The sequence below is a fragment of the Adiantum capillus-veneris genome, chromosome 14, assembly GCF_014529385.1.
Source record: "Adiantum capillus-veneris isolate H3 chromosome 14, ASM1452938v2, whole genome shotgun sequence".
In the NCBI taxonomy this organism is placed as follows: Eukaryota; Viridiplantae; Streptophyta; class Polypodiopsida; order Polypodiales; family Pteridaceae; genus Adiantum; species Adiantum capillus-veneris.
Window position 1 is genome coordinate 27,128,895 of NC_140944.1, and position 119,778 is coordinate 27,248,672.

The 119,778-nt window shown below is 45.1% G+C and overlaps 1 protein-coding gene and 1 pseudogene across 1 annotated transcript; one reads left to right on the forward strand and one right to left on the reverse strand.

Annotated features, from left to right (window-relative positions):
• Window positions 1-13,803: 13,803 nt before the first annotated feature.
• LOC147442130 (syntaxin-132-like) lies at window positions 13,804-101,764 on the reverse strand. The gene is made up of 11 exons (XM_086528419.1): window positions 101,695-101,764; window positions 62,792-62,875; window positions 62,503-62,616; window positions 31,876-32,013; window positions 31,614-31,670; window positions 31,448-31,496; window positions 30,960-31,048; window positions 30,739-30,812; window positions 30,605-30,647; window positions 14,262-14,327; window positions 13,804-14,164 (listed from the first exon to the last, which is right to left on the reverse strand). Exons 3-11 carry the CDS (start codon window positions 62,518-62,520, stop codon window positions 13,994-13,996), a joined length of 705 nt encoding a protein of 234 aa, XP_086384545.1. The 5' UTR covers window positions 62,521-62,616; window positions 62,792-62,875; window positions 101,695-101,764; the 3' UTR covers window positions 13,804-13,993.
• On the forward strand, window positions 34,516-52,108 carry LOC147442131 (uncharacterized; annotated as a pseudogene).
• Window positions 101,765-119,778: the final 18,014 nt, after the last annotated feature.

The window sequence follows — 119,778 nt, forward strand, 5'->3', positions numbered from 1 at the left end:
TGCAGTGGCCATTCTCTATACCATTCCCTGTAATAATGAGTGACCACATGGCGAATGGCAGAGGATGGGAGCCATGGAGGGAGCTCGTTTTACAGGCAATGACCATTCTCGACCGTCAAGTGTCAGTGGGAGTGGTGTAGACTATATCCAAACTGTCCGTGTGTGTGAGCGCTACACCCTAGAGCTGCACACCTTATTTGTGCACATGTTATTCCTTGTGCTGAGTCGGCACTCAATCATTGCTTGCAGGCAAATAGCATTCTGCATGTTGATGTGTCACACCCTGATTGAATTCGAAGTGTTGACGTGCCGCTCACTAGTTCATCCAAGGAAGCATGGGAATCCATTTTCTGAGTTGGCATGCATCAAAGGTTGATGGACTAAATTCTGTTGCAAAATGTTAAGTAGATGTACGGCTCAGATCTTCAGCCTAAGGACCAGCGACCTTGACGAGGCAGGAAATGGTCCTGTAGTGGCCATTGCCCGCAATAACGGCATGGCGACCAACGGAGGCCCAGGAGCCATAGTGGGAGCATGTTTTATAGGGAATGGCCATTGTACACTCTGATACAATGGGTGATGCACTCAAAGATAATACATCAAGAGAGATGGACATGGTGTACAAGGTCATCCCATGAATAGTTTCAAGGGTCTCTAGAGTATGGTGTCTATCTCCTACATAGTGAACATGCGTGCTCTCTAGCACTCGTATGTTGAGAGAGAGAGAGAGAGAGAGAGAGAGAGAGAGAGAGAGAGAAATGAAATGAAATGAAATGTTATATTAACGTCTTCAAAAGGCCAGAATGACCTATGAGACCAAACTGATACAAAAGTGGTGAATCTGTTACAATGTCTGGGTACCTTAGTACTAAAGTACTAAGTGTGAAAGTGTGAAAATAAATGTGAAAAACTAAATACAAAGTATTAAATAAACTTCTTAGGAGCATTCTGGGTGTCTGGCTAGAATGCTCCTAATCCTTTGTTGTAGTCTCCTCCGGTGAAGTGTGCTTCTGCATCTCAGTCGTGGTTGTCTCGATTTCCTAAGCTCAATCGCCCTGTCAATGAGGGTGCCTTTGGTATGAATGTGGGTACTCCTTTGTGCTGGCTGCTGGCCTCTTGCTTCTCCTTCCACTCCTGCTTCTCTCGATCCAAAGAAATCTGTGATCTGCCTCTGAGGCTGTGGTGCTCTTTGTCTTCGCATTAGATTATCCCTGCGCCGATGTAGTTCCAGTAGGTACAAGCCTAAGCATCTTTGATCTTGGTATTGCATGACTCTATCTAGAGGTCCAAAGCCTTCTTTAAATAGGCAATGGAAACGCCCATGTATCTCATAGTATACGGTGCAATGGCATATGTAGTGTAATTCTATCTCCGGCTCCATTCCGCATAACTTGCAAATCCTGCTCTCAGGTGGGATTCCCCTAAATCTGCCAAATTCAATCTCCAGCTGGTGTGAGGATGTACGAATCTGACCAATAGCACATCTCAAACCATGAGACAGGTGGGTATCCATGTACCTCGGGTGAATCACAAATCCATCTTCAGATAGCTGTAGGAAGTTTTCTTTGTAGTCGGCCATCTTCATGCCCAATTCTTGTGTAGGGTCTACCCATGTCCTCTTAGTATCCAACTGTATAAGATCTTGACGGATGATTTTATTAATCTCCGTTCGTGTAATTGCCAGTGATGGAGCCTCAAGAGAGTATTGGAAGGGGGGTAATCTTTCCATACTGAACCCGTGTCTCTGAAACCACGAGGACAGTTGCGCACACCAGCATGATGTATCCCCTTTCATTGCTAATTGTCGAGAGGATTCGAGGGCCAGTCTAGTATATCGGCAATTATTTGTATCCCACAAACCATGTATAAAGGACAGTGATCTGGTAAGAGCTTCAATTTCTATCGGAGGGGCAGCTAGTTCAGCTCGGGTAATGGCGTGTGGTACAGAGGCCTTGGCTCTAATCATTCGGGAAATCATAGATACCAAAGGTCTCTCCATTGACTTCCAATTATCCTGATCCACAGATGGTCCCCAAATCTGGACCCCATAAAGCATAGCCGAAGCCACCACAGTATCAAAGAGCCAAAGTTTTGTTCGTGGTTCCTGAAACTGCACTTGTGAAAACATCCTCTCCAACCCTCCCAAGGCCGCAGAGGCTCTGGACAATCTAGCATCCGCTGCTTTCTTAAGAGTAAACTTCGCTCCTGAAAATACCACACCAAGGTATGTGTATGCATCTGTGTACTCTACTATATCCTGGCCATATGCAAATGTAGGTGCCGATCTCCTAACCCACTGCGGTGTGGTGTTAAACACCATAACTTTGGTTTTACCCAAGTTTACCGACAGTCCACTGTCCCCCGCTAATTTATGTAATGCATCTAGCTGCCTCTGCATTCCATCTGGTGATTCTGCTATCAATACAATATCATCTGCATACAACAACGAAGGGATCCATGACCTTGCAAGTTGAGCACCTCTGTCACCCTCTCTATCAATGTAATCTGATACCTCATCTATGTACATACCAAATAAAGTAGGGGACAGTGGGCATCCCTGCTTTACTCCAACGGTGGAATGACCAATGTCGGAATCCCCTTCTAGAGTACGTACATAAACAGTTACTGACCCGTATAAGGCCATGATCCCTCAAATAATCTCTTTGGGGACCCCTAACTCTTGCATCCTGCGCATCAATCTGGCCCTTGGTACTATATCAAAAGCTTTCCGAAAATCCACAAAGCAACAATACATCCTTCTCCCACTTGCTCTTCCTTCCTCAATAATGGCTCTGAGCGTAAGAATATGATCTAGAGTGGAATAGCCCCTCCTGAATCCAGCTTGTCCCATTGCCCTTATGCCCTCATTCTCTACCCATCTACTCAATTTTTGTTCAAGAATGGATGCGTACAGGCGGGTCAATGTGTGACCTACCATAATGGTATGGTAATTCCCGGGTATCATAGGATCCCCTAATTTGAAAATAGGTACAATAGTAGATAATTTCCAAGATTCAGGTAATCCTTCACACATGACCCGATTAAACAGACGAGCAAGGACTTCTGAAAGTAGATCCCTGGCATGGATCAGATGTTTTGCTACTAAACCATCATGATCATATGCTCTTCTTGTCTTCATCTTATCAATGGCTTTTTCCACCATTTCCGTAGTAAAGAAAGTACTAGTAGCAGGGCATGGCTCTAGCGGATCTGGTAATGGAGGCTGTCCAGATACCATATATAATGATGTTACATATTGACCCCAAATCTCAGGAGAAGTAATCGTCGGAGGTGGTGAGTGCTCGTGAAATAAACGCCAGGCCTCATGTGAGTCCTGACTCAAGAAGAGCTGATATAAATCCTTCTCCAATTTGGCTAAGAATGCCCTTTTCTTGCGACGTACTATACGCCGAAGAGCAATCCGAGACTGCTTATATGTGATGATCCTAAGTGTAAGCTCTTTCTGGACCTGGGTTCTCGCCTCTCTGCATTCCTCGTCATACCAACTTTTTTGAGGCATGTTCCCAGATCCTCTCTTCTGATCAGGTTGAGTATGTGGGTATGCCTCTTGTGCTGTTGCATGTAGTATCTTTGTTAACTGAGAAGTAATCTCCTCTACAGTATATACTGGCTTGGCTGCCCACATCCTATTATAGATCTTTTCCACATAGACTGAATCAGTCTCTGGCATGAAAGTATATCTTGTGTGTGTCTTCTTCCTTTGTGCTTGAGAGGCATTGTATTGGAAGGAGATTGATAGGGTCAAGAGAGCATGATCCACTGCAATCCCAACCGGTCTGGGTCCCACCTTAAAGTCCTTGATACTAGAAATAAAGCTTGGTGAAGTCATGACATATTCCACTGTACTGGCCCCATGCCTGTGCGGGAAGCATGTGAATCCCCCAGATAAAGGAAATTCTCTAGACCATTAAGTATGGCCAAACCATGTATAGTTGCCATCTCCATGAGATGTCTCCCATATTCAATGTGTTCTTTATCCTTTGAGTTTCTAGTAAGCCCCCTCTGTGATAAATCCACTTCTCTGAGCATTTCCTCATAAGTATCATAGAATACTGCTTGAGAGTTGGCCGTTCTGGCATTAAAGTCTCCTAAGAGAACGATGTCTCCATCTCTAGAGAACTCCCATACGTCATTATTCAATATGGAGAAAGGGGACTGTCCTTTAGGTGAGGAGTAGACTGATGTACTTGGACTGATGTCTCGGCTCTCATTCTCACCCACATATACCTTGCTTGCTCATCTTTCCTGATAATGTGTAGTAGTGGTTTCAGCTCCTCTTCAAATAAGACTGCTACTCCTCCTGAACCTTGGCTACCCCGTAGAGATCTCTTGTTTGGTCGACCAGCTGTTTCCCATAAATAACCCTCACATGTGGCATAAGCTGTCCCGGTATCTGGTGTGTCTCTGAGTAGAAAACTATGTCTCTACCCCTAAAGCTGTCTTCAAAGGCACCTACATCTAGCCTATATGATCCATTACAATTCCATGCCGCTATCCGGAGCGTCGCCCCATAGGTCTCGCACCGTCATGATGAGCGCTTTTCTAGAACCACTACTTTCCCTCCTCTATAAAAGGCGATTTTCCCCTTTTCTCTTGCTGCCCTGATCTCTGGCATCAACTCTTGCATGTGTGCCACTTGTGCCAATGTAAGGTCATCTCCCAAGAAAATACCGGTTTTCTTAAGAGTTGGCCTCTGCTTTAGAAATTATTTCCTTATTTCTATATTCGAGAAGCGGAGAATAAGTGCCCTATCCTTTACGTTTCCCTTCTCATCGATTTCTTTCTTTCCCACTCTCCGTGCACTTGTGTGAGTAGGCTCTGTGATGCCCATGCGTTGTAGCAGTTCCTTCACTTCTTCATCTACATTCTCTTTGTCTTTGACTCCTGTGACCCGCACATGCAGAGCCTGATTCTTCCTTTTCTGCTCTTCCTCAATGGTTGTATTAATGAGGTAGATGTGGTCTCGGGCATCTGGGCCTTCCCTTTCTTCGCATCCTCAATCCATTTCTCTGCTTCATCAACCTTTTCTTGTGTCTTAAAAAGACGTTCCGCCCATGAAGATGCCGTTTTCGATTTCTGTTCATCTCCTTCCCGTAGAGCTTTCATCTAATCCTTCATGTCCTCGAGCTCCTTCAGCACCGAAGGTTGGTAGTCTCCCTTCTCCTTAGTTGCAGATTTGCAAGCCACAAGTTCTCCTTTTAGCTCCTCGATTATTGCATCTTTTTCCCCCATGTGCTTTTCCATATTTGTTCTCCATGCTTCAAAACTTGCTACTACCTCATCGAGTTTCTTTTGCATAACGCATTTGTTACATTTACTTCGGCCTTGATTAGGTTTCGTGATTCCGTTTTCAAGATCTGAATTTCCTCATTCTGTATCCCCCGGATCTCTATCCTTAGTTCTCTCATCATGTCTCCATACATGGAGTTCCTGTAGCTCTCAGCGTCCGCGTGCATTTCCTTCCTGATGTCATCCCTCATATAGTTTAGCTCTGATTTGAGCATCACCTGGACCTTCTCCATCATTAGTTCATCATGTATCTTGGAGGTTTTCCCAACTCGTAAGGATCCTCGTGATAGTACAGTATCTCTGTTTCTGCGTTTAAATGTAGTTGTTGTTTTTTTTGGGGTGGTGTAACTATCTACACCCGGCCCTTCCCCTTCGGTAGGCGGATCCATCGAACCCGAGCCACAAATGTGGGGTAGGGTACTAGGGTACTAGGGTGAGGGACTGAGAATAGGGCAAAACTTAAAAGTTTAACTTAAAACTTAAAAGTCTTTAACCTTTAACGTAGGAAGTACTACGCGTAGATAAATGCAGGGGCGCGCGTAGGACAGGACCTTCTACGCGTAGACAGTCTTTCTACGCGTAGAGGAGCTTGCAACCAACCCTAGCCTAGACACAGGCTCGCATCCCTATGCTGCCTTTGCTTCATCCCCTAGTGCACGCCCACGTCCACGTCCTCCCTTGCTGCTGCCAACGACTATTTGTCGCGTCTGAGTTGCCTGGCTCTAGCGCTTGCCATTACAATAGCCGGCCACCCATTTCTGCCCCTCTGCTGGCCTCGCTTCTTCTCTTAGTGCGGCAGCAGCTGCAGGAGAATGTGCAGGGGCTGGGCGTGCTGTCACAGCAGGCGGGGGGAGAGGATGTGCAGCTCGCGTAGGAGACTAGCGCGTAGGAGAGAGAGAGAGAGACCAATAAAGAGAGAGAGAGAGAGAGAGAGAGAGAGAGAGAGAGAGAGAGAGAGAGAGAGAGAGAGAGAGAGAGAGAGAAATGAAATGTTATATTAACGTCTTCAAAAGGCCAAAGTGACCTATGAGACCAGAAAGTTACAATGTGGTGGATCTGATACAAAGTCGGAGTAACAAGATGACAAAAATGAAATGACAAATGTCAGAATAAAATACTATGGAATCCTAAACTACAAGGTGTGAACTAAGCAGCTAGCTGGGATAGCTAGATCACAAGAGATCCAGCATCGGTCGCTGGCGGATCTCATCAATCTCCTCCATGGTCAATAGTCTGATCGGGCATCGTGCATGTCGAGCCAAAGTGATCCAAATCCTTTGATGAAGCCTCCGCCGATGCTGTGTAGTCCTCCGCAGTCATGGGCATCTGGATCTCCCCAGCTTAGTCACTCGGTCGATCAGTGTGCCTCTGGTGTGAGACGAGGAGCTCTGCTGTGGTAGTAACTCCTCCGGGTGTCCAGTGGCAGCTCTAAAGAAATCTGTGATCTGTCTCTAAGACTGGATAGCCTCTTCTCTCATCAGGCTCTCTCTGTGTCTGCGTAGATCGAGCAAAAAAAAACCTAAGCATCTCTGATCCTCGTACTGCATGACTCTGGAGAATGTTCCAAAGCCCTCTCTGAACAAGCAATGGAAGTGGCCTCGTATCTCATAGTAGACGGGGCAGTGGCATGTGTAGTGCAACTCTGTCTCAGGCTCGATGTCACACAGGGGGCATGTCCTGGCCTCTGCTGGTACTCCGCTGTATCTCCCAGTCTCGATCCGCAACTGGTGTGAAGATGTGCGTATCTGGCCGATAGCACATCGTATCCCATGAGACAAGTGGGTGTCCATGTATCTGGGCCTCATCACAAAACCATCAACCGTAAGCTGGAGGAGATGCTCTCTGTAGAAAGCCATCTTCGTGCCCAGCTCCTGTGCTGGCTGTATCCATGTCCTCCTAGTGTCTAGCTGAGTTAAGTCCTGGCGGATGAGCTTGGTGATCTCGGACTGTGTAAGAGTCAGAGAGGGTGCATCCAATGAGTACTGGAAGGGAGGCAATTTGTCTATGCTGAACCCATGCGCCTGAAACCATGATGTCATCTCCTCATACCAGCATGTTGTATCTCCCTGCATGGATAACTGTCGAGAGGACTCAAGTGCAAGGAGGGAATATCTGTCTTTGGGAAGTTCCCACATGCGGTGTATGAAGGAGACAGATCTGGTGAGCGCCTCAACCACTAGTGGGGGGGCCGCTAGCTCTGCTCGAACAATAGCACGTGGTACTGAGGCCTTCGCTCTAATGAGCTGTGAGATCATAGAGACCAGAGGCTTCTCCATGTCCCCCCCCCATCATTGCGGCCTGTCCTCCCGTGATGATCCAATGAAGGTCCCCAAATCTCAGCTCCATAAAGCAATGCAGAAGCCACCAGAGTGTCAAAGAGCCAAAGCTTTGTCCGAGGCTCCTGAAACTGAACCTGTGAACACATCCTTTCCAATCTACCCAATGCTGCATGGGCTCTGGTCAGTCTAGTCTCTGCTGCCCTCCTCAATGAGAATGCTGGCCCACTAAAAACCACTCCGAGGTAAGTGTACGCATCTGTATACTCCACAGTCTCCTGGCCGTATGTGAATGCTGGGGCTGACCTCCTGATCCACTGTGGGGTGGTATTAAATACCATGACCTTGGTTTTACCAAGGTTGACGGACAAACCACTTTCTTGGGCAAACCTATTCAAAGCATCCAAGTGACGTTGCATCCCCTCCGGAGAGTCGGAGATCAACACAATATCATCAGCATATAACAATAATGGAATCCATGTCCCTGCCAGCTGTGCACCTCTATCACCATCTCTCTCAATGTAGTCAGAAACCTCATCCACATACATACCAAACCGAGTAGGAGAGAGAGGGTAGCCCTGCTTCACCCCAATAGTGGAGTGAATCGGTGTGGATAGACCCTCTAAGGTGCGTACCTGCCCCACTACTGACCTGTATAATGCCATGACCCCCCAAATGAGCTCTATGGGTACTCCCATGTGCTGTAATTTGTGCATCAATCTAGCTCTAGGCACTGTGTCAAATGCTTTGCGGAAATCCACAAAGCTACAATAGATCCGTCTCCCACGCGATCTACCCTCCTCAATGATGGCTCTGAGTATCAAGATATGGTCAAGAGTAGAAAAACCCCTCCTGAACCCTGCCTGCCCGGCTGCGCGTATCCCCTCCCTCTCTGCCCATCTACTTAGCTGCTGCTCAAGAATAGATGCGTACAACCGTGCCGATGTGTGTCCAGTCATGATAGTGCGATAATTCCCAAGCTCCATAGGGTCTCTCGACTTGAAGATAGGTACAATAGTAGACAAGCTCCAAGTATTAGGCAAGCCCTAACACATGGCACGGTTAAACATCATTGCTAGAAGCTCTGCTAGTAGATCTCTGGCATGCGTGAAATGCTCAGCCACTAAACCATCATGATCGTATGCTCTCCCAGTCCTCATCCTGTCAATGGCCTTCCTCACCATCTCCGCGGTGAAAAAAACACATGTGTGTGGGCATGGATCGGGAGGGTCGGGAAGGGGGGGCTGCTCTGGAACTGTGTACAGAGATGATGCGTACTGGCCCCAGTCCTCTGTAGAAGTGATGGCGGGGGGGGGGGGGGGGGGGGAGTGCTCCTGAAAGAGGCGCCATGCCTCACGTGAGTCCAGACTCAAAAATAGCTGATATAGATCCTGCTCTAGCCGAGCCAAAAATGCCCTCTTCTTCCGCCTCACTAGGCGTCGGAAGTCAATCTGTGACTGTCTGTGAGTGATGTCCCCCAAAAGCACCTCCCTCTGACGTCTAGCTCTAGTGTCTCGGCATTCCTCATCATACCAACTGTTCTAGGGCATGCTCCCCGAACGGCGTCTCTGCTCAGGCTGGGTATGTGGGTATGCCTCTACTGCTGCATCATGTAGTGTCTGTGTCAATATAGTAGTAAGCTCCTCCAGAGGTCGCCCTGGCTCCTCTGTGCATAGGCGTCTGTAGATCCCATCTATGTATACAGAGTCTGTCTCCCGCGTGAAGGTGTAGCGAGTAGGGGCTGTTGTCCGTAGCCTGTGTGCTACACTAAACTGAAAAGAGATGGTCATTGACACAAGAGCATGATCCACTGCCACACCAACAGGTCTGGGTCCAACCGTGAGATTCTGGATACTAGAGATGAGGCTCGGCTGTGCCATGACATAATCCACTGTGCTAGCTCCATGTCTGTGTGGAAAGCATGTAAAACCCCCTGAAGCGGGAAATCTCTGTAGGCCATTCAAGATGGCCAATCCATGTGCAGTCCCCATGTCTATCAAGTGTCGTCCATACTCAGTGTGTTCTCCATCTTGTGATAGTCTGGATAGGCCTGTCTCTGCAGCATCCAGATCTCTCAGCATCTCCTCTGAAGTATCATAAAATACTGTCTAATGATGGGCAGTCCTAGCATTGAAATCCCCTAGAATGATGATGTCACCATCTCTAGAGAACTCCCATATGTCATCATCCAAAATAGAGAAAGGGGACTGTCCTCTGGGTGGTACATACACTGACATGCTCGGGGGAAAGTAGCAAATAGCAATGTAAAGATATCTGTCTGTCTCTACAGATATCTCTGCTCTCAGTCTCACCCACATGTACCTAGCTTGCTCATCTCTACGGGCTATATGTATAAATGGCTGCAACTCCTCCCTGAATAACACTGCCACTCTTCCTGATCCCCGCCCTCTATGCTCTGATCGTGTCTCTTGTCTATAGGCAGTCTCCCATCTATATCCACTAATGTGAGGCATAGACGGCCCAGGGGCCTGATGTGTCTCAGAGTAGAAGACGATGTCTCTTCCCCTGAAACTATCCTCAAAAGCGCCCACATCAAGTCGCATAGATCCATTACAATTCCACGTGGCAACTTTGAGTGTGGTCCCATGGGTCTCGCACCGTCATGTGGAGTGCCGCTCTACAATCACAACCCGGCCATCTCCGTAGAAGGCCGTCTTTCCCTTCTCCCTTGCTGCTTGAATCTCTGGCAATACCTCTCTCATATGCGCAAGCTGTGTGAGAGTGAGGTCATCTCCAAGGAATATGCCCGTTTTCTTTAGTGTAGGACGCTTCTTCAAGAAGTCCTTCTTTGCCTCCATGGATGGGAAACGGATGATTAAAGCTCTCCCTTTTGAAGTCTCCCCATTGCCTTGTGTCTTCTTCCCCACCCTCCATGCCTTTGTATGAGTAGCCTCACTACCCATCATGCGGAGAAGTTCTTCAACTTCCCCTTTCACATCATCTCGGTCTTTTAGACCGGTTACTCTTATATGCAAAGCTCTAGTTTTCCTTTGCTGTTCTTCCTCTAGAGTCATTTTGATGATTGTAGGAGTGGGGACACATGTGGTTTCTTTCCCTTTGCCTTTCTTAGCGACTTCTATCCACTTCTCGGCCTCATCTGCCTTCTTTTGCGTCTTCGTGATCACATCCATCCACGAAGACGTCTTTACCATCTTTTGTTTCTCCTCCTTTGATCATCCGTACCTGCTCTTTGATTACCTCGATTTCCTCTACTACCGAAGGCTGGAATTCCCCCTCCTCTAGTCCACTGCTTGCTCTATCCGCAAGTTCTCGCTTGAGAGCTGAGACCTCTTCTTTAAGTGCTTTGGATTCCGCCTTAAGTGCTTGTAGCTCTGCGTGCAGGTCCTCTTTCTCTTTCTTCCACTGCGCGCCTTCGTTGAGAAACATTTGAAGAAGGTTGGCCTTCTCTTTCCACCATCCCTCCATATCTGCTTTCCAGTCTTTCATCTCCCTCTCCATTTGTGTAATCCGCTTGTTTTGTAAGCACAAAGGTTGCCTTCGGATGGGACTTACACACCGGCGAAACAGTCATGACCTCCATCAAAAATACAATCTGCACTTCTGCCAAGTCAACCCACTATGTCCACATCACACATACATCCCTGTCCCGCATAATGTATACATAGGGTTTCCCCAAATCAATCATACATTCTTGATGTTTGCTTTTCTGATTTTCTGCAAAGTTTTTGGAGAGAGAGAGAGAGAGAAGAAGAAGAGAGTTTTCACGTTGTAGGAAACTATCCCAAGAGACATTAAAGATCTAGCCGACGAGGAGTTGAACTCAAGACTTGTTGTTGTGTGTGTGTGTGTGTGTGTGTGTGTGTGAGAGAGAGAGATAGAGAGAGAGAGAGAGAGAGAGAGAGAGAGAGAAATGAAATGAAATGAAATGTTATATTAACGTCTTCAAAAGGCCAGACTGACCTATGAGACCAAACTGATACAAAAGTGGTGAGTCTGTTACAATGTCTGAAAAGTGTGAAAATGTGAAAATAAATGCGAAAAACTAAATACAAAGTATTAGATAAACTTCTTAAGAGCATTCTGGGTGTCTGGCTAGAATGCTTCTAATCCTTTGTTGTAGTCTCCTCCGGTGAAGTGTGCTTCTGCATCTCGATCGTGGTCGTCTCGATTTCCTAAGCTCAATCGCCCGGTCAATGAGGGTGCCTTTGGTATGAATGTGGGTACTCCTTTGTGCTCGCTGCTGGCGTCTCGCTTCTCCTTCCATTCCTGCTTCTCTCGATCCGAAGAAATCTGTGACTTGCCTCTGAGGCTGTAGTGCTCTTTGTCTTCTCATTAGATTATCCCTGTGCCGATGTAGTTCCAGTAGGTACATTAATACAACTGAAAAGAGAGAGAGAGGAACACTCGTTTTTCTTCTTGATAATGCTATTATACAACTGAAAAGATCAAGGCAATCTTCGTGATCACTATGACACATGGGCATACAATGTGATGTGTAATTCCTTGCAATTTGCATGTGATTTTTTGAGCCACTTGTTACTACCAGTGCAATGTCATATGCATGTAGCACAACTAGTTCATGTGCGATATTACTTTAGATATGGGTCATTGAGAAGGACAGAAGAAAGACTACAATTTCATTGTAGACTTCCTAAACCTCAGCATCCCTAACTTTCTTTGCCTCCTTGTAAATAGAGAGGTAGACGAAAAACTTGTGAATTGTTGCAATGCACCTACCAGGTTTTGGGTTCTTGCCCTCCAATTAGAAGATTGCAGTTTATTTTTCTTAGTGTAGTTAAATTTCCAAAAAAAGGGGTGTAAAGTTTTAAGTCCAACGGTTTGTCTGGCTATAAAAATGTATTTGGGGACATTAAAAAAACCTCTACTACGGGTGTGGTTACGCAAGGCTTAGTTAGAGGGTCTCCACACGGTGGGTTTCATAACCCACACTCTCCATAAAAAGGTATAAGGAGAGAATAAAGGAGGAGAGGATGCGTTCCACAAACTTTTGCAAATATGCAAAAGTTTGCATAGTTTGGAAAAGTATAGACATTATCATCCCAAGCCTTAAGACTTTGATTTATCTTCTATAGTGGACATGGTGGAGTATGCTATCAACGATTTTCACTTATGCATGCAGAGGGTTCACAGAATTGATGGCTGAGCACTTCTTGTATGCAATACATGCAATGGTCCTCTTCAGAGTTAGTGTCTCTTCAAATTAAATTTCTCTTTTTGAGCGAGTTCCTCTTCTCTGCTACTGGACATACCCTCCCCTTCCTCCCCCTTCCCACAAGACCCGCTCACTCGCCACTGCACTCATCCCTTCACCTCGACACAAATACAGCAAATCTACAGCATGGAGGCAACCATGTGAAGGCATGGGAATCTACACAAACCCAAATAGTTTCACGATCCAATTCTACATCTACAATCTCAAAGAAATATAGGATGCACATATATACACACTCGAGAGCGCGCGCGCACAGAATGGAGAAATCACCTCCCTTCACACACACATACAAAGATGTTACAATGTCAAAAGCATTCAAACATTCAATAGAGAGAACTTTCCTCTCTTCATTGCCATCAATTTAGTTTGCAACCCATGCACACAAGCCGTGGAAGCTTGAGCTTGAGTGCTTGAGAGTAGAGAACTTAGTTTGGCGATCCCCCAAACTGGCACTACTTGTGCACCCAACATATTGTGGTAGGAAGCCACACACACACATATGTGTGCACATGCATGCACACGACGAATAATAATAATCTGTCAATCCTCGCCAACTCTAACCATATTAGGACATGGAAGAAAGCATGCATTGGGTATGGGAATGGTGGATCATGTAATAACACAGCACAGATATTTGTTCCAAGAGTAATAAATGCATGCCATTGGGCTGTCTTACAACAGAATTTTTAGCATACATAGTTTTTCTCATAACCGACTGATGATAGTTTTGCAGAATAGCAAAGCGTATATTGAATCTACATTAAATGGGGAAATTTAATATTCCCTATTACCAATCCCATTGTTATGGAGAAAAGGTTTAGATATGAAAATCTTATGCCTTCATGCATGCATATGAATGAGCCAAGATAATAAGCAGTTTCTTCAGTGTAATCTTGTACATTCATTCCAGCTGGTAATATATTCACCATTGGCACTTAGATTGCCAGATTTGATTGTCATTTTGACTTAAAAACCCATATTAAAATGCTTTGAGTCTCTCGATGGCATTGAAAAAGCTTTTTTGTTTCTGATGTTACTAGTAATAAATTGGAAGGAGGATATACCCACATAATCTATCTGAGATATAAACAGAAGCATCATTAATGTAGAAACAAAAAGCCTCAAATGGAGTAAAGCATCATGTCACTAATTGTGTCGCTAATCAGCAGCTCGATTTCATTTGAGAAGGCTCTTAAGCTTTCCTTTCTTTCCATGGCTGCATTACTGGAACCAATATGACAACAATTATGATCAAAAGCAAAATCATGGCAATGAGCATCCATTTTCTTTTGTTTTTCTGAAGACTTTTGGCTTTCTTTATAAGTTGAACCCCTCTCTCTGTATGCTCAGCAGCTTTGGAGACCTGAAATATGCAGTTAATACTTTACAAGATAAGTAAACAGCTGAATTCGCAGCAGAGCCACATCCATGACCTTTCATCATAAAGAGCTTTGGCCTACCTGATCTTCAATGTTATCCAGCATTTCTCCTTGAGCCTCTACGAGCACAGCCATGTCTAAGAAGATCTACACAAACAGGACAACACTAAAATCAAACCAGTAAAAACTTCAAAGAGGGAAGGAATACTACTTCAACTCGTGCAATAACTGCATTCTAGCACGTTAAGGTCATGATTCATCCATAAGGATTTTTAAGAACCTCATAGATATTTCTTGAAAGCATGGCACATAGTACACTAGACATGATTAAGTCAGGTGCTTGACTCTATAAAAAACCTTGTATGTTAGCCTTTGAATCTCATTTCTACGATACACTCGGTTGTCTGCCTTAAATTCCCCACAAATAAATGTCCATGCACTCCTTCACAGAGTCTTGTTGTTAGCAAATTAAGCTGCAGGGCAAGGGTCGCCAATGTATTTGATCTTTACAATCCAAGATGACTGTGGGCCAAATTCCAAATAGGCGACTGTTCTTTTTTGCTGTTCCTAGGCAATTTAGACCACCTTTCCTACTCAAATGCGCTCCTTTTCTTGACCCTACCTTACTCTGACCTCAACTTAAAACCCCAAGTCTCAAGTTCTATCACGGAATGATGTATGGTTTTGCTCATCAATATAGCATCAAAGAGTTGTCCTATCATTTTTTAGTCTGATTAGCATGGTACTGGGTTGTCTGCTTGTTGACCCTGAGCCATCCTACTTAACTAAAGGAGGATCCCTTCAGTGTTCTTTGCCTCCATAGGTAAATAATGAATTTCCAAGACAATATATTACCATCGACATCTAGATCGTGTTACCCTCCGAAGCTGAACGCACCCACAGGAGCGTGCTCAAAGGAAAAAAAACACATAGGACTGCAAGGGGAGAAAAAGAGTTAAACTATTGTAAGCATGAACCTGATGGAGCTCAAGTAGCTTCTTCTCAAGGTCCCTAACTCCTTCATGCCGCTCTTGTATCTCTGCCAACGTGCCCATTATATGCCCATGGCCCTGGCTTTGGATTGCATTGGTGAATATCTTTTCACCTTCTCCTGTTTCTATTAGAGTTTCAACAAGCTGAAAGTCCACCAAAAATGCTATCATGGATTCTTTTTCTAGTGAGTTAAGACTGTTAAGGTATGTATCAGCTCTGAAGTTTGTTTGTTCTTCTATATAATAAGGAGAAAACTGGGAATGCATCCAAACCTCAGCATCAGGTTTCTCTCCTGTCACTGTGGTGGAAAAACAGCAGAAAATAGAGGTCAGTAAAAAATTCAAAGCTAAATGTAGTTGACATTAATTGTGTCTTGATGAGATGCAATTCTACATCCCATATGTTTTTCCTTATTAAGGGGAAGACTAAAGTGACCCATTGTTTTGATCTTTGTGGCATTTATATCATTGATCCATACAAGATTAGTGACAATTGTTGTGAGCAGGAGGTAAACAAGAATACCTATAAAAACTCTTCTCGCCACCACCATTTTATATTCATCTTGAATCTTTTGGCGTAGGGCCTTTTGAATCCTCACCACATTACATTTTGATCAGGGGAAAGTTAAGCAAAAGCTTGCAACAAGAGACTCTTTTATTTTATGTCCAGCAAAAGAAGTTTGTGTGTTATTCAGAATTTTCTGTTGTGATATCATCAGACATCTTTGCAACAAAACAAAACAGATAGCAGGCTAATCAAAGACCTTGCAGCGCTTGTCAGATCCAAGGGCAGTTAGAATCTGGTGAGCTATGTCTTGGGTGACCGGACAGTTGGAAAGTGGTTCCAAGTGGACATGAACAGTTGAAAAGGTTCTCCAAGGGGCCAAGTGGATCAAAAATTAAAATCCCAGGTAAGGTGCAGTCTCTGCCATAACTCTTGTCACATTGTTTACACTATCCACAGCAGACTGCCAATTTTGCGAGAAAAGCATCCATGAGGACAAGATTGCTACGACTTGAAGGGGCTGAGGCGGATTCACCAGCATCTTATCCATCCGACTCGGCCACCATGGGTCTTCTTAAGAAGCCCCCCTTTTCACATAGTTCGCCCTATGCTCCTCTCAACCACCTGTAGCCTCTTAGCACCTCATTATACCTCTCCAACAGCCCCTACAATCTCCCGTCACCTACCCTCCCAGCTGTGCCCCGAATTGCCCTATTGTATGCTAGGAGGTGGGGAGAGTATGGACACTATCAAGGTTTTCTGAAGGCTCCCCTCCATGCCACGATTGCCTATGAGTCTAAAAGACTGGCCAAAGAAGCGCCCTATTCTAGCCCAGCTACAGTGCTGGTAGTCTCTACAGCCAAGTGTCAACATATAGGATTGCCATGGACTAGAGTACCCACTCTAGACTGTTGGACTCGGTGGGCCTCACTAGTTTTAGATGAGCAATTTGGCAGGAGGTGGATAAGTGATACAGACCATCATCATGGCCTAGCACCTACCTTGTCTATCATCAGCCACATAGGCTAATGTGTATACAATGATGAAATATCTTGCACCGGTTGTAAGTAGATGAGGTAAACCCTGCAGTCAGGAGATACCAGTGGGATTATCATCAGTGTCAATTAGGTTGATCATTGAGTCTAGAGTCTTGAGTCACGTCTACCACGGCACATTGCCCTACACTATCTAGCCTTGACACCCCCTTGTCTCTGAGTAACAAGGTCAGTGGTCTGGAGCTGTGTGCGTTGCCAGCCAGTGCCTTGTACTTGGGTCTTTGCAGCGTATCAAGGTGTGGTTGAGCGGTTTACGTGTCTCTTGTATAAGCTTTATCTCTATATCCGTATGTTGAGTCTATGGCTTCGGTTCTATGGTTCAGTACAGTTTGAGTTATCATATATACACTACACACTAGTGAGCACTCTGAGTGAGGCTCTGAGAATACTGCTCTGAGACTACCCACTAATCCAAATTCCTCTGCTACATGTGCTCTCATTTTTGGCACACTTGATGGAACCTTAACCAAAGTCTTACTTGTGCTTGCTTGCTCGAGCTGGTGGAATAGCTCATCTCAGCCAGTAGTCAAATGGGCGACCAATCCACTGTAACCAGTCTACTAGTCCAATAGTCCAAGTGGGTCTACTGTCTACATGGTTTAGCTTGTCTACTACTGTTGAAGCAGGTCAAGTACCACAGTTGGCATATTTCACAGCCCTAGGCCGAGCGGGTCGATCTATAGTGTGCTCATGGATGACCCATATAGCCGCCGAGTGCCTTTACCCCACCGTCTCTTGCCGCTCCCTCACCTCCCACAGCTTCGCCATCCACTCCTGCTTTTGTCCAACGTCATACACTCCTCGCTTCATACCACTGGACGCCCCTCGCTTCACACCACAGGATACCCCGCTTGACACCCCTCTCTTTGGAGCACAGGATACCCCTAGCTTTACACCAGAGGAGACCCTTGTTGAGACCCCTGTGGTTCCCCTCGCTTTCACTGCAATCAGCCGCAGGGGTACTCTTATATCATAGACGGGTCTACCAGACATACAGTTGGATGAGAAATGAAATGATATATTGACGTCTTCAAAAGGCCAAAAGACTTATGAGACCAAGCTGTTACAACATAGTGAATCTAATACCATGTCCGGAATCAAAAAGAACTAAAACAAAAAATACAACTACTACAAGCTGGGACTGTATGGATGTGCCAGCAAATACAAAAGATGCCCACTACAATGTGTGGTACAACAGGGGGGGGGGGGGCGCGCAATATGGTAGAGATCCATCCTCATGTGCACTCTGGACGTCGAGAAAGTATGGCTCGAATCCTCTGCTGTAGTCTCCCTCGATACTGTGTAGCTCCTCTCCTCAATCGTGGTCATCTAGATCTCCCTAGCTCCAATGCTCGGTCTATGAGAATGCCAATAGTGGTAGTATGAGTGCGGGTAGAGCTCTGCAATGGTGGCTGCTCCTCTGGGTGTCCAATATCTAGTGTAAAGAAATCTGTAATCTGTCTCTAGGACTGTCTCTCTCCAACTCTCCTCAGTAACGTGTCTCTATGCCTGTGTAACTCAAGTAGATACAGTCCAAGACATCTCTGATCCTCACGCATGACCCTAGATAGAGGCCCAAAACCCTCTCTGAATAGACAATGAAAACGGCCTTGTATCTCATAGTACACTGTGCAATGACATATGTAATGTAACTCTGTCTCTCGCTCTAGATGACATAAGCGGCATATCCTGCTATTTGCTGGTATCCCTCTGAATCTGCCAGTCTTGCAGACAAGTGGTACACCCAGTTCACAAAGAATGTCACAAACTGGTGACGTGGCTGCCCTGTATACACACACCCTCCCCGCATGGACAGCCCCCGGAAGATCCGTTGGATGATGACGTGGCTGCACCATACGGATAGGCCCTGGAAAACGCGGAATTGCTGACATGTGGCAGGCTGTACAGACGTCCGCTTTTTGCGGCGTAGTTTACGGCAGTTTTGACCCAGCTTTTTTTTTGGCTACGCAATTGGCAAGAGAAAGAAAGCTTTTGCTTTATTTTCCTAAGAGGCCTTGTGAGAAGAATGGCTATGCTTTATTTTTGAGATAGCTTTTGACTTTGAAGCTTTTGGGGCTCTGCTTTAGCATCCTTTGTAAACCCTTTAATTAAGTGGGCAGGCCTCCCACTTCTCAGAGCATCTGGACGCAGAGTCTGAGAGTGAGAGCCTCCCACTCGTTTGTACTTTTGCAACAGATTAATACAAAAAGAAATACCGAAAGGAGCGCCAGTCTTTGGGGCCAATATCTCTAGGCACGGAATTCCGCCGGGCCAGTGTCGAATCAATTGTGAACTGTGAACTGTTTTGAAGTGTATTCTTGTGGTGTCGCGGTAGAATCTCAACTTGGAGTGTCCAAGTCTGCTACAATGGTATCAGTGCAAGGCCGATTTCTCTTCTACGGGAAATCCAATCCTTTTTGCGCGGCACTTATGGCTTCAGACAGAGGAGATCAGTCGACTTCCTCTGCATCCGGAGATGCGGGAAGAGATCACAACAAAGATTCACGCGAGGAGTACGGCCCGCCTCGGCCTACTCAAGCGGAGATCGAAGATATGGAGCGTCGACGATTGATCGGCGATGCAACAAAGATGATGTTAAATTTTGTGAAGGATCCGAAATTTGCAAAATTTATGAGCCAGATCTCCTTCGACGAGGTACATGCACAATGGCAGCAGACCTCAAAACCACCCCTCAAACCGGCACTGAAAAAACCTCCTACTCCAAGGATGTACACAGAGCAAGAATTAAAAGAGGTGGTTGATGCACGAATTGCTCAGTTTTTTGACGCGCAGAACAAAGCAGAAAAGCACGACAAAAAGCAGAAGAAAGGCGCTGACTTCCAGGGTTATTTGGATAGTCAGTCTACATTTGCGTCAGCAAGAAAACAGAAGAAGCGTGTTTGATTTGAAGGAGTACCCTGTTCTTCTTCTTCTTCTTCTTACAGTTCTTCTAGCTCCTCTGACTCAAGCGAAGAAGACAGAAAAGGCAAAAAGAGAAGCGAAAAGCAAAGCTTTGGAAAGGGCAAGAAATAGGCAAAGAAGCCTAAATCTCGCCTAGTTGTTGACAGTTCTGCAAAGGACTCGTCTTTGGATAGTTCAGACTCTGACAACAGGAGCGTCTATGCAAAGAAGAAGAATTTTTATAAAGCCAACCAGTATGACTTTCTGGAAGATAAAAGCAAGAAAGTCAGAGAGTTTAAGGAAGGTGGACAGTCAATCAAATTTGACAAGTTTTCTGGTTATAGAGATGCTTCGAAGGCTTTGTCTTTCATATAGCAGTTTGACATAGCTTTCTCACGAGGGTGTTACTTAGAGCACTCCAAGATTCAGAGGGCTGTCTCTTACTTTAAGGGAAATGCTCGAACTTGGTGGTCCACGCTTCTATTAAACAAGACAACGCCAGTTAAATGGCTGAAATTCAAAAGGCTTTTTATTTCTTCTTGGCTGACTCGAGAGTATGAACGCGACATACGAATCGCTTGGAACCATCTTCGGATGACCAAGAAGGATACAGTGGACACTTATTGCGAGAAATTCTGGAGCTCTTTTCTACCCGCCTCTTCATTTAAGAAGATCTCGTTCAAAGAACAGATTGAGCGGTTTACCTTGGGTCTTCCTACAGAGATCCGAGAACAAAGTCAGCTTCCATTTAGGAATTGATGAGTCATGCGAAACGGGGTTTTGCCATTCACTGAGGTAGTTTGACCTACCCCACAGATGAAATCATGACGCAAAGGACCGAACAGACTTTGAAAAATGAAAGTAGAAAGAGGAAGAGCAACCTAGAAAAGAAAGAAAAGGATGCATGACCCAAACTCACTCCTCAAGAGAGAGCTCTCTACATCAAGGAGGGGAAGTGCTTTGGATGCGGGGAAATTGGGCATATCTCCACGAAGTGCCCTAAAAAGGCACCGAAAGAACAAAAGGACAAGGACGATGAAAGGCATGAGAGTTCGAGAGCAGCTGAGGAACGTGAAAGAAAAGGCAAGATGAAAACAAGACTGGTTCTAGATTGCGTGGGTACTGACCCAAGCACGATGGACGAGAGTACAGAACTTTGCCGAACTTGGGGCAAAGTAGAAGACCAAGAAGCCCTAATCTTCTTTGATGGAGGAGCCAAGGCCAACTTCATTTAACCTGAATTGGCGGCGCGGCTCAAGATCACACCCGATCGGATGGGACCACTAGCAGGGGCAGTTCTAGCGGCACCCGGCAGGGACGTAGCCATTACACCTGTCATTGGAAAACTTCAGTTGCATTGTCAGGGGTATTTGGGGCACGAGGACTTCTACATAATGCCATTGGAAGGTTGTGATGTCCTCTTGGGAATTCCCTGTACCACAAGAACAAAGTCGTGGTCGACTATTGAGCGAGAAAAGCGACTTTGACTACAGAGAAGAGCAGAACCATTATACTCGACGTAAAACGTAAGGGCAAGTCTGTCCCTATTGTATCGGCTTCAGCCATTTCAAAATTAATGAAATCCAATCTGTTTGTTTACTCGATCTTCTTGAGAGAGATGAATGATGAGAATAGGACAAATATGTCTGGACTTGATAAAGAACGCCAAGATTTTCTCCACACTCATGCCGATTGCTTCTCAGAGGGCCTGCCACGCGAGTTACCACTCGCTCGTCTTGAGGATCATACTATTGATTTGATACCTGGAAGCACACCACCGAACCGGCCACCTTACCGAGTGTGCCGAGCCCAGAACGAAGAAATTATGAACCAAGTAAAAGACCTCCTGGAAAAGGGTCTTGTCCAGCCTAGTACTTCACTGTACTGCTCTCCTGTGTTGTTGGTTTTGAAGAAAGACGGATCTTAGAGAATGTGCATCGATTATAGAGCTCTCAACAAAATCACCATCAAGAACAGATTTCCAATTCCTAGGATCGATGATATACTTGACCGACTACAGGGATCCTCGTGCTTTAGCAGGATCGACTTGAAAAGCGGATATCATCAGATCTGAATCGTGTTGAGAGATGTCTACAAGACAGCCTTTTGGACGACTTTTGGGTTATTTGAGTTTTTGGTGATGCCTTTTGGTCTAACCAATGCTCCTGCGACATTTAACCGGATGATGGATAGGATTTTTTAAGAGTATAGACTATTTGTTGGCACTTTCTTTGACGACATCATTGTTTTCTCCAAGGATGAGGCAGAACAGAGAGAACACCTGCTACAGGTCTTTCAGGCATTACAAGATCACAAGTTGGTGATTAATGCAAAGAAAAGTGATTTTTTCCTACCAGAGATACACTTTGTGGGACACATTGTCTCAGCAGCAAGAGTGCAAATGGACCCGGCCAAGATAGAGACTATCCGTGATTGGTCCGATTTGAAGCATGTCCATGAAGTTAGAAGCTTCTTGGGATTGTGTTCGTACAATAGGCGGTTCATTAGAAAGTTTGCAGCAGAGTTACCAGGGAACGGACATTTCGGGCCTTGGAACGCCGGAACGGCGTTTCGGCCGGCTGGGATTTTCTGGAACGCGTCGAAACGGAACGGCGTTCCGGCTGGAAACTGTCACCAGAACGGGACGACCGGAACGGGCTGGAACGGACCGGAACGGTCGGAACGGCCCCAACGGCCATAAACGGCAGTTTTTGAAATTGAAAAAAATGACTGTTAGGCAGCCAACGGCCATTTTCAGCAGTCAAAAAAGTATATAATGCCCCCCTCCTCCCCCATTCTTCACACACTCATCAAGCCTCAAGGCCCATTCTCCCTTGCTTGAGCCTTGCTCTCAACTCTCAAGCCAAGCTCATTCTCCCTAGCTTGCTCTCAACTCTCAAGCCATAGTGTGGCGCCGCAGCATGCCTCAAGGCTCAAGCTCTCAACCTCTCTCTCTCTTGGGCTAACTTCTAAGTTCTAACCCTCAACTTTCAAGGCTCAAGGCTCAAGCTCTCACGGAATCAAGCGGCAAGCCTCTCTCTCTCAATCCCTCTCTCTCTCTCTCAAAGTTCAAGATCAAGCTCTCTCTTTCACGGATAATCCATCATCCATGGCCTCTTCTTCTCGTTCAACCCCCTCCGTTCATGCGGGCAACACTCAAAAGGCGAAGGAATGGTCGTGGTGGGATTAAGTGACCTCGGAGGACACCTTGTCGACGGCGGGAGGTTCTCGTGCATGGGGATGCAAGCTATGCTCTTACACGCGGAAAGGGGGGCATGAAAAAGTGAGGGCACACTTTCTTCGAGTGCTGGGACATGAGGTGAAATTTTGTGCCAACGTAACCATCGAGAAGAGGAAGGAGCTCGAGGAAAAGGATCGGCAATTCAACCATAAAGCCAAGCCGGCACGCAAAGGTATTGATCCAAAGACCCTCATTTTCCCTTCTTCCTCTCTACCCGGTGTAGGTGTTGGTGCATCTTCAAAAGGTCCAATTCGTCGCCAAAAGACCCTTGCCACCTCTTGGGACCCAAAGAAGAAGGAAGAGGTGGATGCGGCCGTGGCCCGATTCTTCTATCACGACCATATCCCATTTGTCGCAGCGAGGTATGTTCATTGTTTTATGATTCATCAATCTTCTCTCTCATTTCTTCCGTTATCGTCGTTTCCACTTTTTTGATACTAACCTCTTCTATGTTTGGTCGGAGTATTGGAAAGTCATGGTGCAACGGATAGGAGAGTATGGCACCGGCTATGTGCCGCCATCTTCAGAGGCTCTCCGAACCACCTTGCTCGATCGAGAGAAGGCTATCGTGGAGCAAGCAACCCTCAACATTCAGCGTCTTTGGGCAAAACATGGCGTTTCCCTCATTGCTGACGGGTGGAGCGATACAAGGAAGAGATCTATCCATGGTCTCGTCGCATACTCCAGTGGAGAGATGTACTTTGTGCACTCTCATGATGCCACTGAGAGTGGCAAGTCCGCCGATGTCCTCTCTGCAGAGTGGACAGCGGCCATAGAAACCATCGGTGAGCAACACGTGGTGGCCTTTGTCACAGATGGGGAGGCATCAAACAGGGCAGCAGCAGCTATCATAGAGGGCCACTATCCGCATGTGACAGTGTGCTTTTGCATGGCACACTGCTTGAACAACCTTCTAGAAGACATCGGCAAGCTAGACTGGATTGCTCCAGTCATTGCTGATGCAGTGAAGATGGTTACTTTCATCAACAATCACAACTTGGTTCGGAGTGAGTACCTCAAGAGGTCGGGCGGCAAAGTGCTTCTAAAGTATTCAGATACCCGCTTCGCATTCAACTTTCTTCTTGTACGCAGGCTGTCTGAATGTCAAAATGCGGTCCGACAGGTCTTCATCAGTGATGAGTTCACCACCTCCCCCTATGCAAAGACAGTTGCAGGGATTTTGTGCAAGGATAAGGCAGAGGATCTTGAGTTCTGGAAGGAGCTCAAGAGTCTAGATGCACACATAAAACCGGTGGTTCATTTGCTTCGAGTTCTGGATGGCATGGATCCTTGCATTGGCAAGATTTATGAGGCAATGGACCGCATGATTGAGCAGCTTGCACAGCTTGAGCCGAACGCAGAGCGATATGAGGAGATCCATGCGCTTTGCAGCTCGAGGTGGAATTCATATGCCTCTCCTTTACACGGGGCAGCGTACATGGTGGATCCAGAGTTCCAAGGTGCAGGGCAAGAGACAGATAGGGAAGTCATGAACCAATTTACAGAGATCTTAAACAAGATGGTTCTAGACAGAGATGGGCGACGCATTGTCAGAGATCAGCTGAGACAGTACAGAGAGATGCGGGGGTCATTTGGCAGTCCAGATGCTCAGATTGATCGCAGGAAAATAGGTTCAGTGCTTTGGTGGGAGGACTATGGCTATGATGGCCCTGAGCTTCAGAGATTGGCGATCCGTATTCTCAGCCAGTCAGTTAGTACCTCATGCTTGGAGCAATTGTGGAGTACCTTTAGCCACATTGCTTCCAAGAAGAGAAATCGGCTTGGAGTGGAGAAGGCTAATGATCTTGTCTTCGTCAGTGCAAATTTGAAAATGCTTTGCAAGAGTACAGACAAACAGACAGATCCTTTTACACAGTGGGAGATGGAGCAAGAGGCTTCTCAGGCGGGTGGAGATGCACATCTACCAACACCAGGTACTTCATCTGTGGCTGAGATCGAGCCGGACCTAGACCTCGATGATGAGGAATGGGAGGATGTGCATGATTTACAGCCGGCTACTACGGATTGGGAGGCCTCTCAGGCTAGTGGCTCTTGAGTCTTGAGTCTTTGCCATTTATCCACCTTTTTGTATGGCTGCTTGAGCCTTGCCCTCTTTGCCATTTGTAGCTACTAGCATCTTTATGGTATTTGTCACCTTCAGTCTTTTGGTATTGTGGTCACTGAAGTCTGGTTTGAACTTTGCCCCCCTTTGGTTTTTTTGTAGCACCTTGGCCGCTGGCGGCCCTTGAGGCTTGTTACTATGTTAGCCATAATTAATTCCAAAGTGTTATCTCTGACTACTACTCTTGCAATTATTTGAGAGCATTGTGTATGTACTATGGGCATTGTGTTTGCTCATTGTTGTTCATCTGGCTATGTACTCTGGGCGCCTCACATCCCAATCAAGTCATAATAAGGTTAAATGGTCTTCGAATCGTGTTTTTGTGGGTATTAGAGTCAAAGGACTCTAATACTACTTGTATTCAAACACATAACGCTAAAAAAAATAATATTTGGGTGTTTTTTTAGCCTGCCGTTCGGCGTCGTTCCCGTTCCGGGCCCATTCCCGTTCCCCTGTTCCGCAAGGAGGCCCGTCGCCGTTCCCGTTCCGCGTTCCGGGTAACTCTGGTTTGCAGAGGCTGCTTCTCCTTTGCATATCTTGACACAGAAAGGAGTCCCTTTCTCGTGGGGACCCACAAAGGTGACTGCCTTTCAGACTTTGAAAGAGAAATTGACTACGGGACCAGTTTTGACTTTGCCAGACTTGCAGAAGTCATATTGTGATGCTTGTGGTCGTAGTCTAGGTGCGGTCTTAATGCAAGAAGGCCAGGTCATTGCTTACGAGAGCCGATTGTTCTCAAGGCCGGGATTGACAACACAGATTTATAAGAAAGAGCTTTTGGTGGTTATCCATGCTCTTACTCAGTGGCGACATTACCTATTCGGAGCAGATTTTACTATCTTTACGGACCATCAGAGTTTACGCTACTTCTTGTAACAGAAGCAGCTCCCGGAAAAGCAGATACGGTGGGTGAACATCTTGTCACAATTTCACTTCCAGATTGTCCATGTGCAGGGACAAAAGAATTTGGTGGCAGATGCTTTGTCTCGAAAGCCGTTGGTTCTGGCTATTTCCGCGATACATCATAGGAGCTTCGAGGATATGGTCGATCAATATGCCACAGATACAGATTTTGTAGACATTTTCACACGGATACGGAATGGGGAGACAGTAGCGGGATATTCCATTCGGGATGGCTACTTGATGAGGAAAACCAAGTTGTGCGTTACACAGCCGTTGAGGGAAAAGGTTATGACCGAATGCCACTGTCCACATTTTATGGGTCACCGCGGCATTGCTACCACCTTGAAAGGGGTAGAGAGATACTTCTTTTGGCCGAGACTCAAGAAGGATGTGGACGAGTTCGTGCGCAATTGCTTGGTATGCCAAAAGGTCAAGTTTGACAGGCATAAAGCACAGGGATTGTTACAGCCTTTGCCCAATACCCACCCGCCCCTTGGAAAGTATTGCAATGGATTTTATTTTTGATCTCCCGAGAACACAGAGTAGTCACGATGGTATCTAGACTGTTATTGACAGATTTAGCAAGCAAGCTCATTTCATTCTAGTGAAGAAAACAATCAAGCCGGATCACTTAGCAAGACTGTTTGTGGCCCAGATCTTCAGATTACATGGCATGCCCGAGACGATTGTCTCCAATAGGGACCCCAGATTTACAAGTTTGTTTGGAAGGCTATTTGGGAGAACATTGGCACGCGGTTGCAGTTCTCGTCATCTTTCCACCCGCAGACTGATGGGCAATCTGAGATTGCTAATTCAATGGTACTAGATTTATTGAAGTCTTACATCTCGGATCAGAAGACTTAATGGGAAAAGTACTTACCTTTGGTGGAATTTGCCTACAACAACACGGTACACTCTTCAACGGGAAAGGTGCCCTTTGAGATTATTGAAGGTGCTCCGAAGGTTCCACCCTTCCTAAGCACGAAAGATAGGATTTTTGAGGCCGATGAGTACACACATGACTTGGACACGGCTTTTGCCAAGGTCCGCGAGGCTTTGTAGAAATCTCAAGAAAGACAGAAAAAGGCAGCAGATCGCCATCGTCGCGATTTGAAACTGAAGGAGAATGATTGGGTGTGGGTGCTCTTACATTTTGAGAAGGCACGCTTGAGAAAGAAAAGGGAAAGGAGAGGCTTTTTCCAAAGCTTAGTATGCAATACTACGGACCTTTCCAGATCTTCGAAAAGATAAATGATGTCTCCTTCCGACTGAAGCTGCCCGGAACTTGGAGGATTCACAATGCATTTCATGTGAGTCTCTTGAAGCCTTTTAAAGGCGATGTGCCCGAAGATGGGGAGCCTGATCAGCAACCCGAAGTGGAAGAAAACGAGGAGATCCTTGTTCCAGAACAGATATTGGCATATAAGGACAGAAAGATTAAGGGTAAAGTGAGAAGGCGGTTCTTGGTTAAATTCAAGAACTATCCTACATTGGATGCGAAGTGGATGGAGGAGGAGGACCTAGCAGATACTCCTTAGATTGTGAAACTTTACCTTGAAGCTTTTGGTTTAGCATAGTCTATTCCAAATGGAACCCCGAATTCAGCTTGGCCGGATATCTGATGCAGTGGGTTTGCACAAGAGGGGAGTTACTTCGCTCCTTTGTCAACAGATGCCTCGATTTTTGATACTAGAGTCATTGATGTTTCTTTGAGCTTCACGGGTACTGAGAGCTGACAGTATTCTGCTGTATGACTTTATGAAATGGAATTTTGGAAAATATGATACTGAGTTGTTTAAGTGCAGGAACTGATAGACGAAATGACTGCAGCATTTTGGTTTGAATGATCTCAATAGACATGGTTGCAATAGGGATTAGTCAATCGGGCGTCTCTGAGGTCCTGAGTGATCTAGATGCGATTGCTAATTGCATTGCCGATAAATCACGGTCTAAGATCCGAATGAATGTTGAATGTGATTTGTCATGTGATGTCCTGTGATGTCAAGTGATGTCCTGTGATGTCATGTGATGTGACTGTCAATTGGTACATGTGTTCCTAGTGCGTAGGTACTAACAGTCAGTGTCTGCTATGACAATTTATGGCTTTTGTCGGTTTTGCAGGCGTAATCGATGGCGTAATCAATAGGGGGTATGTCACAAACTCGTGACGTGGTTGCCCTGTATACACACACCCTCCCAGCATGGACAACCCCCGAAAAATCCGTTGGATAATGACATGGCTGCACTGTACGGACATGCCCCGAAAAACGCGGAACTGCTGACACGTGGCAAGTTGTACGGACGTCCGTTTTTTGCGGTACAGTTTACGACAGTTTTGGCCCAGCTTTTTGGCTACGCAATTGGCAAGAGAAAGAAAGCTTTTGCTTTATTTTCCTAAGAGGCCTTGTGAGAAGAATGGCTATGCTTTATTTTTGAGATAGCTTTTGATTTTGAATCTTTTGGGGCTCTGCTTTTAGCATCCCTTGCAAACCCTTTAAATGAGTGGGCAGGCCTCCCACTTCTTAGAGCATCTGGACGCAGAGTCTGAGAGTGAGAGCCTCCCACTCGTTTGTACTTTTGCAACAGATTAATATGAAAAGAAATACCGAAAGGGGCGCTAGTCTTTGGGGCCAATATATCTAGGCACGGAGCTCCACCGGGCAGTGTCGAATCAATTGTGAATTGTGAACTGTTTTGAAGTGTATTCTTGTGGTGTCATGGTAGAATCTCGACTTGGAGTGTCCAAGTCTGTTATACGAAGAACCATTTTGCAGACTCGAACACACCAGAAAGGGCTTTTTGTGTTGCCTTCCATCATGGGGACTATCAACAACAAGCTCTCGATGAGTGGGAAAACCTCGTACTACAACCAGGGGAGACTGTTGCAGAATTGATGACAAGGACCAAGGCTTTGGTGGAGATACCTGTTGATGATGCTAGCATGGAGAGCTTAGTGGAAAAAGTGGTTATGGATCAAATTGAAGATAAAGCCAAACTGCCTCAGCAACTTGGAGATTTTATGATGAACTCCAAGGCATCTCAACAGAATGTAGAGAATACCTCAAACCAGACTCCACTTTAGATGAATTTATTGTTGCAGCCACAAAGACAGAAGCGGCTAGCAAACTCTTCAAAGACCTCTTTGGAGCTATGCCATAATGCCAGCCACGGTCTTTCTAGAAGATGCCTCTGATTCTTTGGTTTCGTTGCATAAGGAACTCGAGGCGCTCAAGCTGCAACGAGCTTTGGAAGAAGAAAAGTCTTCACTTAATGCTATCAAGCAAGACGAGTCCTCTCAACAAGACATGGTGGAAAAATTGAGGCGGGTACTGTAGGAACTCAAAGCACAACATCAGTCTAGGACCCACCTCAAGAATGTCCTCAGAGGGCCTACTGCCATTGTGTTTGATTTGAATCAATCGCTTCAGCACAGTAGTGCTTCCCAGTGCTTGACTGACCGTCAGTAGGACAGTAAGTGCATTAGTGGTGAGGAACCTGTGGACGGCTAAAGTATTCAATTGTCTTTGAGAGTGTTGTACAATGTTCTGCGGTACTGAACCCCCCCCCCCCTTGTAACTGAGTAACTAGCCTTGGTCTGGAACTAAGTGTGATGCCTGTTACATCTCCATTATCGTTCTTCTGAGTGCTTATGTCTTTTGTGAACTTGATGGTTGAAGATCTTGTGATTTTGTTATGTTATGCTTATTTCTTCCATCTTATCTTGTAGAGTGAGGGCACTTTAGAGCATGGTACACAGAATTCTGGTACTTAGACCGCAAAAAACATCACTAAAGCTTTGGGTCTTTAGGATTAGCTCAATTGTTGATCAACATGTCCAACACTCGACGTTTTATGCACTGAAAATGCTTTGAGAAATGGAAACTTGCTACATCATAGACCGTCACAAGAGCTTCATGTCGCAAGAGCTCATAGACCTCGTAAAATGGAAACTTGCTACATCATAGACCGTCACAAGAGCTTCATGTCGCAAGAGCTCATAGACCTCGTAAATAAATTGTGTCAAGATCTGTACAAACAGCTGCTTGGCATAGTGGTGCAAGTGCACAAATCACCTTATGCTTATGGGCAGAATTATGGTAAAGTCTTTATTGGAGCATCTCACACTTTCGAGGCACCAGCTTCTGGTACCAAGTTTCATGGAAATGGGGTGTGCATTTCAGTTCTTCTTTGGGAGAGGACTGTGCCTATGGTCATGGCACCCCTGTGGCAAACAGAGCTATATGATATGTTTCTCTCACAACATACTCTCTCGACATCCAGAGTGCAGATGAGGATGGTAGTAGTATTTTTGTTCTAGTTCTTCTGTACCCAGACACGGTATCAGATTCACTAATTTGTAACAGATTGGTCTCATAGGTCATTTTGGCCTTTTGAATACGTTAATATAACATTTCATTTCATTTCACTATGCTTATGCATTGATTGGGTTCAGTACTGATGCATGGCTAACATTGACCTTCTGGCAGGTATTCGGTTTGTAATACCAGTTGTGGACTCTAGAACAGTTTGTGGGGACTCTTAGCATGCAGAGTCTTTTGCAGATATTAGATCACAGGGTCAAGAACCAAGAGAGAAAGTATGTGTCGCCCCTACATGTCTTACAGAATGATGTCATCCCAGTATCACATCATACATAGTGCTTTTTGGCATTATATCATCTGAAGAAGAAAAGATACCAGCTGACCTGAAAATCCTTTAAAAGGTTTTGCAACTTTCTTTTCAAAGATCTGTTTCAGACCAGAAACAATTATCGGTTCAGGCTTTTGAAAATTGCCAATGTTAATTGAAATACAGTTAGTGACAATAAAAGAACCTTACAAAGTCAGAGAAACTCTAGAGCGATCAACACTGGTGCCTTCTTCACAACCAGTTTTTTTTCGGTTCACAATATTCTGCAGAGACAGTAGTTCTAAGTAAGGCTTCACAGAGCACACAACAATCTTTCAATACTCCTGTATGCATTTCTGGCACATTAAACACTTAGGCAGATCCTGACATTAAGAACAATGTACAAAAATTCTAAGTTTGAGAGATTTTACTTCTTTATCCAACTTCTCTAGTTTTTCTTTCACAATTCTTGTTATTTTGATAACTTCATCTACATGAGCCTCCATTGTTTTTTTCATCTCTGCAAACAGACACACCATAGTTTTTCCATATGCCAATCAAATATCAAACTCAAAACGAGTATGGCAGTGTAAATCAAGTATTATTTCAAGCCTTGAGGTGAACGATACACAACCCGAATTTTTCCCAAAATCTGAAAGATAATTTCACAGATAATCATGACAATATGCAGTACTGAAGAGACTTACACCATAACACACAAAATGATTCATGATTGATGAAGGATTAAAAAAACGTCTGAAAATGAATGATACCAGTATGAATGCAAAGTCAAGAAAGGCAAAACCAAAGTCTTGATTGAAATCTGGCTATCAAAAAAGCTGTGTAACGGGACACTAATAACACTAAATTGCATAAACAGAAGTGTTTATATAGTAAGTATTTGCTCCTATATGTTTACCTTTAACAGCAGCAGGTTGTGAAAGAGTTTTGGAGACCTCATTTTCCTCCTGCATGTATAGTGAATGATATCCTTAGCAAGTCCCAAGTCAACCTGAGCCAATTCAATGATTGCATGCTTTTGTACAAAATCGCACCTGGCCTAAGCAGGTGGATCAAAACCAGACCTGCAGCTGGCTGAGAAGGTCCTGTATCTTGTCCAAGTCCATCTGGATGGCATGCACCTATCAACCAGAAAGCAATGATTTTTCCTGTTAAGCTGAACACTAGGTAATTTTCACAGGCATGCGTGTCCTTTTCCGACACAAAAAAAACTAGAAGTAAGGCTTAGCAAATAGAATGCCCCTCCACAACTTGTGCCTCAAAGAGTTCACTCGAAAATTTCAGCCAGGCTTTAGCCAAGAAAAGCAGTTTAACAGACAAACACACCTTTGGGTAAAATTCCAGTAATCCACCATGCTTATCTCCAGAATCGTCATCACAAACTCCTGCTTCAATGTCAAAATCAAGACCCTCATTTTGATGTCTGCCAAAGTGATCTTTTGGAGTTTCTTTGTGGTCAGAATCCTTGGAAAGACAAGAGGGCGTACACCATGAGTGACTAAAAGGTGCAGCTTGATTAATTATTTTTTGCTTACAAATTCCAGTTTATATTATAGAGTTCAATCCCAGACAGCTCAAAAGTTTTGAAATACAGCGCTTATTGCAGTACCTCCTGACTATTACTCTACTGAATTTTTAGAGGAATACAACTAGATGAAGCCTAAGAGCAACATTTTCCATAAGACTGTGCAACTGGTGAGGTAGCAACATATGTGCGCACAGAACACACACATACAAAAAACACACGCTTATTTTTTTTATACAATACACACACACTTATTTTCTTATGAACCTGAATTTCCATTAATTACGATAATATACGAGGCATAATCACCGGAAATGACTGGATCCATGCAAGAAGACTAGAAACAATCATAGAAGACCTCAAACTGCTGAAGGAAACATCTCCCAAATGAAACATTCACGAAGAGACTGAAGGAACTGAGCACGGAAGTATGGGTATGTTAAAGCTAAAGAACTTCTGCCACGGCTAGAAGCCTGCTGAAAATGATTGTGTGTACGATAAATAGCCCAAAAGGCCCAAAACTGCACCCAAGCAAGAAAGTGATTGTACCAAGGCATTGGTGGATTCAATTGGCCAAAAATCCAGAATAGTCATCCAAAAAGGTATTATAATCGTTGTGTAACCTCACTTACCATATCTCAAGTATGACAGCAACGCCAGATCATGGAGGAGCTGACTCGATATGTTGGCAGCAATAGCAACATAAAGAAGAAGCAATGTGCTGGCAGGCTAGCAGGGCCACAACAAGAAGCGCATTTGTGAGACAACACCTTTATTTGGGAGGCAATTTGCACTTCCAAGTCTTCTCTAAAATACATAGGTTTGTGCTAACGCCATCACTCATTACCAGGCCCTCACATCTAGCGTAGGAGAATGAGCAAGCGATATGCATTGGAAGCAGTGAGTGCATAAAAACCAAAGGAGGAGTAGCTTGGACTATCAAAGCACCAATCCAACAACCTCTCCACAATCGCAAGCGGAGGAAGGGCGAGACATGGGAGACGCTCTGCACGGATTACAACCCTCGAAGCTCTAAGCTAAGATTCCTCTAAACTCAGATTCAAGAACTCATTGGGGAGAATGAAGAACTCAAGCGACGCTTGCGTAAGCTTGAGGATATGAAGGCAATAGAGAGGCAAGCTCTGCTTGGAAAAGCACACAAAGTAGAAGCCTCCCTCATTGAGACGGTCATGGCCCAAAGCCGTCTCTTGGATCAACGACACAAATCGGTATGTGCCACTTAAGCATTGTATCCTCACTTTCAAGGAAACAGAAGAGAGGATGAAGCTGCTACACCAATCTTGCCTCCTCAAGGGGAAAAATCTTCGGATTGCCAAGGAACTGACGAAAAATCAACTCAAGGCTAAAGCAAGTGAACTCAAGAATGAAGCCCGCAAACAAGGTAAATGGGTTGTCTACCGAGGCGGAAAAGCCATCAACCACGAGTTTCTAACTCCCAAATTGGCTCCCCCTCACCTGACCCCCCTTGGGTTCTATTCTTTTCTTTTACCCTCCCAATGGACTCTCAGTTCTTAACTGATAAGTATCTGACACCTTCACTCATAAATTGTTGTAATGCTCTATTTTTGGTCCCATAGGTCATATCTGACCTCCGTGGACGAGCCCAGCGTTGAATTGATGCAGTTCCAGCGTTGGGAGAATTCAGCCCTAACGTTTTCTGCACATCATCCCTAGCGTTGGCGGCAGCAGTACCCTCAGCATAGCAGACCAGCATCATCAGCAGTAGTACCCACAGCATAGCATCAACATTCTCAGCAGTGAGCCATTGCATCAGCATCTAGCATCAGTTTTGAACAAACTGCAGCGTTGACAGCCACCTGTTGCAAAGAGCCCGCGCAAAATGCTCTAGATGACCAGCTCGCGAAGGTTTCAGTGGCGCGCAGGTGCTGAAGTTCGCGCAGGTCTGAAGGCGAGCACGAGCAATTCGGACAGGGGTGGAGCTCTCTCTTTCTCTCTCTGAGAGAGACAGTCCCAGAGACAGATAACAAATTTCTTTTTACTAGATATGGGACAGCCACAGGAGCAGTCATCATTGGAGAGCTCGGCCCACACTGATTCGGCTACTACCGGCACTCTCATCGACCGAGCACTGGAGCTACAGAGATCCAGACGGCCACGATTGAGGAGAGGGGCTACACAGCATAGACGGAGACTACATCAGAGGATTCGAGCCGTACTCTTGATATCCAGAGTGCAGATGAGGATGGATTCTAGTAGTAGTATCTAGTTCTTTTGTACCCAGACATGGTATTAGATTCACCATTTTGTAACAGATTGGTCTCATAGGTCATTTTGGCCTTTTGAAGACGTTAATATAACATTTCATCTCTCTCTCTCTCTCTCTCTCTCTCTCTCTCTCTCTCTCTCTCTCCTCAGTCCCCCACCCTAGTACCCTACCCCACATTTGGGGCCTGGGTTTGATGGATCCGCCTACCGAAGAGGAAGGGCCAGGTGTAGATAGCTACACCACCCCAAAAAAAACAACGGCTACTTTCAAGCGGAGAAACAGAGATACTGCACTATCACCAGGATCATTACGAGTGGGGAAAACGGCCAAGATACATGATGAACTAATGATGGAGAAGGTCCAGGTGATGCTCAAATCAAAGCTAAACTACATGAGAGATGACATCAGGAAGGAAATGCACGCAAGCGCTGAGAGCTACAGGAACTCCATGTATGGAGACATGATGAGAGAACTAAGGAGAGAGATCCGGGGGATACAGAATGAGGAGATTCAAATCTTAAAAACGGAATTACGAAACCTAATCAAGGCCGAAGTAAATGTAACAGAATGCGTTATGCAAAAGAAACTCGATGAGGCATCAGCAAGTTTTGAAGCATGGAGAACAAATATGGAAAAGCAAATGGGGTAAAAAGTTGCAATAATCGAGGAGCTAAAAGGAGAACTTGCGGCTTGCAAATCTGCAACTAAGGAGAAGGGAGACGACCAACTTTCGGTGCTGAAGGAGCTCGAGGACATGAAGGATCAGATGAAAGCTCTACGGGAAGGAGATGAACAGAAATCGAAAACGGCATCTTCATGGACGGAACGTCTTTTTAAGACACAAGAAAAGGTTGATGAAGCAGAGAAATGGATTGAGGATGCGAAGAAAGGTAAGGCCCAGATGCCCGAGACCACACCTACCTCCACCATCATTAATATGACCATTGAGGAAGAGCAGAAAAGGAAGACTCGGGCTCTGCATGTGCGGGTCACAGGAGTCAAAGACAAAGAGAATGTAGATGAAGAAGTGAAGGAACTGATACAACGCATGGGCATCACAGAACCCACTCACACAAGTGCATGGAGAGTGGGCAAGAAAGGAACCGATGAGAAGGGAAACATAAAGGATAGGGCACTTATTCTCCGCTTCCCGAATATAGAAATAAGGAAAGAATTTCTAAAGAAGAGGCCCACTCTTAAGAAAACCGGTATTTTCCTGGGAGATGACCTTACATTGGCACAAGTGGCACACATGCAAGAGTTGATGCCAGAGATCAGGGCAGCAAGAGAAAAGGGGAAAATCGCCTTTTATAGAGGAGGGAAAGTAGTGGTTCTCGAAAAGCGCTCATCATGACGGTGGGAGATGTATGGGGCGACGCTCCGAAAAGGGGCGTGGAATTGTAATGGATCATATAGGCTAGATGTAGGTGCCTTTGAAGACAGCTTTAGGGACAGAGACATAGTTTTCTACTCAGAGACACACCAGATACCAGGACAGCGTATGCCACATGTGAAGTGTTATTTATGGGAAGCAGCTGGTCGACCAGACAAGAGATCTCTACAGGGTAGCCAGGGTTCAGGAGGAGTAGCAGTCTTATTTAAAGAGGAGTTGAAACCACTACTACAGATTATCAGGAAAGATGAGCAAGCAAGGTATATGTGGGTGAGAATGAGAGCCGAGACAGGTAGATTTCTATATATCGCTATATGCTACTTCCCTCCGAGTACCTCAGTCTACTCCTCACCTAAAGGACAATCCCCTTTCTCCATATTGAATAATGACATATGGGAGTTCTCTAGAGATGGAGACATCGTTCTCTTAGGAGACTTTAATGCCAGAACGGCCAACTCTCAAGCAGTATTCTATGATACTTCTGAGGAAATGCTCAGAGAAGTGGATTTATCACAGAGAGGGCTTACTAGAAACTCACAAGATAAAGAACACACTGAATATGGGAGACATCTCATGGAGATGGCAACTATACATGGTTTGGCCATACTTAATGGTCTAGAGAATTTCCCGTTATCTGGGGGATTCACACGCTTCCCGCACAGGCATGGGGCCAGTACAGTGGATTATGTCATGACTTCACCAAGCTTTATTTCTAGTATCAAGGACTTTAAGGTGGGACCCAGGCCCGTTGGGATTGTAGTGGATCATGCTCTATTGACCTTATCAATCTCCTTCCAATACAATGCCTGTCAAGTACAAAGGAAGAAGACACACACAAGATATACTTTCACGCCAGAAACTGATTCAGTCTATGTGGAAAAGATCTATAATAGGATGTGGGAAGCCGAGCCAATATATACTGTAGAGGAGATTACTTCTCAATTAACAGAGATACTACATGGAGCAGCACAAGAGGCATACCCACATACTCAACCTGATCAGAAGAGAGGATCTGGGAACACGCCTCAAAACAGTTGGTATGATGAGGAATGCAGAGAGACGAGAACCCAAGTCCAGAAAGAGCTTACACTTGGGATCATCACATATAAGCAGTCTCGGATTGCTCTTCGGCGTATAGTACGTCGCAAGAAAAGGGCATTTTTAGCCAAACTAGAAAAGGATTTATATCAGCTCTTCTTGAGTCAGGACTCACATGAGGCCTGGCGCTTATTTCATGAGCACTCACCACCTCCGACGATCACTTCTCCTGAGATCTGGGGTCAATATGTAACATCATTATATATGGTATCTGGACAGCCTCCATTACCAGATCCGCTAGAGCCATGCCCTGTTACTAGTACTTTCTTTACGACGGATATGGTGGAAAAAGCCATTGATAAGATGAAGACAAGAAGAGCATATGATCATGAGGGTTTAGTAGCAGAACATCTAATCCATGCCAGGGATCTACTTTCAGAAGTCCTTGCTCGTTTGTTTAATCGGGTCATGTGTGAAGGATTCCCTGAATCTTGGAAATTATCTACTATCGTACCTATTTTCAAGTCAGGGGATCCTATGATACCTAGGAACTACCGTACCATTATGGTAGGTCACACTTTGACCCTGTACGCATCCATTCTTGAACAAAAATTGAGTAGATGGGCAGAGAATGAGGGCATAAGGGCAACAGGACAAGCTAGATTCAGAAGGGGTTATTCCACTTTAGATCATATTCTTACGCTCAGAGCCATTATTGAGGAAGGAAGAGCAAACGGGAGAAGGATGTATTGTTGCTTTGTGGATTTTCGGAAAGCTTTTGATACAGTACCAAGGGCCAGATTGATGCGTAGGATGCAAGAGTTAGGGGTCCCCAAAGAGATTATTTGGGGGATCATGGCCTTATACGGATCAGTAACTGGTTATGTACGTACTCCAGAAGGGGATTCCGACGTTGTTCATTCCACCGTTGGAGTAAAGCAGGGATGCCCACTGTCCCCTACTTTATTTGGTATGTACATAGATGAGGTATCAGATTACATTGAGAGAGAAGGTGACAGAGGTGCTCAACTTGCAGGGTCATGGATCCCTTTGCTGTTGTATGCAGATGATATTGTATTGATAGCAGAATCACCAGATGGAATGCAGAGGCAGCTGGATGCTTTACATAAATTCGCGGAGGACAGTGGACTGTCGGTAAACTTGGGTAAAACCAAAGTTATGGTGTTTAACACCACACCGCAGTGGGTTCGGAGATCGGCACCTACAGTTGCATATGGCCAGGATACAGTAGAGTACACAGATGCATACACATACCTTGGGGTGGTATTTGCAGGACCGAAGTTTACTCTTAAGAAAGCAGCGGATGCTAGATTATCTAGAGCCTCTGCGGCCTTGGGAGGGTTGGAGAGGATGTTTTCACAAGTGCAGTTTCAGGAACCACGAACAAAACTTTGGCTCTTTGATACTATGGTGGCTTCGGCTATGCTTTATGGGGTCCAGATTTGGGGACCATCTGTGGATCAGGATAATTGGAAGTCAATGGAGAGACCTTTGGTATCTATGATTTCCCGAATGATTAGAGCCAAGGCCTCCGTACCACACGCGATTACCCGAGCGGAACTAGCGGCCCCTCCGATAGAAATTGAAGCTCTTACCAGATCAATGTCCTTTATGCATGGTTTGTGGGATACAAATAACTGCCGATATACTAGACTGCCCTCGAATCCTCTCGGCAATTGGCAATGAAAGGGGATACATCATGCTGGTATGCGCAACTGTCCTCGTGGTTTCAAAGACACGGGTTCAGTATGGAAAGATTACCCCCCTTCCAATACTCCCTTGAGGCTCCATCACTGGCAATTACACGAACGGAGATTAATAAGATCATCCGACAGGATCTTATACAGTTGGATACTAAGAGGACATGGGTAGACCCTACACAAGAATTGGGCACGAAGATGGCCGACTACAAAGAAAACTTCCTACAACTATCTGAAGATGGATTTGTGATTCGCCCGAGTTACATGGATACCCACCTGTCTCATGGTTTGAGATGTGCTATTGGTCAGATTCATACATCCTCACACCAGTTGGAAATTGAATTTGGCAGATTTAGGGGAATCCCACCTGAAAGCAGGATTTGCAAGTTATGCGGAATGGAGCCGGAGACAAAATTACACTACATATGCCACTGCACAGTATACTACGAGATACGTGGGCGTTTTCATTGCCTCTTTAAAGAAGGCTTTGGACCTCTAGATAGAATCATGCAATACCAAGATCAAAGATGCTTAGGCTTGTACCTACTAGAACTACATCGGCACAGGGATAATCTAATGAGAAGACAAAGAGCACTACAGCCTCAGAGGCAGATCACAGATTTCTTCGGATCGAGAGAAGCAGGAGTGGAAGGGGAAGCAAGAGGCCAGCAGCCAACACAAAGGAGTACCCACATTCATACCAAAGGCACCCTAATTGACAGAGCGATTGAGCTTAGGAAATCGAGACGACCACGACCAAGAGGCAAAAGCACACTTCACCCGAGGAGACTACAACAAAGGATTAGAAGCATTCTAGCCAGACACCCAGAATGCTCCTAAGAAGTTTATTTAATACCTTGTATTTAGTTTTTCACATTCACTTTCACACTTTTCACACCTAGTACTTTAGTACTAAGGTACCCAGACATTGTAACAGATTCACCACTTTGTATCAGTTTGGTCTCATAGGTCATTCTGGCCTTTTGAAGACGTTAATATAACATTTCATTTCATTTTCATTTCTCTCTCTCTCTCTCTCTCTCTCTCTCTCTCTCTCTCTCTCTCTCTCTCTCTCTCTCTCTCTCTCTCTCTCTCTCTGCGTAAGGTGCTCCAACCAGCCATCCCGTGGAACTTCACCAGCTCTCTCACACTTCGCAGCAACTCTGGCGTGGGACAGCAGTTCAGCCCCTTACGCATCTAGCGCCAGCCCATCGCGTGGAGCTCTTAGCATCAGCCATCGCTCCACTGCTCCAACTGTCACATTCTGTTTACCCAGTGTGGGTTTGAGCAGCAGAGCCCCATCAATATTCAACAATGTTACTAAACACAAGCAGAATTGAGGGCCTACGCAGCAGGGGCCGTTATGATGGAGGTCATGAGCGCTTCACCAGTTTGCAAGTCCAGTACGAAGGCAATCTTCATGCTTACAAACAAGCGGATAACACAAGTGGAAAGGGAGATGAAGGAATGGAAAGCAGAGATGGAAGGAGAAGGCCAACCTTCTTCAAATGTTCCTCAACGAAGGCACGCAATGGAAGAGGAGAAAGAGGACCTTCATGCAGAGATACAAGCACCTAAGGCGGACTCACAAGCACTCAAAGAAGAGGTCTCAGCTCTCAAGCGAGAGCTTGCTGATAGAGCAAGCAGTGGACTAGAGGAAGGTAAATTCCAACCCTCGGTGATAGAGAAAATCAAGGTCATCAAGGAACAGGTACGGATGATCAAAGAGGAAGAGAAACAGAATGTGGCAAAGACGTCTTAGTGGGTGAATGTGATCACGAAGACACAAATGAAGGCGGATGAGGCCGAGAAATGGATAGAAGTCGCTAAGAAAGGGAAAGGAAAGAAACCACAGCTAACCCCACTCCTACAATCATCAACATGACTTTAGAAGAAGAGCAACGAAGGAAGACTACTGGTCTAAAAGACCAAGATGATGTGGAAGGGGAAGTCAAAGAACTTCTTCGCATGATGGGTAGTGAGGCTACTCATACAAAGGCATGGAGGGTAGGGAAGAAGACAGAAGGAAATGGGGAGACTTCAAAAGAAAGAGCTCTAATCATGCGCTTCCCATCCATGGAGGCAAAGGAGGACTTCTTGAAGAAGCATTCTACACTAAAGAAAACGGGCATATTCCTTGGAGATGACCTCGCACTCTCACGGCTTGCTCATATGAAAGAAGTTATGCCCAAGATAATGACAGCCCGAGAGAAGGGCAAAGTGGCCTTCTACAGGGATGGATAAGTGGTTATTCTGGAGAAGGGCCCCACATGACGGCGCGAGACCTGTGGGACCACACTCAGAGTGGCTACATGGAATTGTAATGGATCTTTGCGCCTTGATGTAGGGGCCTTTGAGGCACATGGAGAGACATCACTTTCTACTCTGAGACGCATCACGCCCCGGGGCAGTCCAAGCCACATGTGAGCGGATATAGATGGGAGACATATTGCAAACAAGAGACTCAATCACAACACAGAGGACAAGGTTCATAAGGAGTGACAATCTTAATCAAGGAGGAGCTATAGCCTCTGATACATATAGCTCGGTGGGATGAGCATGCTAGGTAAATGTGGGTGAGACTGAAGGCAGAGACAGGCAGATACCTCTACATCGCTATTTGCTATTTCCCTCCTAGTACGTCAGTATATGCATCACCTAGAGGACAGTCCCCCTTCTCTATTTTGGATGATGATATATGGGAGTTTTCCAAGAATGGTGATATTATTATCTTGGGGGATTTCAATGCTAGGTGTCACAAACTGCTGACGTGTCAAGTCATTGAAGAACAGAGCAAACCTTCAGATCACGACCGAGGGGCCTTAACCCTAAGAAGCAGAAGCAGCATAAGGAGATGTCCTAGCAGTTGTACGGATTCGCGGAATTCACGTTGACATGCTGTACGGAAAACTTGGATTTCGCACTGGACTGCTGACATGGCAAACTGTTCGGATCTCCGCAATTTGCACTGACATAATGACGTGGCAGACTGTACCCGATTTTCGCGTTTTGCGTTGACTGCTGACATGGCAGCTGTATGGATTTCCGTGATTTACGCTGACAGCTTTTGAGGCATCGCTTTTGGACCATATGCTTTTGAGTTTGAAGGCTTTTCATGTAAATTGATTTTGGGGCCTAGCGCCTTTAGATATGAGCCCATGGGCTCATTCTCTGGCATGCTTCTGATCGAAGGTGCAGAGTCTGGAGTACCGGCTTGTACTGTGTTGATGCAGTATAAAGAAATACCGAAAGGGGGACCAAGGTTTGAGGCCAATACTCTCTGGGGTGGAACTCCGCCACTGTGTCGCATGTCGTCTCTCTCTTTCAGTTCAACTGTTATTGAAGTGCTAAAAGTCTGTTTAGTTTGTTCTTTTCCGTTGGCACGTGGTGCCCGTCTTGTGACAGTGGTATCAGAGCATCAGGCATGTGCTTTTCTGAAAGCGTACCGGTCCTACAAAAGAGAAAATAGAGCAAATCAGAGACTATTGGAATTTTATTTGGAGTATCTCCAGGTCCGGACTTATTAGCCACTCCCACTCTTCATACATCGCGCATCGGGCGCACTGCTCATGTCTTACAAGGCATAAGCCAAAAAGATCACTTGCAAGAGAAGGCTCCAAGATTTGTTTCAAGTCACTGTTTTTCTCAAAAGCAGTGCCATGCAGATGTTGATGTCTGTAGCTACCAAGCCACACACTCCAAGGACTTGGCAAGCTTTCAAGAAAATTTTGCCCGAAGTTATATGGTTTCTAACATCTTCCTTCGGAGCGCAACTTCTAGCAGAATGGGGTATCTTGAAATGCTTGCCATGGAAACCCTAGCAGATTACGACTTGAAATTTTTGGACATCTCTCACCAGGTGTCTCTTCTCGAGCTGATAACCTTGGAATTCGGGTGTGATTGCTATGTCTTCGGACGACCATCGCTGCAAGAGGAACACTGTTTGTCCAAGAGCTAATGGACCATGCTGTGGTTGTCTACGACCTTATAGAAAGAACCTAACCCTAGTTTCAGGATGGGAAGTCAGTGGACTTTTTGAGCTCGGCTTATGTCGAGATTGCTTTTGTAAGTTTGAGTTCTATTTGAACTTGTTTGGTGATCCTATTTGGAATTTGTTTGAAATGGATGGTATCTGCTTTGAACCTGTTTTGGTGCCGATTTGAAATGTTTGACTCTGGTTTTAATATTGGTTTCATTAATTGGTGATTTTTACTCAAGGGTGGAGTAAGAAATGCTGTTTTGGTATTGTTTGAACCTCCGAATGACGCAGACGGGATGCCTGGGAAGCGTTTCGTTGTATGCTAGAATACCTCCGAAACGACGCAGACGGGATGTATGGGGAGCGTTTGATTGTATGCATGAAAAATATTGTTGTTGTGATTCCCGGCCCGGACCTCGATGGTTATGCGGGAGGAGTATTAAGAAGTCTGAGCAGTGGTTACTCTCAGCACCTCCAAACGACGGAGGCTACGGACTGGTGGGCGTTTGGTTGTAAAAGGCCTCTATATCTCCCAACCCGGACCTTTTTAAGTTATGCGGGAGGAGTGATTTAGGAGTCGTTGAATATCTCTTGGCCCGGACCTTGTTAGGTTATGCACGAGGAGTGTTCATCGGCGACTTTATGTTTCTATGTCTTGTAACATGCATATGTGAGCATTTGTGTTGCATTGTGATGTGCCAACCACTGAATATTCCTAATTGGATGATATTGCCTGGGTATGTAATTTAGTGCATCAAGACACCCGTGCAAGATAAGTGCAGTCTGGGTGTGATGGCTAATTTTACTATGCCGGACTATCAAGAGTTCCATTCTGCGCGAAAGGAGAAGCCAACTCCTTAACAAAAGAGCTGAAAGGAGAAGCGAACTCCTTCACAAAAGAGCTGCAAGGAAAGCCAAATCCTTGATGTTTATAGAAAATCTTGGAAGTCTATAGAATGTGTATAAAAGTCTATATGGAGTTTATGAAAGCCTCTTATAAGAAGTGAATGGAAGTCTGTAGAAGTGTAAAACATTATTGATAAAAAGTATGAAAGTCTTATAAAGTATATGGAGTTATATAGGAAGCTCATGGTAGTTTACCAAGTACTACCAAGTATCAAACCATCACAACCATACTACTATAACTTAGTTTGGGTTAAGAAGAGAGCTCTCATACACAGACACACATACAAGCACGTAGGTAGAAAACAAAGAGACTACTTTTTTCTCGTAGAGATTTATCTTCTTCTCTTCATCTTCCTCACTCCCTGCTAGCTCTCTCCACCTTTGATGTGTTTGAGATCTTGGGATTGAGGCCGTGGACAAGTTCTTGTTTATTGCAAAAGTAGATTAATTTTTGTTTTAAGCAGAAGATGTGCATAAAAACGACCTAAAGGACAATCCCCTTTGTAATATCTGCAATATCTGTAATTGTGCATCATCGGGGAGTATTTCTTTATATTGCATCAACACAATACAAGAAATAAAGAACAAAAATGTGCATCATCGGGGAGTATTTCTTTATATTGCATCAACACAATACAAGCCGATACTCCAGACTCTACACCTTCGTCCAAAAGCATGCCAGAGAATGAGCCCATGGCCTCATATTTAAAGGCCCTAGGCCCCAAAAGCAGTCTACATTAAAAGCCTTCAAACTCAAAAGCATCTGGTCCAAAAGCGATGCCCAAAAGCTGCCAGCATAAATCATGGAAATCTGTACGGCTACCACGTCATCAATCAGTGCAAAACGCGAAAATCCATACCGTTAGCCACGCCATCATGTCAACGCAAATTGCGGAGATCCGTACAGTCTGCCACGTCAGCAGTCCAACGCGAAATCCGGGTTTCCGTACAACATGTCAGCGTGAATTCCGCGAATTCGTACAGCTGCCAGGTCATCTCCTTCAACTGCTTCTGCTTCTTAGGGTTTAGGCTCCTCGGCCGTGATCTGAAGGTTGGCTCTGTTCTTCAGTGACTTGACACTTCAGCAGTTTGTGACATCCCCCCCTTCTTGAAAGAAAGTAATCGTCCGCGATTACAACATATCTACAAAACAACTCAAGGTAGCTCAAAAATTTCCGAGAGTCATTCTGAGAAACAATCAGTTTGCTTTTTTTTTTGTTAGAGGGTTGGCTTCTCCTTATGATCAAGGAGTTGGCTTCTTCTTTCGACTCTTTTGTTAAGGAGTTGGCTTGTCCTTTCGGCTTGTTTGATCAAGGATTTGGCTTCTCCTTTCGGCTCTTTTGTGAAGGAGTTGGCTTCTCCTTTCGGCTCTTTTGTTAAAGAGTTGACTTCTCCTATCGCGCAAATCGGAACTCTTGATAGTCCAACGTAGTAAAATTAGCCATCACACCAAGACCGCACTGATCTTGCACGGGTGTCTTGATGCACTAAAATTACATACACAGGCAATCTCATTCAATTAGGAATATTCAGTGGTTGGCACATCACAATGCAACACAAATGCGCACATATGCATCTCACAAGACATAGAAACATAAAGTCGCCGATGAACACTCCTTCCATATAACCTAACAAGGTCCGGGCCGGGAGATATTCAATGACTCCCTCATCACTCCTCCCGCATACCCTAAAAAGGTCCGGGCCAGGAGATAAAGAGGCCTTTTACAACCAAACGCCCCCTAGCCCACAGCTTGCGTCGTTTGTAGGTGTTGAGAGTAACCACTCGCATAACCATCCAGGTCCGGGTTGGGAATCACAACAACAATATTTTTCAGGCATACAACCAAACGCTTCCCACACATCCCGTCTGCGTCGTTCGGAGGTTTTCTTAATACTCCTCCCGCATAACCATCCAGGTCCGGGCCGGGAATCACAACAACAATATTTTTCAAGCATACAACCAAACACTCCCCACACATCCCTTTCCGTCGTTCGGAGGTTTTCTAGCATACAACGAAACGTTCCCCAGACATCCCGTCTGCGTCGTTCTGAGGTTAAAACAATAGCAAAATAGCATTTCTCACTCCACCCGGGAGTAAAAATCACCAATTAATGAAACCAGTATTAAAACCAGAGTCAAACATTTTAAATCGGCACCAAAACCGGTTCAAAACAGATACCATCCATTTCAAACAAATTCCAAATAGGATCACCAAACAAGTAAAAAAGCAATCTCGACATCAGCCGAGCTCAAAAAGTCGCCTGACTTTCCATCCTGAAAACTGCATTAAAAATTAGGGTTAGGTTCCTTTCATAAGGTCGTAGACAACCACAGCATGGTCCATCAGCTCTTGGACAAACAGTGTTCCTCTTGCGGCGATGGTCGTCAGAAGACATAACAATCACACCCGACTTCCAAGGTTATCAGCTCGAGAAGAGACACTTGGTGAGAGATGTCCAAAAATTTCAAGTTGTAATCTGCTAGGGTTTCCATGGCAAGCATTTCACAATAACCCCCTCTGCCAGAAGTTGCACTCTGAAGGAAGATGTCAGAAACCATATAACTTCGGGCAAAAATTTTCTTGAAAGCTTGTCAAGTCCTTGGAGTGTGCGGCTTGGTAGCTATAGACATCAACATCTGCATGGCACTGCTTTTGAGAAAAACACTGATTCGAAACAAATCTTGGATCCTTCTCTTGCAAGAAATATTTTTGGCTTATGCCCTATAAGACATGAGCGGTGAAGACGGGAGCGCACCCGATGCGCGATGTATGAAGGGTGGGAGTGGCTAATAAGTCCGGACCCGAAGATACTTCAAATAAAATTCCAGTAGTCTCTGCTTTGCTCTGTTTGCTCTTTTGTAGGACCGGTACGCTTTCAGAAAAGCACACGCCTGATGCTCTAATACCACTGTCACAAGATGGGCCAATGGAAAAGAACAAATTGAACAGATTTTTAGCACTTCAATAACAGCTGAATTGAAAGAGAGACACGACACGCAACACGGAGTGGCGGAATTCCATCCCAGAGAGTATAGGCCCCAAACCTTGGTCCCCCCTTTCGGTATTTCTTTATATTGCATCAACACAGTACAAGCCGTTACTCCAGACTCTGCACCTTTGTCCAGAAGCATGCCAGAGAATGAGCCCATGGGCTCATATTTAAAGGCCCTAGGCCCCAAAAGCAGTTTACATGAACAGCCTTCAAACTCAAAAGCATATGGTCCAAAAGTGATGCCCAAAATCTGCCAGCGTAAATCACGAATGCACACACAAATATAGAGGCAAGGAATGCAAAAGATGATAGTACCCTTAGAGAACAATGGTACTACTTTCCTCTTGCTCCTCTCTACTTGTGCCAGCAAAATGGTATAAAATGCTAATAGGGTACAAACAAAACCAAGACAATAGAAGCAAAATGCAATGGTATGAGGATACAATAGACTGTTTGGTGTTTTTTTGGTGTGAGAGTAGAATACAACGTACAATAGATTGTGAGGGTCACAAATGATTGCAATGCTATATTTTTATTTTGGTGCATATTGGAATGTATATTATGATGCACCATTATACTTTTGGAACGTAAAGTAAGGAAACCATTTCACTAGGTGGTGTATCTTCATCAATCTTCCCTCTAGTATGAAAAAGATCAATGCCCTTTCTTGAAGACTAAAAGAAACATGAGATCTTGCTTAATAGGATGTCCATTTGTGTCGGACCACATGGTAGTTATTGGATCAACATGAGGAAGGCAAAATATAGTAGTACCCTTGTGCCGGAACAATTAGAGAGAGATGGTACCTAGGTACAAAAATATAAGAGTATCCTCATGCGGGCACAAGAAGAGAGAAGGAACCAAAGGACAAAAGTACTTGGCAAATAAGGTTAGTGAAGAAGAGAAGAGAAGCCATAACATAGACAATAGTACCCCATACCATTGCATTTGGCTTCTCTTCTGTCTATTTGTGTTTGTACCCTCTCAGTATTTTGTACCTAGATGTGGTCTTCCTCAGAGGCACCAATTTAGGCAATGCAGACTAGAGTAGTCAAAAGTAGGAAAACATCTAGTCCTTTTCAAAATTATGCCCCTGTTGGGTATCCCACAATCAATGCACCAGTCAATGCAAGTATCTTAGTATATAAGTATATTGAATGTATATTAGTGGTATTAGTATATGTATAATAGTTTGTAAGTATATTAGGTTATGTATATTAGTATGCAAGTATACTTGTTTAAGATTGAATCACCAGAACATGAGCTTTGTACCTAATTCCATGATGGAAATGAAAATTACTATATGGCCCTATGTGTGTTGATGATGTCTACCACCCCCACACCACCCCCCCCCCCCCCCCCCCCCCCCCAAAAAAAAAAAAATTAAAAAAATCTTTGGCCTCTCCAACCACCATTTGAGCTATTGTGGCTCACATGTCCATCTAGAAGCAAGAGGTTCCTGCGGGAGAGAAACACCACCTCCTAGAATGGAGCATTTAAATGCTTCAGCCAAGCTGAGAGAGATTGACCTCTCATATCCAAGCCTTGTTTTGCATGGGATATCGCAAGTGTAATGTATATAAGTATATCAAATGTATCTTGAATGTATATTAGTGGTATTTGTAGGCTTCAATAGATGCTTAGGGTACAAAGCGGCTACTAAGAGGTTAAACGCCCTTTGAACAAACCTACATTGGAGGATTTTGTTTTGATTGCTCTTTATAGGGAAAAGTTAATTTGTAGTGGCTACAAGTCCATGTTTTCAAAATTCCAATGGCGGAAGCTCTCTCTCTCTCGCCTTGGCAAAGGAAAAGGAATCAAGCTTGGTAATGGAGTGCTCGGTCTCGACCTCGTCGAATCAAGAGAAGTAGGGAATCATGAGAAGGTGGAAGGTGCTCTCAAGCATTCTCAACGACAAGAACGCTTCAAGCTCTCTCTCTCTCTCTCTCTCTCTCTCTCTCTCTCTCTCTCTCTCTCTCTCTCTCTCTCTCTCTCTCTCTCTCTCTCTCTGCAGCACACAGTAGTGAGCTTCACGCACACACACCGTCGCGCACACTAATCACATTGCAGATATGAGAGTAGGAGCGTGTTGGCATCGAGGAGCTCTCCGCGTCGACGCAAGCAATGCAAGCCGAGGACCACATCGCGAGCCCGCCTGCTACGAGCTATATTTGGTCGTAAGTACCTCAAACGACATCCGTTCTGATGTCTTTGTAGATCAGTTCCGAACACTTTGGAAATTGCTGTTTTGAGTCTATCGTGACAGCGATTAGAGGTCTTACAGTTATGTTTTTTAGGGTTTAGGTGTTTGGCCACATAGGATATGTCCTTGTGAGTCTTACCCTCCGATTTCGAGTCATTCCGATATGATTTGAGACTGTTTCGAGCTTGTAGTGTTTCGTAGGATGCGTTGTCTGTTTCTTTGCTTTATGGTAGTGTTGTGGTAGGATTAGTGACTGTAGAGTGTTGTTCGTGTCTAGCTCAGGGTTGACAACCTAGAGATTGCCTCCATGCCCTAGTCGGGTCAGCTACGTCCTCGGATTGACAGTTTGTTGGTCTGTGTTCTCTCCTGGAGCAGCCGGTTTCACATGCTTTCCACATAGACATGGGGCCAGTACAGTAGATTATGTTATGACACAACCGAGCTTTATCCCCTACATTCAGGATTTCACAGTGGGAGCCAGGCCAGTGGGCATAGCAGTAGATCATGCTCTATTGACACTGTCCGTTAAATTTCAGTATAGTACAACCCAGACACCAGGAGGCAGGTCACACACCCGCTATACATTTACACCAGAGACTGATTTCGTTTATACAGAGGAGATCTGGGACCGTCTATTGGAAGGCACAGCTGGCAGAAATGGTACAGGCCTCTCAGTGGAGGAGTGCACCAATATACTGACTGAGACATTGCATGGGGTTGCATCAGTGGCATATCCACACACTCAACCGGGTAAGAGACGACATGCTGGGAGCATGCCACAGAATAGTTGGTATGATGAGGAATGCAAAGAGATGAGGGCACAGCTTCAGAGGGATCTTCTGTTAGGAGTCATCACTTACAAACAGTCTCGGATTGCTTTCCGACGCCTTGTGCGACGGAAGAAGCGAGCTTACCTAGCTCAGATGGAGCGAGACTTATATCAGATGTTCTTGAGTAGGGACTCCGGAGAGGCATGGCGACTCTTCCATGAGCACTCTCCTCCCCTAGTGATTACTTCACCTGATATGTGGGGCCAATATGCGACATCATTATATACGGTTCCGGGACAGGAACCCCTTCCAGACCCTACCAAGCCTTGCCCAACTACAAGCACTTTCTTTACACCTGAGATGGTACGAAGGGCCATCGACAGGATGAGGACCGGGAAGGCATATGATCATGACGGTCTAGTAGCGGAGCACTTTATACATGCCAAGGATATGCTGATGGAGGTTCTCGCAGTGTTGTTCAATCGTGCCATGTTTGAGGGATTACCTGAGACCTGGAGGTTGTCTAATATTGTGCCCATCTTCAAGGCTGGTGACCCTACAGAGCCTGGGAATTACCGCACTATTATGGTTGGACACACATTGGCACGACTGTATGCATCTATTCTGGAGCAACACTTGAGTAGCTAGGCAGAGGGCGAGGGTGTACGAGCAAAGGGTCAGGGCGGCTTCAGGAGGGGTTTCTCCACTCTTGATCATATTCTGACACTCAGGGCCATCATTGAGGAGGGCAGAGCACATGGGAGACGGATCTATTGTAGCTTTGTGGATTTTCGCAACGCATTTGACATGGTACCAAGGGCTCGATTGATGCGCAGACTCCAAGAGATGGGGGTGCCCATAGAGGTAATTTGGGGGATAATGGCTTTGTACAAATCAGTGGTGGGACATGTACGCACTCCAGAAGGGGTATCTGATTTAGTTCACTCTACTATTGGAGTGAAACAAGGTTGCCCATTGTCTCCTACTCTATTCGGTATGTATGTGGATGAGGTGTCTGATTACATTGACAGAAAGGGTGACAGGGGTGCCCAGCTGGCAGGGACGTGGATCCCATTGTTGCTTTATGCTAATGATATTGTACTGATATCTGACTCACCAGAAGGTATGCAACGACATCTGGACGCACTACGCAGTTTTGCAAAGGATAGTGGCCTGGGTGTAAACCTAGGTAAAACAAAGGTTATGGTGTTTAACACCACACTGCAATGGGTCAGGAGATCAGTACCTACTTTCAAATATGGTCAGGAGATTGTGGAGTATACAGATGCATACACTTACCTGGGGGTAGTCTTCACGGGGCCGAGATTTTCTTTGAGAAGAGCAGCAGAGACTAGACTAACTAGAGCCGGTGCGGCTCTGGGAGGAATGGAGAGGATGTGTTCACAAGTTCAGTTCCAGGAACCTAGGACAAAGTTATGGCTCTTTGATACTTTGATAGCCTCTACTATGTTATATGGGGTGCAGGTTTGGGGACCTTCTATAGGCCAGGATGGGTGGAGGCGTATGGAGAAGCCCCTGGTATCTATGATCTCTCGGCTGATTAGAGCCAAGGTTTCTTTACTGCATGATATCATTCGAGCGGAATTAGCTGCCCCCCCTATGGAGATTGAGGCGCTCACAAGATCAGTCTCCTTTGTACACAGTCTATGGGATACTACCAGAGACAGATATGCCAGGGTGGCTCTAGAGTCCTCCAGACAATTAGCTTTTAATGGGGACACATCATGCTGGTATGTTCAGATGACATCATGGTTTCAGACACATGGTTTCACCATGGATAGGTTGCCTCCTTTTAAATACTCTCTTCAGGCACCCTTGAGGTCTTTGACACGGGTAGAGATTAATAGACTCATCCGTCAGGATTTGATCCAACTGGACACGAGAAGGACATGGATAGAGCCGTTACAAGAGTTGGGCACAAAGATGGCTTTCTATAGAGAGCATCTTCTCCACCTCACGGGGGATGGGTTTGTGATTCGACCTAGCTATATGGACACGCATCTTTCGCATGGTTTGCGTTGTGCCATTGGCCAGATACGCACGTCCTCACATCAGCTCGAGATTGAGATTGACAGATTCAGAGGGACACCGGCAGATAACAGAATATGCCGCTTATGCCATCTAGAGCCAGAGACAGAAGTACATTACATATGTCCTTGCACAGTATACTATGAGATACGAGGTTGTTTTCACTGTCTATTCAGAGAAGGTTTTGGGCCTCTATCTAGGGTCATGAGTTACGAGGATCAAAGATGTCTTGGGCTTTATCTACTTGAGTTACACAAGCATAGAGGAACCTTACTGAGGAGAGGTGAAGAGAGACATCCCCAGAGACAGATCACAGATTTCTTTACACTAGATACTGTACACCCAGAAGAACAGACAGAGGAGCAACCAGCGACGGTGGAGAGGTCTACCCGCACTACTGGCATTCTCATAGACCGAGCATTGGAGCTAGGGAGATCTAGACGACCCCGAGGGAGGAGAGGAGCTACACAATTTCGAAGGAGGCTACGGCAAAGGATTCAAGCCATACTTTTTCGTCGTCCAGAGTGTAGATGAAGATGGATCTCTACTCCCCTCCCATATTGTCTTCACATTGTCCTGCTTAGTTTAGGATCCCGCAGTATTTATATTTTGTTATCCTAGTTTAATTTATTTTGTTAATCTGACTTTGTATCAGATACACCGCATTGTAACTTTCTGGTCTCATAGGTCACTTTGGCCTTTTGAAGACGTTAATATAACATTTCATTTCTCTCTCTCTCTCTCTCTCTCTCTCTCTCTCTCTCTCTCTCTCTCTCTCTCTCTCTCTCTCTCTCTCTCTCTCTCTCTCTCTCTCTCTCCGTCATGCAATGTGTAAATGCCTAAATAAGGGGTGACTTTTTTGGATATTTCCTCCCCTAATAACGATCCCGATTCCCTCCCCTAAAAACACATTTGTCAATTCCTCCCCTACCCTGTCCTGAGGATCTCCGTATCTACCCTCATAAATGTGTATCTAATCATTTTGGCGATGGCACGAAATATGAAACAGTTAAGAGAAATTGCTCTAACTCTTATAGATCTTGATAACTGGATTATGGAGTAAGTCACAGGCTACGTCTCATAGGCACGACGATACGAGCTCGTTTGATAGACTTCGTAGATTTTCCTGTTTTGTCCAATAGATCAAAAGATCGTCAAGCAAATATATTTTTTCAAATAGGCCGGACGCTAATAGCGTTTGTAGAGCTTATGACATTGAGAGAAATGTCGATTATACTGAGGAGTTGAGTGTGGATTTGGTTGGTGTAAGGTGCAGCGGAAGATATGTTGTAGGATAAAGCGGATTTATGCCTTACCATGTAAAAACACAACCTTAATTTTGATTGAGATGGGGTTACTTAGCCCGGAATTAGATAAGAGGTGTTGCTTGAATGAGAGAAGAGAAGATGAGAGAGATAGAGATAGAGAAGGACACGACACACTGATGGGGTCCCAACCACCCTCTCAGGGCCCCCCACTCCGAGAATTGGAATGGTAATTGCTTTATTACTGCAAACAATGAATGTACAATGTTGGGAAGATTTTCCCGATGATGTATGATGATTATAGGATGTCGAAATGGGCTGAAAATGGACTGTTTTGATTGCTGGACAGCAAACAGTTGAAAAATGCAGAGAATTACAGCAAACTGAATACTTCCCTCGCGATCGATTCGATGCTCCGATGGCTAGCTGCAATGGGGCTGAGTTTAGGCTGCTTCCGGGAGAGCAAAGGATCAGATCTCCGCGATGGAAAGAGGCTGAAAACAGAGCTGAATGTGCAGGCAGCAATGGGGAGGAATGGTGACGTTGACGATGAGGATGTCTTGCAGAAAACGCAAGGTGCATGCCAGCCACTGGGTACTGCAGAAAACGCTAGCCCAAGGGAGGGGTGCTGCAGGGAAAATGCTGGCAGATGAGAGAGAGGAGCAGCGCAAGAGTTAACGCTAGAGCTCTCTCTGATTAATGTCCAAATGAGGGTGGCCTTTTATACAAATGGGCTGGCCACTTAAACCCTTCAATTTTATTAACCTTAATAATAAAGATTAATACTAAAGATGGGTTAAAAGTGAGGCCTTAAAAATGCTCTAATTTGAAAATGCCTAATCTGATCAGGATGAGACTTTGCAGACTCGTTGCCCTCACAGAGACCTACATGATGACGCCCTCGGATGCCCGCATACATGTAATAACACCCAAGATCCGCCTTGTACAATCATGTTTACGGTAGAGGGTATACAAGGTATGCAACCTAACTAATGGAATCCTCTGGTCATGCACGTCCTTCGAGCAAGCTCACAAAGATGCCAGAGAGACCCCCCTAGGCTAAGACTAACCTATATAACCCCTAGGATGATGCAGTATGTCCATGTGGCACATAGGGCGACTGTGCACATGACATCCCCCCTTCTTAAGGTGAGGCACTATTTCCAAGTTGCATCACTTCTTTGTAGGAAGCTAGCAACGCCAGGTAATTGGTGAAGAAGTCTTCGTCAACCCACATTGCTTCATGGGTACCGCGATCTTTGAATTTGAGGAAATATTGACATTGCTGCTTCTTCGATCTAGGACAAAACCGATGCAAGAGGATCTGCTCCAGTTCCATCACCTTAACTTCATAATTTCGGGCTCCTCTTCATCAGGAATCTCCGCAGGTGACGGAGCCGCTATTGAGATCGACTTGGGAGAACACCTTCGCGTCATGAAGTCTCTCGATGCGAGGCATAGGGAATGGTTCTTCACAGTCAATGGGTGCAATGCCCGCTTGGGAATGCGCAGTCTAGATGGATGGGTAGTGATGTAGCACATAGCCGCATGGGTGCTGCGCCGCAACTCTCGCTTTGCCTGCACATGCAAAATCAAAGTAACAGAGGGAATGCGCTCCTCACCGCGGATAAACACCTACAAGATGGTGGACTTGCAAAGCCACCTTTGCCTAACCCTCCAAAGGCATGCCCAAAAACATGTACTTTCTTTATTGCTAAGAGGGTAAGAAAAGCCATTGACAGGATGAAGACAGGAAGAGCACATGATCATGATGGTTTGGTAGCAAAGCACTTCATCCATGCCAGAGATATGCTTGCAGAGCCTCTTGCAATGATGTTTAATAGAGCCATGTATGAGGGATTTCCTAAGACTTGGAGTATGTCCACGATTGTGCCTATCTTCAAGTCGCGAGATCCTATGCTTTCGGGAATTACCGCACCATCATGGTTGGTCACACTCTGGCTAGGCTATATGCATCAATTCTTGAGTATGAGTTGAGTGGATGGGCAGAGAGAGAGGGCATACGGGCAGCAGGACAGGCAGGGTTCAGGAGAGGTTTCTCCTCTCTTGACGAGATTTTGACACTCAGAGCCATTATTGAGGAGGGTAGACACCATGGCAGGAGGATTTAATGTAGCTTTGTGGATTTCCGCAAAGCCTTTGATACAGTGCCACGAGCCATACTCATACGCAGATTGCAGGACATGGGGGTACCCACGGAGCTGATTTGGGGGATCTTAGCTTTATACACGGGTACGCACTACTCGGGGCATGTCCGACATCGTTCACTCCACCATTGGGGTGAAGTAGGCCTGTCCCCTATCTCCGACTCTCTTTGGGATATATATAGATGAGTTTTCACATTATGTACAGACAGAGGGTGATACAGGTGATTAGCTTGCAGGGACAAGGATTCCGTTGCTACTATATGCTGATGATATTGTGCTGATCTCAGATTCTCCAGAGGGGATGCAACGTCATTTAGATGCATTGCATGTATTTGCACACGACAGTGGATTGTCTGTGAACCTTGGTAAGACCAAGGTAATGGTGTTTAACACTACGGCACAGTGGGTAAGGAGGTTCGCCCCCACTTTTACATATGGTCGAGAGACTGTGGAGTATGCAGATACATACACTTAGGCCGGTTTTCAGTGGTCAAGTATTTTCCCTGAGGCGTGCAGCAGATACATGATTGACCAGAGCCTATGCAGCATTGGGGAGACTTGAGAGGATATGTTCGCAGGTTTAGTTGCAGGAACCTCGGACAAAGCTTTGGCTCTTTGACACTTTGGTCACTTCGGCCATGTTGTACAAAGTGGAGATATGGGCCCCTCAGTTGATCATCATAGCAGAGCTGGCGGTACTGATGGATGGAGATGTATGGAGAGGCCCTTGGTGTCTATGATTTCTCGGATGATTAGGGCCAAGGCCTCAGTACCACATGACATTGTTAGGACGGAGCTCGCTGCTCCTCTGGTAGTGGAGGCCCTCACTCAATCAGTTTCATTTACGCATAGCACCTGGGCTCTCCCTAGAGACACATATGCTCCATCAACACTACACTCTTCGCGACAACTGGCATTGCAAGGAGATACATCATGTTGGTATGCAGAGATGGCATCTTGGTTTCAATTACATGGCTTTAGTATGGATCGGCAACCCCCATTTCAGTACTCTCTGGATGCACCCTCCATCTCCCTCACTAGGGCAGAGATTACCAGGCTCATCAGACAGAACTTGATTCAGTTGGATTCGAAGAGGACATGGATACAACCTACCATGAGTTGGGGACGAAGATGGCTTTCTATAGAGAGCATCTTCTCCAGCTCACGGAGGATGGTTTTGTGATCACACAAGGATTCATGGATACTCATCTATCCCACGGGATACAATGTGCTATTGGTCAGATACGCACATCCTCACATCAGCTAGAGATCGAGACAGGCAGATTTAGAGGAGTACTCGCTAAGTCTAGGATTTTTCAGATGTGTCAGATAGAGCCCCAGACAGAGCTACATTACATATGTCACTGCCCAGTATACTATGGGATACGAGGCCAGTTTCACTGTCTGTTCAGAGAGGTTTTTGGACCACTTTCTAGAGTCATGAGATACCAGGATCAGAGATGCCTCGGATTATAGTTCTTGGAGATTCGCAGACACAAAGAGGACCTCTTGAAGAGGGGCACTATGAGAGAGATCCAGCGACAGTGGCAGATTACAGATTTCTTTCAATCATAGACAGAGGAGTTCAAGCAACGCCCACAACATAGCAGCACCAGAGGCATACTGCTTGATTGGGCGATAGAGTTTTGGCGATCCCGTCGCCCACGGATGAGGGGGCCCTCTCGACATCGACGCAGATTGCGACAAAGGATCCATACCATACTGGCGCGACATAGGAGCTGTCCCGACAGAGTGCTTACCTTGGAGGACATTGAACCTCTATAGCTTTTGGATACTCACCCTTTGTATTCCCTTTGTATCAGCTTTCACCCCACCCCTACCAACTATTTTCTTTTCATTTCTTTGTTGTTTTTTTTGTAGACCTGGTATTAGATTCACCACATGTAACCTTTTGGTCTCATAGGTCATTTTGGCCTTTTGAAGACGTTACTATTACATTATCTCTCTCTCTCTCTCTCTCTCTCTCTCTCTCTCTCTCTCTCTCTCTCTCGTAACCACCCCGCCCCCCCCCCTTGCCACAGCCCCTCGCGTAGCCACCACTCCTCCCCCCCCCCCCCCCCCCCCCCCCCCCCCCCCGCGCTTCCACCCCCCTGCAACCCTGCCCCTCGCCACAGCTCGCGCTTCCACCCCCCTACATCCCTGCCCCTCGCCGCACTTTGTTGCGCCCCCCCCCCCCCCCCCCCCCCCAAAAGGTACAACAGGTACAGGAACAGTGGCCAGCAAATTAGAAATCAAAATTTCGCAAGGGAAAAAACATCAGCCTTTTTGGCAAAACTTTCAGAAAATTTACAGAGGATTTTACAAGAAATTGCAGAATTTAGAAAGTGTAGAAATTGCTGATTTTCAAAAATTGCAAAATTGATAGAAAATTGCAGAAATTGCATAAAACGGAATTTTTTGGTCGTTTTGATCGTATTGTGCAGAAATTGTAAGAAAGGCACGCCATGTATGCTTAATGTGGAACATGTATGCATAATGTGGAAGCGTTTGTGCGTGTAGGTCAATTTTCTCTCTTCTCTCGTTTTTTGACACCGATCAAACATGAGGAAGCAAAACGATAAGGCCGACCCCTTAGAAGATGCAGTTTCAAAGTGCAAAGAAGAAATGGTCGAAACCATTAACAATATCAACCGCCAACTATTAGGGACAATAAGAATGCTCGAAAATCGTGTTTCCGCCCAAGAAAGCAAGATCACGGCAATGGGAGATTGGATGACGGCCCAAGACGGAGAGATTGCATCACTCAAGAAGGAGCTCGCCGAGGCACGCTCATGAAACACGCTTGAAGAAGGAGAATTGCAACATTTAGTAATAAAAGAGCTCAACACGATCAAAGAACAAGTGCGAGCCATCAAAGAGGGGGAAGAGCAACACAAAGAAATGACGACCTCTTGGGTAGACGTTTTCACAAAGACTCAACAGAAGACAGATGAGGCCGAGAAATGGATTGAGGTTGCCAAGAAGGGGAAAGCAAGGAAACAACAATGTCCACACCCACCCTGATTAACCTGACACTAGAAGAGGAGCAAAGAAGGCGTGTGCGCTCTCTACATGTGAGAATTTGCAGCCTTAAAGACAAAGATAATGTGGACGAAGAGGTAAAAGAACTCATGGCTTGATGGGGGTTCATGAGCCGATGCACTCAAGAGCATGGAGAGTGGGCAACAAGAAAAATGGGAGCAAGGGGGAAACCTAGAAAGAAAGGGCACTCATCCTTCGTTTTTCCTCTATGGAAGCGAAGGACTTTTTGAAGAAGAGACCAACTCTTAAGAAAACGGGCATCTTTCTCGGGGATGATCTAACCCTCTCACAGTTCGCTCATATGCAAGAGGTAATGCCAGAGATTAGAGCGGCGAGGGAAAAAGGTAAGATCGCTTTTTATCGAGATGGGAGAGTGGTGATATTGGAGCCACGCTCCACATGACGGTGTGAGACCTATGGAACCACACTCAAAGTTGCTACCTGGAATTGTAATGGATCTATGCATCTTGATGTGGGTGCTTTTGAGGAGAGTTTTATCGGGAGAGACATCATCTTCTACTCTTAGACACATTAGGCCCCTAGGCAGTCTATGCCTCAAATCAGTGGATACAGATGGGAGACAGTTTGTAGACAGGAGACACGATCAAAGCATAGAGGGCGGGGTTCAGGAGGAGTGGCAGTGTTATTCGGGGAGGAGTTGCAGCCATTGATATATATAGAGGGCGGCGCTCAGAAGGAGTGTCAGTGTTATTCAGGGAGGAGTTGCAGCCATTGATATATATAGCTCGTAGGGACAAACAAGCTAGGTACATGTGGGTGAGATTGAGAGCAGAGACTGGTAGATATCTTTACATTGCCATTTGCTACTTTCCCCCGAGTACGTCAGTATATGCACCACCCAGAGGACAGTTCCCCTTCTCTATTTTGGATGATGACATATGGGAATTCTCTAGAGATGGTGACATCATCATTCTAGGGGACTTCAATGCTAGGACTGCCCATCATCAGACAGTATTTTATGATACTTCAGAGGAGATGCCAAGAGAGCTGGATGTTGCAGAGACGAACCTATCCAGGATATCACATGATGGAGAACATACTGAGTATGGACGGCACTTGATAGACATGGGGACTGCACATGGATTGGCCATCTTGAATGGCCTACAAAGATTTCCCGCTACGGGAGGCTTCACATGCTTTCCACATAGACATGGAGCCAGCACGGTAGATTATGTGATGGCACAACCGAGCCTCATCTCTAGTATCCAGGATCTCATAGTTGGGCCCAGACTTGTGGGGTGGCAGTGGATCATGCTAATGTGCCGTTGACCATCTCTTTCCAGTTCAGTGTAGCACACATTCCACGAGTAGTAGCCCCTACTCGCTACACCTTCACGTGGGAGATGGATTCTGTATACATAGACGGGATTTACAGACGCCTATCCACTGAGGAGCCAGGACACAGATTGACTTCCGACGCCTAGTGCGGTGGAAGAAGAGGGCATTTTTGGCTTGACTAGAGCAGGATCTATACCAGCTATTCTTGAGTCAGGACTCGTGTGAGGCATGGAGGCTCTTTCATGAGCAGTCTCCCCCCCTTGCCATTACCTCTACAGAGACCTAGGGTCAGTACGCATCATCTTTGCACACAGTTTCTGGACAGCAGCCCCTTCCCGAACCCCCCGATCCATGCCCACACACATGTGCTTTTTTCACCGTTGAGATGGTGAAGAAGTCCATTGACAGGATGAGGACTGGGAGAGCATATGATCATGATGGCTTAGTGGCTGAGCATTTCATGCATGCCAGAGATCTACTAGCACAGCTTCTAGCAGTTATGTTTAACCGTGCCATGTGTGAGGGCTTGCCTGATACTTGGAGCCTGTCTACGATCGTACCTATCTTCAAGTCAGGAGACCCTATGGAGCCTGGAAATAATCGCACTATCATGATTGGACACACATTGGCACGGTTGTACGCATTCATTCTTGAGCAGCAGCTGAGTAGATGGGCAGAGAGGAAGGGAATGCGTGTTGTTGGGCAGGCAGGGTTTAGGAGAGGTTTTTCTACTCTTGACCATATTTTGACACTCAGGGCCATCATCGAGGAAGGCAGATCCTGTGGGAGACGGATCTATTGTAGCTTTGTGGACTTCCACAAAGCATTTGACACAGTACCCAGAGCTAGATTGATGCGCAGATTACAGGAGATGGGAGTAGTAAGTACAGAGCTCATTTGGGGGATCATGGCACTGTACATATCAGTAGTAGGGCATGTACGCACCTCAAAGGGTCTGGTTCACTCCACTATTGGGGTGAAGCAGGGATGCCCGCTCTCTCCTACATATGTATGTATGTGGATGAGGTTTTTGACTACATTGAGAGAGATGGTGATAGAGGTGCACCGCTGGCATGGACATGCTGATGATATTGTGCTGATCTCCGACTCTCCGGAGGGGATGCAACGTCACTTGGATGCTTTGCATAGGTTTGCCCATGAGAGTGGCTTGTTTGTCAACCTTGGTAAAACCAAGGTTGTGGTATTTAATACCACCCACAGTGGATCAGGAGGTCAGCGTTCGCATTCACATATGGCCAGAGACAGTGGAATATACAGATGCTTACACTTACCTTGCAGTGGTTTTTATTGGACCAGCATTTTCTTTGAGGAGAGCAGCAGAGACTAGATTGACCAGAGCCCATTCGGCATTGGGGAGACTAGAGAGGATGTGTTCACAGGTTCAGTTTCAGGAGCCTCGGACGAAGTCTGGCTCTTTCACACTCTAGTGGCTTCTGTATTGCTCTATGGAGCTGAGATATGGGGGCCTTCATTGGATCATCATGGGAGAACAGGTCATACTGATGGATGGAGGGACATGGAGAAGCCTCTGGTCTCCATGATCTCGCGGCTCATTAGAGCCAAGGCTTCAATACCACGTGCCATCCGAGCAGAGTTAGCTGCCCCCCCACTAGTGGTTGAGGCGCTCACCAAATCTATTTCCTTCCTACACCGCTTAAGGGAACTTCCCAGAGACAAATACGCCCACCTTGCACTTGAGTCCTCCCGACAGTTAGCCAGGAGACACAGCATGTTGGTATGGGGAGATGACGTCATGGTTCCAGGCACATGGATTCAGTACAGACAGATTGCCCCCCTTCCAATACTCACTGGATGCACCCTCTCTGACTCTTACACAGTCCGAGACCACCAGGCTCATCCGCCAGGACCTAATTCAGCTAGACACCAGGAGGACATGGGTACAGCCAGCACATGAGTTGGGCACGAAGACGTCTTTCTACAGAGAGCATCTTCTCTAGCTTACGACGGACGGTTTTGTGACGAGGCCCAGATACATGGACACCCACTTGTCTCATGGGATACGGTGTGCTATTGGCCAGATACGCACATCTTCACACCAGCTGTGGATCGAGACTGGGAGATACAGCAGAGTGCCAACAGAGGCCAGGACATGCACCCTGTGTGACATGGATCCTGAGACAGAGTTACACTACACATGCCACTGCCCTGTCTACTATGAGATACAAGGCCGCTTCCACTGCTTGTTTAGAGAGGGCTTTGGACCACTCTCCAGAGTCATGAGGTACGAGGATCATAGAGATGCCTGGGTTTGTTTCTGCTCGAGCTGCGCAGACACAGAGAGAGCCTAATGAGAGGAGAGGCTAGCCAGTCTTAGAGACACATCACAGACTTCTTTAGAGCAGACGCTAGACACCCAGAGGAGCTACTACCACAGCAAGTCTTGTCGCCTCACACCAAAGGTACACTGATCGATCGAGTGACTGAGCTAGGGAGATCGAGACGCCCACGACTACGGAGGACTACATAGCATCGACGGAGGCTACATCAGAGGATTTGGACCACTTTGGCCCGACATGCACGATGCCGGGTCAGATTGCTGTCCATGGAGGAGATTGATGAGATCTGCCAGCGACCGATGATGGATCTCTTTTGACTTGTGACTTGTGCTTAGTTCACGCCTACCAGTTTAGGATCCCATAGTAATTTTATTTTATCAGTTTATCATTTTGTCATTTCATTTTGTTACTCGGACTTTGTATCAGATTCACCACATTGTAACTCTCTGGTCTCATAGGTCATTTTGGCCTTTTGAAGACGTTAATATAACATTTCATTTCATTTCTCTCTCTCTCTCTCTCTCTCTCTCTCTCTCTCTCTCTCTCTCTCTCTCTCTCTCTCTCTCTCTAAATTCTCACTCAGAAGAGCAGCAGAAACCAGACTTACTAGAGCCCACGCAGCATTGGGTAGATTAGAGAGGATGTGTTCGCAGGTTCATGTTTCAGGAGCCCCAGACGAAGCTCTGGCTCTTTGACACCTTGGTGGCTTCAGCATTGCTCTATGGAACCGAGATATGGGGACCTTCACTGGATCACCACGGGAGGACGGGTCGCTCAGACGGATGGGGGAACATGGAGAAACCTCTCGTCTCTATGATCTCGCGGCTCATTAGAGCCAAGGCATCAGTTGTAGATCCACCACTTTGTAACTTTCGGGTCTCATAGGTCACTTTGGCCTTTTGAAGATGTTAATATAACATTTCATTTCATTTTCATTTTCATTTCTCTCTCTCTCTCTCTCTCTCTCTCTCTCTCTCTCTCTCTCTCTCTCTCACACACACACACACAAAATAAAACCCTAAGTATTAGCCATACTTCAAAAAGATCGTTCATTGCTGGGCGGACAAATGTTCTTTCATGTGTTAGCAATCAGCAAGAGCACGATTTGCCTCACGATGACTTTCACACACACCATCATCAGCTTTTGCACTGCAGAAAAAGTTAAATCTAGGTTAGTTTAGAATTTAAGCAATTTAAGAAAAGAACTGAAAGGGTTTGACACTCAAGTAGGCAGCAGCAACAATGCAACGCATAAAAATCATGACAGGCTTGAATTGTTAAAGTGTCTTAAGTTGGAGAAATGATATTGCCGATATTGTTTTACCTCGTAAGCTTGTTTCTCCTGGAAACTACGTTATGGCATATAGCAAACAACAGCCTCTGAGATCATTTGCAAGTGTTTTGAAAGCTGGATATGGAAGGCACATCCAAAAGCTATGTAAGGGAAGAGAAAATATGTCTTCTCTACAAAACATTCATATATATGATTGTCACAGACGCGAGTGCACACACGGGAAATTGATAAGCTCAAAATAAATAGAACTTGACAGAGAGAGATAGAAGGAGAATTGAACAGTCCCCCCACTTAATAAGAAGGTGGCCTCTGACTAATAAAGCAGCAGATCAGCCCCAGCGCTTTCTCTCTCCCTCTTTCTGGCAGAAGAAAAAGCGATCTCTCCCTCTTCCTGATTGAGGCGCCCCACCTACCCTATTCCTGCCAGCTGCCAAGAGCTTTAAAAGCACATTTCTTTCCCTCTCTCTGGGGTGTGGAAAAGCAGCCAGTGCAAGGAGAGAAACAGCCAGCGCTAGAGAAGAAAAAGGCTAGCGCTAGCTACAAGGAGATGCTGCTGCAGATTTTCAGCCCCAAAGACGATGCCGTCGGTGTTGTCCATGGCTGCCCCGAGTGTACCTGATGTCACCAAGACCCAGTGCACGAGTTCTATCAGGAAGAAGTGCCTACGGAGCAAGTTTCCATGGTGACAAGCTGCTGTTTTTCTCTGTTTTCAGCCCATAAACGTCATAGACGGGGCTGATTTACGAGGAGGAGCCCAAGAACACACCTCTTTTGTGTGTAGGATTGGAAGAGACGTTTCCCTGTGTAAAGATCTCTTCCGGGGAATTGCTTTTCAAGAACCAAGTTGCATTTCGAGCGTCGAGACTTTGGAGGTAACGTTTTTTCATGTTATGATCTCTGGGTGTTTGTTTGCACGTGTACTTCCTCTTCACAAGGGAGTAGGAGCAGAGGAAGGCATGAGCCTCTACGGGAGAAAAGCGCTCTGAGGAACTAGAGCCAGATCAGCCTAAGGGTTTTGTACTTGAGATTGGGAAGTAGATTCATGACATCTGAGAGTGATAGACTCTCGAGTTGGGATCCAGAACTTGAGATTCCCGAGGAAGGACTTCGTGTCCGAAAAAGCAGAGTTGTTCTATGGGAAGAGGAACCTTTGCGAGCAGAGTCGAAAAAGGGTTGGAAGGATGCCATGCCCATAGTCAAGAAGATGAGATCCAGAGGCAAGAACCTTGGTTCTCGAGGATTCGGAATAAGGAACGGAAGTTCCTTGGACTGGGTTTTTCCCTAGGACTAGGAAGCCGAGGCTTCCAGGAACCATCAAGTCTTATTCTAGAACGAACGTGGTAATACGTTCGGTTCAAGTGCTTGTATAGACTTCTCCTCAGTAATAAAGATATTATTATGGGGGGGGGGACCAACCCATCTATTATGGGGGGGGGGGGACCAACCCATCTTCTGGTCCCAGTACTGTGTCGATCTTCTCACTCTCTATCTCTCACTCTCTCTCTATATCCTCTGGCTTAAGTATTAAGTGATTAATTCTATTTATCCGAGTATATTCTATATTGCTATGCGCTCCTATTTGTGACACATATCCTGGCCTCTCCTGGTGCTCTCCTAAATCTACCAGTCTCAATCTCTAGCTGATGCGATGATGTCGCATCTGACTAATAGCAATCGTATCCCATAGGATAAATGAGTGTCCCTGTAGGCCGGTCAAATCACATATCTATCCTCTTTTAGTTGGAGAAGATGCTCTCGATAGAAATCCATCTTCGTGCCCAACTCCTGTGTCAGTTGTATCATGTGCTCCTTGTATCAAGCTGAATCAAATCCTGACATATGAGTCTATTGAACTCTGTCCGTGTGAGAGATAGGGAGGGTGCATCCAAGGAGTACTAGAATGAGGGCAGTCTATCCATGTTGAAACCATTTGACCAAAACCATGATGTCATCTGCCCCAACCAAGATGTTGTATCCCCCCGTAGCGCTAGCTGTCGGGATGACTCAAGGGCTAGTCGAGCATATCTATCTCTGGGGAAGTCCCATAAACTATGCATGAAGTATGCACACACACACACACACACACACGCACACACACACACAGATGAAGTGAAATGAAATGTTATATCTGTGTAGCTCAAGTAGATATAGCCCAAGACATCTCTGATCCTCATAACTCATGACCCTAGAAAAAGGTCCGAAACCCTCTCTGAATAAGCAATGGAAACGGCCCCGTATCTCATAGTACACTATGCAATGACATATGTAATGTAGCTCTGTCTTTGGCTCTAGCTAGCATAAGCGGCATATCCTGTTGTCTGCTGGTATCCCTCTGAATCTACCCGTCTCAATCTCCAGCTGATGTGAGGATGTGCGTATCTGACCAAAGACAAATGTGTGTCCATGTAGCTGGGTCGAATCACAAACCCATCTCCTATGAGGTGGAGAAGATGCTCTCTATAGAAAGCCATCTTCGTGCCCAACTCCTGTGGCGGCTCTATCCATGTCCTCCTGATATCCAGCTCGATCAGGTTCTGACGAATGAGTCTAGTAATCTCCACCCGTGTAAGAGACATCGAGGGTGCCTGTAGAGAGTACTGGAAAGGGGGCAGCCTGTCCATGGTGAAGCAATGCGTCTGAAACCATGATGTCATCTGTGCATACAAGCATGAAGTGTCCCCCTGAAGAGCTAACTGTCTGGAAGACTCAAGGGCCAGTCTAGCATATTTGTCTCGAGTAGTATCCCACAAGCTGTGCACAAAGGAGATTAATTTGGTAAGCGCCTCAATCTCCATAGGAGGGGCAGCTAGCTTTGCTCGAATGATAGCGTGGGGTACGGAGGCCTTGGCTCTGATCGATCAAGAGATAATAGATACCAAGGGCCTCTCCATACGTCTCCTACCATCCTGGCCTACCAAAGATCCCCATATTTGCACCCCATACAACATAGCTGAGGCTGATAAAGTATCAAAGAGCCATAACTTTGTCTGAGGTTCCTAGAACTGAACCTCCGAACACATCATCTCCAAGCCTCCCAAGGCCGCCCCAAGGAAAACCTCAGCCCAGTGAAGTAAACCCCATGGTAAGTGTATGCATCTGTATACTCTACAATCTCCTGACCATATGTGAAAGTCAGTGCTGATCTCCTGATCCACTTTAGTGTGGTGTTAAACACCGTAACCTTGGTTTTACCAAGGTTTACAGACAATCCACTATCCTTTGCAAAACTATGTAATGCATCCAATTGTCGTTGCATACCCTCTGGTGAGTCAGAGATCAACACAATATCGTCAGCATATAACAACAATAAGATCCACGTCCCTGCCAGCTGGGCACCTCTATCACCCTCTCTGTCAATGTAATCAGACACCTCATCAACATACATACCAGATAGAGTAGGAGACAATGGGCAACCCTGTTTCACCCCAATGGTGGAGTGAACTAAATCAGATATCCCCTCGGGGTACCGTACATGTCCCATCACTGATCTGTATAGAGCCATAATCCCCGAAATCAACACTACGGGCACCCCCATCTCCTGCAGTCTACGCATCTATCAAGCTCTCGGTTCCATGTCAAATGCTTTGTTGAAATCCACAAAGCTACAACAAATCCGTCCCCCATGTGACCTGCCCTCCTCAATGATGGCTCTGAGTGTCAGTCTTCAGAATATGATGAAGAATGGAGAAACCCCTCCTTAAACCGGCCTAGCCCTTTGCCCGTACACACTCACCCTCTGCCCAATTACTCAACTGCTGCTCAATAATGGATGCATACAACCGTGCCAATGTGTGCCCAACCATAATGGTGCGGTAATTCCCACGCTCTGTAGGATCACCTGCCTTGAAGATATGCACAATAGTAGACAACCTCCAAGTCTCAGGTAACCCCTCACACATGGCACGATTGAACACCACTGCAAGAACCTCTACCAGCATATCTCTAGCATGTATAAAGTGCTTTTCTACTAGGCCATCATGATCATATGCCCTGCTGGTCCTCATCATTCAATGGCTCTCTTTACCATCTCAATGGTAAAGAAGGTGCTGGTAGGTGGGCATGGCTCTATAGGATCTGGAAGGGGGTCCTTTCCGGGAATCGTATATAACGATGTCACATACTAGCCCCACACATCAGGAGAAGTAATCAATGGGGGAGGGGAATGCTCATAAAGAATCGCCATGCCTCTCCTGAGTCTCTACTCAAGAACAACTGATACAAGTCTCGCTCCATCTGGGCCAAGTAAGCTCGCTTCTTCCATCGCACAAGGCGCCGGGAAGCAATCCGAGACTGTCTGTAAGTGTCACCAGCGTGTGACTACTATCTATCCTTTTTGTTGATTTCTTTCTTATTATCTATTTACTTTCACTTTTTGGAAACACCCCTCGGGAAATCTAACTGCCCTGCATTGCATAGCTAGTGTGGAACTGTCCAGAGGGAGTCCAGGCCTGAGGGCAAGAGAGCACTAAGGTTGGACAAGGACTATGGTTAGCCAAGTGGGGTCATTGACTAGCCAAAGTGGAATCCTTTGCTACAGAGGCTACATTTCAGTTCTGGATGTGGCCGCAGTGTACAAAGAGGGTCGGATGACCTAGAAAGATACAATGGCAGCATCTCCTAAAATTTAGGGAACTGCTATTTTGGGACCTGAAAATGTCTTCGCGTCATTACGTGCAGTTTGACATGGGGATCATTTTGTTACTCTGTGGCCAAGTCAACAGAGGCTGCAGGTGAGATATTTTTAGACCCGAGGGTCTAAAGCGGGAAAATGCACAAATGAGTGACACTTGGCACTCTGAGGCCAGTTTACTACTTATAGAGAAGGCAAAAACGTGATTTATAGCTGGGAGGCTCATTTTGCAAGTCTCTGTCACAGGTTAAGAGCTATGGAGTGCTTGCTTTCCCTCTTATGCACAGTGCGGTGCCAGGAGTGATGCCCTGCACGCTACGCACTGCCCTCTCTCTCCCCTTTGGCAGTATGTTATGCCCCTCTAGTGGGCTCTTCATTTGACCAATGTACAGTTGTGTGGGTTCATGCGCGATTGCCGAGGCAAGAGCCTCTTGCACAGGTACTGGATTAGCTAGCGGCTAATCCCCCCGCAGGTACAGGTGAATTCGGAGAGGTTTCACGCCAGAAATCTCGTCCGATTCAAAGGGCAAGTAGCCCTACAGGTGCGGGAGCTCGAGGACTTGCTAGGGATGCGACCGGCACGCGAAACGGAGCCCGAAACAGTGAATTACAGCCTGCTGTGTATTTTTGCAGGTTTAGGGTTTTGGCCCTAAACGGACCCTAATACCCCCAGGAGGTTCGGGGACGCAAGGGGACCGCTGTACAGGCGATCTGGCGTATTTTCAGGGCTGAAAACAGAGAATCCAGCGTGCTGCAGATTCTCGCCAGGTTTTGTAAAGTGCCCGTATGCGTCGGGAAAGTCGGCCAATGCGTGGGAATACTGACTGTGAAGGGTTCTAGTACAGTTATGCTGCCGAAATCAGGCTGGAACAGTGGAAATTCAGCCGAGTTTGTGCGGGGCAGCTTGTAGGGAACCACAGCGTTTATTCCCTCTTTTGAACAATAAAGAAATACCGAAAGGGGCGCCTAAGTTAGGGGCCAATCTGGTGTCTGTCTACTCATACAGGTGCAATCTAGCAACCTGTATCCCTCTCCCCCTTTGTTGTGTCTTGAAAGTACAGGTAAAATAGACGACTAATAATGGGTGAAAGCTAAATCAAGGTTTAAAGTAAAGTCTACCGCCCTTTTTGGATTGAACAGGCCGGTTTCATGGTTCCATCGACGGGATTAAATCACTTTTTCCCATAGAAGTGAGCCTTGGTCAGTTTTGGGCTTGAAGACACAGGGATCATAGACCAGACACAGGGAATTGTAATTATGGCTGACAGACCAGATGATGTGACTGAAGAGGTTTCCTCTTCACAGGGTCAACAGACACATGAAGTGGGTGAGTCCTCAAGACCACCACAGACTGATGATGATATATTCAGGACCCAGTTGGCTACTGCTGTGGCTATGTTCACACAAGTAATGCAGAACCCAAGGTTTTTAGCCTTTCTGCAACCTCCTGTTCCGTCTCAGCAAGTTGGGTCACTGGATCATATTCAAAAGCCTGTTAAGGCTCGAGCACAGGTGATTCATACCGCACAGTCAATGGAAACACCTGTACACTTGACGGAGAACATGCAGTCTCCACAACATATGCCTAAGGTGCAAGAACAGGTGGCTGAGATGCCAGTTTTTCAAGCTGTACCAATTCAGCCCGCCACCTTTCAGCAGCCTATAGCTGGTTCTAATGGGCAGGGAAGCAACCTACAGGCTATGCAACAGGTCTTCCCACCACCTTCAGTACACCCTGGCTATTTTGGAGGTGGATCCGTATTCCAAAGCATGGCTGGTCATGCACCTGGAAATCAGTTTTATACGCCAGGAACAGTGTTTGCGGGTGCTCAAACGATGATGCCTAACCCCATGTACAGTGTCATGGGTATGCAACCAGGGTTTCAAAGCACTCAGGGACAATTTGGGATGCCACAAGCAAATTTTGGCATGGCTGGAATTACAAATCAGCAGCCAAATATGGCATTTCCAGGTCAAGTTAATAGCGGCCAAGGAACACAGATGAACCCTAATAGTGTTCCCATGTTTCAGTCACTTCCATATGACAATTTAACGCCGCTGGAGAGGCCAACTCCGTACAAAGAAGGTGGCAAAGGTGTGTCATTCACGACCTTTACAGGGTTTGATGACAGGAAGAAGGCTCTTTCATTCCTCCAGCAGTTTGATAAGGCCTATGCAGGGGGAAACTTTACAGAGGCTTCAAAGGTCCGCAAGGCAGCCACTTTCTTGACAGGGAATGCGGGACAATGGTGGACAACTTTATTGCTTCAAGGGCAAGCTCCGTCCACATGGATTTACTTCAAGCAGATTTTTGCAGCAGCATGGTTATCTGATGATTTCGAAGCAGATGTCATGACAGAATGGCACCAGCTTAATGCTGCCACTTGCAGAAATCTGGATGATTACAATCGGAAGTTTTGGAAAGCTCTACTTCCAGTAACTTCCTATAGGTTTGTGCCATTGACAGAACAGATTGAAAAATACTGTTGTGGCCTACCCAAAGGATTGAGAAAATACTGCACGAAGACAAAAGTCACTACTTTGACGCAGCTCATCGAGGTAGCAAACACTGGCAATGGTTTGCTCAAGGGAGAAGATTGTGAATTTAACACTGGCGTCAAGGCAGGATCAGGCAAGAAAAATTCAGCCAAGAAGCACGTTCCCAATGAGGCTCCTAAAGGGACTCAGGAGTCAGCCAACGCAGGGAAAGACAAAGCTACGGCTGAATCAGAAAAAGGACCAGCAAAGAAATGGAAAAGACGTTTTCCTCGCAAGTCAGAAGAGCAAAAGAAGGTCCTGAGGACAGAGAACAAATGCTTTATATGTGAGCAGCCTGGCCACATTGCTTACAACTGTCCTACAAAGAAAAGGCCAGCTGATTCTGAAGACAAGGAGGACAGGAAGGGAAAGAAGCCCATGGCTGGTCTAGTGCCAGATATGGTGGGCGACAAGCCAAATTCAGATGCAAGTGAGCTTTGCAGAGCATGGGGAAAGGTTAGGGATCAAACAGTGCTTATCTTCTTTGATCCAGGTGCCAAAGCCAACTTTATTTCCCCAGAATTGGCTTCAAAGTTGGGAATCAGACCTGAAGAGATGGGGTATACAGCAGAGGCAGGTTTGGCATGTCCTGGCCATACAGAGGCTGTGACACCCATCATTGGAAAGTTGCGTCTACATATCCAGTCCTATGTAGATGCTGAAGAATTTTACATCATGCCACTGGACGGATGTGATGTGTTGTTAGGTATTCCTTGGTTATTTCGTGTACAGGGAATCATGGATGCCTACAACAAAAAGATCACTGTACAGAGCAGGGGAAAGACTCACATTCTGGATGTAAAGCTTAAAGGGGAGTCTATTCCTACTGTATCAGCTTCTGCTATTACTTCTGTAATGAAAAAGCATCTTTCTGCGTACTTGGTTTTTGCACGTGAAGTGTCAGATCGTGATGAATCAAATTTATCTGTGCTAGATAAAGAAAGGTCAATGTTTTTACAACAGTATAGTGACTGTTTTTCCGATTCATTACCGTCTCAATTACCGCCAGAGAGACCCGAGGACCATGCGATAGATTTGGTGCCAGGCTGTAGCCCACCAAATAAGCCTCCGTACAGGGTTAGTGCGGCTCAGCAGAAAGAGATAATGGGCCAAGTACAGGAGCTGTTAGAAAAAGGGCTGATTCAGCCCAGTTCATCTCCATTCTGTTCTCCAGTATTGTTGGTGCAGAAAAAAGATGGCTCATGGCGTATGTGCATCGACTACCGTGCACTGAACAAGAATACCATCAAGAATAGGTTCCCTATACCTAGAATTGATGATATTATGGACAAATTAGAAGGAGCAGCTATGTTTAGCAGGATAGATCTAAAGAGTGGGTATCATCAGATCCGCATTAGATCAGAGGATGTGCACAAGACTGCTTTTAGAACAACGTTTGGCCTTTACGAATTTTTAGTGATGCCCTTTGGTCTCACAAATGCTCCTGCTACGTTTAATAGGATGATGGACAGAATTTTCCGTCCACACCAGCAGTTTGTTGGTACGTTCTTTGATGACATGATAGTCTATTCAAAGAATGAAGAGGAGCATAGGCATCACTTGGCCATTGTGTTCAAAGAGCTACGCAGTCATAGGTTGCTCATCAATGCAAAGAAAAGTGAGTTTTTTCTGGAAGAGATTCACTTTCTGGGACACATTGTCTCAAAGGACGGTGTCAGAATGGATCCTGCAAAAGTCGAAGCGATCAAGTCATGGCCAAATTTGAAGACGGTGCATGATGTCCGAAGCTTTTTGGGACTATGCTCCTATTACAGAAGGTTTATCCGAAATTTCGCTGAGATTGCTTCACCTTTACATGCTCTTCAAAAGAAGGCAGTCACCTTTAGATGGACACAGAAAGAGATTTCAGCTTTTAATCTCTTAAAGGAAAAGATGACTTCAGATCCAATCATTGTGTTGCCAGATCTTAGGAAGTCATTTGTTGTCCAGTGTGATGCCTGCGGTAGTAGCATTGGTGCTGTGCTAATGCAAGATGGCAGGGTAGTAGCCTATGAGAGTAGAATTTTGCAAGGGCCAGAGATGACCATGCAGGTCTATGAGAAAGAGTTACTGGCTGTGATTCATGCGCTCTTAAGTTGGAAACACTACCTGCTAGGTGCAGACTTTGTTGTCCAAACGGACCATCAGACCTTGCGATACTTCTTGACACAGACAAAGTTATCTGAGAAGCATATGCGATGGGCAAATATCTTGTCCATGTTCCATTTTCAGATTGTGCATGTGGAAGGCAAGAAGAACGTTGTGGCTGATGCCTTGTCTAGGAAGCCACAAATTTCAGCTGTGTCAATTCCTTATCATCATGAACTTGATGATATGAGAGAACAGTATGCAAATGATGAAGATTTTGCAAGGGTCTTCGAGCAACTAATGGATGGACAACGTCATGAACACTATCTTCTTAAAGACGGGTTCATGATGATGCATGGCAGATTGTGTGTCACAAAGCCATTGCGACGCAAAGTTATGGAAGAGAGTCATGTCCCACCGTATGCAGGGCATCGTGGTATCGATGCTACAGTTAAAGCGGTTGAGACATTCTTCTATTGGCCTACATTGAGAAGGGATGTGGATGCCTTTGTGCGAGAATGCCTAATATGCCAAAAGGTCAAGTTTGACAGGCAAAAGGCACCAGGGTTATTGCAACCACTACCTATTCCAGATAAACCATGGGAAAGTATTGCTATGGATTTTATCTTTGATCTTCCAAGAACGCAGACAGGAAATGATGGTATTTGGACCATTATTTGCAGATTCAGCAAACAGGCTCATTTTATTCCTGTCAGGAAGAAGATAAAGCCAGATCAGATGGCACGCTTGTTTATGAGCAATATTTTCAAGTATCATGGCATGCCACAGTCGATTATTAGCGACCGTGATCCACGCATGACTAGTTTGTTCTGGAGAGGCTTGTTTGAGAATATGGGCACCACGCTCAAATTCTCTTCGTCATTTCATCCTCAAACAGATGGGCAGTCAGAAGAGGCAAATTCTACTGTCCTAGATCTGCTGAAGTGCTATGTGTCAGAGCATAAAGGAAAATGGGAGCAATATTTGCCATTGGTGGAGTATGCATACAATAATACAGTGCATTCATCAACTGGCAAGGCACCTTTTGAGATAGTTGAAGGTGGCAAGAAAGTTCCTCCCATACTGCATACAAAGGACAAGATATTTGAAGCAGATAAGTATGTTCAGGACATGGATGAAATGTACAAGAAGGTCAAAGTGGCCTTAGAAAGGACTCAGGCAAAGCAAAAGAAAGCAGCTGATCGTCACCGTCGTGAAGTGGTATATTCACTTGGTGATTGGGTGCTTTTACGTTTTGAAAAGGCAAGGTTAAAGAAGATGAAGGGCAAGGAAAGACTGTTTCCAAAGCTCAGCATGCGTTACTATGGGCCTTTTCAGGTATGCGACATAATCAGTGATGTTGCATATAGGCTGAAATTGCCTGACAGTTGGAAGATTCACAATGCGTTTCATGTGAGTCTTCTCAGACCCTATGTGGGTGATGTGCCAGAAGCTATTCCAGCTGAAGATCAGCCGGAAGTCGAGGAACTTGACGAGATCTTGGTCCCTGAACAGATTTTGGCACACAAAGAAAGGAAAGTGAAAGGCAAGGTTGCTAGGCGTTACTTGGTAAAGTTCAGAAACTATCCACCAATGGATGCTAAGTGGATGGAAGAAGGTGAACTTGCAGAGTCACCAACTGTGTTATCACTTTACCTGGAAGCCTTCGATTTGCAACCTACCTTGACCCCTTGAGTTTCAAAGCTACATGGATTGTCAGTGTGATAATGGCTTCTGAAACAAATGATGTACATGGTATTTAAAGTGAGCTCAAATGAAATACCTGTTACATGAATGTTAGAGCTGTACAGATTGTCAGTTTGGCAATTGCTCTTATGGAATGTCCAAAAGTTTGGTTAGTGCTATAGAAGTGAGTATTTCTTGTCAGTCTGTCAAGGATACAGTGATTGCTTCTATTAAAGAGTACATGTGTAACTGCATTCTTAAACTGTCGGTTTGGGTATGCTCGAAAGTGTTACGGGATCCAACGTGTACTATAAGACAGTGGCAAAATGTGCAGCTACCATTTTGTCATTGGAAAGTTAGTGACTCAAAGCAATGGCAGAGTGCGAAGCTACCACTATGTCATTGGGACAGGGTTCACACGCAGGCAATACATGAGTCGACGAGGTGTTGAATACACCAGGGTTGACAATGAGCATGTATGTGTCGTATATGTGTCGACATGTGTTGAATACATCAGTGTTGACAGTAAGCATGGACGACATAGATGCAAACGAGGACGTTTGAGATTTCAAGAGGGGGGTATGTCACCAGCGTGTGACTACTATCTATCCTTTTTGTTGATTTCTTTCTTATTATCTATTTACTTTCACTTTTTGGAAACACCCCTCGGGAAATCTAACTGCCCTGCATTGCATAGCTAGTGTGGAACTGTCCAGAGGGAGTCCAGGCCTGAGGGCAAGAGAGCACTAAGGTTGGACAAGGACTATGGTTAGCCAAGTGGGGTCATTGACTAGCCAAAGTGGAATCCTTTGCTACAGAGGCTACATTTCAGTTCTGGATGTGGCCGCAGTGTACAAAGAGGGTCGGATGACCTAGAAAGATACAATGGCAGCATCTCCTAAAATTTAGGGAACTGCTATTTTGGGACCTGAAAATGTCTTCGCGTCATTACGTGCAGTTTGACATGGGGATCATTTTGTTACTCTGTGGCCAAGTCAACAGAGGCTGCAGGTGAGATATTTTTAGACCCGAGGGTCTAAAGCGGGAAAATGCACAAATGAGTGACACTTGGCACTCTGAGGCCAGTTTACTACTTATAGAGAAGGCAAAAACGTGATTTATAGCTGGGAGGCTCATTTTGCAAGTCTCTGTCACAGGTTAAGAGCTATGGAGTGCTTGCTTTCCCTCTTATGCACAGTGCGGTGCCAGGAGTGATGCCCTGCACGCTACGCACTGCCCTCTCTCTCCCCTTTGGCAGTATGTTATGCCCCTCTAGTGGGCTCTTCATTTGACCAATGTACAGTTGTGTGGGTTCATGCGCGATTGCCGAGGCAAGAGCCTCTTGCACAGGTACTGGATTAGCTAGCGGCTAATCCCCCCGCAGGTACAGGTGAATTCGGAGAGGTTTCACGCCAGAAATCTCGTCCGATTCAAAGGGCAAGTAGCCCTACAGGTGCGGGAGCTCGAGGACTTGCTAGGGATGCGACCGGCACGCGAAACGGAGCCCGAAACAGTGAATTACAGCCTGCTGTGTATTTTTGCAGGTTTAGGGTTTTGGCCCTAAACGGACCCTAATACCCCCAGGAGGTTCGGGGACGCAAGGGGACCGCTGTACAGGCGATCTGGCGTATTTTCAGGGCTGAAAACAGAGAATCCAGCGTGCTGCAGATTCTCGCCAGGTTTTGTAAAGTGCCCGTATGCGTCGGGAAAGTCGGCCAATGCGTGGGAATACTGACTGTGAAGGGTTCTAGTACAGTTATGCTGCCGAAATCAGGCTGGAACAGTGGAAATTCAGCCGAGTTTGTGCGGGGCAGCTTGTAGGGAACCACAGCGTTTATTCCCTCTTTTGAACAATAAAGAAATACCGAAAGGGGCGCCTAAGTTAGGGGCCAATCTGGTGTCTGTCTACTCATACAGGTGCAATCTAGCAACCTGTATCCCTCTCCCCCTTTGTTGTGTCTTGAAAGTACAGGTAAAATAGACGACTAATAATGGGTGAAAGCTAAATCAAGGTTTAAAGTAAAGTCTACCGCCCTTTTTGGATTGAACAGGCCGGTTTCAGTAAGTGATGACTCCTAAGAGAACTCAGAAGATCCCTCTGAAGCTTGGCTCTCATCTCTCTGCACTCCTCATCATACCAACTATTTTGGGGCATGCTCCCATAATGTCGCCTCTGACCCAGCTGAGTGTGTGGGTATGCCTCTGATGCTACACCATGTAGTGTCTCAGTCATCAAAGTGGTGCACTCCTCCACTGAGAGGCCAGGACCAGTTGTGCATAGATGGCTATAGATCTCCTCTGTATAAACGAGTCAGTCTCTGGTGTAAATGTATAGCAGGTATGTGACCTGCCTCCTGATGTCTGAGTTGTACTATACTGAAATAAAATGGACAATGTCCACTGCTACGCCCACTCGTCTGGCTTCCACTATGAAATCCTAAATACAAAGAATAAAGCTCAGCTCTGCCATAACATAGTCCACTTGTATTGGCCCTGTGTCTGTGTGGAAAGCACCAGCTGCTCCAAGAAATCGATGTAAGCCATCAAGTATGGCTAACCCATGTGTAGTCGTCATCTTCGTGAGGTATCTCCCATACTCCGTCTGCTCTCTGTCATGTGAGCACCTGTCAAGCCCCAACTCACCCACATCCAGCTCTCTAAGAATCTCATCTGCAGTGTCATAGAAGACTGTCTGAGAGTTGCCCGTTCGGGCATTGAAGTCCCCTAGGAGGATGATATCACCATCCCTAGAAAACTCCCATATATTATCATCTAGTATAGAGAAAGGCGATTGTCCTCTAAATGCAGCATATACTAACGTACTGGGGGGGAAGTAACATATGGCAATGTATAGAAATCGGCCTGTGTCAGCTCTCAACCTCACCCACATGTATCTAGCATGATCATCTCTCCGTACAATATGTAGTAGTTGTAGTGGCTGTAACTCCTCCCTAAATAGCAATGCTGCTCCTCATGAACCTCTACTCCCATGCTCAGATCTCGCGACTGTCCTGTGGAATGTCTCCCATCTATATCCCACCACATGTGGCATAAGCTGTCTAGGGGCCTGATGAGTCTCTGAGAAGAAAACAATGTTTCTATCTTCTGAAGTTGTCCTCAAAGGCACCTACATCAAGTCGAAGAGACCCATTACAATTCCCACTTGCTATTTTAAGTTTGGTCCCATAGGTCTCAAACCGTCATTCGGATGGTTGGTCCAAAATGATGACCTTCCCTCCCCTGTAGAAAGATAGTTTTCCTTCCTTCCTGGCTGCCAAGATGCGTGGCATACATTTCCGCATGTGTAATAACTGGCTCGTTGTAAGGTCATTCCCTAGAAAGATACCTGTCCCTTTGAGGGTTTTCCTCATCATAATGAACTCTCTCCTAGCCTCCAAAGTGGGAAAACGTAAGATTAGAGCAGCCTCTTTCGAGGTACCTTCACTTTTGGCATTGGCACTTCTTTTCCCAACTCTCCAAGCACCTGTATGTTTAGGGTCGGTGATAGCCATGAGTCTGCATAACACCTGGGTATCTTCTTCTACATTTTTATTTGCTTGAGGCCTGTCACCCTCACATGCAGTGCCCTAACTCTCCGTCTCTGTTCCTCTTCAAGGGTGGAGTTAATCAATGATGTTGGTGAGGCGGTCACCAGCTGATCTTTCCCCTTCTTAACCACCTGTATCCATTGGTCAGTTTCCTCCATCTGTTTCTGTGTCTTTTTAATCATTTCCACCCAAGTAGTGGTCTCTGCTGACTTTTTCCCCTCTTCAACTTGGAGTTGTTGCATCTCCTCTTTAATTTTAGAGATCTCCTCTACTATGTTGGGACGTATTTCCCCTTCTTCTAGCTTCGAAAATTGATGCACCTCTGTGATTTTACTTTCCAGTTTTGCTATGGTCTCATCATACATAGACCCCAAAGTTGTACACTTCCCATTTCCAGTTCCAGTCCTGCTATAATGTCATCATGCTTCTCGACCTCTGATCTCAATGTTTTACATTTCTCCACTTCAATTTTCAATTATGCAATGTCATCCTGCTTTCCAACATCTGATAAAATCAACCCCAATTTGCTACATTCATCCATCTTAGTTTCCAAGTTGAACCTTCGTGTCCTGTGTTTCCGTCTTTGACCTCAGTATGTTACATTCCAACTCTAGTTTTCTTATTTTTTCAAAGCCACTCAAAGTTGGAGGTGTACTCTCTCTTGCTAAAAAATTAGCTCTCTGGAAAGTTTGCAGATGTTGCAGCTATAAAATGGGGTCTCTTTTGATCATTTTTTTAAAAAAATATTTCTTCTCTCTCCTCATTTGACAAGGCTCTCTTGCAAGGCTCCATGTAATTGGTCCAATTTTGGCTTCATTTGGGTAAGAAGTGGGCAGTCGGTGACTTTTGGTCCAAGGGAAGGGGTGGGGGTTAATGTCCAGGGGACCAAAATGGATAGCCAGGCGCCTGGGCAGCTGAGTGGAAATTCAAAATGGTTCCCTTCCTCCCTCAAGAGTCCACGAGCCCCGATAGCCAAGCTTCTCCCAAGCTCCTCTCAAGTGTTACACCCCTGATGGGCACCCCATCCTCCCCTTATACCCCCCATTTCCTCCTTCCCTCTTCCCATGTGGGATAATCCCAATGCCACATGGCACACTCTCCACAATCTCCAATATCCTTCTCTCCCCACATGAAATTTCCAGCTTGACAGGATAGATAGGAAATTCCGCATGTACGCCCTCCTAAAAAGTGGTCAAATTAGGGCTGATTTTCTGCTGCGATTTTAGGGTTTGCAAGTATGAACCAAGATGAGATAGGGACAGGTCTCACGGTGATAGATTGGCCACTAGATCTCCTGCGGGAGTGATGTGGGTCTGCCAGGTGACACGCTGCTTGCCGATTCTCTGAGGCGATTGCTTTGATTCTTTGACGCATCGCTAAATCATCTTGAAATTTGAACTTACTTGGTCGTGGGTGGTACGTCAGTGTTGTGGAATTATGCTCGTTTGCACAGGCAAGAGCCTCTTGCACAAGTAAAAAGTTAAGAGACAGGTTGCAAGATGCTATGTGGTGAAGTTCAAGAACTATCCACCTATGGATGCAAAGTGGATGGAAGAACATGAATTGTCAGAGTCACCAAATGTATTGCAGCTTTAGCTTAAGGCCTTTGGGTTACAGCCTACGTATGCCCCAACCCAATGTGTGCAAAGGAGGGATAATGATAGAGCTAGCACATCATATGTACATATGAATTCAGTGTGATAGATGGAAAGATAAAAGAGTGCTGACAACACAAGATCATCAGTGGCGTGTATTTATGGTATGCAATCGAGGACGTTTGTGATTTCAAGAGAGGGGTATGTCACGAGGACGTGGCAATTGCTTACCTTAGTTGTTGGTTTCTTTCCAATGATTTTTGTTATATTTTTGAGACCCTCTTTTTGAAGTTGCAAATGGCCGGACATTGTATGGCCAATGTGAACGGTAGTTTCACCCACAGACGAGAAGTTGGTCGGCACTGGAACTCATAAAGTAAAAGGATGTCTAGGCTCAGTTCAAGATCATGTAGGTCCCCCCGTCGCACTTAGCAAGTTGGTGGATACTAGGAAGTGAACTCAATAAAGGCACAAAGTCAAGGTGGGACTACCAACAGAAAGTATCTGACAGTTGGGCCACATTGCACTTTTGGATGCGGTCCCAATGAGGATAGATGGTCACATGACCAGTGGGAGCCCAACAGAAGCATCTCCTAAAAATTAGGAAACTGCTATTTTGGGCCGTGAAATGTATTCGCGTCATTACCTTCGGAATGACAAGGGGAACATTTTATTACTCTGCTGCAAAGTCAACTAATGCACCAGTTGAGAGATTTTTAAGCAGGAAGTCCAATGCGGGGAAATTGCATGTATGAGCGCCAAGTGGCACTTTTTGGCCAATTTACCTAGTTTGGGAGAAGAGAACTCGTAATTGGCTTTTTGGAGCAGTTTTGGAGGCTGATAATTGTGATTTTCAGCCATTTCTCTCCATTTTTTAGCTTCCCATGACTTTATCTAAGACCAAGGAGCTCTTTTTCAGCATTGGAAGACATCAGATGCGTGTTTACAGGGCTGTTTTGCTGCGTTTTCAGCAATACGCAGGTTTTGGCAGCCATGGAAATATTCCCCTTTTTGCATCTATTTGTTCACAGATGCATTACAGGTCGAGTGCAGAAGAGGGGGCGCTCGATTTATGCTGAGAGGATGCTTCATTTAGAACCGGTCACAGGTTAAGAGCTATGGAGTGCTTTCTTTCCCTCTCACCTACAGTGTGGTACACACTGCTCTCTCTCTCCCCTACGTGCAGTTATGTGATACCCCACTAGAGGGCTCTTCATTTGACAGATGTACAGCTGTGTGGTTTCATGCTTTTGTGTTGAGGCAAGAGCCTCCTTGAGCAGGAACGGGGGTAGCTAGCTGCTACTCCAAAGCACGCACCAGTGAGGGTCATAACCTCACCATATAGGTGCAAATTCAGCGTTGTGTGTGCGCAGAAAATTGACTGTTTTTCAGCCATACGGACGCCAGAACCATTGGGAATTGTGCCCCACTGGCAGAGGACAGTTAGGGGACTGTTTGAGGCTGAGAATAGGGCAAAAACCAGTAAATACTGCGTGCTGAATTTACTATTTTTGGGCAAGAATCAGAGGGTTTATGCTAGTGGAAGAGAGTTCCAGATGGGGAATTGGTTTCACGCAAGTTTTGGGTCTGATATGCTGCAGAAATTTGGCCAAAACAGGTGGTATCTAGCTCGATACAGATAAAGGATTCCCAGGACTCTGCTTTGTAATTTACCCTTGTAAAGAATAAAGAAATACCGAAAGGGGCGCCAATTTTGGGGCCTACAGGTTGTCGGCGTCTGCTCGGAGCATTCTAGCTTCCGAGCCGTGTGTGTACTTAAGTGTTAATTCCCGTTGCAGGTTCTCTTTGCAAAGTGCTCTGTGTGTGTCTAAAGTAAAGAATTTCGGGTGAAAGCCAAAGCCTACTGCCCCACGGGCGGGTTTCAGAGCGCTAAGGCACGTAAACTAACCTGCTGTGAAACCAAGAATCTGCTCATCGCCTCCGCATAGAACAACAAGAGGAAAGGGGCTAGAGGGCAGCCCTGTCTGACCGAGAGATTGAGCATGAAATAGTCTCCTCTACCTCCTGCCAAAAGCACCTAACTGTGTGCACGTCTGTAGAGAGCTAACACACCTCTGATCTAAGCATCTGAGAAGCCCATCCTACGTAGAGTACCCTCCAAGAAGTCCCAAGCCTTCTCAAAATCGAGAACAAGTATCACCAGATCCTCACCTCGGAGGCGTGCGAGGGCAGACGACTCCCAAAAAGTGAAGATGTTGTCAAGGATACTGCACTCCTTGACAAAACCTGTCTGGCTCCCCCGTATAATGCTCTCTAGAAGTGGTAGAATCCTCAAACTCAGAGCCTTGGCTAGAATTTTGTAGGCTGAGTTGAGGATGGTAATGGGCCGCCACTGCCGGATCTCATCCCAAGGAGCCTCCCTCCTTGGGAATGAGGTATATCAAGCCCTCACTCATGCTGTCAGGCATCTCTCCTGTGTGCAAGATGTACTGAAAATTGCTACAAAGGTTTGTGCCCAACAAGTCCCAGTACTCCAAGAAAAAACTGGGAGTCAAACCATCCTCACCGGGACAACTACCTCGGGGAAGTGCTCTAAGGGCCGCATGGAGCTCCTCTAGCTAGAGAGGCAGCTCAAGCCTCTAACGCTCAGTCACAAGACAAGGCATCTGTGCCCAAACCTGCTCTCCGCATGCATCCTGACGCTCTGACTGAGGCTCTGCTGACAGCAAGTCACGGTAAAAGTCAGTAGCAACTGCACGCGCATATCCTCTGGCTCTGAAGCAACTAGCCTATCGGGTCTCCTCAACTGGTGTGCGCATAACAAGGTCCCACTATCTCAAAGAATGACCCAGTCACTCTGTCACCCACTTGCGTCCACTGAGATACCTGTCGATTGAAAGCAAACTCATGACGCCTCTCCTCTTTGCTGGCAAGCTCCTGGCGAGCGTGCTGCAACTGCTCCTCCAACCAAGGACTATCTGGGTGCTGCTCCTGCATCCTCTGCAAGGAAGTAACGCCCTGATGAAGACGCTACTCCTCCTCCCTAGTTGCAGCTAGGCGGGCCGTAGACTCCGAGAGAAAGAAATGACTAAGCTGAGCAAGTCCAAAGGAAACGGAGGATAGATTGATGATGAGTGCCCGAACACCTCTTTACGACGGTGCACGGTACTTGGTGCTCCAAGCATCATTGGCCACTCTGTCAGCACGAGAGTCCTCCGTGTCCAAGCCCTATGTCCAAAGAGCCACCACTCTGAGTCTAACAAGATCCTCTCAGGGATGCGTAGCATCGTGCTCCACCTCCTCTGTCTATCTATCATAGTGAGGACCATTGGTGTATGGTCTGAAAAAGATGTCCCAGCCAAGATGCAAACTAACCCACCCAAGTCACAAATGTGGTCACTAGCGTAGAAGCGATCTATCCGAGATAGATTCACTCCTCCCACTGTGCGGTCCCCGAGCAAGAAAAGGCCAAGCTGTCTGGGGGCCTCACAAAGCCAGAGTGCTGCCAAACATCTGAAACCCTTAAAGTCATACATAGCCTCTCCCAGGCTGCCAACTCAGCTCCATGCACAGTAGCATGGCTACCTCCAATCCTGTCATGAGAGGGGTCCTCCAACATTCTGAAGTCACCCCCAATGCACCATTGCTCTGCATGCGGCAGAGACTCTACAATGTGAGACTAAAACTCTGCACATGCACATTGAACGTATAGATGTTCAGGAAGCTCAAGAGGCAGCCCTGAACCTCCATAGTAATCCACTGAGCCGTCCTAGGCACAATAATACCTCTGCCCACAATGGCCTTTTGCCAAGAGTCTGCAATAGTCATACATACCCCTCCCTGGATACCACCAGGTCCAAATGCAACTGACCAAAATGTCTCAACTCGCCCATGCAAAAGCTGACCACATCGTCTAATGCGGCTCTCACAAAGATGATGCTCATGCAGCATAAGAATATCAATCTCTCCGCCACAAGGCATCGCTGAAGCTCCTGACACAATCGACCCCGTTGGCGCTGAAACTGGGGCCCACCTAATCCCTGCACATTCCTTGAGACATCCTCATGGGGAACAAGAGAGAACTGATGCAACAATAGCAGCTAACCGCACTATCTTCGAGGCTAGCTTGGATGGGGAGTAATCCGCATCCGAGCGTCCCCGAGATAGGCGTGACTGCAAAGACTATCTAGCCCAGGCCCAAGAAGAACGTGCCATGCGCAGGGCAACCTCCTTTGTCCAAGAGTCCTCATGTATGTATACATAGCATGGTGGGCTCTGCGTGTCAGCAAAGAACTGTACCACAATGTGTCTGCATCCTGCCGAGTCTAGAGGTGTCACTGAGAACTTGGCAACGGCCACAAAGTCTGTATCGGGTCTATAACCCCTAGGTCTCCCATGTGGTGAGAGAACTCGAGGGCCTGTGCCTGCAGGCAGCCATTCCATCACTGAGTCCAGAGTCCACTCGGACTAATCCCTGCCACAGAAGGGAAAAGAGAAGCCAACCGCTAAGTCCAGGGCCTCTATCCCTCTAGCTGCAAGGAACAGTACATGAACTCTGAAACAAGCTGCCTCAAAGTCTGGTGAAGGGTCGCCGAGAAACCGCGTGAAGTCGTAGGCAAAGAAATCCCTACCTGCGATGAATGTCGAAACTCGTCAGTCCACAAGCAACAGCTGCAAAGGGAGATGTCTGCACCAAAAGGGGCTACGCAAGAAGGGTTGTCCCTCTAACGCCAAGCGACTCGTGGCAAAAGCGCTGCCAAATCTCCTAGCAGCCGAGGAAGGTCCTACCCCATGGGTTGGTTGCGGGGTAGGAACGAGAGGAGATGTGGAAGCAGGGGGACTAGTGGGAGATGGAGGAGTGGGGGGACGGGGAGCGGCAGAAGGAGAGGGGAGGGGAGGAAACTCGGGGGGGAGAAGGGGCTGTCGAAGGTGAGGCTGAGGTGGAGGGTGGAGTTGGGACCTCGTCCTGCTGAAGAGGGTCGAAACTGTTCCCTGTGGCAACCCACTGCTGCTAACCTGGAGCCTGGCGACCACCCAAAGGGCCAGGCTGACATGGTGACCCCTGTCAACGTCGACCACGAACGTGCTACCAGCCCTCCTCTGCCTGAACTCCACGCTCGAAGGGTGAGTCTGCCTGAGTACCATGCGACTCTGTCTGCTGCTGTTGGTCAGCCCTAGGAGGCTGGGGCTGAGCCTGAGGTGAAGGTCGAGGCCTCCTCCGCAGACAGGCCTTCGCAAGATGACCCATCTGAAGACAAATGAAACACTGATTCGGGAGGCCCACTCTCTGGCGGAGCCAACCACCACTCACCCGAGGTAGCAGAATGACCTTCGAGAGGGTGTGGGAGTCCCGAACCAGAACACGTACTGTGGGAATGCCAGTTGCCGTGCGAGGTGTCTCTAGAACAGCCCCAATCTCTGAGCCTATCTTGGATAGTAGCGGAAGGTACTCCCTCCTCAGGCCAGGGAAGCAGACTAAGAAGGCAAGGTCTGCCTCCACGACAAGAACGTCGATAGCTGGGTCGAAACCATGACGCCACTGTCGAAAAGGAGCTCGAATTGCTCGGATGGCCCGGGGGCTCATCGCAATGACCTTGGACGCCATCTCGAGAGTCTCAAACTCTATGTGGTAATAGCCACGCCCGAGAAGCTGAACATCGAGGATCTACTAAAAGGCAGAGGAGATCACGCACCTCTCCTCTGCTAGGGCGGGTGCCAATGATCTTGCAGATGACGGAGGTTTCCTAGAGGCACTCCACCTCTACTGCGAGGCTCGCTTGCTCTGTCGGCGAAAGACCAAGTCGAATGGTGGGCTCTACAGAGTCAAGCGAGGGGGCTTCTTGAGAGTCCCTCTCAGGTGGAGCATGAGCCTCCATCTGTCTGCTGCTGTGATGGAAAGGAGTCGAGTGAAGACCACCCTTTGAGAAGCTCCGATGGATAATGTCACAGAAATGTCACTGTCGAGGCGAAGCAGAGTGAGGCATGGGGGAGGGAGGTGGGGGAGGGAAGGGACAAATGAATGGTGTGCAATGGGGGTGGGCGAGCAAAAAAGACAAGCAGTGGATAGCGCTGGCCAGGAGGAGCGGCGGGCTGAGGGACAGCAGGCAGCAGCGGGAGGGTTGGGGGAGGTGAAACCGGCCTGTACAATCCAAAAAGGGCGGTAGACTTTACTTCAAACCTTGATTTAGCTTTCACCCATTATTAGTCGTCTATTCTACCTGTACTTTCAAGACACAACACGGGGGAAACGGATACAGGCTGCTAGAATGCACCTGTATGAGAAGACCGACACCAGATTGGCCCCTAACTTAGGCGCCCCTTTCGGTATTTCTTTATTGTTTAAAAGAGGGAATAAACGTTGTGATTCCCTATAAGCTGCCCCGCACAAGCTTGGCTGAATTTCAACTGTTCCGGCCCGATTTCGGCAGCATAACTGTACTAGGACCCTTCACATTCAGTATTCCCACGCATTGAACGACTTTCCCGACTCATACGGGCACTTTGCAAAACCTGGTGAGAATCTGGAGCACGCTGAATTCTCTGTTTTCAGCCCCGAAAATGCGCCAGATCACCTGTACAGCGGTCCCCTCGCGTCCCCGAACCTCCTGGGGGTATTAGGGACCGTTTAGGGCCAAAACCCTAAACCTACAAAAATACACAGCAGGCTGTAATTTACTGTTTCGGGCTCCGTTTCGCGTGCCGGTCACATCCGTAGCAAGTCCTCGAGCTTCTACACCTGTAGGGCTACTTGCTCTTTGAATCGGACGAGATTTCTAGCGTGAAACCTCTCCGAATTCACCTGTAACTGCGGGGGATTAGCCGCTAGCTCATCCAGTACCTGTGCAAGAGGCTCTTGCCTCGGCAATCGCGCATGAACCCACACAACTGTACATTGGTCAATTGAAAAGCCCACTAGAGGGTCATAACATACTGCCATAGAGGAGAGAGAGGGCAGTGCGTAGCGTGCAGGGCATCACCCCTGGCACCGCACTGTACATAGGAGGGAAAGCAAGCACTCCATAGCTCTTAACTTGTGACAGGAAACTTGAAAATGAGCTCACAGCTGAAAATCACGTTTTTGCCTTCTCTATAAGTAGTAAATTGGCCTCAGAGTGCCAAGTGTCACTCATTTGTGCATTTTTCCGCTTTAGACCCTCGGGTCTAAAAATATCTCACCTGCAGCCTCTGTTGACTTGGCCACAGAGTAACAAAATGATCCCCATGTCAAACTGCATGTAATGACGCGAAGACATTTTCAGGTCCCAAAATAGCAGTTCCCTAAATTTTAGGAGATGCTGCCATTGTATCTTTCTAGGTCATCCGACCCTCTTTGTACACTGCAGCCACACCCATAACTAAAATGTAGCCTCTGTAGCAAAGGATTCCACTTTGGCTGGTCCATGACCCCAGTTTGGCTAACCATAGTCCTTGTCCAACCTTAGTGCTCTCTTGCCCTCAAGCCTGGACTCCCTCTGGACAATTCCACACTAGCTATGCAATGCAGGGCAGTTAGATTTCCCGAGGGGTGTTTCCAAAAAGTGAAAGTAAATAGATAATAAGAAAGAAATCAACAAAAAGGATAGATAGTAGTCACACGCTGGTTACATACCCCCCTCTTGAAATCTCAAACGTCCTTGTTTGCATCTATGTCGTACATGCTCACAGTCAACACTGATGTATTCAACACCTGTCGACACATGTACGACACATACATGCTCATTGTCAACCCTCGTGTATTCAACACCTCGTCGACACATATATTGCCTGCGTGTGAACCCTGTCCCAATGACATAGTGGTAGCTTCGCACTCTGCCATTGCTTTGAGTCACTAACTTTCCAATGACAAAATGGTAGCTACACATTTTGCCACTGTCTTACAGTACACGTTGGATCCCGTAACACTTTCGAGCATACCCAAACCGACAGTTTAAGAATGCAGTTACACATGTACTCTTTAATAGAAGCAATTACTGTATTCTTGACAAACTGACAAGAAATACTCACTTCTATAGCACCAAGCACACTTTTGGACATTCCATAAGAGTGATTGCCAAACTGACAATCTGTACAGCTCTAACATTCATGTAACAAGTATTTCATTTGAGCTCACTTTAAATACCATGTACATCATTTCTTTCAAAAGCCATTGTCACACTGACAATCCATGTAGCTTTGAAACTCAAGGGGTCAAGGTAGGTTGCAAATCGAAGGCTTCAAGGTAAAGTGATAACACAGTTGGTGACTCTGCAAGTTCACCTTCTTCCATCCACTTAGCATCCATTGGTGGATAGTTTCTGAACTTTACCAAGTAACGCCTAGCAACCTTGCCTTTCACTTTTCTTTCCTTATGTGCCAAAATCTGTTCAGGGACCAAGATCTCGTCAAGTTCCTCGACTTCCGGCTGATCTTCAGCTGGCATATCCTCTGGCACATCACCCACATAGGGTCTGAGAAGACTCACATGAAACACATTGTGAATCTTCCAACTGTCAGGCAATTTCAGCATATATGCAACATCACTGATTATGTCGCACACTTGAAAAGGCCCATAGTAACGCATGATGAGCTTTGGAAACAGTCTTTCCTTGCCCTTCATCTTCTTTAACCTTTCCTTTTCAAAGCGCAGAAGCACCCAATCACCAAGTGAAAATACCACTTCACGACGGTGACGATCAGCTGCTTTCTTTCGCTTTGCCTGAGTCTTTTCCAAGGCCACTTTGACCTTCTTGTACATTTCATCGATGTCCTGAACATACTTATCTGCTTCAAATATCTTGTCCTTTGTATGCAGTATGGGAGGAACTTTCTTGCCACCTTCAACTATCTCAAAAGGTGCCTTGCCAGTTGATAATGCACTATATTATTGTATGCATACTCCACCAATGGCAAATACTGCTCCCACTTTCCTTTATGCTCTGACACATAGCACTTCAGCAGATCTAGGACAGTAGAATTTGCCTCTTCCGACTGCCCATCTGTTTGAGGATGAAATGACGAAGAGAATTTGAGCGTTCTGCCCATATTCTCAAACAAGCCTCTCCAGAACAAACTTGTCATGCGTGGATCATGATCGCTAACAATCGACTGTGGCATGCCGTGATACTTGAAAATATTGCTCATAAACAAGCGTGCCATCTGATCTGGCTTTATCTTCTTCTTGACAGGAATAAAATGAGCCTGTTTGCTGAATCTGCAAATAATGGTCCAAATAGCATCGTTTCCTGTCTGCGTTCTCGGAAGATCAAAGATAAAATCCATAGCAATACTTTCCCATGGTTTGTCTGGAATAGGTAGTGGTTGCAATAACCCTGGTGCCTTTTGCCTGTCAAACTTGACCTTCTGGCAAATTAGGCATTCTCGCACAAAGGCATCCACATCCCTTCTCAATGTAGGCCAATAGAAGAATGTCTTAACCGCTTTAACTGTAGCATCGATACCACGATGCCCTGCATACGGTGGGACATGACTCTCTTCCATAACTTTGCCTCGCAATGGCTTTGTGACACACAATCTGCCATGCATCATCATGAACCCGTCTTTGAGAAGATAGTGTTCATGACGTTGTCCATCCATTAGCTGCTCGAAGACCCTTGCAAAATCTTCATCATTTGCATATTGTTCCCTCATATCATCAAGTTCATGATGATAAGGAATTGACACAGCTGAAATTTGTGGCTTCCTTGACAAGGCATCAGCCACAATGTTCTTCTTGCCTTCCACATGCACAATCTCAAAATGGAACATGGACAAGATATTTGCCCATCGCATATGCTTCTCAGATAACTTTGTCTGTGTCAAGAAGTATCGCAAGGTCTGATGGTCCATTTGGACAACGAAATCTGCACCTAGCAGGTAGTGTTTCCAACTTAAGAGCGCATGAATCACAGCCAGTAACTCTTTCTCATAGACCTGCATGGTCATCTCTGGCCCTTGCAACATTCTGCTCTCATAGGCTACTACCCTGCCATCTTGCATTAGCAATGCACCAATGCTACTACCACAGGCATCACACTGGACCACAAATGACTTCCTAAGATCTGGCAACACAATGATCTGAAGTCATCTTTTCCTTTAAGAGATTAAAAGCTGAAATCTCTTTCTGTGTCCATCTAAAGGTGACTGCCTTCTTTTGAAGAGCATGTAAAGGTGAAGCAATCTCAGCGAAATTTCGGATAAACCTTCTGTAATAGGAGCATAGTCCCAAGAAACTTCGGACATCGTGCACCGTCTTCAAATCTGGCCATGACTTGATCGCTTCAACTTTTGCAGGATCCATTCTGACACCATCCGCCAAACGTTGTTCTAAAAGCAGTCTTGTGCACATCCTCTGATCTAATGCGGATCTGATGGTACCCACTCTTTAGATCTATCCTGCTAAACATAGCTGCTTCTTCTAATTTGTCCAGCATGTCATCAATTCTAGGTATAGGGAACCTATTCTTGATGGTATTCTTGTTCAGTGCACGGTAGTCGATGCACATACGCCATGAGCCATCCTTTTTTTGCACCAACAACACTGGAGAACAAAATGGAGATGAACTGGGCTGAATCAGCCCCTTTTCTAACAGCTCCTGTACTTGGCCCGTTATCTCTTTCTGCTGAGCCGCACTAACCTGTACAGAGGCTTATTTGGTGGGCTACTGCCTGGCACCAAATCTATCGCATGGTCCTCGGGTCTCTCTGGCGGTAATTGAGACGGTAATGAATCGGAAAAACAATCATTATACTGTTGTAAAAACATTGACCTTTCTTTATCTAGCACAGATAAATTTGATTCATCACAATCTGACACTTCACGTGTAAAAACCAAGTACGCAGAAAGATGCTTTTTCATTATAGAAGTAATAGCAAAAGCTGATACAGTGGGAATAGACTCCCCTTTAAGCTTTACATCTAGGATGTGAGTCTTTCCCCTACTCTGTACAGTGATCTTTTTGTTGTAGGCATCCATGATTCCCTGTACACGGAATAACCAAGGAATACCTAACAACACATCACATCCGTCCAGTGGCATGATGTAAAATTCTTCAGCATCTACATAGGACTGGATATGTAGGAGCAACTTTCCAATGATGGGTGTCACAGCCTCAGTATGGCCAGGACATGCCAAACCTGCCTCTGCTGTATACCCCATCTCTTAAGGTCTGATTCCCAACTTTGAAGCCAATTCTGGGAAAACGAAGTTGGCTTTGGCACCTGGATCAAAGAAGATAAGCATTGTTTGATCCCTGACCTTTCCCCATGCTCTGCAAAGCTCACTTGCATCTGAATTTGGCTTGTCGCCCACCATATCTGGCACTAGACCAGCCATGGGCTTCTTTCCTTTCCTGTCCTCCTTGTCTTCAGAATCAGCTGGCCTTTTCTCTGTAGGACAATTGTAAGCAATGTGGCCAGGCTGCTCACAGATGAAGCATTTGTTCTCTGACCTCAAGACCTTCTTTTGCTCTTCAGACTTGCGAGGAAAACGTCTTTTCCATTTCTTCGCTGGTCCCTTTTCTGATTCAGCCGTAGCTTTGTCTTTCCCTGCATTGGCCGGCTCCTGAGTCACTTTCAGAGCCTCCTTGGGAACATACTTCTTCGCTGAATTTTTCTTGGCTGAGCCTTCCTTGACGCCAGTATTCACAATCTTCTCCCTTGAGCAAACCATTACCAGTGTTTGCTACCTCAATGAGCTGCGTCAAAGTAGTGACTTTGGTCTTTGTGCAGTACTTTCTCAATCCTTTGGGTAGGCCACAACAGTATTTTTCAATCTGTTCTGTCAATGGCACAAACCTATAGGAAGTTACTCGAAGTAGAGCTTTCCAAAACTTCCGATTGTAGTCATCCAGATTTCTGCAAGTGGCAGCATTAAGCTGGTGCCATTCTGTCATGACATCTGCTTCAAAGTCATCAGATAACCACGCTGCTACAAAAATCTGCTTGAAGTAAATCCATGTGGACGGAGCTTGCCCTTGAAGCAATAAAGTTGTCCACCATTGTCCCGCATTCCCTGTCAAGAAAGTGGCTGCTTTGCGGACCTTTGAAGCCTCTGTAAAGTTTCCCCCTGCATAGGACTTGTCAAACTGCTGGAGGAATGAGAGAGCCTTCTTCCTGTCATCAAGCCCTGTAAAGGTCGTGAATGTCACACCTTTGCCACCTTCTTTGTACGGAGTTGGCCTCTCCAGCGGCGTTAAGTTGTCATATGGAAGTGACTAAAACATGGGAACACTGTTAGGGTTCATTTGTGTTCCCTGACCGCAATTAAGTTGACCTAGAAATGCCATATTTGGCTGCTGATTTGTAATCCCAGCCATACCAAAATTTGACTGTGGCATCCCAAATTGGCCTTGAGTGCTTTGAAACCCTGGTAGCATGCCCGTGACACCATACATGGGGTTAGGCATCATCGTTTGAGCACCCCCAAACACTGTTCCTGGCATGTAAAACTGATTTCCAGGTGCATGACCAGCCATGCTCTGGAATACCGATCCACCTCCAAAATAGCCAGGGTGTACTGAAGGTGGTGGGAAGACTTGTTGCATAGCCTGTAGGTTGCTTCCCTGCCCATTAGAACCAGCTATAGCCTGTTGAAAAGTGGCTGGCTGAACTGGTACAGCTTGAAAGACTGGCATCTCAGCCACCTGTTCTTGCACCTTAGGCACAGGTTGTGGAGACTGCATGTTCTCCGTCAAGTGTACAGGTGTTTCCATTGACTCTGCAGTATGAATCACCTGTGGTCGAGCCTTAACAGGCTTTTGAATATGATCCAGTGACCCAACTTGCTGAGACGGAAGAGAAGGTTGCAGAAAGGCTAAAAACCTCGGGTTCTGCATTACTTGTGTGAACATAGCCACAGCAGTAGCCAACTGGGTCCTGAATATATCATCATCCGTCTGTGGTGGTCTTGAAGACTCACCCACTTCATGTGTCTGTTGACCCTGTGAAGAGGAAACCTCTTCAGTCACATCATCTGGTCTGTCAGCCATAATTGCAATTCCCTGTGTCTGGTCTATGATCCCCTATGTCTTCAAGCCCAAACTAACCAAGGCTCACTTCTATGGGAAAAAGTGATTTAATCCCGTCGATGGAACCATGAAACCTGCCTGTACAATCCAAAAAGGACGGTAGACTTTACTTCAAACCTTGATTTAGCTTTCACCCATTATTAGTCGTCTATTCTACCTGTACTTTCAAGACACAACACGGGGGCAAGGGATACAGGCTGCTAGAATGCACCTGTATGAGAAGACCGACATCAGATTGGCCCCTAACTTAGGCGCCCCTTTCGGTATTTCTTTATTGTTTAAAAGAGGGAATAAACGCTGTGATTCCCTATAAGCTGCCCCGCACAAGCTTGGCTGAATTTCAACTGTTCCGGCTCGATTTCGGCAGCATAACTGTACTAGGACCCTTCACAGTCAGTATTCCCACGCATTGAACGACTTTCTCGACGCATACGGGCACTTTGCAAAACCTGGCGAGAATCTGCAGCACGCTGAATTCTCTGTTTTCAGCCCTGAAAATACTCCCCTCGCGTCCCCGAACCTCTTGGGGGTATTAGGGACCGTTTAGGGCCAAAACCCTAACCATGCAAAAATACACAGCAAGCTGTAATTTACTGTTTCGGGCTCCATTTTGCGTGCCGGTCGCATCCGTAGCAAGTCCTCAAGCTCCTACACCTGTAGGGCTACTTGCCCTTTGAATCGGACGAGATTTCTGGCGTGAAACCTCTCCGAATTCACCTGTACCTGCGGGGGATTAGCCGCTAGCTAATCCAGTACCTGTGCAAGAGGCTCTTGCCTCGGCAATCGCGCATGAACCCACACAACTGTACATTGGTCAATTGAAAAGCCCACTAGAGGGGCATAACATACTGCCATAGAGGAGAGAGAGGGCAGTGCGTAGCGTGCAAAGCATCACTCATGGCCCCGCACTGTACATAGGAGGGAAAGCAAGCACTCCATAGCTCTTAACCTGTGACAGGAAACTTGAAAATGAGCTCACAGCTGAAAATCACGTTTTTGTCTTCTCTATAAGTAGTAAACTGGCCTCAGAGTGCCAAGTGTCACTCATTTGTGCATTTTCCCGCTTTAGACCCTCGGGTCTAAAAATATCTCACCTACAGCCTCTGTTGACTTGGCCACAGAGTAACAAAATGATCCCCATGTCAAACTGCATGTAATGACGTGAAGACATTTTTAGGTCCCAAAATAGCAGTTCCCTAAATTTTAGGAGATGCTGCCATTGTATCTTTCTAGGTCATCCGACCCTCTGTACACTGCAGCCACACCTATAACTGAAATGTAGCCTCTGTAGCAAAGGATTCCACTTTGGCTGGTCCATGACCCCAGTTTGGCTAACCATAGTCCTTGTCTAACCTTAGTGCTCTCTTGCCCTCAGGCCTGGACTCCCTCTGGACAGTTCCACACTAGCTATGCAATGCAGGGCAGTTAGATTTCCCGAGGGGTGTTTCCAAAAAGTGAAAGTAAATAGATAATAAGAAAGAAATCAACAAAAAGGATAGATAGTAGTCACACGCTGGTGACAAGAGGCAGCGTGGGGGGCAGCAAATGAGAGGGGATGCAGCACGGGGGGTTGGAAGGGGATGGGCAGGGCAGCGAGCAAGCTGGCAGGTGGGCAGGGCGAGGGGGATGAAGGCGAGCGAGCACAGCAAGCAGCGAGCGATCTCCTCTATCTTAGTTTTTTCCTATATGCTCCTTGCTTCAATGATTTGCAGGTTATTAGAATAGTTTGTTTGCTGTAAATAACATAGTTGCTAGGAGTTTCGAAAAGGGACAAACAAAAACGGCTAGGTAACAAAAGAAACAAAGTTTTGGGCTTGGGATGAGGAAACGCAAAACAGGAACATAAATAGATATATAAACGAACTAAATAGTATATTTTGGAGAGATGTTAGTTGTAGCCTGTATTGAAAACTTACAAGACTTTTCTCGTTAATTATTATACATACATGACCATTTGTATTATAAAGTTCACCATAGGCTGCAAATCGTCAGGTAAGAATGAAAATAATTGAACTTCTCGAAACGCGTATCCGGAAGGCCCGAAACAACTAAGGTAAATTTGAAAAATATTGCTTGCAACTGGATTATGTCACAGGTAACCTCTTTTGATCAATATGTATATGATAAACTTTACTTTAGTGAATCTTAGTGTTCAGAAACATAGAATGTAGTCTCTAGGTCTCCAAAGGATGATAATAGTAGATACATCTCTCACGGTGATAGATAGACATCTATATGCTTGTAATTTCTATCAAAATGTTTGAAAGTGTACTAAAAACGTCTCTCACGGTAAGTGCGATGAATAGAGATCTATAGGTTTGTAAATTTCTATTAAAAATGTTTGAAAGTGTCAAGTTTGTACAATTGTATGGATTTTTACGTACCTTGTAACCCAATGCGTACAATACTACATACCTTACGTATCAAATACTTATTGTAAACTACATATGGTTCCACCTTGTTTGGTATTGACTAGGAGCGGATGACCACGCTGTTCGTTGAACAGTAGCATTTTCAGTTGTAGATGTGTTTTTGGGTGAACAGCTGAAAGTTAAGTACTTTGCCTCTTTTGAGGATATCCTTTGACAGGAAACCATCCCATGGTGGTCCATGCGATCTATTGGTGACTCTTGCACCTTGCAATATCCTCGCCATCCACTTGATCAATTTCTTTTGGGCATGAGATTAACGGAGAACCTTTCATTACAGCTCAACATCGACGGTCGTAACTCCGAAGGAGGTATGACTTGTGGTTTGATCGATACATACGTATGAGTGAATTTATGAGACAGATAGTCATGCTTACGCGCATATAGGGACATCAACTAGAAGACACCACCATCACCCGGTGGATAGAGATTTCCTTCTGGACCTTGGTACAACCAATACTTTTACTTTGGAGGAGCATTGTCTTGGCTTACGAAGAGGATCCTTGATCCGATTCGGCCTTGATCTACAAACTTGAGTGGAGCTTCAATGCTTTAAACTTCCTTGAGGAGTTTATCCACGAGATGCGAAGGATCATAATGGTCCAGACTACTTGGTTGGCAGTCACGTTGCTCTTGTCGCCATCTACAGCAAGATGCCCCATCTCATGACACCTAAGGCACTAGTTCTATCTACCCATAACCACAATCCTCTATGAGTGTAGCACCCCTTTCAACTCAAAAGTCATTGGATCTTGAAACTTTGTGGAAGGGGTGGTAGCCACCTTAATAGATGGGCACAAATGTATGGGTCTATATCGAGCACATACAGGGTATACCAAAAATAGAACCCATCTATCTTAACATGTCTGGCAACCAAAATTGTGCAGGTTTCACAAAGTACTTCGAGACCTAACATTTGTCCTCAAAAGTAGCTATTGTAAAATCCTCATACCAGGGATGCAAAAAGATCGGTCTATCTCCAAACGTAAGAGGAGTGAGACCGATGACCCTACAGGCAAGCTCCTCAAATAAACTCTCATATTTTTAACTGATTGTAGGTGTCGCAAATTGTTGACGTGGCATGACCTAACGACGACAGGCGAGGGGTAAACCCTAATGGAAGAAGCAGAAGAAGTTTCACCAACTTACAAATTTTGGCCGAGTGGCCCAAGGAGGGTTAGGGTTAAAAACCTAACCCTACTAACTTACAGGATCCGATTGAGAGGTCTAAACCCTATTAGAATAAAGCAAGGACCCAAAGTTGCGTAGAACATGCTAACGTGGCTTGCTGTACGGGCAGGCCCAGATTTTGCACTGACTGCTGACGTTGCACTGTACGAATTTCTATGATTTATGGAATCAGCCCAACGGGTGCCAGATTTTGGTACAGAGCTCTAGGGACCCCGTGCTTTTGGAACAAAGATTTTCATGCAACTACTTTTGGCCACGGGCCTTTACAAGTGTGCCTAGGGCCTCATTCTCCTCAAATCAGCTTGGGAGCACTAAGAGAGGAGGACCCTCGAACATTGTACCTTTGTGGAGCATAATAATAAATAAATACCGAGAAGGGACGCCAGTCTTTGGGACCAGTGCATTTGGGAGCAAATCAACCATGCCGTGTCGACTCTCCTCTTCTATCTCTCTCTATTTAAGTTTTGCTCAGTTATTTGCATCTTCTCACATGTGTTGCAATAAACCTTTGGCTTGGAGTGTCCAAGTCTATTACAGTGGTATCAGAGATTAGATGATTCTTCTTCTATAAAGGATCCAATCCCTTTTCCGCAACACACATGGATTCTGGCAGTGAATCCAGCAAGGAGGAAACTATACCATCTACTCACAGAAGTGAAGAGATCAACAGAGGTCCTAGCGGGAGCAAGCCTCTTTCCGATGAATCAAGAGCAGAGTATGGCTGAGTTCCGCCAACTGACCTCGACAGGATGGAGTTCCAGCATCAACTATAGGTTGACACTTGCGCTAATCAGATGTTCAAGTACTCCAAAGATCCGAAGTATGCAAAGTTTCTGAAGAATCACCCGCTTGACGAGATTCATTCGCGATGGCAGCCTGCCATTCACTCACCTCTCAAGTCCGCCATGAAACAGAAAGCAAACCCGAGTGTAGGCAAGCAAAAACTATACTCGCAAGATGAATTTGACACGCTATAGAGCAACACGTCAATAAAGTAATGTAGACTACAAACAGCTCCCGGAAGAAGAGTCGCGGAGCAGACTATCCTAGCTATTTGGGTCGACTCCAGCGAGGAGGACGGGAAGCATTGGAAGCGGAGAAAGACTCAAACGAGCAAGAAGGTCAAGCGAACCACAAAGAGGAGATCCCATAAGAAATCTCGAAAGCATCGGAAACACTCTGACAATTCTGAGAAGGACACCTCGTCCTGTCACAAACTGATGACGTGGCATGTCCATAAGTTGTCCCAACTTAGAGGTGCCAACAAGAAACCCCCTACCCCAATGATGTTTACTAAAGAAGAACTTGATGATGTTGTCGAAAGACGAGTCAACTAACTTTTGGGGGCGAAGGGGCGAAGAAACAATCAAAAAAACACAAGGGGAATGACTACCCCAGCTGTTTGGGCCGTCAATCTTCTTTTGCAAGTGCAAGAAAACAAAAGAAGCATGTACGCTTCGAAGGACTGTCCAGTTCGTCCTCGTCTTCTTTTGACAGTTCGGATAGCTCTTCCTCTTCCGATTCGAGTGATGAGGACAGAAAGGGCAAGAAACGAAGAAAGAACCATAAATTTGGAAAGAATAAGGAGGAGGCAAAGAAGAGCAGATCATACCGTAGATCTTGACATGTTTCTGATGGTTCTGATGAGGATTCATCCTCCTCTGAGAGTTCGGCCTCCAATGATCACATGTTCTATTCAAAGAAGAAACACTTTTACAGAGCCAACCAATATGATTTTCTCAAAGACAAGGGCAAAAAGACCAAGGAATTTAAGGAGGGCATACAGTCAGTAAAGTTTGAATTCTTTTTCAGGATTTCGAGATGCTCCCAAGGCTTTAGCCTTTATTCAACAAGTTGACATAGCATTCTCTGGAGGGCGCTACTCAAAGCACTCCAAAATCAGGAGGGCAACATCATTCTTGAAAAGAAATGCACGAACGTGGTGGTCCACTCTTCTTTTAAGGAAAGAAGCCCTGACTACGTGGTTAAAGTTCAAACGGCTCTTTATTTCCTCTTGGCTGACTCAGGAGTACGAACAAGATGTGATAACCGCTTAGAACCATCTTCGGATGACCAAGGCTGACACTTTGGATGCTTATTGTGAGAGATTTTGGGATGCTTTACTATCGGCCTCTTCTTTTAAGAGGCTCACTTTGAAGCAGCAGTTTGAGCGGTTTTAATGTGGACTTCGAAAAGAGATCCGAGATTACTACCTTGAGAAGAAGTTTGAGTCCATACAACAATTGATGGGACATACTAAGCGGGGATTTGCTATGCATTTGGACAACATGACTTACCCCACTGATCAAGTTTCGACACCAAGGACCGGACAGAATTCAACAATTGATAATAAAAGAAGAAGGAAGTTTCATAAAGAGAAGGATGCTTGACCCCGATTGACCTAGGAATAGAGAACAGACTATCCCAAGAAGGGGAAGAGTTTCGACTCAGAGAACAAGGACACATCTCTGCAAGGTGCCTCAAAAAGGCACAGCAAGGACAATCAGAAGATAGGCCAAAGAGCTCCAGAGCATAGTTACCAGGAACGGGAAAACCGAACGGGAACGCGGAACAAAATGCCATTCCCTGTTACGGGTACTCACGTTTGAAACACGGAACGGAGATTCGTAACGGGAACTTGGAATAGGAACGGGGAACGGAGACCTAAAAACGGCCATTCCCTGTTACTATGCTCCAGAGCAGCTGAAGAACGTGGCAGAAAAGGAAAGATGAAAGCAAGAGTGGTACCAGATTGTACGGAGACCAACCCAAATCAAATGGATCAAAGCACATAACTTTACCGCGCATGGGACAAAGTACGAGATTAGGAAGCCCTCGTCTACTTTGAGGGAGGAGCCAAGGCAAACTTCATTTCACTTGAATTGACGGGTCGACTTGGAATTACGCCCGATAGAATGGGGCCACAGGCGGAGGCATATTTAGCGACACCCGGACGGGATGTTGCCATTACACTTGTCATTCGCATACTTCCTTTGCATTGTCAAGGGTATTTAGGGCCAAGGACTTTTACATCATGCCTTTGGAAGGGTATGACGTCATCCTAGGAATCCCTTGGTACTACAAGAACAACGCCGTGGTTGATGATCGGACTAAGAAAGCGACTTTGACAAATGAGAAGAGTAGGAAAATTGTGCTTGATGTCAAATTGAAGGGCAAGTCTATCCCATTGTATCCTAGGAATCCCTTGGTACTACAAGAACAACGCCGTGGTTGATGATCGGACTAAGAAAGCGACTTTGACAAATGAGAAGAGTAGGAAAATTGTGCTTGATGTCAAATTGAAGGGCAAGTCTATCCCATTGTATCGGCTTCGGCCATTTCCAAATAAAAAATTTCAGTATGTGAAATTAATATTTTTGGAAGCTCTAGTTATTTGTGTGCAGATAACATGTAATAGGAGCGAGGAACATACATCTGGAAGCATTGGGGAGCAAGGAGCTGGACATCCACTCTGTCGCAACGAGGAGAATCCTCTGCTTGAAATTTTGAAATTGTTTGAGAAAACTGTTTGGAATTTGTTTTAAATGGATTTGCTCTGCTTCAAACTTGTTTTGGTACCGATTTGAGATTGCTTGATTTAGCTTATTGAAGATGATCGAGGGGCCTAAAAGACAAAAGGGGTTAGGATTTTCAAATCCTAATCCAACCAACTTACAAATTATTAGTCGAGAGACCTAAACCCTAAAATAAAGTAGAGTGCTTGCCTTTGGACCAAATGCTTTTAGAACTAACGCTTTTCATGTGAGATGCTCTTGGATAGGCCAAAAGCCTTTAAATATGTTGTGTGTGCTCTCTCTCTAACATTCTACCACATGGAGAAGCAAGAGCAAAGTTCCCAAAGCTTATACTTTGTAGAAGGAATATACAGAAATATCAAAAGGGACTCCACGGTTTGAGACCAAAACCTTCTAGGAGTGGAACTTCGTCACTCTGTCTCTTGAGTGGATTCTCTCTCTTTTTCAATACAATTGTTGTGTTACTCATGATAGGATACTTCTCATTTGGTCCTTACAGTTCATCGTTATCAATTTTGGTGGTCAAACATGGCATTCATAACATACTCCTTTTTTTCTCTTACGTTTGAGAGAGTGTGACATTTCAACCATACAAGTATAAACAAGGTGAGAAGGTACTAAGACCTGCTAAGTTAAGGAAAGAATGAGAGTTATGGAGAGTAAGTTTAAATAAGTGCTTCCAATCACATGGCATTTTTTTCGTGTTATAAGATAAAATTTTATTGTCAATTATACATACATAAATCACAAATAGTTTATATATTACAAAAGGTCCCACTTCAACAATAAGGTGAAAGATGCACAATCCACATTAGCATTTTAAAACAAAATAAAATAAAAAGAACAAAAAATAAAGACATTAAAATACAAACACATTGATAAACTATTAAAAATATATATATATGCTTTTTAAAAAAAGATAGATTTAATAAGCATAGAAAATAATAAAACATATTATTGAAATGAATCTTTAAATATTCCTCAAATCAAAAGACTCTTTACAAATTAAAATATTAAGAAAAAGTTCATTGAGTCAATACTTCACATCATGGGATCAAACTCCTATGAATGCACTCTTTAATCCTTTATTCTTGTGTTGCACGAAACGTTTCCAAACTAAAAACGTCGATCTGTCCGAAAAGAACAAAAACGGCATTCTATAGAACAAGGAAACGACAGGGGTACACCCATTTGAGAGTAGCCAACAACATAAAAATCCAAACATATATCGACACCTACATTGAAGCAAACATTTTAACAAGATCTGCATCAACACATGAATGAAACAATAACTAGATTCATAATCTACATAAATCAAAAGCTATAGTCTTCCTCTTTCATTAATACGTACACATGGAAGCTTCTTCGCATGCAATCGCACCGAGAGGAGACTTCTGTGAAGCTTTGGAGCTCTCTGAGCATTGTGCAGAGAAAGAATTTCAATCTCTAGAAAACGTTTTGTGTTTCTCAAACGATAGTGGATAAGAGGGCTTGCTTATTTTTTAAAAGAGGGCTCGTTTTTTTATTAAGGGAGCCGAGTTCGAACATGCTGAAAGACAAAGGCAAGCAAATTAATTTTTTAACCTTACGTTTTTTTCAATAACACGTTTCAATGCGTTTCGAGGCAAGAGGAAACGCAAGAGACTGCCAAAAACGGAGAAACACGTTTCCTCCCATTCGACAGCCGTTTCCTGCAACACAGCTTTATTCTCTAAAGCATTTTTCAGTATGCAAAAGAAGTGAATGCAACTTTGGAAAATAGCATTTAAAAATACATGATTTCTTTTTCTTCAAGACTTTTAAGCCCCCTTTTAGGGACACATGTCCATCAATTAGAATTGAACAACCTTCACCATATGGATACTAAGGCCTTTAGTAGGCCGAAAACAACCTTCACCATATGGATACTAAAGCCTTTAGTAGGCCCAAAAAAACAAGGCCCGAATCAATGCAAGAAGTTGTTTCCACGTGCTTGCCTTCCAGCTTGCAATACTGCAAAGACTTGACACGCTCAATATACTCCCTCCAAAAAAATAATACTGAGTCCCATATGCTTGGACCAAGCATCAAAGACAAGGCTTTGAGATACAGCAATGTGCTCTAGTGATCACAGCGAAGGGCAGAACTCGCTTACTACTAGGACACCCGAGTTCTTTTAGCAAAAGGCCAAGCCGTCACACAAACCGCAAACACTCTGCTTTTAGAGCCGTTAAGGCTACTGTAGGATGATTATTGCTACTTCAAGAGATAGCACCTGATACCACGGTAAAACAATCACAGCAACCTCTAAGTACAATCTCCTTCTTGGGAACCTGTCTCTATTACTCAATCGCAAAACCAGATATATCTCTGTGTATGCAAGGCTCATAATCGAAGCAACAAGGCTTTCTCCCCTGCTCATAATTTGGTAAACCAGACCCACTAGGGTGCAGTGGCTGAACCAACAGGCAACTCCCAAAGGCCGTGAAGAAACCCAATAGCTTCAGCCATTTATATGTATATTCTATCTCCCTCCCTCCCTCTCTCTGAATAGTCGCGTATGTGTCAATAGTCGGACGCATACAGGGGAGAGAGAGTGTGTGTGCGTGGGTGGCTGGGTGCGAGCGCAACACGTATAGCTATCGCGCGCGCGCGTATGTGTGTGTCTGTGTGAGAGACAGAAAAGATGTGTGCCTGCGTATTGGGGGAGGGGAGAGATTGAGAGAGAGAAAGAGAGAGTGCCCGCACCTGCGAAGGAAACAACGCTTGCAGTAATAAACGACGTGAGAGCGTCTGTGCCTCATAGGGCATGGCGCATTTTCAAAAAAATTAATTGGAACCCAGAATGAGGAACTACTTCAAAAGTCCTAGGCTTGAGGAACTAACTCAAAAGTCCTAGGCTTGAGGAACTAACTCAAAAGACTCGAGATGGACAGCATCTCTATATAGGAGGCTTGAGGAACTCACTCGAGACTCAAGAGATGGACAGCTTAGAGGGCGATCTCATACACCGACTAAATTATCAAGGTACAAATTCACCTCCCTAGCATCTATCAGTAACGTAGCCACATAGACCAAGTAATTTTCGGTTGAAATTGAGAGATGCTGAGGGAGAATATGGAGTGGGCCATGGCAAAACTTGGCAGCTAGTGAAAATAAGCAATCCTCAACCAATTACTGCTACAAATGAAGGTGGCACACCTTGAGTTTGTTGGGTGGTCCAAGCACCCCCTAGCTTATCTGTGATTCGAAGATGAAGGCTAGGCAAGCGAGCGGTTCTCTGCTGTATGCGAACACAAACCCAGACAAAAAGTGCCACTAGAGGCGTTTTTGAGATGTCTATGTGAAGGCCATCTTACAACAAGTATGTCTCATGTGGAAAACACCCCTTAATTAGTGAAATACACTAGATTTCATTGAATATGTCATTCTTATAGCATATTCTTGATGTAGAGGAAATATCTAGTGCTTATAACATATTGCAATGGCATCTTTATGGAACTTTCTAGCTACTTCTACGAAGCCCTATTTGTACACATTATCTATACATGGCAAAAAGATAGCATAAACCCTTCAACCTAGGATAACTACATAGCCCAAATAGGATTAAAGATCACAAATAATATCCCAGCCTCTATATGCCTATAAAAAGGCCCTCACACAATCATTGTACAAGTTTGTTGATTGAGAGTAATGCTATTTCCATTAGCCAAAGCTCCATGCAAGCATTGTTATTCTCTTTCACACTCCCCATCGTCTACTTCTCCTCAATAAAATAATAGTGGTACTAGCCCTAACAGTTATGCTATGCATTTCAAAACCTAATCACTTGAAGTTGTGTGATTAGCATCCCTAAAGAGTTAGATCATTTGGTATTCCATTTGATATACCATGGTCCCATGGGTGCAAAGGCCAACCTAGACAATAATGTAATTAGTGTTAGCTCCCAAGATGTTATGCATATTATTGTCATTGTCTCATACTCTAGCCACTCCTAGGGTGTGTGCGTTCATAATTCTTGTGATCTTATGCCTATCAATGGGAACGAATCATGTCATTATTGGTTTGGCATGCCCTAATTGCTACCATTAACTCCTCCAATCGCTATCAAAGTCGTCTCTACTTTTGGTTTTAGTACGACTCATCCAAGCTTTGATCAAGATTAGTTTCTTGTCATTTGAGCCATTCTTACCTTGATTGTTCTCCTTTGCCATTATCTAACATCGTCTTCATTAAGCGCCTTTTCATCTATTGCCTCACCTAATTTTTGTCATAATAACTAATATTTAATTCTCGTAAATGATTTTCTCATGTTAAACTAATCATTTAATATGGGGAAGTACTAGGGGAGAAAAAGCTAGACTATTGGTAAGGCTAGCAGATTGGTCACAGTAGGGATCCAAACGAGAGAAAATAAGGATCCAAAAGTGAAAATCTGCAGAAGAGCAATGTGCAAGCAATGGGCTTCAAAGACCTAAGGTTCAGCCCATTATGACTTCCAAAATGCTAAGGTTCCAAATTTCAAAGGGTAAGTCCAATGGTCAAACCTTAGGGAAATTGGATGCTTAGTACGTGTACACAAAGTCTTCCTATATCCCTACATAGGAGGGGGCCAGCCCTTTTAGTAGGGGATGAGAGAGAAACAAACACACACACGCACACACTCACAAGCTCCCTTTACTCAAAGGGAATAGGGGACACATGTTAACTCCCTAGCCCAGTTGCCCCCAAGGTACATTCAAATCCTATTGGATGGCCATAGAGGGACCAATGAGAATTAGGCTAGAGTAAATCTAGTTTAATTCATTTAAAAACACTTGATAAAATAACCAAAAAGAACTAAGCTCTCTAGAAGACTATTGGACAGTCTCCCAAGGGGTCCAATGAGCAGCCCAATGGCTTGTCTGATTCCTATTGGCCAAAAGACCAAGGGGTCCAATGAGAGTTTAATTGCATTAATTAATTACCTAAAGCTCTCACAAAAGGGGAAAGGGGGACACATGTCACAAGGGTCTTCATTTGACCACTTAAACCCTACTGGCTAAGCTTGGAGATGTCCAATGGGAAGCCAGCAAGAGGAATTAGCAAGAGGGGTCGACGAAGACAGAGGGAGAGCTGATTTTTCAAAGGCTTTATCACACTCACACACTCACACAACTCATGGGGGAGCAAAGAACTCTCTCTCCTTCTCCAAGCTTTGATGAAAAGCTCATCATCTTCTCCAAGCTTTTGAGAAGGGAGGCCTACACCAACAACTCTTGGCTTTGTGATGCAAATCCAACCAAGAGCTAAGCTTCAATGCATGCTCATCTCCTCTACCATGCTAATTACTAAGCTATTCCAAGATTTTATGAGTGATTATGTGAGGAGATATACTTCTTTCTCATAAGACTACTCCTTCTTCCTCTCAATCTACTCTCATACCCCGCTAGCTCTCACCATCTTCGAAGGTGTGTGAGGTCTTGGGTCTGAGACCGTGAGGGAATTGATGTTGTGTTTTATAAGTGTGTGCATGGTGCTTGAAGCTTCCATCTTCATTGCACCGGCAAGTTATTGAAGGAACACAAAGTATTGTATTGTAAAATGTCTCCCTTGATGGGGGAAACTTATAATACAAAGCCTTTTGGAGAGGGGACCGGCTCCATGTAAATCCGGTCCTCAATTGTTGTCAATAGCTTAATTTCTTTCTCTTTTGAAGTATTGTTCATGCCTATCTAACTAGGTGTTATGCTTTTTGTTGCTCTCTCCATCCAAGCACTCTTGTTATGCTCATCAGGAATCTATTCTAATGAAATGCTTACTATGTTTATGCTATTTTCCGCTACACACAAGTTACTAGGCCATTAAATGTTACATTGGTATGAGAGCACAAGGTTTCTCTTTTCTTGCTCAAGAAGGGAGGTCCTCAAGCTAACTATAAATGGTTGGTATTATTAATTGCAATTGAGTAAGTAGAATATGGATTTTTCAACCTTGCAGTATGCCTGCTTCGTGCAGATAACGGGGCATCACCATCGAGAGCTATGGTCTTAATAGTGGAGTCCTATGGAGCTTGCCTACAGCTTAACCACTATTGAGCTATTAGAAGCTTGACAGGAGTCGGTACTGTTTTGGTGTTGAAAGACCCTCTCTTCTATTCCTTGCAATTAATGATATTCGAGCCACGGGTATAGGAGCTTGAGTGCTTTTCTAAAGGGGTAAAGAGGAGTAGCAGCTAGGGCTTGAAGTGCCAAAGTACACCTAAAAAAGTTTACACCTAAAAGTTGTTAGAATGGCTGACAATAGTAAAGAGAGTGAAATTAATGTTGATAGCTTTGATTTTGCTAATGAGCAGGCTACTAATGATGCCCTATGCTTGTGAACTACGTTGTTTCTAGGCTTCAACAAGCCATGGGCAATCCATCCCTTCAAAGTGAAGTGCAATGGTAGCTTCGTGCTCATGGGATTCTCCAAACTCCCCACCAAGAAGAGAGAGTACCTAGGAAGCCTCCTTGTGAGACTTCCAGAAGAGGACTCTCTTCGATTCGGGAAGAAGAAGTGGATCCATACGAAGGGTTCAAAAATTTACTACTTGATGACACATCTCCTTCTCAAAAGAGAACTCAAGAGCCCCCACCAAAAGAACGAGAAAAAATTTACTACTTGATGACACATCTCCTTCTCAAAAGAAAACTCAAGAGCCCCCACCAAAAGAACGAGAAAAAAGTGAGTCTCCTGCCACCTCGACGGAGATGGCTCCATGAAGACGGTGGGCAAAACACTCTCCATCACCTCCTAAATGGAGAAGACCATTGCACACCTCTCCACACCATAATTCAAAGAGGGATGATAAAAAAAACAAGAGAAGAAAAAGGCGAGAAAGAGGTCACCCTCTTCTCCATCTTCTTCATCCTCTTCCTCTTATGAAGAACTCGATGGTGCAACTTTTGAACCACCAAAAAGAAGAGACCATAGGAAATCCTATGCAGCATGGAAGAGGTCGTCCAGGCTCAAGAAGTTCAATGAGACAGGAAAGAACATCTCTTTCCTTACCTACGATGGCACCTTTGGTGCTACGCAAAAAGTCTTGGCTTTCATCCAACAATTCGATGCGGCGTTTGGAGATGAGGGCTTCACGGCGTCCTCTAAGCTACTCCATGTAGCTATGCATTTTCAAAAGTCCGCAGGCAATGGTGGTCTAGCCTACAGGCAAACGGTGAAGCCCCATGAACATGGAAAGCTTTAAGAGCTTGCATCATGAAGCAGTTTTTGGCCACCGATGCCAAAGACAAAGTACTCACCGAATGGCGGAGCTTGAAGCTCTCCCCCTACTAATCCATTCACAAACATGTAGACAAGTTTTAGGACTTACATCTCAAAGCCACTGTCTTCAAAAAGATGGATTTTGGAGAGCAAAAACAACAATTTTGTGTGGTCTTAACTGAAGATATGGTGGAGTATGTCAACTCCCAAAGGCCACGCACCATATCTGCGGTCATACACCATACCATGGTGGCTTTAGGAATCAATTTCCAAACAGGGGCTAAGAGAAATCTTAAGCCCACGAAAAACAAGGGTTCCAATGAGCCTAAGGGGAAGGACAATGTCCAAAAGTCTCCTAAGGGCAATTCCAATAACAACAAAGCTAAGGAGAAGGGAGTTTACAAAGGCAAAAACAAACTCTCTCCTGAAGAGCTTGAGCGTTTGCAAGGATAACCGTTGTTTCAAATGCAGCGAGCAAGGGCATGCGTATCATGCTTGCCCCCAAAAGGACACCCGCCATCAGCCTCCTAGAGATACCTTGGTCGAAATCCAAGAAGAGGAAGCTCACCACAAAGGATCTTCTCTATGCGATGCTTGGGGAAAGGTAAGAGAACATGATGCTTTTATTCTCTTTGACCCTGGTTCTACTCACGATTTCATATCCACGGAGTTGGCCACCAAGTTAGGCATCCAAGCCTATGAGATGGGAGATGTCCTACCCACCGATGGTGCTTTCAAGGGACAAGAAGCTTCAGTCAGTCCCTTAATTGGGAAATTGAGGCTCCATGTCCAAAGCTATGTGGACAAAGAGGACTTCTTTATCTTTCCTCTCAAGCACGAGGATGTAATCCTAGGGGCACCATGGTTTGATCACATGGCTGCCAATGTTAAAAATTCCCTGAAAGGAAATCTACTTTAGGTTCAGGGAAAAAGATATGTACATAGATGCTAAGGAGTTGGGTAACACCATACCCATTGTACATACGCAAGCTTTCAATAAGTCAACAAAAAGCTCTATTTCCGTGTACATGATTTTTGTTAAAGATTCTCAAAATGGACCTAATGCTTTAGAAAAAGAAAATATAAACAATCACAAGGAATTAGAGTTATCCAATTTTCTCAAGGGATTTCAAGATGTTTTTATTGACGACATTCCTTGTGAACTACCTCCTAAAAGTTATCCAATTTTCTCAAGGGATTTCAAGATGTTTTTATTGTCGACATTCCTTGTGAACTACCTCCTAAACGAGGCAATGATGACCATGCAATTGAACTTCTTCCAGGAAGTTCATCGCCTAATAAACCTCTTTATAGAGTTTCTCAAGCTCAACAAGAGGAGATTATGCGGCAAGTGCATGAGTTAGTTGAGAAGGGCATGGTTAGGCCTAGCTCATCTCCATTTTGCTCACATGTGTTATTAGTGCAAAAGAAAGACGGCGCATATCGTATGTGTGTCGACTATAGATAGGATCACTATCAAGAATAGGTTTCCCGTTCCTCGGGTAGAATACCTATTTGATAAGCTGCAAGGGTCGAACTACTTTAGTAGAATTGACCTTAAAAGTGGCTACAAATAAGTATAGTTGATCAAGACATTGTAAAGACCGCATTTCGCACTACATTTGGTCTTTACAAATACATTGCCATGTCTTTTGGCTTGACCAATGCACCAGCCACATTTAACCGCTTGATGGAGAAGCTATTCAGGCCTCACCGAACCTTTACTGGAGTGTTCTTTGATAATATTATCATCTACTCTAATTCATTAGACGAACACAAGCGACACCTCTAGGTAATATTTCAAGTCTTACAAGAGAATAAAATTTATATTAATAGAAAGAAAAGTGAGTTTTTCTTACAAGAGATTCATTATTTAGGTCACATTATCTATCAAGATGGCATCCAAATGGATCCATCAAAGCTAGAGGTAATAAAAGGATGGCCTAATCCAAGGACTCTTTATGAACTAAGAAACTTTACAGGTATGTGTACATACTATAGATGCTTCATAGGAAAGTTCTCACAAATCGTGAGACCATTACATGACCTAACAAAGAAAAATGTTAGGTATACATGGTCTCCCAAGGAGAACAATGCTTTCGAAAAGCTTATCTCTTAACATGTGCTTACACTGTCGGATCTCTCAAAGCCATTCGAGGTCCAATGTGACGCTTTGTGGTGATTGCCTTGGAGTTTTTTTGCTTCAAGAAGGGCACGCCATAGCCTATGAAAGTCGAAGGCTCGACCCTGTCGAGAAAGCTCTAAGCATATATAAAAAGGAACTCCTCACAATTGTACATGCCTTAGACTCCTGGAATCACTATTTACTGGGGACTCCTTTGCTTCTGCGGGACGGATCACCAAAGCCTTGAGTACTTCATGACGCAGACCAAGCTCTCCGACAAACAAATGCGGTGGACAATAGACTATGCATTACTAAGTCACTTCGTGAGAAAGTAATGTATGAATCTCATGCTCCTCTTTATGTGGGGCATAGAGGGATTCAGTCTACCCTAAAAGGGATTGAAACATATTTCTATTGGCCTTCCATGAAAGCAAACATACAAGAGTATATTTCTAAATGTGTGATATACCAAAAGACAAAGTTTGATAGAGGGAAGCAACCTGGATTGCTTCAACCTTTGCCAATCCCTAATTCACCATGGGAGAGCATATCCATGGATTTTATCTTTGGATTGCCTAAGTCTACCCATGGGAATACGGGAATATGGATGATAGTAGACAGGTTCAGCAAACAAGCTCATTTTATACCTGTCAAAAAGACTATAAAAGCCCATCAAATGGCAACCCTCGTCATATCACAAATCTTCAAGTACCATGGCTTGCCGATGTCCATAGTGTCGGATAGAGACTCTATAATGACCAGTAATTTCTGGAAGGGTCTCTTTGAGAATTTAGGGACAAGGCTAAACTTCTCTTTGGCCTATCACCTGCAAACAGATGGCCAAAGTGAAATAGCTAACCTAACAATTCTTGATCTACTAAAAGCCTATGTAACAGAAGTAGATCAAAGATCCCAATGGGAGAAGTACTTACCCTTAGTGGAGTATGCCTACAATAATACTGTACATACCTCCATGGGAAAGCACTTTTCGAGGTAATTGAGGGAAGATTCAAAAGTCCCCTGCAACTTAAGGTACACGGGAAGATCTTCGTTGCAGCTGAGTATAGACGAGACCTACAAGAATCTTTCCAAAAGATTAAGGATGCTATCTCTATCTCACAGCAAAGGAAAAAGGCTACTGTTGATAAGCATAGAAGAGCCCAAGCCTTTAAAGAAAATGATTGGGTCTTGCTTAGATTTCCCAAGGCTCGATCAAGGCACACGACGGGCAAGAATCCTACAGGACACCAAAAGTACTATGCTAAGTTAGCAAAAAGGTACTATGGTACCTTCCAGATTTTTAAATCAATCAATACGATGGCTTATCAACTCAAGTTTCCCAGTCATTGGCTCATACACAATGATTTTCATGTGAGCCTACTAAAGCATTACAAAGGAGAGCAACCTCAAGAACCAACTATTGAAGACCCACCGGCGATCGAGGACCAAGAAGAGGTGTTGCAGCCCGAGTCCATTCTTCGACATGAAGACAAGTTATTGAGAGGCAATAAGATTATCCAATGGTATCTTATTAAATTTAAGAACTATCCTTTTGAAGATGCTAGATGGATGCAAGGCATACAATTAAAGGATAACCTAAACCTTGTCAATGCTTACAATGCTTCCCTGGAGTAAGCATATGTACAAATGTTTAAAATGAACAAAGTTTTTGTCTTATAAGACTCTCTTTTTCTTTATTGTGCACAAATGTTAAATGGTATGCATGCTTAGAATCAAGTTTGGGACACGATGTCTCCCAAACACCAAACACCAAACACCAAACACCAAGTAGAGTTTGGGACACGATGTCTCCCAAACACCAAGTAGAGCTTGTCACTCTACTATGGAAGATTGATAGGACTAATGCACAGACATGCTTGCAGCAGCTTAGGCTCTAAAGTGCCAAATAGATTAGTCATCCATTATGGAATGATGTCGTAGGGTAAGATAGGGATCCTCTACCTGCTAGAAAAAGGACTAATGAATGGGCCTTATCTTCTATACCCCATAGTCGAGGAAGACTATGATTTCAAGAGAGAGGTAATGTCATAATAACTAATATCTAATTCTCCTAAATGATTTTCATGTTAAACTGATCATGTAATATGGCGAAGTACCAGGGGAGAAAAAGCTAGATTATTGGTAAGGCTAGTAGATTGGTCACAATAGGGATCCAAAGGAGGGAAAATAGGGATCCAAAGGGGGACCATCTGCAGAAGAGAAATTTGCAAGCAATGGGCTTCAAAGACCTAAGGTTCAGCCCATTAAGACTTCCAAAATGCTAAGGTTCCAAATTTCAAAGGGTAAGTCCAATGGTCAAACCTTAGGGAAATTGGATGCTTTGTAAGTGTACACAAAGTCTTCCTAGATCCCTACATAAGAGGGGGCAAGCCCTTTTAGTAGGGGATGAGAGAGAAACAAACACACACACACACACACACTCACAAGCTCCCTTTACTCAAAGGGAATAGGGGACACATGTTAGCTCCCTAGCCCAGTTGCCCCCAAGGTACATTCAAATCCTATTGGATGGCCATAGAGGTGGACCAATGAGAATTAGGCTAGAGTAAATCTAGTTTAATTCATTTAAAAAAACTTGATAAAAGAACCAATAAGAATTAAGCTCTCTAGAAGACTATTGGACAGTCTCCCAAGGGGTCCAATGACCATCCCAATGGCTTGTCTGATTCCTATTGTCAGAAGACAAAGGGGTCCAATGAGAGTTTAATTGCACTAATTAATTACCTAAAGCTCTCACAAAAGGGGAAAGGGGGACACATGTCACAAGGATCTTCATTTGACCGCTTAAATCCTACTGGCTAAGCTTGGAGTTGTCCAATGGGAAGCCAGCAAGAGGAATTAGCAAGAGGGGTCGACCAAGCCAGAGAAGGGGCTGATTTTTCAAAGGCCCTATGACACACTCACACAACTCATGGCTGGAGCAAAGAACTCTCTCTTCTTCTCCAAGCTTTAGTGAAAAGCTCATCATCTTCTCCAAGCTTTTGAGATGGGAGGCCTACACCAACAACTCTTGGCTTTGTGATGCAAATCCAACCAAAAGCCAAGCTTCAATTCATGTTCATCTCCTCTGCCATGCTAATTACTAAGCTATGCTAAGCTTTTATGAGTGATTATGTGAGGAGATATACTTCTTTCTCGTAAGACTACTCCTTCTTCCTCTCAATCTACTCTCATACCTCGCTAGCTTTCGACGCCCAAGCGAACTTGGGTTCGTGCGACCGCAACAAGCAAAAAAAAATCTTGTGATTCTTGTGGTTCTTTCCTTGAGTGATATAGAACACAACCAAAGCTCTGATACCAATGTTAGGGGCAGCAGAATGAATGTTTGCGCTTTTCTCAAGATGAGTGCTTTGAACTGTGCTCAGGGTTCCTTTTGTTCTTATGGAAGGTAGAGCCTTCCGTCCTAAATGAGAGAATTCTCTGATCACAAACAAAGTGAATGGACACTGTGCGTGAAAGTGTATGAGACTGAGAGATAGAGAGAAGAGAGATACGAGACCAGAGACGTTGTAAAACCCTTCTGCGAAGGCCCCTCTCTCGTCGGCGAGAGTGGTCTACTATTGATTGCACAATCTGGTACAAACGGTATGCATGAGACTGTATCTTCGAAGGTGTGTGAGGTGTTGGGTCTCAGACCGTGAGGGAATTGATGTTGTGTTTTGTAAGTGTGTGCATGGTGCTTGAAGCTTCCATCTTCATTGCACCAGCAAGTTATTGAAGGAACACAAAGTATTGTATTGTAAAATGTCTCCCTTGATGGGGGAAACCTACAAAACAAAGCCTTTTGGAGAGGGACCGGCTCCATGTACATCCGGTCCTCAATTGTCATCAATAGCTTATTTTCTTTCTCTTTTGAAGTATTGTTCATGCCTATCTAACTAGGCGTTATGATTTTTGTCACTCTCTCCATCCAAGCACTCTTGCTATGCTCATTATGAATCTATTATGATGAAATGCTCGCTATGTTTATGCTATTTTCCACTACACACAAGTTACTAGGCCATTAAATGTTACATTGGTATGAGAGCACAAGGTTTCTCTTTTATTGCTCAAGAAGGGAGGTCCTCAAGCTAACTATAAATGGTTGGTATTATTAATTGCAATTGAGTAAGTAGAATATGGATTTTTCAACCTTGTAGTACGCCTGCTTCGTGCAGATAACGGGGCATCACCATCGAGAGCTATGGTCTTAATAGTGGAGTCCTACGGGGCTTGCTTACAGCTTAACCACTATTGAGCTATTAGAAGCTTGACAGGAGCCGGTACTGTTTTGGTGTTACAAGACCCTCTCTTCTATTCCTTGAAATTAATGATATTCGAGCCACGGGTATAGGAGCTTGAGTGCTTTTCTAAAGGGGTAAACAGGAGTAGATCCTAGGGCTTGAAGTGCCAAAGTACACCTAAAAAAATTTACACTAAAAGTTGTTAAAATGGCTGACAATAGTAAAGAGAGTGAAATTAATGTTGATAGCTTTGATTTTGCTAACGAGCAGGCAACTAATGATGCCCCTATGCTTGTTAACTACATTGTTTCTAGGCTTCAACAAGCCATGGGCAATCCATCCCTCCAATGTGAAGTGCAGTGGCAACTTTGTGCTCATGGGATTCTCCAAACTTCCCACCAAGAAGAGAGAGCACCTAGGAAGCCTCCTTGTGAGACTTCCAGAAGAGACCTCTCTCCAATTTGGGAAGAAGAAGAGGATCCGTACAAAGGGCTCAAAAATTTACTACTTGATGACGGATCTCCTTCCCAAAGGAGAACTCAAGAGCTCCCACCAAAAGAACGAGAAAAAAGTGAGTCTCCTGCCACCTCGACGGAGATGGCTCCATGAAGACGGTGGGAAAAACACTCTCCATCACCTCCTAAACGGAGAAGACCATCTTGAATGCCCAACTTGGTGGCTAACTTCGTTGATATGAAGTTGTGAGTGGAGCCAGGGTCAAACAAGATGAACGCATCATGCTCGCTTACCTTTCCCCAAGCATAGGAGAGAGGTGATCCTTTGCAATGAGCAACCTCTTTTGCAGCTTCTATAGTGGAAGCTCTAGGAGTCTCATTGCAAGCATTTCTTTTGGGGCAAGAACAATAACCATGTCCTTGCTCCCCACACTTAAAACATTTGTGATCCTTGCGAAAAGTTTCAAGCTCTTCAGGAGAGAGTTTATTTTTACCTTTGTGAACTCCCTTCTCCTTGGACCGATTGTTGTTGTTGTTGTTGGAATGGCCTTGGGAAAAATTTTGGGCATTAGTTTTTCCCTTTTCATCACTTTTCTCTTTATTTTCCATGGGTTTGACATTCCGTCTAGCCCCTTGTTGGAAATTGTTGCGCAAAGCAACCATGGTGTGGAGGATTACTTCGATGATAGGACCAGGCCGTTGAGAGTTGACATACTCGGCCATCTCGTCAGGTAATCCCGCACAAAATTGTTGCTTTTGCTCGGCGAAGTCTATCTTTTGAAAGAAGTAGCCTTGAGATATACATCCCAAAACTTGTCCACATATTTGTGGATAGACTCATGAGAAAGAAGCCTCAAGCTCCGCCATTCAGTGAGCACTTTGTCCTTTGCATCGCTTGCAAGAAATTGCTTCATAATGGAAACTCGTAGAGTTTTCCATGTCTTTGGGGCTTCACCGTTGCCACGAAGGCTAGCTCACCATTGAAGAGCCAATTTTTGGAACTGCATAGCTACATGGCGTAGCTTGGAGGACTCCGTGAAGATCTCGTCTCCAAAGGCCGCATCAAATTGTTGGATAAAGGCCAATACTTTGTCGCACCAAAGGTGCCATCATAGGTGAGAATAGAGATACTCTTTCCTCCCTCTTTGAACTTCTTGAGCTATTGTGATCTTCGCCATGCACGGTAAGATTTGCGATGTCCTCCACTCTTGTATTCTCTACAAGAATAGCCATAGCTTTCATCGGAAGAGAAGGAAGGTGAAGACAAAGAAGAAGAAGAGGGTGACCTCTTTCTTGCCCTTTTATTACTTTGCTTCCTCTCTTCCCGTTTGGAGTGACAAGGAGAAGGACTATAGGTTAATCATTTCCTCGTGGAGGAGTTGGCGATCTATCATTTAGTCCGCCGTCTTTGTGGAGCCAAATCTTTGGAGGAACTCAGGGATTCATTACTTTCTTGTTCTTTGGATTACTCCTCTCGTATGGGAGAGAGTCTTCTTTTGGGGGTCTCATCAAGAGGCCTCCTAAGCTCTCTCCCCTCTTGGAGAGGAAAGGAAATCCCATTAGCGCAAAGTTGTTGAGTAACTTCAGCTTGCAAAGCGGGGTTTCCCATAGCTTGTTGCAACCTAGTAACAAGATAATTAACAAACACGGGGGCATCATCATTAGTTGCTACTCCTCTTAGCCTTTGAAAATAGGCACTTAAGTATCTACACCCACGGCTCAAATTGGTTAATTATAGAGAGTAGCGGAGTGGGTCTAACAAAGCAAAGTTGCCGAGGGATAGCTCCTTTCAGACTACTTATGGCTCAATAATGGTTAATCCATAAGCAAGTCTAAAAAGACTCCATTATTAAGACCAAAGCTCTTGAGGTGTGCACCATGTCCCACATAGTGGGATCAACAAAACCAATAATAGATCCCAGTCCCCCTTACCCTAATATAATTAACAAAATCAACCATTCATAGGCTACTTAAGGACCTCTCTGTTTAAGAAAGAAAGAGAAACCAAATACTCTGATACTAATGTAATGGAAATGGCCTATGAACTTTGACAGTAGCGGTATTATGGAATTAGATAAAGCACTTTTGTGAGATTACTTTGTGAGCATAGCGGGTGAACTTAATTGATGGTAGCAACATAAACATGGTACTTAGTTAACTTGGCATGAAAAATACTTTTGCAAGAGAGAGAGTTTAGAGAACATGACAATCGTTGAGGATCGGCTTCATACAGAGCCGGTCCCCCCTCCAATAGTCATTTGTATTATAGTTTCTCCCATCAAGAGAGAGTTGGTACAATACAATCTTTGTGTTCCTTGTGACCTAGGTGATGCAATGAAGATGGAAAGCTTCATGCATCACGAGCATACCATAAACTTTGTAGAAAGCATTAACTATCCGAAGCCTCAGTCCCAAGGCCTCAAACACCTTTGAAGGTGGAGAGAAATAGCGGGGAATGAGGGTAGGGAAGAGGAAGAAGAAACATTTTATAGGAGAAAGAAATAGTTCCTCACATATCATCACCCTTGTTGCTAGCAAAAATAATAGCATAGTAATGAAGATGGAAAAGATAACAAGCTTAAGCATTGAAGCATGGCTCTTGGTTGGATTTGCATTCCATAGCCAAGAGTGTTGGTATAGGCTCTCACTTCTCAACAAACTTGGAGAAGGAGGTGGAGTTCCTCTACTTTCACCAAGTGAGAATACCTCAAAAAAATAAGTGTGTGTGTGGTGTATACTTCCCCAACACCCCCTTGCTTGCTTGAGGCGAGTTCTACCTTTTTCTCATGCCTCAAGCTCATTGGACCCCTCTCGCCCTAGCCAATCACATGCAACATGCATTTCAAGTACATGGGTAGTCTTTGAACAAGTGTCCTCTTTACCCCTTAGAGAGAGAGAGAGAGCTTGAAAATATCTAGATATTTGTGGAATGGAACTAGTAGCGCATTGGACCCCTCTTTAGCCCAACCAATAGCATTCAAGCACATCATGTAGCTAAGCATAGGGAGAGTCTGACATGTGTCCCATGTGCCCCTTGAGAAAAGGGGTGCCCTTTGGGTGAGTGGGAGGTTAAGTCAAAGATTCCCCTAACTTTGGCGCTTTTCCCCTCCTTTGTAGGGTCTGTTTTTCACTCAAGCACCTTACCCCCCATGCATGGGAAGCTTCTCAAAAAGCACCTTCCTCATTAAGCATGACAAGCACCTCAAGCACCTTAGCCATCAAGCACGACAAGCACCTCAAGCTTAGGTCAAGTTCCCACCTCAAGCTCAACCCTAGCTTTCCTAAGGTCAAAGGACTTTTAACACTAACCATTGGAGGTCCTTAATGAAGCTAACCCTAAGGTCTTTTAAGCTCCATTAGTTAGCCTTGCTCTTTGACAAACCCTCTCTCATTTGGACCCCTTTACCATTGACCCCGCATTGAGATAGATCTGTAAGCACATGTCTATATTCTAACCCTTGTTCCCATTTATTATCCCACATTAAATGATCAGTTTCATATGAGAAAATCACTTGGGTTGGTTAGATATTAGATTTTATGACATTACCTTTCTCTTATCATAGTCGTCCTCGACTATGAGGTAAAAGATATAAATCCATATTCATTAGTCAATTTGTCTTAGTGGGTAGAGGATCCCTTTTTACCCTACGGCATCATTCTAAGATGGATGACTAATCCATTTGGTGCTTGGGAGACATAGCTGCCGCAAGCATGTCTGCTCTTTAGTCCATTTCATCCTCCCAAGTAGAGTGACAAATTCTACTTGGTATTCGAGAGACGTCGTCATCAAAAACATGAATCTTAGTATGCATACTTCTTAAATTTGTGCACAATAAAAAGAGAATTAGTCTTATAAGACAAAAAAATTGATCATTAAAAAGAAACATGTACATTTTCTTACTCTAATGTAGCATTGTGAGCATTGACAATGTTCATACTATCCATAAGTTGGATTCCTTGCATCCATCTAGCATCTTCAAAAGGATAATTTTTGAACTCAATAAGATACCGTCACATAATCTTACCATGTCGTAGTACCTTTTCTTCATGCCGAAGGATAGCTTGGAGGCAACTTTAGTTGATAAGCCACCTCATTGATTGGCTTTAAAATTTGAAAAGGACCATAGTATCTTTTTGCTAGTTTAGCATAATACTTTTGATGGCCCGTAGGATTTTTGCCCATTGTTTGTCTCAATCAAGCCTTAGGAAACTTAAGTAAGACCCAATCATTTTCTTTGAATGTTAAGGCCCTTTGGTGCTTGTCAGCAACTAGCTTTTGCCTTTGTTGAGACATGGATATAGCCTCCTTAATCTTTTGAAAATATTCTTGCAAGTCACGGCTATACTCATCGGTGGCATACCACACATTTTGAAACATACTCTTGTATGTTTGCTTTCATGGCAGGCAAATAGAAGTATGTTTCTATCCCTTCGAGGATAGACTGAATCCCTCTATGCCCTGCATAAGGAGGAGCATGAGATTCATACATTACTTTCTCACGTAGTGAGTTAGTAATGCATAGTCTACTGCCATAGAGAAGATAACCATCTTGTAGGGTAAATGGTTCTGCCTTCTTCCCTAGTGCAAGGGCTGAAATTACATCTCTAAAATTGAGATCAATAGCGTACTCATATATCATAGAAGATAGATCATTATGAGTTGCTATGTATACCACATTCACTCTCGATCGTCTTGAGAGTGCATCGGCCACTTGATTATGCTTGCCAGAAATGTGAGCAATATTAAAATGAAATTGCAAAAGGAAGTTTGCCCACCTCATTTGTTTGTTGGAGAGCTTGGTCTGCGTCATGAAGTACTTGAGGCTTTGGTGATCCATTTGCAGAATAAAAGGAGTCCCCAATAAATAGTGCTTCCACGAGTCTAGAGCATGTAGAACTACTAAGAGTTCCTTCGCCTTCGACTTTCATAGGCTACGGCCTTCCCTTCTTGTAGCAAAACAGCTCCAAGGCAATCACCACAAGTGTCATATTGGACCTCAAATGGCTTTGAGAGATTCAGTAGTGTAAGCACAGGTTGAGAGATAAGCTTTCCTTTAAGCTTTTTGAAAGCATTGTTCTCCTTGGTGGACCATATATACGTAACATTTTTCTTTGTTAGGTCACGTAATGGTCCCACGATTTGTGAGAACTTTTCTATGAAGTGTCTATAGTATGCAGACATACCTATAAAGCTTCTTAGTTCATGCAGATTCCTTGGATTAGGCCATCCTTTTATTACCTCTAACTTTGATGGATCCATTTGGATACCATCTTGAGAGATAATGTGACCTAAATACTGAGTCTCTTTTAAGAAAAATTCACTTTTCTTTCTATTAATGTAAAGTTTATTCTCTCGTAAAACTTGAAATATTACCTGGAGGTGTTGCTTGTGTTCGTTTAATGAATTAGAGTGGATGATTATACCATCAAAGAACACTCCAGTAAAGGTTCAAAGAGGCCTGAATAGCTTCTCCATCAAGCAGTTAAAAGTGGTTGGTGCATTGGTCAAACCAAAAGGCATGACAATGTACTCGTAAAGACCAAATGTAGTGCGAAATGCGGTCTTTACAATGTCTTGATCAACTATCCTTATTTAATGGTAGCCACTTTTTAGGTCAATCCTATTGAAGTAGGTCGACCCTAGTAGCTTATCAAAAAGTTATTCTACTCGTGGAACGAGAAACCTATTTTTGATAGTGATCGTATTTAGTGCTCTATAATAGACACACATGCAATATGTGACATCTTTCTTTTTCACTAATAACATTGGTGAACAAAATGGAGATGAGCTAGGCCTAACCATGCCTTTCTCAACCAACTCATGCACTTGCCGCATAATCTCCTGTTGTTGAGCTTGAGAAAGTCGATAAGGAGGTTTATTAGGCGGTGAGCTTCTTGGAAGAAGTTCAATTGCATGGTCATCATCCCCTCGTTTGGGAGGTAGTTCACAAGGGATATCGTTGGAGAGGGGGAATGGGGGAACACGCCCGACACAAACACAAGGGCCTCTCTATAGCTCAGGGTATCCACAACACCCTATCCTCTCAGAATACGCCTTAAAAAACACACTACACACTGGCAGACCACCACCTGCTCTTTTCCCAATGCTCACACACTCCACAAATCACCACACAATGCACACCTACTGCCATGGTCCGTCTCCACCCTTACACACACACCCAGCCGCTCAATCTCACTCTCTCACACAAAACATCGTCGATCCGAGGGGCCACACACTTCCACACTACCAGCACCGAGGGGAAATACTAGAGAATGAGAAAGAGAAGGGGGGAAGGGGAAACAACAGCAAGACGGGGTAACAGTGGCTTGATTTCACTTCAAAAGGCATGTACAAAGGCTTGCACTTCCAACACCATGGCCATTTTCAACAAAAATTACAAACGGATAGGTTTGTCAGAGAACTCCACTTTGCAGGTTTCAAACGGCACAAAAAAAGCCCCTAATTTGATTAAAAGATGACCTTTATAGTGGGGGGCCTTCAACTTTAGAAACGGTCACTCATTGGCCCAATTGGAACCTTAATTTGGTATTTTTTGAAAGGGGGAAACCGCCTTGTTTTCCTCTGCTCTCTCTTGCTCTTTTTGCACTTGAGGGGGGGTGCATTAGCAATATTGCTAATGCCCCTTTGGCATTTTTGTTCTTTTTTTTTCTTTTTTTTTTACCCCTTTGGGGAGCTTAGCCTTATACTCTCCTTTTGAGTTTTTCCCTGTGACTACCTTTATCCGGCTCCCACCAGTCCTCTTCT

Excerpts from the sequence above, each read along its gene's own strand:
- LOC147442130 (XM_086528419.1), bottom strand. Across the intron at positions 31,671-31,875 it reads TACTGGAATTTTACCCAAAG|GTGCATGCCATCCAGATGGA; the intron begins GTGTGTTTGTCT and ends TCTGGTTGATAG. Across the intron at positions 30,648-30,738 it reads TCTAGAGTTTCTCTGACTTT|ATCTTTGAAAAGAAAGTTGC; the intron begins GTAAGGTTCTTT and ends GGTCTGAAACAG.